Here is a 138,630-nt window from a genome sequence, read left to right as displayed (position 1 = left end):
TGGGCAAGGCGGAAACCAGATTGAAATTTCTCGAACAGGTTGTTTGGTGTTAGATGGTCCTGAAGCTGTGCGGCAACTACTTTTTCCAGCACCTTGGAAAGGAATGGAAGGTTGGAGATGGGCCTGTAGTTGGCAAAGACTGGGTCTTGGGTGGGTTTTTTGACCAGGGCTGTGGGGAAGGGGTCCAGGGCACAGGTGGATGGTTTCATCTTTTTGATGATGTCCTCAACTTCTTGCTGTGAGATGGCAAAAAAACAGCAGAGAGGTTGGAAATCCCAGGCTGTGGGTCAGCAGTCGGGACAGGCAGTGTGGAGAAACTGGATAGCAGGGAGCGGATGGTGTCTACTTTTTTTCTGAAAAAACTGATGAAATTGTTGCACCTCTCATCTGTGGCTTCTGAATGACAGTGAGTTTGGGTTTAAGAATGTCATTTATGGTAGAGAAAAGTTGCTTGGAGGTGGCAGGGCTGTTATTGATAATGTTGGAATAGAACTGTGAACATGCATCTCTCAAGGACGTTGAATAGGACTTCTGATGTTCTCGGTAGGCCTGTCTATGAACAGAGAGTCCTGAGGCCTTGAGGCGCCGCTCAAGGACACGCCCAGCTGTTTTCATTTGCCGGAGTTCGTAAGTGTACCAGGGGGCTGAGCGTAAGAAGCTGACAGTTCTAGTTTTGACAGGGGCGTGGAGATCTAGGAGACTGTGATTGGTTGTAGAAGGCAACCGACTCAGTGCAGCGAGATCTCGCGGTGTTTCCCAAGCTGCTCAACTGAGTGTGCAGAGATCCCGCGATGTTTCCCGTGTTGCTAGCACCGAGAGCGACACTGCTCTGATGCGCGGCAGACGTACGACAGTGGTCCAGATGGATGGAATGTTTGAAGCAGGCTGGCCAGGCTGATGGTAAACAAACTTTCAACGGGAACTTCTGTTTATTTAACGGGGGCGACGATGAATTCCAAGTTCTTTGATGGCTGCAATGCACGTTGGAATGGAGCGGTTGTTGAGAGTCAGCAGCTGTGGGATAGAGTACTTGAGCTTCATGCCGGTCGCCGAAGGTGTTAAGGCCGGCGCATGCTTCTGCGTCTGCGTCGACGTGTGTTGCAGAGCAATTCACCGCCAGAACAACAGGCGGAGTGACGGGTTTTTGTTGAAGACGAGAGAGTCAACACAAACTCTCCTCATTCTGAGTCACGTCTATTTATTTATTTATTTGTTTATTTATCATAGACTTTATTGCCCCGTGCATTGACACTGCTGCTTTTCATCAAGGACACATTTGTCCCGTATTTTCCTCCACAACTTTGTTCCTCTCGACCGGCAAACCGGCGTTTGCGGCGATCTCCCTCCGTGAATCCAACCCGCCAATGACGGCTTGTATAAGCGCTCATATTTACGCATTTCTTCCCACAAAAGTTCTTCAATCTGATCCGTTCTCTCGTAAAAATCCTTCGTTTTAATAATGGCCGTATCGGGCTATGAAAGCGGAAATGTGAGACTCCGTAAAGGACGTAGTTAGCGGACCAATCGCAGCCTGGTGCGCTGCGGGAGGCTTGAGTTGCTTGCGTCGAAAGCCTAGAAAAATGGCTCGACACGCGCAACGACGCAAGGAGGTGTGAAAAGCAACGCAAGGGACACGCTTGCGTCTGCGTCGCTCTGAAAACGCAGAAGCATGAACTAGGCTTTAGAATGCGTCACTCAGAAGGCGTCATCTCACGCCGTGACTATTGTGACTTCCTTCTTTCAGGTCTACCTGCTAGTGGCACCTGACCTCTGCTGCTCATCCATGCAGCAGCTCTACTGGTCCTTGACCTAAATTCACCCACTACGCTGGGCCACCACTCCCTTCACTGGTTACCAGTCCGCTCCCTCCACTAGTTACCAGTAGTCTCCCTCCACTAGTTACCAGTCTGCTCCCTTCACTGGTTACTAGTCGTCTTCCTTTACTAGTTACCAGTAGTCTCCCTTTACTGGTTACCAGTAGCTGCCCACATCCGTTTCAAACATTGGTACTTTTGTACCGTGTGGGCTTCAGATGAGGTCCAGGCTGGTTGCTCCCTCACAGAGAGCTGAACACTCAACAACATCACCACTGTTTGATGTCCTGACTCCTAAATGGTGGAATCAGTTCCTAATGGACAGCAACTAAAAACACACCTCTCCCGACTAGTTAGCATGTTATTAGCATTTAGTAGTTCAGATTTCTTGAAGAAATTGTGCTTTCTTGATTCTTGTTGTTCTGGTTCTGTTCCCTCCGGGTTGAGCGATGATATCTGTGAGAACCTGCTGTTGTTCTGGGTGTGTGAATGTTGGTGCAGAAAGCACATCTTCATTGCAGGCAGCTGAGAGTGTGTGTGTGTGTGTTTCACTTCCCTGCTTCCAGTGTGTTGTGTGACAGGTGTGAGATGCATGTACACAGGTAGCTATGTTCCCCTCCCCTGTACCTGCCCGTCCATCGGACTGTCCCGCCTTCCCCGAGAGCGTCCCCAACCCCCCCTTCGTGGGCCTCCTACAGGGGCAATGTCCTTCTTGACCAAAAGGGAAACGTTGTTTCCGATGGGTGGACTCTTTGAGCTCCGCCCTGGTTCTCTTTGTCTGATGATCTAAGGATTACAGATACTTGAAACCAAAAGTACAACTCGTGTCACGGTTTGGATTTGTTTCCTGTTTCATTTTGTAGTTTCCTGCCTCTTGTGTCCCTGGGTTACTTCACTTCCTGCCTTGTCCTGTCATCCCGTCATTGTCTGTGTCCCAGATGGTTTCCACCTGTGTTCAATCACCTGCACCTCCCCCTGTGTGTCTCTTGTCCCTGGTCGCTTCACTGAATGAAGTCTTGGCTGTGCCTGGTCCCTGTTCCTTTTCCCTTGGAGTTTGTATTTTGACTATTAAAGTCAAGGTGATGAAGGTCACACATTCGATGTGCTCAGTAGACCGTGAGGAGCATCATGTAAAGACAGAGGCAGAGCAGTTTTTATACCTCAGGAGACACAGTTCGGTTCCATGATGGAATCAGCAGAAACCTTCTTACATTCCATAAGATGTGAATCATCTGTGAGATCACGGTTCCTTCCCACTGCCTCACAATGTCTGCATGCAGTCTATGGACCCGTTTGTACAATAAACACTGTGGTTACATATGTTCTACCATTACAGGACATACTCCACTAAAGGATGTAGCACCTAGAAGTCATGGACCAATATCCTATTTGTGACATTTCTGAAGCCCTAAACTGTGCCAATGGGTCACAGAACACACAACAGGAAGAGATGTTAGGTTGTAAATGTTTTAATAATGTATAAAAGAGATTTGGCTTTCATTGCAATAGAAAATAGAATGATGTGAATTGCAGTTTGTAATATAGATACACACACATGAATTTCTATTAAAGAAAAAATAAACACTGTCCAAAGCAATGAAGATGGTGGATATTAGTGGACATGTATTATGAGAGATTTCATTTCATTTTTCTTAAATTTTTCACTGTCTTAGTGTGCATAATAGTGCGTTCATCTTTTGTTGCAAATAAAAAGCAGTGATGTGTTGTTATATTCTGGCGCCACCAATACAAGGACACACACCCTGGGAATGGGCTACACGTCTCGCCTGAATGTGTGTGGGAAGCTGGTTGCTCATAGTGACCTCCACCGGTGGATAGGGGCTACTGCACCGACGCGGGGAGGTGGGGCGAGGATCTCAGAGGGAGACTTACACATATGATAAACGGGGATGCTGCCATGCAGCAGAGCGCCAGCCCGTTCTGTGAGGTTTGTAATGGAGATAATATAGAACTGTCCAATGCAATACCAGTGTCTCCCCTACCATTGAACAAGACGCGCCCCACCCCCCCACCCTACCAAGTGCCCCCATACGCGGAAATGTGCCCATACACACACACGCACACAGGTGAGAGGGCCTAACGCGAACTCCCCCAAGCTGAAACCCTAAGGGAAACACTGCATACGATACAGAAGGTACAATGCTGCACACCTTTAAGACCAAAGCAGCTGCACATCCATCCACTGAACGTCACAGACCACCTGTTCGCTTTGTCTGAAATGTTGGACATCAAAAGTCATTGGTGACTGAAGCTGGCTCGGATGTCATGAAGAGAGCTTAGACGTTAACACACGATCTCAGAATGAGGAGAGTTTGTGTTGAACAGGACGCAGAGCATGCAGAGGGACTGCTTATGGAGCTGGACCTCCGGCCCCAGGAGACAGGTACTCCACCGTTTATGACGTCACATGGGACAGCCAATCACAGCGCATCCACCAGACCGTTGACACCTGACACATCGCTATACTAAAGTCCAACATTTATCTCATGTGACGACATCTGAACCATCGCCAGGGAGTCCAACCATCATCTGAAGAAGCCCATGAGATGAAGTTAAAAGCTCCAGGAAGACTGGAGAGTAAACTTTCACCACTAGATGTCTGCGAAAAAACATTATTATACATTTATCCCTTATTAAAGACACGGATGATGTAACAAGCAGATTAAGATCAAAAGAAATACAAAGTACCAGAATGCAGTCCACCTTTCACCAAAACAATAAACGCCCAGGACTACTGAAGTCAAAGGAAATGTGCAAATGCAGAAGCAACTTCCGCTGTCATGAATACTGCACAAGCTGAAGGCTTCTGTACGCACGTCTGATCACGTCCTCCGTGCTGCCTTCAGGGGTCTTTTCAACCCACTGTCACAACAGGAGCGGGGGTCTGCTTCCCCCTGCAGGGAGGCATGCAACATGACAGCCCATGGACGTCATCATTCACCACAGAGGCTTCTAACAGCTGTTTGGTCAGTTGATGTCCCTTTCACACTCGCTTCTCTCCACCAGATGGTTACTGACACCTCGCACTAAAATAAACGATTACACTGATTTAAAGTATCAAAAGTGCAAATTAATCTCTCTCCCTCCCCCTCCCTCCCTCTCTCCCTCTCTCTCGCTCTCTCTGAGGGATTTGGTGTCCATGGTAACGTTGCTTAGAGGAGGACACAGGGACAGCCCCCCCCTTTCTGTTTCCTTGTGTGATGACTTTGAGGAGGAGGACTCTCCATCTCCTGAAACCGTCTGTGGATGAAGAAGAGTTTTTAGCTCCCAAAGGGGCCGTGACATGACTTATGTTCAGAATGTGTTCCTCCTGAAACAAGGATGTACCGGATAATTTGCACCAGCTCCAGGAAGACTTCATCGACGTTGTGGCGGTTCTTGGCTGAAGCCTCCATGTAGTGGATCCGGTTCTCTCTGGCGAATGCCACGGCATTCTCTCTGGAGATCTACACACAAAGCACCAAGAGCCTTCAGCGAGGTGATTCTCCAGCAACACGCATGTGTCCACACCACCCTATTCCACCACTGACCACTCGCTGCTGTTCCAGGTCCGCCTTGTTCCCAACCAGCACCATGGGGAAGTCGTCTCGGTCCTTGACTCGCAGGATCTGAGTGTGGAATTTCTGGACCTCGTGGTAGCTGGCGGAGGACAGAGGAACGAATCAGTGATCCTCGTGTCCACAAACGGAGATTCTTGTGCCATGTACATGTCTGAAGGCAGCAGGAAACATGCAGAAGGAACGACACCAACTGCGGTTCCCCGTCCTCGCTTTCCTTCAGTTAAAGACGTTTATCACGCTAAACACGAGAAATCCCACCTTTGCTATCCGCTGATACACACCCCCCCACACACACACACACACACACACACACACTACCTGCTCCGATCGTTGAGTGCAAAGACCAATAAGAAGCCTTCTCCTGAGCGCATGTACTGCTCCCTCATCGCTCCAAACTCCTCCTGACCTGCAGTGTCCAAGACTGAAACACACACACACACGTTATATATTCACAACACAACATTGCTACACACCACAAGGTACGTAGAGTTTTCTCTTACATGTTGAAACGGATGCATGGGGGTTAACTTAAGATGTGTGTCACGCTCTTCTGCTCCCACCCACAGCACACACGCCAACGTGCACACAAACACCGGCGCTCATAAATCAAATGTAAGAGCTGTTAGATGTGACGACACTACTTCTGTTCACTACTCCCATATTATGTGACTCCTGGTGATGTTTGACTGTAGGTACAGAGGATGCATCTGCATACGTCTGATGATTCACTGAGTGGTGAAACTGGGCTGCGTACAGTAACAAGTCCTAACAAGGGAATGAAACAACCAGGGAGCAAACACACTGTCATATCACAGCAGCGTGCAACACGCCCTCTGCCTCACACAAACAGTGTGCAGCATGAAATCACATCGCCTTACTGTCCAGCCGGGTCTCCTTCCCGTCCACAGAACAGATCTTTGTGTACGAGTCCTCGATGGTGGGGTCGTAGTCCGACACGAAGTAGGACTGTGGGACACAATCAATGTTAAACAAAGCGCTGTATTCAGTCAGTCCAGTCAGAAGCAACAAATACCGTCGGCTCCAACGTCCGTCTGTTGCCACTAATGGTGAGAAAAAGAAATTCGTCTACACACGCGTTTGTGTAACCGCAAATGGGACATAACTCAGCTATTGATATTGTTGCTGTAGTCCATCTCCCCGACAGCTTAAGCTACTAGAGACTGGACAGATATCACACAGCGGGACCTTCTTATGTCGGAATACTACCTCCACTACTGCAGGTACTAGAAAGACGGTTTACTGCAAAAACACAGCGGCATCTGCATTTGTTGTTTGGCTGTGAGGGCCTGATGTTCCCCGGGGAACAGGGGCTGCCTGGAGGGGCCAAGGCCCACGTGGGGACATGGAGCCGGCAGCCACTTTACGCAGAGGAAACACCAACAACCGTCATGCTCATTAAAAGGACCCTTCGCAGTGCAAACAGCTCACGCTGCTGACGCATGGAGACCAGGATGTCGAGGACCGTGAGGGTGATGGAGACACAGCGCCACCTGCCATCAGACAGCGGGACATCTCTGACATTTGTTCAACATGTAGCAGTTAAAGACTCCGTTACTGTGTAGTTACACACATGCAGAACATCTGGCTGGTGAATGCTGATGTGTTCCCTCTGGACGTGTCCCTACTGCAGGCGACCTTCAACCTGATCTCACTTCCATATAAAAGGATGGAAACACCAACCAGGGTTGCCGAGACGCAAGAGATGATAACATGCTTATTCGATAGCTTCATGACCACTTCATGGATCGAGAATCCTACTTATAACGCCACTTATCTACAGCAAATGGTAAATTAGCTTATTTGATGAACTTGCACTTGTTTCTTGCTCTTCTGGGTTTGTGTCCTTATGGTTGAAATGCACTTATTGTAAGTCGCTTTGGATAAAAGCGTCATCTAATGTAACGTAATGAGCAATAACTAATCATCGGATGGGTTGCCAGGTTGAGAAGGATCCTCCTCACACGCATTACCTTTAAGCGGAGCACATCTGGAAAGGCTTCCCACCCTATTATGGTATGTATTTAGTGATCACTGAGACACGTGTCCCTACAGCCACACCTGGTCCCTGAGAAACGTGGACATTAGCAGCGCTGCTGATGACCAGCAGCATGAACACGTTAGTCTCTACAGGCGGAATACAGCGACATAAAGTCCCGGCACTTCCGCCGAGGTGTGTGATACAAAGTAGGCCGTACCTGAATGAACTGGATGGTCAGGGCGCTCTTGCCCACCCCTCCTCCTCCCACCACCACCAGTTTGAACCGCTCCTCTTCTCCGCTCATACTGGTTCGGAACTGGGATCGGTCCGGGTCGGAAAGCCTGAGCGGGCGTGAAGTGGAGCCGCGGGTCGCTCGGTGCCGTTGTTCTTAGCGGGGCGCGCGGAGGGTTTCAGCTTCGAACGGAAACTTTACTCATTTCTTCTTTGACTCACAGTCAGACGCGACGAGTCCGCCGGAGCAACAAGTTCCGTCCCAGACTCGAGCCGCCGCGTGCGCGTGTGTGCGTGCGCGTCTTCTTTCTGCTGCGCTCGGTTCGACCTCCGGGGCAGCTCGTGGGGGCGGAACTGCTTCCTCTTCTCTTTTCCTCAAGAAACTACAGCAGCTCGCGCACCAACGGGCACACGCACGCGCACACGGCCGCTCAGACGGGTCGATTTATCGGCGTGTCGGCACGAGCACGTGACTCCTCATTCATACCGAACCGGAGCAGAACCAAGTCCACTTTCATGTGCCCCTCTCCTTATTTGGTCATCTGGAGGGGCACACGTCACCGCTCCGTGACGTCATTCCAACGTCCACTGCACTTTTGTTTATCGGTAATTGTTGGAATGCATTAGATGCATTCCAAGTATTGTTCTTCGAATCTTTATTAGTTGGAATGCTTTAAGCATTCCAAGTATTGTTCTTCTAATCTTTATTGTTGGAATGCATTGAGATGCATTCCAAGTATTGTTCTTCTAATCTTTATTTCCGACTTATTATTCTATTTCTTCCGCGCCCCCTTTCAACTCCTTCACACTTTCAGCTATTAAAATCCTTCAAATATTAAAATGTTCAGCTCCTTTCTGGCTTGAGGGCTATGACTTTTCAGCTTTCTACCTCTTAAGCTTGAATTTATATAAATCAATAATCATTAATATTTTAACATGGTTTTCAAATGGAGTTTGCTTTCAAATCCTCCTAAACTTCTTCAACTTTCAGATTTTTCAGCTTTGCAAATCTTTCAGCTACAGACACCATTTAAACTTTTAAATGTTGACACAAGTCTTAACTATTTTATGAAAAAAACTGCTTCTTGATATCTATTGTACTTTTTTCATAATCACTGATTATGTTTCACTAGTTCTTCGCTCCGTTTCTGACTTTTACATGAGTGTGTATTGCGTCTGCTAGAGGGGGACCTCACGGGCTAGAGGGTGAAGCAGCGCAGAAATCTGGTTAAAAAAGTATGGAACTTCTGTCCTTGCAGCCAAAGTATACACTCTAGAGGCTTCATTTCTTCAGATTAATGAGGGTATGGTTGTGCTGATTGGATTAATGTGTTCATGGAATCCCAGAGTTTTTTAGTTTTGGCGCAAGGAGTGTTTGAGTGACACAACCTCTGCCAAAAGCCCCATAGGCTCCAATACAAATCTGCCGACATATTTCTCACAAAAATCCACAAGGTACACGTTTTGTCAACGGCCATAGGAGCCGTATTTATTACCGGACAGACATAAAAACACATCCACGCGTTCGGTAGAGTCTTGGGTCTCATACAAACGCCGTATTTTTTAGATAGCTGTTATAGTTTTGCGCTGGTTCTCATTTGTTTGAGGTGTGGATTCTGTGTAACTCGCTGTCCTGTGTCTGCACTTTTGCAGCCGCACAGGTGCGTCGTTGTCGTGGTTACGAGCACTCACATGCTGCAGGATCTGTCTGTGGCTCACAGCTGCTCGCTCCTATGACCTGATTAGTGGAGTCACATGACGCAGCTATGCTTTCTGTCAACAGACCAATATGATAAAGACACTAGCCCCCCTCCCCCCTCCACCCTGACCTCTACTTACTGTTAATCACTCTCAGTCAGTCAGTCTGTCTAATTCTCCTCCCCTCTCCCTCTCTTCCTCACCACCATTCCCTTCCTCACCCTCTCACCCTCCCTCCCTCTATCTACACCCCCCCACCCCACCCAATCCAATAGGTGCGCCGTTGCCGTGGTTACTCGTAAACACGCTGCAGTATCTCTGTGTGTGACTCACAGCTGCTCCAATGACGTGATTAGTGGAGTCACATGACGCAGCTATGCTTTCTGTCAACAGACCAATATGATATAGACACTAGCCCCCCCTCCCCCCTCCCCCCTGACCTCTACTTACTGTTAATCACTCTCAGTCAGTCAGTCAGTCTAATTCTCCTCCCCTCTCCCTCTCTTCCTCACCACCATTCCCTTCCTCACACTCGCACCCTCCCTCCCTCTATCTACACCCCCCCACCCCACCCAATGCAATAGGTGCGCCGTTGCCGTGGTTACTCGTAAACACGCTGCAGTATCTCTGTGTGTGACTCACAGCTGCTCCAATGACGTGATTAGTGGAGTCACATGACGCAGCTATGCTTTCTGTCAACAGACCAATATGATAAAGACACTAGCCCCCCCTCCCCCCTCCCCCCTGACCTCTACTTACTGTTAATCACTCTCAGTCAGTCTAATTCTCCTCCCCTCTCCCTCTCTTCCTCACCACCATTCCCTTCCTCACCCTCTCACCCTCCCTCCCTCTATCTACACCCCCCCACCCCACCCAATGCAATAGGTGCGCCGTTGCCGTGGTTACTCGTAAACACGCTGCAGTATCTCTGTGTGTGACTCACAGCTGCTCCAATGACCTGATTAGTGGAGTCACATGACGCAGCTATGCTTTCTGTCAACAGACCAATATGATAAAGACACTCGCCCCCCCTCCCCCCTCCACCCTGACCTCTTCTTACTGTTAATCACTCAGTCAGTCAGTATGTCTGTCTATTTCTCCTCTCTCTCTCTCTCCCTCTATCTCTTCCTCACCACCCCTCCCTTCCTCACCCTCTCACCCTCCCTCCCTCTATCTACACCCCCCCACCCCACCCAATCCAATAATTTCAAAATAAAAGCCCCATGGAGGGAATTTTTACTGTAATGTTTGTGATGAGGCCTATTAATTAAAAACTTCTTAGTTTGAATAACAAACATTCTGTCTCCCACTACGAATATTACTCGTACTTCTAGTACTACAACTGATACTTCTACTACCATACTACTAGTATTTCTACTGCTATTAATACTACAACTACTACTAATGTTATTACAAATACTACTATGGCTAATAGTATTACAGCTGTTTCTACTGCTATTGATACTAAACCTACTATTACTGCTCTACTGCTAGTACTACTAATATCACAATTATAACTAATACTACTACTAATATTACTACAAACAATTTTAAACAAATTTAAGCTCCTGCAACTTCTGTTTTTAGAAAATCTATTGAAATTCAGCTTCCCCACTTCCTGTATTTTCAGCAGTTCTTTAAAATAATTTCAGCTATTCTTATGCCTCCATCAACAACAATTTTTTAATATTCATTTCTGTATTTTTTTGCAATATTTCAAATTTATTTCAGCTGTTTTCATTTCTGCTTTTTCAGCAAATCTATTGAAATTCCTTTCAGCTTCTCCCATTTCTGTATTTTCAGCTATTTCAAATTCATTTCAGCTTTTCTAATATGTGTCATTTCAGATGTATTCAAATTCCCTTCAACTTTCTGTATTTTCAGCTATTTTTAAATATTCATTTCAGCTTTCAGCTTTTTGCATTCCAACGCATTTTCAGCAGGAAATGCATTTTCTAGTTAAACTTATTATTATTGTTGGAATGCATTAGATGCATTCCAAGTATTGTTCTTCTAATCTTTATTTCCGACTTATTATTCTATTTCTTCCGCGCCCCCTTTCAACTCCTTCACACTTTCAGCTATTAAAATCCTTCAAATATTAAAATGTTCAGCTCCTTTTTGGCTTGAGGGCTATGACTTTTCAGCTTTCTACCTCTTAAGCTTGAATTTATATAAATCAATAATCATTAATATTTTAACATGGTTTTCAAATGGAGTTTGCTTTCAAATCCTCCTAAACTTCTTCAACTTTCAGATTTTTCAGCTTCGCAAATCTTTCAGCTACAGACACCATTTAAACTTTTAAATGTTGACACAAGTCTTAACTATTTTATGAAAAAAACTGCTTCTTGATATCTATTGTACTTTTTTCATAATCACTGATTATGTTTCACTAGTTCTTCGCTCCGTTTCTGACTTTTACATGAGTGTGTATTGCGTCTGCTAGAGTGGAGAGCTCGAGGCTAGAGGCTGAAGCAGCGCAGAAATCTGGTTAAAAAAGTATGGAACTTCTGTCCTTGCAGCCAAAGTATACACTCTAGAGGCTTAATTTCTTCAGATTAATGAGGGTATGGTTGTGCTGATTGGATTAATGTGTTCATGGAATCCCAGAGTTTTTTAGTTTTGGCGCAAGGAGTGTTTGAGTGACACAACCTCTGCCAAAAGCCCCATAGGCTCCAATACAAATCTGCCGACATATTTCTCACAAAAATCCACAAGGTACACGTTCTGTCAACGGCCATAGGAGCCGTATTTATTACCGGACAGACATAAAAACACATCCACGCGTTCGGTAGAGTCTTGGGTCTCATACAAACGCCGTATTTTTTAGATAGCTGTTATAGTTTTGCGCTGGTTCTCATTTGTTTGAGGTGTGGATTCTGTGTAACTCGCTGTCCTGTGTCTGCACTTTTGCAGCCGCACAGGTGCGTCGTTGTCGTGGTTACGAGCACTCACATGCTGCAGGATCTGTCTGTGGCTCACAGCTGCTCGCTCCTATGACCTGATTAGTGGAGTCACATGACGCAGCTATGCTTTCTGTCAACAGACCAATATGATAAAGACACTCGCCCCCCCTCCCCCCTCCCCCCTGACCTCTACTTACTGTTAATCACTCTCAGTCAGTCAGTCAGTCTAATTCTCCTCCCCTCTCCCTCTCTTCCTCACCACCATTCCCTTCCTCACCCTCTCACCCTCCCTCCCTCTATCTACACCCCCCCACCCCACCCAATGCAATAGGTGCGCCGTTGCCGTGGTTACTCGTAAACACGCTGCAGTATCTCTGTGTGTGACTCACAGCTGCTCCAATGACCTGATTAGTGGAGTCACATGACGCAGCTATGCTTTCTGTCAACAGACCAATATGATAAAGACACTGGCCCCCCCTCCCCCCTCCCCCCTGACCTCTGCTCACTGTTAATCACTCTCAGTCAGTATGTATGTCTATTTCTCCTCTCTCTCTCTCTCCCTCTATCTCTTCCTCACCACCCCTCCCTTCCTCACCCTCTCACCCTCCCTCCCTCTATCTACACCCCCCCACCCCACCCAATGCAATAGGTGCGCCGTTGCCGTGGTTACTCGTAAACACGCTGCAGTATCTCTGTGTGTGACTCACAGCTGCTCCAATGACGTGATTAGTGGAGTCACATGACGCAGCTATGCTTTCTGTCAACAGACCAATATGATAAAGACACTAGCCCCCCCTCCCCCCTCCCACCTGACCTCTTCTCACTGTTAATCACTCAGTCAGTCAGTATGTCTGTCTATTTCTCCTCCTCTCTCTCTCCCTCTATCTCTTCCTCACCACCCCTCCCTTCCTCACCCTCTCACCCTCCCTCCCTCTATCTACACCCCCCCAACCCACCCAATCCAATAATTTCAAAATAAAAGCCACATGGAGGGAATTTTTACTGTAATGTTTGTGATGAGGCCTATTAATTAAAAACGTCTTAGTTTGAATAACAAACATTCTGTCTCCCACTACGAATATTACTCGTACTTCTAGTACTACAACTGATACTTCTACTACCATACTACTAGTATTTCTACTGTTATTAATACTACAACTACTACTAATGTTATTACAAATACGACTATGGCTAATAGTATTACAGCTGTTTCTACTGCTATTGATACTAAACCTACTATTACTGCTAGTACTACTAATACCACAATTATAACTAATACTACTACTAATATTACTACAAACAATTTTAAACAAATTTAAGCTCCTGCAACTTCTGTTTTTAGAAAATCTATTGAAATTCAGCTTCCCCACTTCCTGTATTTTCAGCAGTTCTTTAAAATAATTTCAGCTATTCTTATGCCTCTATCAACAGCAATTTTTCAATATTCATTTCTGTATTTTTTTGCAATATTTCAAATTTATTTCAGCTGTTTTCATTTCTGCTTTTTCAGCAAATCTATTGAAATTCCTTTCAGCTTCTCCCATTTCTGTATTTTCAGCAATTTCAAATTCATTTCAGCTTTTCTAATATCTATAATTTCAGCAAATGTATTCAAATTCCCTTCAACTTTCTGTATTTTCAGCTATTTTAAAAAGTTCATTTCAGCTTTCAGCTTTTTGCATTCCAACGCATTTTCAGCAGGAAATGCATTTTCTAGTTATTCTATTTCTTCCGCGCCCCCTTTCAACTGCTTCCCATTTTCAGCTATTTAAACCGTTCAAATTTTAAAATATTCAGCTTATTTCTGGCTTGAGGGCTATGTATGTTCAGCTTTCTACCTCTTAAGCTTGAATTTATATAAATCAATAATCATTAATATTTTAACATGGTTTTCAAATGGAGTTTGCTTTTCAAATCGTCTTCAACTTCTTCAACTTTCATATTTTTCAGCTTCGCGAATCTTTAAGCTACAGACACCATTTAAACTTTCAAATGTTGACACAGGTCTAAACTATTTTATGAAAAAAACTGCTTCTTGATATCTATTGTACTTTTTTCATAATCACTGATTATGTTTCACTAGTTCTTCGCTCCGTTTCTGACTTTTACATGAGTGTGTATTGCGTCTGCTAGAGGGGGACCTCGCGGGCTAGAGGGTGAAGCAGCGCAGAAATCTGGTTAAAAAAGTATGGAACTTCTGTCCTTGCAGCCAAAGTATACACTCTAGAGGCTTCATTTCTTCAGATTAATGAGGGTATGGTTGTGCTGATTGGATTAATGTGTTCATGGAATCCCAGAGTTTTTTAGTTTTGGCGCAACGAGTGTTTGAGTGACACAACCTCTGCCAAAAGCCCCATAGGCTCCAATACAAATCTGCCGACATATTTCTCACAAAAATCCACAAGGTACACGTTTTGTAAACGGCCATAGGAGCCGTATTTATTACCGGACAGACATAAAAAGCACATCCACGCGTTCGGTAGAGTCTTGGGTCTCATACAAACGCCGTATTTTTTAGATAGCTGTTATAGTTTTGCGCTGGTTCTCATTTGTGTGAGGTGTGGATTCTGTGTAACTTGCTGCCATGTCTCTGTCTTTTGCAGCAGATCGTTAATGAGCACAGGTGCGCCGTTGTCGTGGTTACGAGCACTCACACGCTGCAGGATCTGTCTGTGACTCACAGCTGCTCCTTGTGACCTGATTAGTGGAGTCACATGACGCAGCTATGCTTTCTGTCAACAGACCAATATGATAAAGACACTCGTCCCCCTCCCCCCTCCACCCTGACCTCTACTTACTGTTAATCACTCAGGAGGAGAAATAGACAGTCAGACAGACTGTCTGTCTGTCTATTTCTCCTCCTCTCTCTATCTCCTCCTCACCCTCCCTCCCTCTATCTACACCCCCCCACCCCACCCAATCCAATAGGTGCGCCGTTGCTCACTCACATACTCACACACACGCTGCTGTATCTCTGTCTGTACTTTCCTCTTTTTCTGACTTTCTTTCTCTCTATTTTTCTCAATATCTCTTTACCTCCCTCTTTCTCCCTCATTTTAAATTGAACACAATAGCAGAATTTAAAATGACTAATGCACAGGCAAAAACGGCAACAGTTGACAGTTCAGCAGCAGTGCCATCAATAGTCAATAATCTATTGGCATATCAACCACAGATGATCAGGATTTTTCAGGCGGTGTTTAGAAAACTCTTTTTAGTTAAAACACTGGGTTGAAGCGCTGCCCAGAGTCCTTTGGCTGCTATTTGGAGACAGGGCCTTAGATTAAACTAAAAAAAGAGAAATGTAAACTCTAATCATTAAAACAAGAGAATCAACCAAGAAAAAAATGATTTGTCGCTGTTACCAATACAACTGTTAACTGTGTGAATGTATAAATGAACAGGCTTATAATACAACTTCCCATCTAGAGCCCGGTAGATGTGGCTATAATTACATGTATTATTATATTAATGTGGTGCTTCAATCTATTTTCAGGGAGCGCAGAGGCCTTCATACTGTGTTAGAGGAGAGCAGGGCCTGTGAAAGGAGCCTTCCGTTTGTTTCTCCAACATTATTTGCAGAACCGGCTTGACTCAGACGCATTTCTATTATAAACATCTAATATAAATCACAGCATTTCAAATCAAAAAGTAAGTTTAGGTGAAACAATGCACAGCAAAGGTTGAGTTGTACTTTAAGTAATTTATTAACGTAACAGAACAATATATACAGGAAAAATACAAAAATAACAAGCTAAGAATACAGCAACTTTATTTAATAGTGTCAATAGACGTGACTCTATTTCCTGTCAGCTGCACTGCTGCCCTTAGTGGCAATTCAGTAAACTGGTCCTCCACCTTTTTCCAAAGACCCTCCTCGATGAGGACCGTCCGGCCGTCCTCCAGCAGCATGCTGAGGGTGCCTGGCTCGCCCTCAAGGTCCACGACCCCGATCACACCGACCACGCTGTCTGAGTTGAGCTCCTGGCAAGAGAGACATACACTTCTGTTAGATATTTTCCTTCCGTCACCAATCACCAAAACATTAATCATACTCCTATACCCTTTTTTATTGGTCCAATTAAACTATACATATGTGTACGCTCTATTTAAATTTGTTTTTTTTATTGTCACTTTAAATCTTTTTTTTTTAATGAATGCCTGTTCCAAGAAATAATAATAATAATTTTAAATACCACAGCAACTACCAAGTAGGCCTACCTCGACCAGTGTGAACGGCGTGGATTGGAGTTGTTCTCCGTAGTCGGAGTTGGTGGCTTTGAGATGCGAAATCTCTACATGCGTCCCGATCTGGAGCGTCTTTTCCACCGCTGCCTCCCTCCACAGACACACCGGCATTTGCGTTTCCCCCTGTGAAGTAAAATAATATGTATACATATTACATATTAATACATTATTACATTACATTATTATATACATATTAAATGTACTTCTAATGGTCTGTCTGTGTCGCTCTCTCAATATAAAGTAGATCGCTTACCTGCTGCAGCTTGATGTGGCGCATGGGGAAGCTCTCCCTTCCCTTGGTGATCTTTTTCACCGTGGACATCTGAACAAGATGATTTATGGGTTCATTAAAATCGCATGTTAATATGCGCCATTTCCCGTAGTTAATCTAGCATAATCGAAAAATGTACTTACTTCGACCACTTCCCCCTGCACAGTCAGGAGGTCCTTGGCGTCCCTGCAGGTGCTGAGGGGGGTCAGCGGAGACGGGGGACGGATTAAAGCCTCCGCCTGCGCTCTGAGCTCTTGGGAGACGGTGAGAGGAGCGCTCCTAAAAAACACCGTCTCCTTAGTAATATTAATCATGTACGGGGGAGACCCCCCTCTCAGGGAATGCCCCCGCAGCATGTAATGCCCGCCCGCTTTAAATTTGTGGGCAAACTCTTCGTAGGCCGTAAATTTGGCCACCGTCTTCCCGTCCGACACCGATGCCAAGACGTTGTTTTTAATGGTCACCGGCCTCGCGCCAGTGGAGTCGAACTCCCAAGCGACCACCTTGCGCTGCTCCACGACCGCCACCACGCACAGGTGGATAACTGGGGGTCTGTGGTAAGGAGTCGGGGGCTTGGTCCACAAAAGACTGTGCAGGGCCATTATTCTGAAATAATACAAGAAACACGAGTTAAATTGTGTTCAGTTAATTGAACAATACGTTAAACAATAGGGCAGTTTTTAAAAATAAATTATGTTACGTGTCTTTTATATTTCACTTCTCATTTCATTTCTTTAACATATTATAAAACGATAGATATACATATAAACGTGCACTTAATTCATGTCAGTATTGTTAATATTATTCATATTACATATCGCATATAGGAGGAACAGCACTTACCTCTCTCAACTTTTCCGTGTCAAAGATCGTCCGTCTGCTCGCTAAGGCTTTTTATATTGTCGCTTTGGATGTAGCAACAGGTGAGTTTCGGCTCTTCATAGAAGAGAAATGTTCAATACTGACAATGATTGGAAAACTAACAAAAACACAAAGACACACGCGCGCACATGAAAGGTCCAATGCGGTGAGATGAAAAGCACTCAGTTGGTGCGCATTTTATCTCCATAGCGCGATGGTGTTTATTCAGCCCGATGAAGTCCCCAAAGTTAAACTATAATTTATTGAGTCATATCATCTTGCCAGGGGATAACATGTAATGTAAGTCAATGTATTCAATAATTGGATACACGCATTACATTCTGATAACTAATAAACTGTCAGGCAGCTCCAGCTTGTTCAGAAAGCTGCTGCTAGTTCTAACAAAGACCAAAAAATGTGAGCACATTACACCAATTCTTAAATCCTTACATTGGCTCCCAGTATGTCAGAGAATTAATTTCAAAATCCTACTGCTCACATATAAATCACTATATGGTTTAGGGCCAAAGTATATCACTGATATGCTTCCACTACATAAGCCTTCAATATCACTAAGATCTTCTGACACCAATCTGTTAGTGATTCCCAGAGTAAATACAAATCATGGGAAAGCATCATTTAGTTACTACGCAACAAACAGCTGGAATAAACTTCCTGAAGATTTAAGACTTGCCCCAACTCTGACCACGTTTAAAACAAGACTGAAAACTTTTATGTTCAGCTTCGCCTTCTGCTAAATTTGACCTACATTGCACTTTTAACCTCTGCCTTTAATTAAACAATTTAAATAAGATTTTGATTTATAATTTTATTTGCTGTTTTTAATCGTCTTTTAATTCCTCCATTTTATTTCACTTTATTGTATGAAATGTTGATGATGAATGAAGCACTTTGAGTCTGCCTTGTGAATGAAAAGTGCTATACAAATAAAATTGCCTTGCCTCGCCTTGCCTAAAAGAACATTAGTAGTGGAAATAATGAAACGTATTGAACAAATGTTAGAATCCGGAACATATTTTTATAAAATTAAAATCTGCTCTTAACTCACATTAACTCTGTTTTGTACTTTTGTACAGGTGATACACATTTTTATTCACTGAGGCTGTTTCGGGTCAAATTGATCTGAATTTATCAATTTATTTGAGATCTCCCAGTGTCGATGAAAACAAGAAAATGATGGTTTTAGGGAATCTTCAAACTGTTGAACTGTACAGGCGATGCTTGTGTGTAATTTTCCTGAGACAAAGGTGACAGAGGTCAAGGGGGACCTCGACACCGTGACAAGAACTGTCTTGTGTTCACACAACATTTATCCAGGTTCCCGCAGAGACAACACCTGCTGTCTTTCAAGGGGCACGGGAGGGGGGGGGGGGGGGGGGTCTCCAAAGAGTGAAATAGTAAAACAAGATAGGAGTGATCATATACATTGCAGAAAGGGAACAGAGGTCAAAGGCTGCCTTGACACTGCACCTGCAAGCACAAGCTCCTGCAATGGAATAAAACAATCAATAAACTAACAATTTGATTTCAAAGGTGGGAAGATAGAAAACAAGCCACCGTCCTTGACACTCTGCTGCCAAAGGAGAACCACCCGATGGCCTTTTGTAATATTCAAACCACAGCATCAACCTACAATGCCTTTGTTGTATGCAGCAAGCTGGATCTTACATGGGGGGCAAAAGGAACTGGAGGAGGTTTTTCTTGGAGGAGCTCGGAGAAGCTCTTGTGACTCTTTACATGCAAAAGCGACAACACCTTCCCCACACAGGGATTTTATGTAAAATGTAAAACAGCACATGATCATGTGTTAAAAAATACTCTCCCTGCTCTCTTAAACATGTATTAAGGGATAATTGTACATTAATTTATGAGACAGGCTATGTAGACATTCTAAATAGACGTGTAGTTTAAAATGTGGTACAGACATGAGGTCATTCTTGGACCGGGTAAAAATGGACCTGAAACATACTGTGAAGGTATGCGATATGAACAGCGTGTAAGGGTTAAGGATATGTGTGTTTTTATTAATGATGAAATAAGCTGGCTGACTCTGAAGTAAGCTTTGTCGTCAATGTGACACCGTACGTGCTCTTGATACTGTACTGCTCTATCTCAGAGAAGTTCCGTGCTTGTGCGTTTAACGCCTGAATTTCCGACTGCCCATGAACGCCTCAGTGACCTCTAACCCAACGCTCCACTGCGTAGCTCCGCTCGTTTATCCTGAAGTCTTTCTGGTAAGTAGCATTGAGTCCCTCTGCTAATGGCTAATCATTTAAATGATTAAAATATATTTTTTTGCGTTTCAAAAATACATTAAAATGGGTTTGTAGCTCATACAGAGTTTTAACATATATGAAAGAGCGACATATTTCCGCTGTTCAATGTTGTCCGTCATGGTCCGTCATTAGCATAGCGGCTACCACTGACGAAATGTTAATCGCCAAACTAAGGAGTTAATGTGGCTAAACTACTTGTACCAGTTTGTGAACTACTCCGATAGCCTTTCTAGCTGGCTAACTTGGCTAACGTTAACAAGTTACGTTAGTTATATGAACCATATAGTACGTTAACAAGTTACGTTAGCGTTACAACTTTGTCAAAGTCAGCGTTAGCCGCAATGCTAGTGTTAGCCAATGGTTAGCGTCATGACGTCATGTTCACGCGTAAAACACCGCGAATTTTTTTGAGCGAGGAGATTAATGTAACATACAAAGTCAATTGAAAGACGGAGGCTGAACCTGTCAGTATCCTTATGATTCCTAATATTATTGAAGAAGGTACGAAACTAACGTTAGTTATATGAACCATATAGTACAAACGTGTGACGTTATTTGGAGAATAGATATATATATAAAGGCTATATGTCTTACGGCGGAGTATAGATTGTCCGCACATGGCGGCCATCTTGGTACGGTCAGCTCGCTCACCCATAACGTTGTGTTGTCAGTGGTACATGTACTTAAATTAACTTTTAATTTTCAACCGATTTTTAAACGGTTTGTTATAATCGTCAGAGATGTAGTTCTGATACTGCATACTTATGAATAATGCTCTGTTTAATATCATTTTCGTATGAAAACCCATGGTTATAATTATTCATACGTATGCAGTGTCATAAATACATCTCTTTTTACATGCAGCATTTCTTGATGAATATGTGTTAAGGAAAATATTTACACTACTAATCTTTACACTACTCTTTACTACTTTAGAACATTATTCTAATTTTAGAACATAACATTATTATTATGGTGTATGCAGTGTCATAACTACATCTGTTAAAAATCGATGGAAAATTGAGCAAGTTATTATTTTAAGTACATGTACCACTAACAACACGTTATGGGTGATCCTACCAAGATTCGTTTAGTGCAATTAAATCAGCGCAATCAGCGCGGCCCCTACAGCTGTAAACCAGCCGACACGTGGCTGGTTTACAGCATCAATCTTAGCACAGTCAATACACCTCGAGATTGCCTCTGGAATATTAATATGAACAGCGTTTACTTTCGTGTGGTATGTAGGACTTCCTCAACTTATGTTACATATTAAGCTCTACCATTCATGTTGGAATTATGGATGAGTTACAAACCAATGTCAAAGCATTTTTAAAACAACTAACAAAATAGTAGTCTTTTCATGTTAATACTGGGAATGCTTGTCTCAAATGTCTTTTGTTTACCAGCAGTTTTCGCTGTTGGCAGCATTTAGGTAACTTTAAGGCAAGATTAGTTATAGGATCATTCAGGATGCTGTTTATTTTGTTTTCCCTAGTAGTTACACAACACATATACTAGCCAAAACTTCATCTCGCCCTAATGAATGACTGATGAATTAATTCAATCTTGATTTCTCATACAATGTTGGTAATATATTTGTATTGTATGTTGTGCATTACAGAATAGATCCTTTATTTAGCCATTTACAAAGTTGTAGTCTGGTTTGAAGGCTGCAAGTTAAACATACTCACTGTCAGGTTTATCATTGTTTCCTCTCCTAGACCACAGAACATCAGTACACTGCGCGTTAGTTGGTAAGTATATAAATACTGTAATGTTAAGTTGATAGCAGACAAAATAACTTCAATGTGACTAACTCTCTAGCATCTGGAAATCTTTTTTTCTGTTTTTTTCTCTATTGTTGATGTATTTGTTGTTTTCTGAATTAATTGAATAGTTGTTTAGTCTTTTTAAAATGTGGAAAATATTATCATCATCCGAAAGAATCTGTCAGAAGATGTTGTCTTTCAAAAGTCTTGTTTTGGCCATAAATCCGAGATATTCAGTTTACCGTCATCGAGTAAAGCAACCAGAAAGGATTAACATTTCAGAGACTGGAATACTCAGCAAACAATCACATAATTGTGGCAGTGTACAATGTTGTGTACCATGCAATAGAGACAATTGCATATTTAAAGATCCTGACAGGCAATCACACATATTACAGGAATACAGTTTTGTCTTGTTGACAACACAGTCCATGTTGCTACACAACTCACACTGCAATATACCTTTTTTAACTTTAACTTTAAAGACATTGATAATGCGTATAGAAGTCAATTGTCCAATTGAAAGTACTTATAATACAAATAAGCTCTGGGGGTTATTTTCTGAAGGGAACTAAAATTGTCTCTTTTTTTCTCCCTCACAGCCCTCACCCTCCCACTCCTTCCCGGACTCTTCCTGGTGTGTTGCTCACACAGGCAGTGCAGCCGCTTGACTCAGCTGGGTGTGAGCTGCATCTCTTTTTAGAGATTCCCATCCCAGAATCCCATTCGGTAACACAGGCCTTTTATTGGGAAATATTTGCAGGACATTGAGAGAAACTGGAAAGACTTTCATGGCTCCATAAATTCATAGAGTACCAGCTTTTAATTGTGGATTTTTAATATACTAGGAATGAGAACCTCTAACCCTTTTCTGAAATACAAATTCTGTTTATTAAATGAATCAGTATGGCTATCATAAAAAGAAAACCACGTGGCAGCAGCAGCAGCAACACTTAAACTACTCGTGTGAGAGATCTAGACAATCTAGATCTAGACAACAGCACTCAATTGATACATTTAAGAACAAACATGTTTTTCATATAAATATCTGCACTATTACCTGGTTTATATTTTGGTTATGTGAGCAAAACCTTCACTGATCTGTCACCTTGAGAAGTTACTTAAATTGTTGTTCAACCTGCTGTCTAATGGGTGTTTCATTGTGTCTTGCAGGTGTCCTGCTGTCCAGGGTCTCTCCTCTCCCCTATCATATTGGCTCTCTGTCTTTCCTATACCTTCTATCCACTCTGTCTAAACATTGGTGCCTCAAGCTTTCCTGTCAAATCTACCGCTCTATCTTTGCATTTGGAAATTCATTCTTTGTGTCCCCCTCTATCCCACTCTGATCTGTGATGAAACTTTGAAACATTACTGAAAAACCTTGAACCTGATTCTGAACCAAAACCTGGAACCCTGACTAATAACCAAATTGATTTGGTTTTGCTATGGTTACAAGTACCTGTCTGTTGATGAATACTCTGAGAGTCTCTCATCTCTCACGCTCTCTGTCTCTCCTCTGATCACTCACCTTGACTCGGGTTATTGGTACCTGATCTATCTTTTTTGGACAATCTGAGAGACTCTCTTCTCTCACGCTCACCTCTTTCAATCTTCTATCTACAACACATACACCTATCTGTAGACTACTATTACTGCTTTAACAAATTGGAGAAAACATTTGATATATTTTTCTTTTGAGATTATAAACTGTAAAGAAACCGTACAACTTCCACAATCTTTGGTTGTAATTGACAAAGGTTACACATTTTATACTTAAGAATTTAATCTGGTGATTTTCAAAATATATAATTTCTTATAAAAGTGCATTTTCTTTCTTAATACACAAAAATACATTGAAGTGAAAATCCATATTAGAGAAGGGTTTTTAGTTGCTGTGGACACCTGTTGGTTTGTTTTGGTAGCTGACATTTTTACACTGTTAACTTGATTAGTCTACATACAAAAAAAGAATTTCACTACCGGTATTATTAATAATTATTTAGTGTGTTAAGTATTTTTTTGATGTAAACTTACATTGTTTCAATCATTCAGTCTATGCATTTTGATGTCTAACATACTGAAATAAAATACAAGCATCTACAAGGAGGAAAAGGATTTATTTGGAATTGCTGCTTCCTGTCTGCAGACCCAACATTCTTCAGAAGGATTCATCTGTCATCTCGCTGCCACAACAACTGTTCCCGATTTGAATAAAAACCATAGCATAGTAATAATATTAGATATTCCTTGCTGGTAAGTGCAAACAGTTAAGGCTCAGAAGAGATCTGGCATTGGACTGCTGGTTGTGGATTGGTGCAAAATATTTAAATTGTATTTTCTGTGTAATTAAATTTACATATTCCACAAAACTTTGAAGTTAACAGAATATTTTCGTCCTAGTGCGTCTAGAATTGTACTACATACCATTTCTGCACTGTAGATTCGGTTCCCTCAGTAAGTAGCTATAAGCTGAGTCATTTTTAACTTAAAGAGATTTAGGTGGCTCACAATCATTTAAAATAGCCTCATTTTGATTTGGTTGTTCAGTGTTAAACTTTAGATTTTATATTGAATAAATATTTCCAAAGATTTGTCAAGGTTTCTTCTAGAAGTATATTTAACAAATATATACTGTTAGTAAGTTTGCAGATCCAGTATATACCTGCTCACAGTATTTATAAACTATATTGTTTGATTTAGGGTTTTAGATATAGCCTTAATATAATAAGACTAAGGAATATACTCAAAGTTGCTGTCACTGGATTTGACAATCAAATATATATTTTTTGAGTCAAATTTGAGCATTGATATTAATCTCTTTATAGTGTTACGTTTGACATCACATTTATTTCCTGGCTGGGATTTTCTACAAAGGCATTTGCTTGGATACTGAAATTGCTTTTGGTATATCATAACAAATTGTATAGTTTTGAAGCATTTAACCAAACTGCTAAGACGTACGTTTAATTTATCCTTACATCCGGCTTTGTTAATAATACTATTTTACCATTAATATTGTGTTTAGTACCTTGGTTGTGTACAATACAAGTAAAACAATAACATTTGTGGTTTTGAAACACAACAATGCCAAGAAAGAGTAAGAGGTCACAAGCTCAGAGGCTGCGCTTTCAGCGGACCAAAGAGAATCCCTATGCAACAACGACTGAAGGAGCAGAATGTGTTGGTCCTGAGAGCAGTGGAGAGGTAAAGATGTCTGCAGAGTCTCATGCTGGAAGTGTGAAACAGGGAGTTCCAAGTGAGTCACAGGTATCATATGCAGACGCAGTAAAGAGTGGACGTCACAGTGAGGATCCATGTACAGCAGGACCTTCTAATGTCAGGCAGGTTAACCTTAGAGGTCAAGGTGATGAGCCATGTGTACCACAGGTATCAGATACTGTAAAGAGAGGACAACCCAGTAAAGAACCATGTGCAGCAGGACCTTCTAATGCAGACCGTGTAGACCCTGGAGATCAGCCTTCTGAACAACATGTCCGTGCATCCCACAGCCAGGCTTCTATCAGATACGGCAGATCCAGGAATCGGCAGTGCACCTGTAACTCACTGACCTTTCTTGCATTCCTCCATGAGAATGAAAGCATCACCAGAGCAGACCTGGACCATGTTTTGGATAAAGGTAACACGATGTATAGAGAGACCAGGAAACAAGTCACTGATCACATCTATCTGACCACCGACGAGCTCACTGATGAAGTTCCTGCACGCAGCGCTACACACCATGCAGACATGACTCAGCTTTCAAGGTACGGCACATTAGGAGAACCTTTACCTGGAGCTGTGGACAGCTTTCTGGACCTGGAGTCAGGACTCAGCTGCTTGTTGTCAGATGTGAAGTACGCTCTGCTGTTGATGAGACTCTTGTGTATCGCAGTGTTCAGAACCAAGTCGGGTTGATTGTATTTATTTTATTTATTTTTTTTATTTGTCATCCGTCCCTTTTCAGTCAGATTTATGAGAAAATTAAGGATGAAAATGTTTGTTTGATTGCCTCATGCATATGAACAAATTAACCTTGAAGAAATGACATATTTGTATCACAATGAGTCATTAGTATGGGGTTTCAGCTGGTAGGTATATTCAAGGTTTTTCACATGTGTACACCGATCCTTAGGATAACCTAAACTCTAAAAGATTTAATAGGAAAACAAATCCTACAAAGCTTGGGTCCTAACCTTGAGTCAACAAGTGACTCTAACCCATGTTCCATCAAAATAAGGAGAACCCAGTGTGTCTGTGAGCCTCAGTAAACTGAGCTTAACGCTGGGATAGTCTAAACGACAATGTTGTCAAGACTTATCTGTCCAGGGCTCCTGGACCTTGAAGTCTTGAACTGAGTATTAACCTAAGTCTGGAAACGATGTGAAAAACCTTTGATTGTAGGAAATGAACCATATTGTTAACTATTGAAACTATAGTACATTTATTCATGAATAACACAGGGACCAATGTTCACAAAACTGTGTTGATACATTTCTCACTCTAAGATTTTATCTTTCACGAAATACTCAAAATAATTATGACCAATACAACAGTACTTGTGCACTGTACTCATCTATCTTATTTCATTATATTTTGATAGAAGATAATGAGTCAAAAAAGGATGTAAAGACGGGATCTTCTTTTGTGTTGTATTTCAACTCTTAGCTTTGTTAAATGCTGCACTTCATCTTCCACACTGCCAATTTTGAAATTAAAATATTATGTTATCCTGCTGTGCTGGTCTTCACTTTTTGGCATTAACACTTATTCAGCAAAGCCATTAGAAATTTCAATATTTTCAGAAATTGAACTTAATTTCATCTTTGAGCTTGCCGGTACATTGTCATTTCTATATCATGAGCATTTTTTAAATTCATTTCAGTTTTTCGGCTTGTTGGTACGATTTCGGATTTCTGTATTTTCAGCCGTTTTGTAAATTCATTTTAGCTATTTTTTGCAAGATTTCACATTTATTTCAGCTGTTTTCATTTCTGATTTTTCAGCAAATCTATTGAAATTCCTTTCAGCTTCTCCCCTTTCTGTATTTTCAGCAATTTCAAATGAATTTCAGCTTTTCAAATATCTGTCATTTCAGCAAATGTATTCAAATTCCCTTCAACTTTCTGTATTTTCAGCTATTTTTAAATATTCAGTGCAGCTTTCAGCTTTTTGCATTCCAACGCATTTTCAGCAGGAAATGCTTTTTCTAGTTAGTTGGAATGCTTTAAGCATTCCAAGTATTGTTCTTCTAATCTTTATTGTTGGAATGCATTAACGATGCATTCCAAGTATTGTTCTTCGAATCTTTATTGTTGGAATGCATTAACGATGCATTCCAAGTATTGTTCTTCGAATCTTTATTGTTGGAATGCATTAACGATGCATTCCAAGTATTGTTCTTCGAATCTTTATTCTTCAGCTTCTTCTATTTCTTCCGCGGCACCTTTCAACTCCTTCACACTTTCAGCTATTTAAACCGTTCAAATATTAAAATGTTCAGCTCCTTTCTGGCTTGAGGGCTATGACTTTTCAGCTTTCTACCTCTTATGCTTGAATTTATATAAATCAATAATCATTAATATTTTAACATGGTTTTCAAATGGAGTTTGCTTTTCAAATCCTCTTCAACTTCTTCAACTTTCAGATTTTTCAGCTTCGCCAATCTTTCAGCTACAGACACCATTTCAACTCTCAAATGTTCACACAAGTCTCAACTATTTTATGAAAAAAACTGCTTCTTGATATCTATTGTACTTTTTTCATAATCACTGATTATGTTTCACTAGTTTTTCGCTCCGTTTCTGACTTTTACATGAGTGTGTATTGCGTCTGCTAGAGTGGAGAGCTCGAGGCTAGAGTGTGGGGCAGCGCAGAAATCTGGTTAAAAAAGTATGGAACTTCTGTCCTTGCAGCCAAAGTATACACTCTAGAGGCTTCATTTCTTCAGATTAATGAGGGTATGGTTGTGCTGATTGGATTAATGTGTTCATGGAATCCCAGAGTTTTTTAGTTTTGGCGCAAGGAGTGTTTGAGTGACACAACCTCTGCCAAAAGCCCCATAGGCTCCAATACAAATCTGCCGACATATTTCTCACAAAAATCCACAAGGTACACGTTTTGTAAACGGCCATAGGAGCCGTATTTATTACCGGACAGACAAAAAAAGCACATCCACGCGTTCGGTAGAGTCTTGGGTCTCTTACAAACGCCGTATTTTTTAGATAGCTGTTATAGTTTTGCGCTGGTTCTCATTTGTTTGAGGTGTGGATTCTGTGTAACTCGCTGTCCTGTGTCTGCACTTTTGCAGCCGCACAGGTGCGGCGTTGTCGTGGTTACGAGCACTCACATGCTGCAGGATCTGTCTGTGGCTCACAGCTGCTCCTATGACCTGATTAGTGGAGTCACATGACGCAGCTATGCTTTCTGTCAACAGACCAATATGATAAAGACACTAGCCCCCCCTCCCCCCTCCACCCTGACCTCTACTTACTGTTAATCACTCTCAGTCAGTATGTCTGTCTATTTCTCCTCCTCTCTCTCTCCCTCTATCTCTTCCTCACCACCCCTCCCTTCCTCACCCTCTCACCCTCCCTCCCTCTATCTACACCCCCCCACCCCACCCAATCCAATAATTTCAAAATAAAAGCCCCATGGAGGGAATTTTTACTGTAATGTTTGTGATGAGGCCTATTAATTAAAAACTTCTTAGTTTGAATAACAAACATTCTGTCTCCCAACCCCCCCTCACCCAATTCCATCATTACAAACTAAAAGCCTCAATGATTATCTGTACCTTAACCATGAAGTGGTTTCGTTGAAATACGCATTGCTCTTTCAAATACTACTATAACCACTACGAATATTACTAGTACTTCTAGTAGAACTACAACTGATACTTCTACTACCATACTACTAGTATTTCTACTGCTATTAATACAACTACTACTAATGTTATTAAAAATACTACTATGGCTAATAGTATCAGTATTCCAGCTGTTTCTACTGCTATTGATACTAAACCGACTTCTACTGCTAGTACTAATACCCAAATTACAACTAACATTACTACAAACAATTTTAAACCTCTTTTTATTCATCTCAGCTTTTGTTATTTCTGTACTTTTTAAAATTCATTTAAGCTCCTGCAACTTCTGTTTTGCAATATTTCACATTTATTTCAGCTGTTTTCATTTCTACTTTTTCAGCAAATCTATTGAAATTCCTTTCAGCTTCTCCCATTTCTGTATTTTCAACTATTTCAAATTAATTTCAGCTTTTCTAATATCTTTTATTTCAGCAAATGTATTCAAATTCCCTTCAACTTTCTGTATTTTCAAATATTCAGCAAATGTACTCAAATTCCCTTCAACTTTCTGTATTTTCAGCTATTTTTAAATATTCAGCAAATGTATTCAAATTCCCTTCAACTTTCTGTATTTTCAGCTATTTTTAAATATTCAGTGCAGCTTTCAGCTTTTTGCATTCCAACGCATTTTCAGCAGGAAATGCCTTTTCTAGTTTCTTCATCTTCAACTTCTATTTCTTCCGCGCCACCTTTCAACTCCTTCACACTTTCAGCTATTAAAATCCTTCAAATATTAAAATGTTCAGCTTCTTTCTGGCTTGAGGGCTATGACTTTTCAGCTTTCTACCTCTTAAGCTTGAATTTATATAAATCAATAATCGTTAATATTTTAACATGGTTTTCAAATGGAGTTTGCTTTTCAAATCCTCTTCAACTTCTTCAACTTTCAGATTTTTCAGCTTCGCAAATCTTTCAGCTACAGACACCATTTCAACTCTCAAATGTTCACACAAGTCTCAACTATTTTATGAAAAAAACTGCTTCTTGATATCTATTGTACTTTTTTCATAATCACTGATTAAGTTTCACTAGTTTTTCGCTCCGTTTCTGACTTTTACATGAGTGTGTATTGCGTCTGCTAGAGGCGGGGCCTCGCAGGCTAGAGTGTGGGGCATCGCAGAAATCTGGTTTAAAAAGTATGGAACTTCTGTCCTTGCAGCCAAAGTATACACTCTAGAGGCTTCATTTCTTCAGATTAATGAGGGTATGGTTGTGCTGATTGGATTAATGTGTTCATGGAATCCCAGAGTTCTTTAGTTTTGGCGCAAGGTGTGTTTGAGTGACACAACCTCTGCCAAAAGCCCCATAGGCTCCAATACAAATCTGCCGACATATTTCTCACAAAAATCCACAAGGTACACGTTCTGTCAACGGCCATAGGAGCCGTATTTATTACCGGACAGACATAAAACGCACATCCACGCGTTCGGTAGAGTCTTGGGTCTCATACAAACGCCGTATTTTTTAGATAGCTGTTATAGTTTTGCGCTGGTTCTCATTTGTTTGAGGTGTGGATTCTGTGTAACTCGCTGTCCTGTGTCTGCCCCTTTGCAGCCGCACAGGTGCGGCGTTGTCGTGGTTACGAGCACTCACATGCTGCAGGATCTGTCTGTGGCTCACAGCTGCTCCTTGTGACCTGATTAGTGGAGTCACATGACGCAGCTATGCTTTCTGTCAACAGACCAATATGATAAAGACACTCGCCCCCCCTCCCCCCTCCACCCTGACCTCTACTTACTGTTAATCACTCTCAGTCAGTCAGTCAGTCTAATTCTCCTCCCCTCTCCCTCTCTTCCTCACCACCATTCCCTTCCTCACCCTCTCACCCTCCCTCCCTCTATCTACACCCCCCCACCCCACCCAATGCAATAGGTGCGCCGTTGCCGTGGTTACTCGTAAACACGCTGCAGTATCTCTGTGTGTGACTCACAGCTGCTTCTATGACGTGATTAGTGGAGTCACATGACGCAGCTATGCTTTCTGTCAACAGACCAATATGATAAAGACACTCGCCCCCCCTCCCCCCTCCCCCCTCCACCCTGACCTCTTCTCACTGTTAATCACTCAGTCAGTCAGTATGTCTATTTCTCCTCCTCTCCCTCTATCTCTTCCTCACCACCCCTCCCTTCCTCACCCTCTCACCCTCCCTCCCTCTATCTACACCCCCCCAACCCACCCAATCCAATAATTTCAAAATAAAAGCCACATGGAGGGAATTTTTACTGTAATGTTTGTGATGAGGCCTATTAATTAAAAACTTCTTAGTTTGAATAACAAACATTCTGTCTCCCACTACGAATATTACTCGTACTTCTAGTACTACAACTGATACTTCTACTACCATACTACTAGTATTTCTACTGCTATTAATACTACAACTACTACTAATGTTATTACAAATACGACTATGGCTAATAGTATTACAGCTGTTTCTACTGCTATTGATACTAAACCTACTATTACTGCTAGTACTACTAATACCACAATTATAACTAATACTACTACTAATATTACTACAAACAATTTTAAACAAATTTAAGCTCCTGCAACTTCTGTTTTTAGAAAATCTATTGAAATTCAGCTTCCCCACTTCCTGTATTTTCAGCAGTTCTTTAAAATAATTTCAGCTATTCTTATGCCTCTATCAACAGCAATTTTTCACTATTCATTTCTGTATTTTTTTGCAATATTTCAAATTTATTTCAGCTGTTTTCATTTCTGCTTTTTCAGCAAATCTATTGAAATTCCTTTCAGCTTCTCCCATTTCTGTATTTTCAGCAATTTCAAATTCATTTCAGCTTTTCTAATATCTATAATTTCAGCAAATGTATTCAAATTCCCTTCAACTTTCTGTATTTTCAGCTATTTTAAAAAGTTCATTTCAGCTTTCAGCTTTTTGCATTCCAACGCATTTTCAGCAGGAAATGCATTTTCTAGTTTCTTCATCTTCAACTTCTATTTCTTCCGCGCCACCTTTCAACTCCTTCACACTTTCAGCTATTAAAATCCTTCAAATATTAAAATGTTCAGCTTCTTTCTGGCTTGAGGGCTATGACTTTTCAGCTTTCTACCTCTTAAGCTTGAATTTATATAAATCAATAATCGTTAATATTTTAACATGGTTTTCAAATGGAGTTTGCTTTTCAAATCCTCTTCAACTTCTTCAACTTTCAGATTTTTCAGCTTCGCAAATCTTTCAGCTACAGACACCATTTCAACTCTCAAATGTTCACACAAGTCTCAACTATTTTATGAAAAAAACTGCTTCTTGATATCTATTGTACTTTTTTCATAATCACTGATTAAGTTTCACTAGTTTTTCGCTCCGTTTCTGACTTTTACATGAGTGTGTATTGCGTCTGCTAGAGGCGGGGCCTCGCAGGCTAGAGTGTGGGGCATCGCAGAAATCTGGTTTAAAAAGTATGGAACTTCTGTCCTTGCAGCCAAAGTATACACTCTAGAGGCTTCATTTCTTCAGATTAATGAGGGTATGGTTGTGCTGATTGGATTAATGTGTTCATGGAATCCCAGAGTTCTTTAGTTTTGGCGCAAGGTGTGTTTGAGTGACACAACCTCTGCCAAAAGCCCCATAGGCTCCAATACAAATCTGCCGACATATTTCTCACAAAAATCCACAAGGTACACGTTCTGTCAACGGCCATAGGAGCCGTATTTATTACCGGACAGACATAAAACGCACATCCACGCGTTCGGTAGAGTCTTGGGTCTCATACAAACGCCGTATTTTTTAGATAGCTGTTATAGTTTTGCGCTGGTTCTCATTTGTTTGAGGTGTGGATTCTGTGTAACTCGCTGTCCTGTGTCTGCCCCTTTGCAGCCGCACAGGTGCGGCGTCGTCGTGGTTACGAGCACTCACATGCTGCAGGATCTGTCTGTGGCTCACAGCTGCTCCTTGTGACCTGATTAGTGGAGTCACATGACGCAGCTATGCTTTCTGTCAACAGACCAATATGATAAAGACACTCGCCCCCCCTCCCCCCTCCACCCTGACCTCTACTTACTGTTAATCACTCTCAGTCAGTCAGTCAGTCTAATTCTCCTCCCCTCTCCCTCTCTTCCTCACCACCATTCCCTTCCTCACCCTCTCACCCTCCCTCCCTCTATCTACACCCCCCCACCCCACCCAATGCAATAGGTGCGCCGTTGCCGTGGTTACTCGTAAACACGCTGCAGTATCTCTGTGTGTGACTCACAGCTGCTTCTATGACGTGATTAGTGGAGTCACATGACGCAGCTATGCTTTCTGTCAACAGACCAATATGATAAAGACACTCGCCCCCCCTCCCCCCTCCCCCCTCCACCCTGACCTCTTCTCACTGTTAATCACTCAGTCAGTCAGTATGTCTATTTCTCCTCCTCTCCCTCTATCTCTTCCTCACCACCCCTCCCTTCCTCACCCTCTCACCCTCCCTCCCTCTATCTACACCCCCCCAACCCACCCAATCCAATAATTTCAAAATAAAAGCCACATGGAGGGAATTTTTACTGTAATGTTTGTGATGAGGCCTATTAATTAAAAACTTCTTAGTTTGAATAACAAACATTCTGTCTCCCACTACGAATATTACTCGTACTTCTAGTACTACAACTGATACTTCTACTACCATACTACTAGTATTTCTACTGCTATTAATACTACAACTACTACTAATGTTATTACAAATACGACTATGGCTAATAGTATTACAGCTGTTTCTACTGCTATTGATACTAAACCTACTATTACTGCTAGTACTACTAATACCACAATTATAACTAATACTACTACTAATATTACTACAAACAATTTTAAACAAATTTAAGCTCCTGCAACTTCTGTTTTTAGAAAATCTATTGAAATTCAGCTTCCCCACTTCCTGTATTTTCAGCAGTTCTTTAAAATAATTTCAGCTATTCTTATGCCTCTATCAACAGCAATTTTTCAATATTCATTTCTGTATTTTTTTGCAATATTTCAAATTTATTTCAGCTGTTTTCATTTCTGCTTTTTCAGCAAATCTATTGAAATTCCTTTCAGCTTCTCCCATTTCTGTATTTTCAGCAATTTCAAATTCATTTCAGCTTTTCTAATATCTATAATTTCAGCAAATGTATTCAAATTCCCTTCAACTTTCTGTATTTTCAGCTATTTTAAAAAGTTCATTTCAGCTTTCAGCTTTTTGCATTCCAACGCATTTTCAGCAGGAAATGCATTTTCTAGTTGTTGGAATGCATTAACGATGCATTCCAAGTATTGTTCTTCGAATCTTTATTTCTTCATCTTCAACTTCTATTTCTTCCGCGCCACCTTTCAACTCCTTCACACTTTCAGCTATTAAAATCCTTCAAATATTAAAATGTTCAGCTTCTTTCTGGCTTGAGGGCTATGACTTTTCAGCTTTCTACCTCTTAAGCTTGAATTTATATAAATCAATAATCGTTAATATTTTAACATGGTTTTCAAATGGAGTTTGCTTTTCAAATCCTCTTCAACTTCTTCAACTTTCAGATTTTTCAGCTTCGCAAATCTTTCAGCTACAGACACCATTTCAACTCTCAAATGTTCACACAAGTCTCAACTATTTTATGAAAAAAACTGCTTCTTGATATCTATTGTACTTTTTTCATTATCACTGATTATGTTTCACTAGTTCTTCGCTCCGTTTCTGACTTTTACATGAGTGTGTATTGCGTCTGCTAGAGTGGAGAGCTCGCGGGCTAGAGTGTGGGGCATCGCAGGAATCTGGTTAAAAAAATATGGAACTTCTGTCCTTGCAGCCAAAGTATACACTCTAGAGGCTTCATTTCTTCAGATTAATGAGGGTATGGTTGTGCTGATTGGATTAATGTGTTCATGGAATCCCAGAGTTTTTTAGTTTTGGCGCAAGGAGTGTTTGAGTGACACAACCTCTGCCAAAAGCCCCATAGGCTCCAATACAAATCTGCCGACATATTTCTCACAAAAATCCACAAGGTACACGTTTTGTAAACGGCCATAGGAGCCGTATTTATTACCGGACAGACATAAAAAGCACATCCACGCGTTCGGTAGAGTCTTGGGTCTCATACAAACGCCGTATTTTTTAGATAGCTGTTATAGTTTTGCGCTGGTTCTCATTTGTGTGAGGTGTGGATTCTGTGTAACTTGCTGCCATGTCTCTGCATTTTGCAGCCGTTAATGAGCACAGGTGCGCCGTTGTCGTGGTTACGAGCACTCACATGCTGCAGGATCTGTCTGTGACTCACAGCTGCTCGCTCCTATGACCTGATTAGTGGAGTCACATGACGCAGCTATGCTTTCTGTCAACAGACCAATATGATAAAGACACTAGCCCCCCCTCCCCCCTCCCCCCTGACCTCTACTTACTGTTAATCACTCTCAGTCAGTCAGTCAGTCTAATTCTCCTCCCCTCTCCCTCTCTTCCTCACCACCATTCCCTTCCTCACCCTCTCACCCTCCCTCCCTCTATCTACACCCCCCCACCCCACCCAATGCAATAGGTGCGCCGTTGCCGTGGTTACTCGTAAACACGCTGCAGTATCTCTGTGTGTGACTCACAGCTGCTCCAATGACGTGATTAGTGGAGTCACATGACGCAGCTATGCTTTCTGTCAACAGACCAATATGATAAAGACACTCGCCCCCCCTCCCCCCTCCACCCTGACCTCTTCTCACTGTTAATCACTCAGTCAGTCAGTATGTCTGTCTATTTCTCCTCCTCTCTCTCCCTCTATCTCTTCCTCACCACCCCTCCCTTCCTCACCCTCTCACCCTCCCTCCCTCTATCTACACCCCCCCAACCCACCCAATCCAATCATTTCAAAATAAAAGCCACATGGAGGGAATTTTTACTGTAATGTTTGTGATGAGGCCTATTAATTAAAAACTTCTTAGTTTGAATAACAAACATTCTGTCTCCCACTACGAATATTACTCGTACTTCTAGTACTACAACTGATACTTCTACTACCATACTACTAGTATTTCTACTGCTATTAATACTACAACTACTACTAATGTTATTACAAATACGACTATGGCTAATAGTATTACAGCTGTTTCTACTGCTATTGATACTAAACCTACTATTACTGCTAGTACTACTAATACCACAATTATAACTAATACTACTACTAATATTACTACAAACAATTTTAAACAAATTTAAGCTCCTGCAACTTCTGTTTTTAGAAAATCTATTGAAATTCAGCTTCCCCACTTCCTGTATTTTCAGCAGTTCTTTAAAATAATTTCAGCTATTCTTATGCCTCTATCAACAGCAATTTTTCACTATTCATTTCTGTATTTTTTTGCAATATTTCAAATTTATTTCAGCTGTTTTCATTTCTGCTTTTTCAGCAAATCTATTGAAATTCCTTTCAGCTTCTCCCATTTCTGTATTTTCAGCAATTTCAAATTCATTTCAGCTTTTCTAATATCTATAATTTCAGCAAATGTATTCAAATTCCCTTCAACTTTCTGTATTTTCAGCTATTTTAAAAAGTTCATTTCAGCTTTCAGCTTTTTGCATTCCAACGCATTTTCAGCAGGAAATGCATTTTCTAGTTCTTCATCTTCTATTTCTTCCGCGGCACCTTTCAACTCCTTCACACTTTCAGCTATTAAAACCGTTCAAATATTAAAATGTTCAGCTCCTTTCTGGCTTGAGGGCTATGACTTTTCAGCTTTCTACCTCTTATGCTTGAATTTATATAAATCAATAATCATTAATATTTTAACATGGTTTTCAAATGGAGTTTGCTTTCAAATCCTCCTAAACTTCTTCAACTTTCAGATTTTTCAGCTTCGCAAATCTTTCAGCTACAGACACCATTTAAACTTTCAAATGTTGACACAGGTCTAAACTATTTTATGAAAAAAACTGCTTGTGGATATCTATTGTACTTTTTTCATAATCACTGATTATGTTTCACTAGTTTTTCGCTCCGTTTCTGACTTTTACATGAGTGTGTATTGCGTCTGCTAGAGTGGAGAGCTCGAGGCTAGAGTGTGGGGCATCGCAGGAATCTGGTTAAAAAAGTATGGAACTTCTGTCCTTGCAGCCAAAGTATACACTCTAGAGGCTTCATTTCTTCAGATTAATGAGGGTATGGTTGTGCTGATTGGATTAATGTGTTCATGGAATCCCAGAGTTTTTTAGTTTTGGCGCAAGGAGTGTTTGAGTGACACAACCTCTGCCAAAAGCCCCATAGGCTCCAATACAAATCTGCCGACATATTTCTCACAAAAATCCACAAGGTACACGTTTTGTAAACGGCCATAGGAGCCGTATTTATTACCGGACAGACATAAAAAGCACATCCACGCGTTCGGTAGAGTCTTGGGTCTCATACAAACGCCGTATTTTTTAGATAGCTGTTATAGTTTTGCGCTGGTTCTCATTTGTGTGAGGTGTGGATTCTGTGTAACTTGCTGCCATGTCTCTGCATTTTGCAGCCGTTAATGAGCACAGGTGCGCCGTTGTCGTGGTTACGAGCACTCACATGCTGCAGGATCTGTCTGTGACTCACAGCTGCTCGCTCCTATGACCTGATTAGTGGAGTCACATGACGCAGCTATGCTTTCTGTCAACAGACCAATATGATAAAGACACTAGCCCCCCCTCCCCCCTCCCCCCTGACCTCTACTTACTGTTAATCACTCTCAGTCAGTCAGTCAGTCTAATTCTCCTCCCCTCTCCCTCTCTTCCTCACCACCATTCCCTTCCTCACCCTCTCACCCTCCCTCCCTCTATCTACACCCCCCCACCCCACCCAATGCAATAGGTGCGCCGTTGCCGTGGTTACTCGTAAACACGCTGCAGTATCTCTGTGTGTGACTCACAGCTGCTCCAATGACGTGATTAGTGGAGTCACATGACGCAGCTATGCTTTCTGTCAACAGACCAATATGATAAAGACACTCGCCCCCCCTCCCCCCTCCACCCTGACCTCTTCTCACTGTTAATCACTCAGTCAGTCAGTATGTCTGTCTATTTCTCCTCCTCTCTCTCCCTCTATCTCTTCCTCACCACCCCTCCCTTCCTCACCCTCTCACCCTCCCTCCCTCTATCTACACCCCCCCAACCCACCCAATCCAATCATTTCAAAATAAAAGCCACATGGAGGGAATTTTTACTGTAATGTTTGTGATGAGGCCTATTAATTAAAAACTTCTTAGTTTGAATAACAAACATTCTGTCTCCCACTACGAATATTACTCGTACTTCTAGTACTACAACTGATACTTCTACTACCATACTACTAGTATTTCTACTGCTATTAATACTACAACTACTACTAATGTTATTACAAATACGACTATGGCTAATAGTATTACAGCTGTTTCTACTGCTATTGATACTAAACCTACTATTACTGCTAGTACTACTAATACCACAATTATAACTAATACTACTACTAATATTACTACAAACAATTTTAAACAAATTTAAGCTCCTGCAACTTCTGTTTTTAGAAAATCTATTGAAATTCAGCTTCCCCACTTCCTGTATTTTCAGCAGTTCTTTAAAATAATTTCAGCTATTCTTATGCCTCTATCAACAGCAATTTTTCACTATTCATTTCTGTATTTTTTTGCAATATTTCAAATTTATTTCAGCTGTTTTCATTTCTGCTTTTTCAGCAAATCTATTGAAATTCCTTTCAGCTTCTCCCATTTCTGTATTTTCAGCAATTTCAAATTCATTTCAGCTTTTCTAATATCTATAATTTCAGCAAATGTATTCAAATTCCCTTCAACTTTCTGTATTTTCAGCTATTTTAAAAAGTTCATTTCAGCTTTCAGCTTTTTGCATTCCAACGCATTTTCAGCAGGAAATGCATTTTCTAGTTCTTCATCTTCTATTTCTTCCGCGGCACCTTTCAACTCCTTCACACTTTCAGCTATTAAAACCGTTCAAATATTAAAATGTTCAGCTCCTTTCTGGCTTGAGGGCTATGACTTTTCAGCTTTCTACCTCTTATGCTTGAATTTATATAAATCAATAATCATTAATATTTTAACATGGTTTTCAAATGGAGTTTGCTTTCAAATCCTCCTAAACTTCTTCAACTTTCAGATTTTTCAGCTTCGCAAATCTTTCAGCTACAGACACCATTTAAACTTTCAAATGTTGACACAGGTCTAAACTATTTTATGAAAAAAACTGCTTGTGGATATCTATTGTACTTTTTTCATAATCACTGATTATGTTTCACTAGTTTTTCGCTCCGTTTCTGACTTTTACATGAGTGTGTATTGCGTCTGCTAGAGTGGAGAGCTCGAGGCTAGAGTGTGGGGCATCGCAGGAATCTGGTTAAAAAAGTATGGAACTTCTGTCCTTGCAGCCAAAGTATACACTCTAGAGGCTTCATTTCTTCAGATTAATGAGGGTATGGTTGTGCTGATTGGATTAATGTGTTCATGGAATCCCAGAGTTTTTTAGTTTTGGCGCAAGGAGTGTTTGAGTGACACAACCTCTGCCAAAAGCCCCATAGGCTCCAATACAAATCTGCTGACATATTTCTCACAAAAATCCACAAGGTACACGTTCTGTCAACGGCCATAGGAGCCGTATTTATTACCGGACAGACATAAAAAGCACATCCACGCGTTCGGTAGAGTCTTGGGTCTCATACAAACGCCGTATTTTTTAGATAGCTGTTATAGTTTTGCGCTGGTTCTCATTTGTTTGAGGTGTGGATTCTGTGTAACTCGCTGTCCTGTGTCTGCACTTTTGCAGCCGCACAGGTGCGGCGTTGTCGTGGTTACGAGCACTCACATGCTGCAGGATCTGTCTGTGGCTCACAGCTGCTCCTTGTGACCTGATTAGTGGAGTCACATGACGCAGCTATGCTTTCTGTCAACAGACCAATATGATAAAGACACTAGCCCCCCCTCCCCCCTCCCCCCTGACCTCTACTTACTGTTAATCACTCTCAGTCAGTCAGTCAGTCTAATTCTCCTCCCCTCTCCCTCTCTTCCTCACCACCATTCCCTTCCTCACCCTCTCACCCTCCCTCCCTCTATCTACACCCCCCCACCCCACCCAATCCAATAGGTGCGCCGTTGCCGTGGTTACTCGTAAACACGCTGCAGTATCTCTGTGTGTGACTCACAGCTGCTCCAATGACGTGATTAGTGGAGTCACATGACGCAGCTATGCTTTCTGTCAACAGACCAATATGATAAAGACACTAGCCCCCCCTCCCCCCTCCCCCCTGACCTCTACTTACTGTTAATCACTCTCAGTCAGTCAGTCAGTCTAATTCTCCTCCCCTCTCCCTCTCTTCCTCACCACCATTCCCTTCCTCACCCTCTCACCCTCCCTCCCTCTATCTACACCCCCCCACCCCACCCAATGCAATAGGTGCGCCGTTGCCGTGGTTACTCGTAAACACGCTGCAGTATCTCTGTGTGTGACTCACAGCTGCTCCTTGTGACGTGATTAGTGGAGTCACATGACGCAGCTATGCTTTCTGTCAACAGACCAATATGATAAAGACACTCGCCCCCCCTCCCCCCTCCACACTGACCTCTACTTACTGTTAATCACTGTCAGTCAGTCAGTCAGTCTAATTCTCCTCCCCTCTCCCTCTCTTCCTCACCACCATTCCCTTCCTCACCCTCTCACCCTCCCTCCCTCTATCTACACCCCCCCACCCCACCCAATCCAATAGGTGCGCCGTTGCCGTGGTTACTCGTAAACACGCTGCAGTATCTCTGTGTGTGACTCACAGCTGCTCCAATGACGTGATTAGTGGAGTCACATGACGCAGCTATGCTTTCTGTCAACAGACCAATATGATAAAGACACTAGCCCCCCCTCCCCCCTCCCCCCTGACCTCTACTTACTGTTAATCACTCTCAGTCAGTCAGTCAGTCTAATTCTCCTCCCCTCTCCCTCTCTTCCTCACCACCATTCCCTTCCTCACCCTCTCACCCTCCCTCCCTCTATCTACACCCCCCCACCCCACCCAATGCAATAGGTGCGCCGTTGCCGTGGTTACTCGTAAACACGCTGCAGTATCTCTGTGTGTGACTCACAGCTGCTCCAATGACGTGATTAGTGGAGTCACATGACGCAGCTATGCTTTCTGTCAACAGACCAATATGATAAAGACACTGGCCCCCCCTCCCCCCTCCCCCCTGACCTCTACTTACTGTTAATCACTCAGTCAGTCAGTATGTCTGTCTATTTCTCCTCCTCTCTCTCTCCCTCTATCTCTTCCTCACCACCCCTCCCTTCCTCACCCTCTCACCCTCCCTCCCTCTATCTACACCCCCCCAACCCACCCAATCCAATAATTTCAAAATAAAAGCCACATGGAGGGAATTTTTACTGTAATGTTTGTGATGAGGCCTATTAATTAAAAACTTCTTAGTTTGAATAACAAACATTCTGTCTCCCACTACGAATATTACTCGTACTTCTAGTACTACAACTGATACTTCTACTACCATACTACTAGTATTTCTACTGCTATTAATACTACAACTACTACTAATGTTATTACAAATACGACTATGGCTAATAGTATTACAGCTGTTTCTACTGCTATTGATACTAAACCTACTATTACTGCTAGTACTACTAATACCACAATTATAACTAATACTACTACTAATATTACTACAAACAATTTTAAACAAATTTAAGCTCCTGCAACTTCTGTTTTTAGAAAATCTATTGAAATTCAGCTTCCCCACTTCCTGTATTTTCAGCAGTTCTTTAAAATAATTTCAGCTATTCTTATGCCTCTATCAACAGCAATTTTTCAATATTCATTTCTGTATTTTTTTGCAATATTTCAAATTTATTTCAGCTGTTTTCATTTCTGCTTTTTCAGCAAATCTATTGAAATTCCTTTCAGCTTCTCCCATTTCTGTATTTTCAGCAATTTCAAATTCATTTCAGCTTTTCTAATATCTATAATTTCAGCAAATGTATTCAAATTCCCTTCAACTTTCTGTATTTTCAGCTATTTTAAAAAGTTCATTTCAGCGTTCAGCTTTTTGCATTCCAACGCATTTTCAGCAGGAAATGCATTTTCTAGTTATTATTATTATTATATTTCTTCCGCGCCCCCTTTCAACTGCTTCCCATTTTCAGCTATTTAAACCGTTCAAATTTTAAAATATTCAGCTTCTTTCTGGCTTGAGGGCTATGTATGTTCAGCTTTCTAGCTCTTAAGCTTGAATTTATATAAATCAATAATCATTAATATTTTAACATGGTTTTCAAATGGAGTTTGCTTTTCAAATCCTCTTCAACTTCTTCAACTTTCAGATTTTTCAGCTTCGCCAATCTTTCAGCTACAGACACCATTTCAACTCTCAAATGTTCACACAAGTCTCAACTATTTTATGAAAAAAACTGCTTCTTGATATCTATTGTACTTTTTTCATAATCACTGATTATGTTTCACTAGTTTTTCGCTCCGTTTCTGACTTTTACATGAGTGTGTATTGCGTCTGCTAGAGTGGAGAGCTCGAGGCTAGAGTGTGGGGCAGCGCAGAAATCTGGTTAAAAAAGTATGGAACTTCTGTCCTTGCAGCCAAAGTATACACTCTAGAGGCTTAATTTCTTCAGATTAATGAGGGTATGGTTGTGCTGATTGGATTAATGTGTTCATGGAATCCCAGAGTTTTTTAGTTTTGGCGCAAGGAGTGTTTGAGTGACACAACCTCTGCCAAAAGCCCCATAGGCTCCAATACAAATCTGCCGACATATTTCTCACAAAAATCCACAAGGTACACGTTCTGTCAACGGCCATAGGAGCCGTATTTATTACCGGACAGACATAAAAAGCACATCCACGCGTTCGGTAGAGTCTTGGGTCTCATACAAACGCCGTATTTTTTAGATAGCTGTTATAGTTTTGCGCTGGTTCCCATTTGTTTGAGGTGTGGATTCTGTGTAACTTGCTGTTCTGTGTCTGCCTTTTGCAGCCACTCGTTAATGAGCACAGGTGCGGCGTTGTCGTGGTTACGAGCACTCACACGCTGCAGGATCTGTCTGTGACTCACAGCTGCTCCTTGTGACCTGATTAGTGGAGTCACATGACGCAGCTATGCTTTCTGTCAACAGACCAATATGATAAAGACACTCGCCCCCCTCCCCCCTCCACCCTGACCTCTACTTACTGTTAATCACTCTCAGTCAGTCAGTCAGTCTAATTCTCCTCCCCTCTCCCTCTCTTCCTCACCACCATTCCCTTCCTCACCCTCTCACCCTCCCTCCCTCTATCTACACCCCCCCACCCCACCCAATCCAATAGGTGCGCCGTTGCCGTGGTTACTCGTAAACACGCTGCAGTATCTCTGTGTGTGACTCACAGCTGCTCCAATGACGTGATTAGTGGAGTCACATGACGCAGCTATGCTTTCTGTCAACAGACCAATATGATAAAGACACTAGCCCCCCCTCCCCCCTGACCTCTACTTACTGTTAATCACTCTCAGTCAGTCTAATTCTCCTCCCCTCTCCCTCTCTTCCTCACCACCATTCCCTTCCTCACCCTCTCACCCTCCCTCCCTCTATCTACACCCCCCCACCCCACCCAATGCAATAGGTGCGCCGTTGCCGTGGTTACTCGTAAACACGCTGCAGTATCTCTGTGTGTGACTCACAGCTGCTCCAATGACCTGATTAGTGGAGTCACATGACGCAGCTATGCTTTCTGTCAACAGACCAATATGATAAAGACACTCGCCCCCCCTCCCCCTCCACCCTGACCTCTTCTTACTGTTAATCACTCAGTCAGTCAGTATGTCTGTCTATTTCTCCTCCTCTCTCTCTCCCTCTATCTCTTCCTCACCACCCCTCCCTTCCTCACCCTCTCACCCTCCCTCCCTCTATCTACACCCCCCCAACCCACCCAATCCAATCATTTCAAAATAAAAGCCACATGGAGGGAATTTTTACTGTAATGTTTGTGATGAGGCCTATTAATTAAAAACTTCTTAGTTTGAATAACAAACATTCTGTCTCCCACTACGAATATTACTCGTACTTCTAGTACTACAACTGATACTTCTACTACCATACTACTAGTATTTCTACTGCTATTAATACTACAACTACTACTAATGTTATTACAAATACGACTATGGCTAATAGTATTACAGCTGTTTCTACTGCTATTGATACTAAACCTACTATTACTGCTAGTACTACTAATACCACAATTATAACTAATACTACTACTAATATTACTACAAACAATTTTAAACAAATTTAAGCTCCTGCAACTTCTGTTTTTAGAAAATCTATTGAAATTCAGCTTCCCCACTTCCTGTATTTTCAGCAGTTCTTTAAAATAATTTCAGCTATTCTTATGCCTCTATCAACAGCAATTTTTTAATATTCATTTCTGTATTTTTTTGCAATATTTCAAATTTATTTCAGCTGTTTTCATTTCTGCTTTTTCAGCAAATCTATTGAAATTCCTTTCAGCTTCTCCCATTTCTGTATTTTCAGCAATTTCAAATTAATTTCAGCTTTTCTAATATCTGTAAGTTCAGATGTATTCAAATTCCCTTCAACTTTCTGTATTTTCAGCTATTTTTAAATATTCATTTCAGCTTTCAGCTTTTTGCATTCCAACGCATTTTCAGCAGGAAATGCCTTTTCTAGTTCAACTTATTAGTTGGAATGCTTTAAGCATTCCAAGTATTGTTCTTCTAATCTTTATTCAACTTATTAGTTGGAATGCTTTAAGCATTCCAAGTATTGTTCTTCTAATCTTTATTTCAACTTATTCTTATTCTATTTCTTCCGTGCCACCTTTCAACTGCTTCCCATTTTCAGCTATTTAAACCGTTCAAATATTAAAATATTCAGCTCCTTTCTGGCTTGAGGGCTATGTATGTTCAGCTTTCTACCTCTTAAGCTTGAATTTATATAAATCAGTAATCATGAATATTTCGTCTAATGGTTTTCCTATGGAGATCGTGTTTAAATCCTCTTCAACTTCTTCAACTTTCAGATTTTTCAGCTTCGCAAATCTTTCAGCTACAGACACCATTTCAACTCTCAAATGTTCACACAAGTCTCAACTATTTTATGAAAAAAACTGCTTCTTCATATCTATTGTACTTTTTTTATAATCACTGATTATGTTTCACTAGTTCTTCGCTCCGTTTCTGACTTTTACATGAGTGTGTATTGCGTCTGCTAGAGGCGGGACCTCGCAGGCTAGAGTGTGGGGCATCGCAGGAATCTGGTTAAAAAAGTATGGAACTTCTGTCCTTGCAGCCAAAGTATACACTCTAGAGGCTTCATTTCTTCAGATTAATGAGGGTATGGTTGTGCTGATTGGATTAATGTGTTCATGGAATCCCAGAGTTTTTTAGTTTTGGCGCAAGGAGTGTTTGAGTGACACAACCTCTGCCAAAAGCCCCATAGGCTCCAATACAAATCTGCCGACATATTTCTCACAAAAATCCACAAGGTACACGTTTTGTAAACGGCCATAGGAGCCGTATTTATTACCGGACAGACATAAAAACACATCCACGCGTTCGGTAGAGTCTTGGGTCTCATACAAACGCCGTATTTTTTAGATAGCTGTTATAGTTTTTCGCTGGTTCCCATTTGTCTGAGGTGTGGATTCTGTGTAACTCGCTGCCATGTCTCTGTCTTTTGCAGCAGATCGTTAATGATCACAGGTGCGCCGTTGTCGTGGTTACGAGCACTCACACGCTGCAGGATCTGTCTGTGGCTCACAGCTGCTCGCTCCTATGACCTGATTAGTGGAGTCACATGACGCAGCTATGCTTTCTGTCAACAGACCAATATGATAAAGACACTCGCCCCCCCTCCCCCCTCCACCCTGACCTCTACTTACTGTTAATCACTCTCAGTCAGTCAGTCAGTCTAATTCTCCTCCCCTGTCCCTCTCTTCCTCACCACCATTCCCTTCCTCACCCTCTCACCCTCCCTCCCTCTATCTACACCCCCCCACCCCACCCAATGCAATAGGTGCGCCGTTGCCGTGGTTACTCGTAAACACGCTGCAGTATCTCTGTGTGTGACTCACAGCTGCTTCTATGACCTGATTAGTGGAGTCACATGACGCAGCTATGCTTTCTGTCAACAGACCAATATGATAAAGACACTCGCCCCCCCTCCCCCCTCCACCCTGACCTCTACTTACTGTTAATCACTCTCAGTCAGTCAGTCAGTCTAATTCTCCTCCCCTGTCCCTCTCTTCCTCACCACCATTCCCTTCCTCACCCTCTCACCCTCCCTCCCTCTATCTACTCCCCCCCACCCCACCCAATCTAATAATTTCAAAATAAAAGCCCCATGGAGGGAATTTTTACTGTAATGTCTGTGATGAGGCCTATTAATTAAAAACTTTTAAGTGTGAATAACAAACATTCTGTCTCCCACTACGAATATTACTCGTACTTCTAGTACTACAACTGATACTTCTACTACCATACTACTAGTATTTCTACTGCTATTAATACTACAACTACTACTAATGTTATTACAAATACTACTATGGCTAATAGTATTACAGCTGTTTCTACTGCTATTGATACTAAACCTACTATTACTGCTTATACTGCTAGTACTACTAATACCACAATTATAACTAATACTACTACTAATATTACTACAAACAATTTTAAACAAATTTAAGCTCCTGCAACTTCTGTTTTTAGAAAATCTATTGAAATTCAGCTTCCCCACTTCCTGTATTTTCAGCAGTTCTTTAAAATAATTTCAGCTATTCTTATGCCTCTATCAACAGCAATTTCTTAATATTCATTTCTGTATTTTTTTGCAATATTTCAAATTTATTTCAGCTGTTTTCATTTCTGCTTTTTCAGCACATCTATTGAAATTCCTTTCAGCTTCTCCCATTTCTGTATTTTCAGCAATTTCAAATTCATTTCAGCTTTTCAGCAAATGTATTCAATTTCCCTTCAACTTTCTGTATTTTCAGCTATTTTTAAATATTCAGTGCAGCTTTCAGCTTTTTGCATTCCAACGCATTTTCAGCAGGAAATGCCTTTTCTAGTTATTATTATTATTATTATATTTCTTCCGCGCCCCCTTTCAACTGCTTCCCATTTTCAGCTATTTAAACCGTTCAAATTTTAAAATATTCAGCTTCTTTCTGGCTTGAGGGCTATGTATGTTCAGCTTTCTAGCTCTTAAGCTTGAATTTATATAAATCAATAATCATTAATATTTTAACATGGTTTTCAAATGGAGTTTGCTTTTCAAATCCTCTTCAACTTCTTCAACTTTCAGATTTTTCAGCTTCGCCAATCTTTCAGCTACAGACACCATTTCAACTCTCAAATGTTCACACAAGTCTCAACTATTTTACGAAAAAAACTGCTTCTTGATATCTATTGTACTTTTTTCATAATCACTGATTATGTTTCACTAGTTTTTCGCTCCGTTTCTGACTTTTACATGAGTGTGTATTGCGTCTGCTAGAGTGGAGAGCTCGAGGCTAGAGTGTGGGGCATCGCAGAAATCTGGTTAAAAAAGTATGGAACTTCTGTCCTTGCAGCCAAAGTATACACTCTAGAGGCTTCATTTCTTCAGATTAATGAGGGTATGGTTGTGCTGATTGGATTAATGTGTTCATGGAATCCCAGAGTTTTTTAGTTTTGGCGCAAGGAGTGTTTGAGTGACACAACCTCTGGCAAAAGCCCCATAGGCTCCAATACAAATCTGCCGACATATTTCTCACAAAAATCCACAAGGTACACGTTTTGTAAACGGCCATAGGAGCCGTATTTATTACCGGACAGACATAAAAAGCACTTCCACGCGTTCGGTAGAGTCCTGGGTCTCATACAAACGCCGTATTTTTTAGATAGCTGTTATAGTTTTTCGCTGGTTCCCATTTGTCTGAGGTGTGGATTCTGTGTAACTTGCTGCCATGTCTCCCCTTTTGCAGCCGCACAGGTGCGGTGTTGTCGTGGTTACGAGCACTCACACGCTGCAGGATCTGTCTGTGGCTCACAGCTGCTTCTATGACCTGATTAGTGGAGTCACATGACGCAGCTATGCTTTCTGTCAACAGACCAATATGATAAAGACACTGGCCCCCCCTCCCCCCTCCACCCTGACCTCTTCTCACTGTTAATCACTCAGTCAGTCAGTATGTCTAATTCTCCTCCTCTCTCTCTCCCTCTCTCTCTTCCTCACCACCATTCCCTTCCTCACCCTCTCACCCTCCCTCCCTCTATCTACACCCCCCCACCCCACCCAATCCAATAGGTGCGCCGTTGTCGTGGTTACTCGCTCACACGCTGCAGGATCTGTCTGTGACTCAAAGCTGCTCCTATGAGCTGATTAGTGGAGTCACATGACGCAGCTATGCTTTCTGTCAACAGACCAATATGATAAAGACACTCGCCCCCCTCCCCCCTCCACCCTGACCTCTTCTCAATGTTAATCACTCAGTCAGTCAGTCTGTCTAATTCTCCTCCCCTCTCCCTCTCTATCTCTTCCTCACCACCCCTCCCTTCCTCACCCTCTCACCCTCCCTCCCTCTATCTACACCCCCCCAACCCACCCAATCCAATAATTTCAAAATAAAAGCCCCATGGAGGGAATTTTTACTGTAATGTCTGTGATGAGGCCTATTAATTAAAAACTTTTAAGTGTGAATAACAAACATTCTGTCTCCCACTACGAATATTACTCGTACTTCTAGTACTACAACTGATACTTCTACTACCATACTACTAGTATTTCTACTGCTATTAATACTACAACTACTACTAATGTTATTACAAATACTACTATGGCTAATAGTATTACAGCTGTTTCTACTGCTATTGATACTAAACCTACTATTACTGCTTATACTGCTAGTACTACTAATACCACAATTATAACTAATACTACTACTAATATTACTACAAACAATTTTAAACAAATTTAAGCTCCTGCAACTTCTGTTTTTAGAAAATCTATTGAAATTCAGCTTCCCCACTTCCTGTATTTTCAGCAGTTCTTTAAAATAATTTCAGCTATTCTTATGCCTCTATCAACAGCAATTTCTTAATATTCATTTCTGTATTTTTTTGCAATATTTCAAATTTATTTCAGCTGTTTTCATTTCTGCTTTTTCAGCACATCTATTGAAATTCCTTTCAGCTTCTCCCATTTCTGTATTTTCAGCAATTTCAAATTCATTTCAGCTTTTCAGCAAATGTATTCAATTTCCCTTCAACTTTCTGTATTTTCAGCTATTTTTAAATATTCAGTGCAGCTTTCAGCTTTTTGCATTCCAACGCATTTTCAGCAGGAAATGCCTTTTCTAGTTATTGTTGGAATGCATTAACGATGCATTCCAAGTATTGTTCTTCGAATCTTTATTCTTCAGCTTCTTCTATTTCTTCCGCGGCACCTTTCAACTCCTTCACACTTTCAGCTATTTAAACCGTTCAAATATTAAAATGTTCAGCTCCTTTCTGGCTTGAGGGCTATGACTTTTCAGCTTTCTACCTCTTATGCTTGAATTTATACAAATCAATAATCATTAATATTTTAACATGGTTTTCAAATGGAGTTTGCTTTCAAATCCTCCTAAACTTCTTCAACTTTCAGATTTTTCAGCTTCGCGAATCTTTCAGCTACAGACACCATTTCAACTCTCAAATGTTCACACAAGTCTCAACTATTTTATGAAAAAAACTGCTTCTTGATATCTATTGTACTTTTTTCATAATCACTGATTATGTTTCACTAGTTTTTCGCTCCGTTTCTGACTTTTACATGAGTGTGTATTGCGTCTGCTAGAGTGGAGAGCTCCAGGGCTAGAGTGTGGGGCAGCGCAGAAATCTGGTTAAAAAAGTATGGAACTTCTGTCCTTGCAGCCAAAGTATACACTCTAGAGGCTTCATTTCTTCAGATTAATGAGGGTATGGTTGTGCTGATTGGATTAATGTGTTCATGGAATCCCAGAGTTTTTTAGTTTTGGCGCAAGGAGTGTTTGAGTGACACAACCTCTGCCAAAAGCCCCATAGGCTCCAATACAAATCTGCCGACATATTTCTCACAAAAATCCACAAGGTACACGTTTTGTAAACGGCCATAGGAGCCGTATTTATTACCGGACAGACATAAAAAGCACATCCACGCGTTCGGTAGAGTCTTGGGTCTCATACAAACGCCGTATTTTTTAGATAGCTGTTATAGTTTTGCGCTGGTTCTCATTTGTGTGAGGTGTGGATTCTGTGTAACTTGCTGCCATGTCTCTGCATTTTGCAGCCGTTAATGAGCACAGGTGCGCCGTTGTCGTGGTTACGAGCACTCACATGCTGCAGGATCTGTCTGTGACTCACAGCTGCTCGCTCCTATGACCTGATTAGTGGAGTCACATGACGCAGCTATGCTTTCTGTCAACAGACCAATATGATAAAGACACTAGCCCCCCCTCCCCCCTCCACCCTGACCTCTACTTACTGTTAATCACTCTCAGTCAGTCAGTCAGTCTAATTCTCCTCCCCTCTCCCTCTCTTCCTCACCACCATTCCCTTCCTCACCCTCTCACCCTCCCTCCCTCTATCTACACCCCCCCACCCCACCCAATGCAATACGTGCGCCGTTGCCGTGGTTACTCGTAAACACGCTGCAGTATCTCTGTGTGTGACTCACAGCTGCTCCAATGACCTGATTAGTGGAGTCACATGACGCAGCTATGCTTTCTGTCAACAGACCAATATGATAAAGACACTCGCCCCCCCTCCCCCCTCCACCCTGACCTCTTCTTACTGTTAATCACTCAGTCAGTCAGTATGTCTGTCTATTTCTCCTCCTCTCTCTCTCCCTCTATCTCTTCCTCACCACCCCTCCCTTCCTCACCCTCTCACCCTCCCTCCCTCTATCTACACCCCCCCAACCCGCCCAATCCAATAATTTCAAAATAAAAGCCACATGGAGGGAATTTTTACTGTAATGTTTGTGATGAGGCCTATTAATTAAAAACTTCTTAGTTTGAATAACAAACATTCTGTCTCCCACTACGAATATTACTCGTACTTCTAGTACTACAACTGATACTTCTACTACCATACTACTAGTATTTCTACTGCTATTAATACTACAACTACTACTAATGTTATTACAAATACGACTATGGCTAATAGTATTACAGCTGTTTCTACTGCTATTGATACTAAACCTACTATTACTGCTAGTACTACTAATACCACAATTATAACTAATACTACTACTAATATTACTACAAACAATTTTAAACAAATTTAAGCTCCTGCAACTTCTGTTTTTAGAAAATCTATTGAAATTCAGCTTCCCCACTTCCTGTATTTTCAGCAGTTCTTTAAAATAATTTCAGCTATTCTTATGCCTCTATCAACAGCAATTTTTCACTATTCATTTCTGTATTTTTTTGCAATATTTCAAATTTATTTCAGCTGTTTTCATTTCTGCTTTTTCAGCAAATCTATTGAAATTCCTTTCAGCTTCTCCCATTTCTGTATTTTCAGCAATTTCAAATTCATTTCAGCTTTTCTAATATCTATAATTTCAGCAAATGTATTCAAATTCCCTTCAACTTTCTGTATTTTCAGCTATTTTAAAAAGTTCATTTCAGCTTTCAGCTTTTTGCATTCCAACGCATTTTCAGCAGGAAATGCATTTTCTAGTTGTTGGAATGCATTAACGATGCATTCCAAGTATTGTTCTTCGAATCTTTATTCTTCATCTTCTATTTCTTCCGCGGCACCTTTCAACTCCTTCACACTTTCAGCTATTAAAACCGTTCAAATATTAAAATGTTCAGCTCCTTTCTGGCTTGAGGGCTATGACTTTTCAGCTTTCTACCTCTTATGCTTGAATTTATATAAATCAATAATCATTAATATTTTAACATGGTTTTCAAATGGAGTTTGCTTTCAAATCCTCCTAAACTTCTTCAACTTTCAGATTTTTCAGCTTCGCAAATCTTTCAGCTACAGACACCATTTAAACTTTCAAATGTTGACACAGGTCTAAACTATTTTATGAAAAAAACTGCTTGTGGATATCTATTGTACTTTTTTCATAATCACTGATTATGTTTCACTAGTTTTTCGCTCCGTTTCTGACTTTTACATGAGTGTGTATTGCGTCTGCTAGAGTGGAGAGCTCGAGGCTAGAGTGTGGGGCATCGCAGGAATCTGGTTAAAAAAGTATGGAACTTCTGTCCTTGCAGCCAAAGTATACACTCTAGAGGCTTCATTTCTTCAGATTAATGAGGGTATGGTTGTGCTGATTGGATTAATGTGTTCATGGAATCCCAGAGTTTTTTAGTTTTGGCGCAAGGAGTGTTTGAGTGACACAACCTCTGCCAAAAGCCCCATAGGCTCCAATACAAATCTGCTGACATATTTCTCACAAAAATCCACAAGGTACACGTTCTGTCAACGGCCATAGGAGCCGTATTTATTACCGGACAGACATAAAAAGCACATCCACGCGTTCGGTAGAGTCTTGGGTCTCATACAAACGCCGTATTTTTTAGATAGCTGTTATAGTTTTGCGCTGGTTCTCATTTGTTTGAGGTGTGGATTCTGTGTAACTCGCTGTCCTGTGTCTGCACTTTTGCAGCCGCACAGGTGCGGCGTTGTCGTGGTTACGAGCACTCACATGCTGCAGGATCTGTCTGTGGCTCACAGCTGCTCCTTGTGACCTGATTAGTGGAGTCACATGACGCAGCTATGCTTTCTGTCAACAGACCAATATGATAAAGACACTAGCCCCCCCTCCCCCCTCCCCCCTGACCTCTACTTACTGTTAATCACTCTCAGTCAGTCAGTCAGTCTAATTCTCCTCCCCTCTCCCTCTCTTCCTCACCACCATTCCCTTCCTCACCCTCTCACCCTCCCTCCCTCTATCTACACCCCCCCACCCCACCCAATCCAATAGGTGCGCCGTTGCCGTGGTTACTCGTAAACACGCTGCAGTATCTCTGTGTGTGACTCACAGCTGCTCCAATGACGTGATTAGTGGAGTCACATGACGCAGCTATGCTTTCTGTCAACAGACCAATATGATAAAGACACTAGCCCCCCCTCCCCCCTCCCCCCTGACCTCTACTTACTGTTAATCACTCTCAGTCAGTCAGTCAGTCTAATTCTCCTCCCCTCTCCCTCTCTTCCTCACCACCATTCCCTTCCTCACCCTCTCACCCTCCCTCCCTCTATCTACACCCCCCCACCCCACCCAATGCAATAGGTGCGCCGTTGCCGTGGTTACTCGTAAACACGCTGCAGTATCTCTGTGTGTGACTCACAGCTGCTCCTTGTGACGTGATTAGTGGAGTCACATGACGCAGCTATGCTTTCTGTCAACAGACCAATATGATAAAGACACTCGCCCCCCCTCCCCCCTCCACACTGACCTCTACTTACTGTTAATCACTGTCAGTCAGTCAGTCAGTCTAATTCTCCTCCCCTCTCCCTCTCTTCCTCACCACCATTCCCTTCCTCACCCTCTCACCCTCCCTCCCTCTATCTACACCCCCCCACCCCACCCAATCCAATAGGTGCGCCGTTGCCGTGGTTACTCGTAAACACGCTGCAGTATCTCTGTGTGTGACTCACAGCTGCTCCAATGACGTGATTAGTGGAGTCACATGACGCAGCTATGCTTTCTGTCAACAGACCAATATGATAAAGACACTAGCCCCCCCTCCCCCCTCCCCCCTGACCTCTACTTACTGTTAATCACTCTCAGTCAGTCAGTCAGTCTAATTCTCCTCCCCTCTCCCTCTCTTCCTCACCACCATTCCCTTCCTCACCCTCTCACCCTCCCTCCCTCTATCTACACCCCCCCACCCCACCCAATGCAATAGGTGCGCCGTTGCCGTGGTTACTCGTAAACACGCTGCAGTATCTCTGTGTGTGACTCACAGCTGCTCCAATGACGTGATTAGTGGAGTCACATGACGCAGCTATGCTTTCTGTCAACAGACCAATATGATAAAGACACTGGCCCCCCCTCCCCCCTCCCCCCTGACCTCTACTTACTGTTAATCACTCAGTCAGTCAGTATGTCTGTCTATTTCTCCTCCTCTCTCTCTCCCTCTATCTCTTCCTCACCACCCCTCCCTTCCTCACCCTCTCACCCTCCCTCCCTCTATCTACACCCCCCCAACCCACCCAATCCAATAATTTCAAAATAAAAGCCACATGGAGGGAATTTTTACTGTAATGTTTGTGATGAGGCCTATTAATTAAAAACTTCTTAGTTTGAATAACAAACATTCTGTCTCCCACTACGAATATTACTCGTACTTCTAGTACTACAACTGATACTTCTACTACCATACTACTAGTATTTCTACTGCTATTAATACTACAACTACTACTAATGTTATTACAAATACGACTATGGCTAATAGTATTACAGCTGTTTCTACTGCTATTGATACTAAACCTACTATTACTGCTAGTACTACTAATACCACAATTATAACTAATACTACTACTAATATTACTACAAACAATTTTAAACAAATTTAAGCTCCTGCAACTTCTGTTTTTAGAAAATCTATTGAAATTCAGCTTCCCCACTTCCTGTATTTTCAGCAGTTCTTTAAAATAATTTCAGCTATTCTTATGCCTCTATCAACAGCAATTTTTCAATATTCATTTCTGTATTTTTTTGCAATATTTCAAATTTATTTCAGCTGTTTTCATTTCTGCTTTTTCAGCAAATCTATTGAAATTCCTTTCAGCTTCTCCCATTTCTGTATTTTCAGCAATTTCAAATTCATTTCAGCTTTTCTAATATCTATAATTTCAGCAAATGTATTCAAATTCCCTTCAACTTTCTGTATTTTCAGCTATTTTAAAAAGTTCATTTCAGCGTTCAGCTTTTTGCATTCCAACGCATTTTCAGCAGGAAATGCATTTTCTAGTTAGTTGGAATGCTTTAAGCATTCCAAGTATTGTTCTTCTAATCTTTATTAAACTTATTATTATTATTCTATTTCTTCCGCGCCCCCTTTCAACTGCTTCCCATTTTCAGCTATTTAAACCGTTCAAATTTTAAAATATTCAGCTTATTTCTGGCTTGAGGGCTATGTATGTTCAGCTTTCTACCTCTTAAGCTTGAATTTATATAAATCAATAATCATTAATATTTTAACATGGTTTTCAAATGGAGTTTGCTTTTCAAATCGTCTTCAACTTCTTCAACTTTCAGATTTTTCAGCTTCGCGAATCTTTAAGCTACAGACACCATTTAAACTTTCAAATGTTGACACAGGTCTAAACTATTTTATGAAAAAAACTGCTTCTTGATATCTATTGTACTTTTTTCATAATCACTGATTATGTTTCACTAGTTCTTCGCTCCGTTTCTGACTTTTACATGAGTGTGTATTGCGTCTGCTAGAGGGGGACCTCGCGGGCTAGAGGGTGAAGCAGCGCAGAAATCTGGTTAAAAAAGTATGGAACTTCTGTCCTTGCAGCCAAAGTATACACTCTAGAGGCTTCATTTCTTCAGATTAATGAGGGTATGGTTGTGCTGATTGGATTAATGTGTTCATGGAATCCCAGAGTTTTTTAGTTTTGGCGCAACGAGTGTTTGAGTGACACAACCTCTGCCAAAAGCCCCATAGGCTCCAATACAAATCTGCCGACATATTTCTCACAAAAATCCACAAGGTACACGTTTTGTAAACGGCCATAGGAGCCGTATTTATTACCGGACAGACATAAAAAGCACATCCACGCGTTCGGTAGAGTCTTGGGTCTCATACAAACGCCGTATTTTTTAGATAGCTGTTATAGTTTTGCGCTGGTTCTCATTTGTGTGAGGTGTGGATTCTGTGTAACTTGCTGCCATGTCTCTGTCTTTTGCAGCAGATCGTTAATGAGCACAGGTGCGGCGTTGTCGTGGTTACGAGCACTCACACGCTGCAGGATCTGTCTGTGACTCACAGCTGCTCCTTGTGACCTGATTAGTGGAGTCACATGACGCAGCTATGCTTTCTGTCAACAGACCAATATGATAAAGACACTCGCCCCCCCTCCCCCCTCCACCCTGACCTCTACTTACTGTTAATCACTCTCAGTCAGTCAGTCAGTCTAATTCTCCTCCCCTGTCCCTCTCTTCCTCACCACCATTCCCTTCCTCACCCTCTCACCCTCCCTCCCTCTATCTACACCCCCCCACCCCACCCAATGCAATAGGTGCGCCGTTGCCGTGGTTACTCGTAAACACGCTGCAGTATCTCTGTGTGTGACTCACAGCTGCTTCTATGACCTGATTAGTGGAGTCACATGACGCAGCTATGCTTTCTGTCAACAGACCAATATGATAAAGACACTCGCCCCCCCTCCCCCCTCCACCCTGACCTCTTCTCACTGTTAATCACTCAGTCAGTCAGTATGTCTATTTCTCCTCCTCTCCCTCTATCTCTTCCTCACCACCCCTCCCTTCCTCACCCTCTCACCCTCCCTCCCTCTATCTACACCCCCCCAACCCACCCAATCCAATAATTTCAAAATAAAAGCCACATGGAGGGAATTTTTACTGTAATGTTAGTGATGAGGCCTATTAATTAAAAACTTCTTAGTTTGAATAACAAACATTCTGTCTCCCAACCCCCCCTCACCCAATTCCATCATTACAAACTAAAAGCCTCAATGATTATCTGTACCTTAACCATGAAGCGGTTTCGTTGAAATACGCATTGCTCTTTCAAATACTACTATAACCACTACGAATATTACTAGTACCTCAGTAGAACTACAACTGATACTTCTACTACCATACTACTAGTATTTCTACTGCTATTAATACAACTACTACTAATGTTATTAAAAATACTACTATGGCTAATAGTATCAGTATTCCAGCTGTTTCTACTGCTATTGATACTAAACCGACTTCTACTGCTAGTACTAATACCCAAATTACAACTAACATTACTACAAACAATTTTAAACCTCTTTTTATTCATCTCAGCTTTTGTTATTTCTGTACTTTTTAAAATTCATTTAAGCTCCTGCAACTTCTGTTTTGCAATATTTCACATTTATTTCAGCTGTTTTCATTTCTGCTTTTTCAGCAAATCTATTGAAATTCCTTTCAGCTTCTCCCATTTCTGTATTTTCAACTATTTCAAATTAATTTCAGCTTTTCTAATATCTTTTATTTCAGCAAATGTATTCAAATTCCCTTCAACTTTCTGTATTTTCAGCTATTTTTAAATATTCAGCAAATGTATTCAAATTCCCTTCAACTTTCTGTATTTTCAGCTATTTTTAAATATTCAGTGCAGCTTTCAGCTTTTTGCATTCCAACGCATTTTCAGCAGGAAATGCTTTTTCTAGTTATTATTATTATTATATTTCTTCCGCGCCCCCTTTCAACTGCTTCCCATTTTCAGCTATTTAAACCGTTCAAATTTTAAAATATTCAGCTTCTTTCTGGCTTGAGGGCTATGTATGTTCAGCTTTCTAGCTCTTAAGCTTGAATTTATATAAATCAATAATCATTAATATTTTAACATGGTTTTCAAATGGAGTTTGCTTTTCAAATCCTCTTCAACTTCTTCAACTTTCAGATTTTTCAGCTTCGCCAATCTTTCAGCTACAGACACCATTTCAACTCTCAAATGTTCACACAAGTCTCAACTATTTTATGAAAAAAACTGCTTCTTGATATCTATTGTACTTTTTTCATAATCACTGATTATGTTTCACTAGTTTTTCGCTCCGTTTCTGACTTTTACATGAGTGTGTATTGCGTCTGCTAGAGTGGAGAGCTCGAGGCTAGAGTGTGGGGCAGCGCAGAAATCTGGTTAAAAAAGTATGGAACTTCTGTCCTTGCAGCCAAAGTATACACTCTAGAGGCTTAATTTCTTCAGATTAATGAGGGTATGGTTGTGCTGATTGGATTAATGTGTTCATGGAATCCCAGAGTTTTTTAGTTTTGGCGCAAGGAGTGTTTGAGTGACACAACCTCTGCCAAAAGCCCCATAGGCTCCAATACAAATCTGCCGACATATTTCTCACAAAAATCCACAAGGTACACGTTCTGTCAACGGCCATAGGAGCCGTATTTATTACCGGACAGACATAAAAAGCACATCCACGCGTTCGGTAGAGTCTTGGGTCTCATACAAACGCCGTATTTTTTAGATAGCTGTTATAGTTTTGCGCTGGTTCCCATTTGTTTGAGGTGTGGATTCTGTGTAACTTGCTGTTCTGTGTCTGCCTTTTGCAGCCACTCGTTAATGAGCACAGGTGCGGCGTTGTCGTGGTTACGAGCACTCACACGCTGCAGGATCTGTCTGTGACTCACAGCTGCTCCTTGTGACCTGATTAGTGGAGTCACATGACGCAGCTATGCTTTCTGTCAACAGACCAATATGATAAAGACACTGGCCCCCCCTCCCCCCTCCACCCTGACCTCTGCTCACTGTTAATCACTCTCAGTCAGTATGTCTGTCTATTTCTCCTCTCTCTCTCTCTCCCTCTATCTCTTCCTCACCACCCCTCCCTTCCTCACCCTCTCACCCTCCCTCCCTCTATCTACTCCCCCCCACCCCACCCAATCCAATAATTTCAAAATAAAAGCCCCATGGAGGGAATTTTTACTGTAATGTCTGTGATGAGGCCTATTAATTAAAAACTTTTAAGTGCGAATAACAAACATTCTGTCTCCCACTACGAATATTACTCGTACTTCTAGTACTACAACTGATACTTCTACTACCATACTACTAGTATTTCTACTGCTATTAATACTACAACTACTACTAATGTTATTACAAATACTACTATGGCTAATAGTATTCCAGCTGTTTCTACTGCTATTGATACTAAACCTACTATTACTGCTAGTACTACTAATACCACAATTATAACTAATACTACTACTAATATTACTACAAACAATTTTAAACAAATTTAAGCTCCTGCAACTTCTGTTTTTAGAAAATCTATTGAAATTCAGCTTCCCCACTTCCTGTATTTTCAGCAGTTCTTTAAAATAATTTCAGCTATTCTTATGCCTCTATCAACAGCAATTTTTTAATATTCATTTCTGTATTTTTTTGCAATATTTCAAATTTATTTCAGCTGTTTTCATTTCTGCTTTTTCAGCAAATCTATTGATTCCTTTCAGCTTCTCCCATTTCTGTATTTTCAGCAATTTCAAATTCATTTCAGCTTTTCAGCAAATGTATTCAAATTCCCTTCAACTTTCTGTATTTTCAGCTATTTTTAAATATTCAGTGCAGCTTTCAGCTTTTTGCATTCCAACGCATTTTCAGCAGGAAATGCCTTTTCTAGTTCTTCAGCTTCTTCTTCTATTTCTTCCGCGGCACCTTTCAACTCCTTCACACTTTCAGCTATTTAAACCGTTCAAATATTAAAATGTTCAGCTCCTTTCTGGCTTGAGGGCTATGACTTTTCAGCTTTCTACCTCTTATGCTTGAATTTATATAAATCAATAATCATTAATATTTTAACATGGTTTTCAAATGGAGTTTGCTTTTCAAATCGTCTTCAACTTCTTCAACTTTCAGATTTTTCAGCTTCGCCAATCTTTCAGCTACAGACACCATTTCAACTTTCAAATGTTCACACAAGTCTCAACTATTTTATGAAAAAAACTGCTTCTTGATATCTATTGTACTTTTTTCATAATCACTGATTATGTTTCACTAGTTCTTCGCTCCGTTTCTGACTTTTACATGAGTGTGTATTGCGTCTGCTAGAGTGGAGAGCTCGAGGCTAGAGTGTGGGGCAGCGCAGGAATCTGGTTAAAAAAATATGGAACTTCTGTCCTTGCAGCCAAAGTATACACTCTAGAGGCTTCATTTCTTCAGATTAATGAGGGCATGGTTGTGCTGATTGGATTAATGTGTTCATGGAATCCCAGAGTTTTTTAGTTTTGGCGCAAGGAGTGTTAGAGTGACACAACCTCTGCCAAAAGCCCCATAGGCTCCAATACAAATCTGCCGACATATTTCTCACAAAAATCCACAAGGTACACGTTCTGTCAACGGCCATAGGAGCCGTATTTATTACCGGACAGACATAAAAACACATCCACGCGTTCGGTAGAGTCTTGGGTCTCATACAAACGCCGTATTTTTTAGATAGCTGTTATAGTTTTGCGCTGGTTCTCATTTGTTTGAGGTGTGGATTCTGTGTAACTCGCTGTCCTGTGTCTGCACTTTTGCAGCCGCACAGGTGCGTCGTTGTCGTGGTTACGAGCACTCACACGCTGCAGGATCTGTCTGTGGCTCACAGCTGCTCCTTGTGACCTGATTAGTGGAGTCACATGACGCAGCTATGCTTTCTGTCAACAGACCAATATGATAAAGACACTCGCCCCCCCTCCCCCCTCCACCCTGACCTCTACTTACTGGTAATCACTCTCAGTCAGTCAGTCAGTCTAATTCTCCTCCCCTCTCCCTCTCTTCCTCACCACCATTCCCTTCCTCACCCTCTCACCCTCCCTCCCTCTATCTACACCCCCCCACCCCACCCAATGCAATAGGTGCGCCGTTGCCGTGGTTACTCGTAAACACGCTGCAGTATCTCTGTGTGTGACTCACAGCTGCTCCAATGACCTGATTAGTGGAGTCACATGACGCAGCTATGCTTTCTGTCAACAGACCAATATGATAAAGACACTCGCCCCCCCTCCCCCCTCCACCCTGACCTCTTCTCACTGTTAATCACTCAGTCAGTCAGTATGTCTGTCTATTTCTCCTCCTCTCTCTCTCCCTCTATCTCTTCCTCACCACCCCTCCCTTCCTCACCCTCTCACCCTCCCTCCCTCTATCTACACCCCCCCAACCCACCCAATCCAATAATTTCAAAATAAAAGCCACATGGAGGGAATTTTTACTGTAATGTTTGTGATGAGGCCTATTAATTAAAAACTTCTTAGTTTGAATAACAAACATTCTGTCTCCCACTACGAATATTACTCGTACTTCTAGTACTACAACTGATACTTCTACTACCATACTACTAGTATTTCTACTGCTATTAATACTACAACTACTACTAATGTTATTACAAATACGACTATGGCTAATAGTATTACAGCTGTTTCTACTGCTATTGATACTAAACCTACTATTACTGCTAGTACTACTAATACCACAATTATAACTAATACTACTACTAATATTACTACAAACAATTTTAAACAAATTTAAGCTCCTGCAACTTCTGTTTTTAGAAAATCTATTGAAATTCAGCTTCCCCACTTCCTGTATTTTCAGCAGTTCTTTAAAATAATTTCAGCTATTATGCCTCTATCAACAGCAATTTTTCAATATTCATTTCTGTATTTTTTTGCAATATTTCAAATTTATTTCAGCTGTTTTCATTTCTGCTTTTTCAGCAAATCTATTGAAATTCCTTTCAGCTTCTCCCATTTCTGTATTTTTAGCAATTTCAAATTCATTTCAGCTTTTCTAATATCTATAATTTCAGCAAATGTATTCAAATTCCCTTCAACTTTCTGTATTTTCAGCTATTTTAAAAAGTTCATTTCAGCTTTCAGCTTTTTGCATTCCAACGCATTTTCAGCAGGAAATGCATTTTCTAGTTCCATTTATTGTGCGTTGTGTTCGGACTGGAATAAGAACGGAGTGTGTTTCTGGTTCTTCGTGGTGAACTTAAATGGGTTCTTGTGTCATCTTGAATCCCTGAGGAGCGCCGCCATTGTTTCCCTCCGCTGTGGAATGTGGAGGAATGTGCGGCCTCGGGCAGCAGCGCGCGCCTCGCCTTTCTCTGCACTGCCCACGCAAGACAACCACAATATTACGAAATGTAATAAGGGACTCAAAGCTGAACTCCACAGACATACAAACACGCATCAGCACCGTTAAACTACTACACTAAACAATGCATGTGACCTCAATGCTGACCCCTGGTGCGCGCAGAGGTCTGCTGCAGCATCACGGAGCTCCAGGTGAGCGCCTCAGATTGTGGTGCACACGGGGACCCTGCAGCATGAGGTCAAGAGGATGATAAGGGCCCCTGTGCAGTAGTAGTAGTACACACATTGTCCTGAATGGGTACGAAGCGCTCAGTGAGCCGCCCTCGGGCTTTGATAATGTCACTGATCAGAGAGATGAGATCTAAGGACACAATGTGAAGAAGATCCCTGAGAAAACAGACGCGGTGGAAATGGCTTCTTTAATCATCAGTAAACACACTTTGAGCCATTGTGCCACAAGTCTTGACAAGTAAGGAAATCCTACACATCGGACACACACGATAAGCTGAATCCAGCTGTCAATGTGTAATAAACAAGATGCATTGTGTGGAGGTGGATTGCGTATCGTCATCGTTAAATTCAGCTCTGTAATAAATAAATAGAAGACTTCCTGTAGTCAATATAACAAACATGCAGACACAAACAGACACAACCAGCACCTTCATACCAGCAGGACCCCCCCCCCCCCAGTACCTTCAGCACCTGTACGGCAGGGCAGGCTGGACACACACCCCTCCCAGCAGCACCCTCTCCCCCCAGCCCAGCAGCTTGTTGAGGGTGATGCTGAAAGGGGACAGGAGGCCGTGTCCCTTCCCCTCTGCTGGGCCGCACCTGCTGTGGGGGGGGCTCTGCTCCCCGCTGGGGTCCTCTGCCATGTGCAGCCCGGGGCAGCCGGTGTTAATCTGTGCCGTTGCCCCGCCGTCGGCGGCTGGGGACGCGGCGGGGCCCCCGGGGGCGGGGGGGGCAAGGGTCACTGGGGTGAGACGGAGGGAGAGTCTTTTCCGTTTCTCTAGGACAGAAGCAGAGGCGGCGGGGGGTCGCGGGCGAGCGGGCTCGGCTGCCGGCGGGCTCGGCTCCCGGGGGCTCGGCTCCCGGGGGCTCGGCTCCCGGGGGCTCGGCTCCCGGGGGCTCGGCTCCCGGGGGCTCGGCTCCCGGGGGCACGGGGCCGGAACGTGCCGCTGGATTGGATTCAGAGTCAGATGAAGAGCGAGAAGCTTCCCTGAAACCTGCGGCTCCCCGGCGCCGTGTCTGCGCTGCGTGCCGTAGGAATTCTCACTGTCGCCACGAGTGTTCCTGGTCTCCGCGTGGTCGGCGCCGTCCTTGATGGATGGCGGGCGACCGTCCGGCTGCTGGCCGACGAGGTCGCCCCCACAGGCCTTCTGGCTCAGCGAGGCCTGGAAGTGCTGCAGCTGACCCAGGAAGTTGAAGTTGGGGGAAATGGAGGGCCGGCGCTCCTTCACAAACCTTTAAGGGGACAGACAGGATGTGGTTCAGGAAATAATGATGATTCTTTTTACTTGTGAGACGTTGCCGATATGCAGAGACGGAGCAGCTCAGAATGTTCCATTAAGTTCCAAACAAGGCCGACGTGGGTTTTGTTACCGAGCTGAACCACCAACTTCAATAGATTCTAATTTGAATCTCTACTAATGTAAATAACTCCTGCTTTAAGTACCAGATCAGAGCGCAGGGTTACTGTTCATTGCAGTAGTGAGTTATTTGATGAATATGTGTCTTTGGTAAAGTACATGTGGGATGACAGGCCTTTACCAACAGTCTTTGTTTGGATGTCATATCGTCTTCTGCTGCTTTCAGATGGGCGGGTATGTTTGCACTATTCATATCTAGAGGTTAGCTTTCCTTTTTTCTGCTTCCCCCAACTAAGTATCATCCAAAACCGGCTCAGGGCTTTGACATTTGGCACATTTGGTGGTTATTTCTGGCTGTGTTTTCCATGGCTGTACGGCTGCTGTCGGCCATCTGGCTTCAAAGGGCTGGACGGGGATTTTCAAATGACTGGCTACTGTTTTTGTCACTATGGAAAGATTTATAAATGTAATTTAAACAAATGTAATGAACATCTCACTCATCATTTCTCAATCGGAGCAGTCCAGGTTCTGCCCGTCTCTTTGCTCGTCATGAGCTCTCTCATGACTTCGACAGATGAAGTGAATAACGTATAGATGAAGGCCGGCGGTACCTGTAGGCGCGGTCCAGGTCCATCCCCAGTGTGTACATGATGTAGGCCACAGCCAGGGCCGGGGAGCGCGAGATCCCCGCTGCACAGTGAACCAACACGGAGCCCCCGGAGGACACGGCAGCATCTGAGCACATGAACCCACACACAGTCAGTGCAAACCACCAGCATCTGTCTGTGTGCACGTTGTAGGAACAATCAGCGTGTTGGTATGGGGGGGGGCGGGGGGGGGGGGGTCCTGACCGATGAAGTGCAGAGCCTGTGGGATCCAGGGCAGCAGGTCGTCCCACAGGGAGTCATCAATGGGGACGCGGAGGTATCTGGAGGGGGGCAGGAAGGCGGGCTGGGGGCTGCAGCGACTCACACTCAGCACATAGGAGATACCCAGAGAGGACAGCCGGTCCTACACACACACACACACACACACACACACACACGTAAAGGAAACAACACCACATTCTTGTTTGAGAAATATTTTGGATATTTTGTATCTGATGTGCAGGGGCCTTTATGTCATTTCATATTGCAGTAGTAATGTTGAACGGTTCTGTCGGTGTGATCCACCACGTCATTATTAGATGAGCTGCTCAGAGGTTCTAATCAGCTCCAACAAACACAGCGGTTTACATGCACATCACCCTGCATCAGAGCACCTGCATCTGGACGAAGTACCGGACCGTCTCACCTGCGTCACGTCGCGCTCCGCTCCGAGGTAGAGCCGCGGGAGGATGAGGGACAGGGGGGGCCGCTCCGCCTCGGTGTCCCGGGACCACACCATATCTGCAGCACAACACGCGCATCCTTCATATAATGCCTGAGATGTTTGTCTCGCAGCTTTGATGACGTCACGATGCCGTGTTCCTGCGCTAAATGTAACTTCTGGTGCATGATGAGAATGATGAGCTGTTAACATCAGAGACAGCAAACCGAGACCATGTGCAGTCTGTATCCATTAGACATTACTCACTGGACGGAGTCCCGAGCAGGTGTCAGTCCCACGTCGGGTCGTCTGAGCCGGCTGCCTTCTGCTCATCAAACGGTCCTCCGCTGCTGCCTCCACGCGCCGCGCTCACGGACTGCCTTCCAAACGATGAGCTCATCCACAGCTACGTGCCACAATAGAGCTCGACTGGGTGATGTCATCTTCAGCCAATCAGGGCCTCGCCAGGGTTCCACATGCGCAGACGCGTCTCCGCTGTATGAGCGGGCCGCTCCGCAGCGCAGAATCAACCCCATCGGGAGCGCAAGCGTGCACGGATCAGCTGTGATGCGTGACAACATTGCAGGAACGAACAGAACGTGTGGCCTTATTCACGGTGCAATCTAACGGTTCCATAAGATAAGACGCAAAGGCTGTGAAAAGGCGTTCAATAAAACATGTGCACCTTCGTTTCACCTTGTTTGAGTCTTTATTCGTGTCTCACGTCAAATAAACCAACGTGTTTTACCAGCATTTCTTTATCGTGCACCGATGGATGTGCGTGTTGTGGACCTCAGCATTCTGCACTCGGAGACGGAGGGGACGAGGAGGAGCGGGTACCTAGAGTCTATATTCATACTAGAGTCCAGCAGGAACCACAAGCTCGTGTGAGATGCATGTACCGGTAACATTGTTTTGTCTCAAGTGTCCGTATTTGACCCTGACGTGCAAAGAGCAGCATGGCACAACATGTTAGTGTGCAGCGTAGTGTGTTAGTGTGAGAAGGGAGGCGGTCGACTCCATCTCAGAGATGCTCCATCAAACGGACTTCTGTTCATGGCCTCGGTTTATATCTTATTTGGTATGAACGTTTTCATATCCGCCTTTCTGCTTGTCTATTAATTACAATTCGCACCTGCCGCTGAGGATGATCTTCACATGAGCGTGTTTACTGCTCGGAGACGCCATTCACCCAGAACACTGATACGTGCTCGTGTATTCGACCTTCTGCTAGGAAGCCATAGTTAAATAGGGGCTGATATTTCACTTTAGAATAACATATTATTGTTCCTTCCCTGGTGGAACCGCTGCGGTTCTAGTTTATAAAAGCTGCGGGCTGTGTAATCTTCATAAAGATGCACTCACACGCAGAATTCACAGACGCTTCATTGACCAATCACGTTCGAGTAAACTGGGTGACGCTGCTGTGGTGGGCGGGGCTACTGGAGCAACGGAAGGAGACATGAAGCGGACGGCCGGCGCGGGCTTCTGCGTCTGCGTCGTCGCACTCGTTTCAATTCATGGTTCTAAAAGTCCTGCGCGTGTTGCAGAGCGATTCACCTCCAGAACAACAGGCGGAGTGGCGCGTTTTGTCGACACAACTTTGTTCCCCTCGACCGGAAAACCGGCGTTTGCGGCGATCTCCCTCTGTGAATCCAACCCGCTTCTACAAGCCGCCAATGACGGCTTGTACAAGCGCTCATATTTACGCATTTCTTCCCACAAAAGTTCTTCAATCTGATCCGTTCTCTCGTAAACATCCTTTGTTTTAATAATGGCGGTATCGGGCTGTGAAAGCGGAAATGTGAGACTCCGTAAAGGACGTAGTTAGCGGACCAATCGCAGCCTGGTGCGCTGCGGGAGACTCGACGCAAGTCTAGATAAATGTCTCGAAACACGCAAGGACGTGTGAAAAGCGACGCAAGGGACTCTGCGTCGCTCTGAAAACGCAGAAGCATAAACCAGGCTTCAGAATGACGTCTCTTTGTGTGCAAGTCGTTGGTTTGAATTGGAGGCCATCGCGTCATGTAGGAGAGAACCTTTGGTCACCATCACGTGACACGGAGGCAATGAGACAGGAGGCGTCATATCGGATATATGGCATAGTTTTACTTTCACATTTTTTCATTACAGAGTAAATCTTAATTCTAACAGGTATTGGACAGGTTCTTAACACCGATACATGAGGCTGCATTAGCTAGTGGATACTGCACACACACGCGCGCGCACACACACACGCGCACACACACACGCGCACACACACACAGAATGACTACGTTTTCCACCACAAAGTTCAATATTCTGGGATTGCCGTGCAGCCACAGAATGTCATGTGACCATGTATTAGAAATGTCTTTCGGCTTATTTTCTTACCTGCTGACAACCACATTCTCTCGCACACGCACACACACACACACACACACACACACTGTCCCCTGTAGTTGTAATGGACATCTGAGTCTTACATCCTGTCCTCGCCTACAACATCCGTGCTTGTCCACGAGAGGAAGCCCAGGGAGGAGCTGGAAAGCTGTGGACGCATGGATCTAAACATTTAGTGTAGTGGTTGTGCACACATCACGTTTCCTTCCCCATGTCTCTTGAATAGATGCATCTGCTTTTATGTATATATGAATAAGCATAATGTGGTGCATCTAGGATGCCGACTCAGACGCTTCCCAAAGCTTTTCAATGGCAAGTACCTGGAACCATCCCGGGTCAGATGGGTGAGGGTCCACTCTGGGCCATCGTTCTACTCAAGAGACTTTGATATGGGAATGTCTCCTAAAAGGGATAAAGTAATACACTGGCACGTATTTACACACACAACGACATGAACTACTTCTTTGAAATGAAAGGCTGCCATTAAAAGGCTCCAAGGAGAGGGGTCATTCAGGGGAATCACGCTGGGGGCCCCAAAGAGGCTCCCAGCGCCTTAAGTGCATGGTCGCAGGGAATGCTTGACGGAAACGAGTGGGCCCATCAGAGTCCTGAGCAGGTCTCCCTTCATCAGCACAACCACAGGGAATCATGGAGGCCTCATTACAACGTGTTGGAAATGAGTGCACCGTTTAATTCAACACCTTCACTCATTTGACTTCAAGGAATGTTCACCATATTTAGATGCTGTGTGTGTCTCTCTCTTCTCTCTCGCACACACACACACACACACACGCACACACACTGCATCATCACTACTATAGTCAGGATGGAGCAGAATTACCTCCAGCACAACCATGGGACCAACACACACACACACACACACACACACGCCCCAGCAAAACAGGTAAACACAACAAAAACAAGAATGTAGCATCATGTTAATAAACAAGTAGAAGATGAACAGGAATCAGAATCTGGGACGAGAATAACGACCATAATGTTGCCGCTGCTGCTAGCAGTGGCTGCTTTTCCCTTATATAGGTTACACCTTTTACTCAAAGATTTTTTGTTGGGGGGGGGGGGGGAGAAGACTCCGGAGAAAGGACGCTGGTGGGGAGGGTGGGAGCACTGGTCACGGAGGAGGTCTGGACTCTAGAACTGCTGGGCCAGCAGCTCGCAGAGACGCAGGGACACGGAGTCCTTGCTGCAGCGCAGAGTGAGACGGTACATCTGCGAGCACACAGAGCGAGGGGGGGTCAGGGAAGCGCTTATCACTCCGGATGAGCACACGTGGGAAGCCGTATGCCTCCTCTGCCAGTCAGACAATGGAGCAGCATGTCGATCTACGGCTGAATACTAATGCATCAGGACTTTGGTCCTGGGTCAGCGCTCGCTGCACCAGCCACATTGTTCAGGTGTGTGCAAAGGAAGGTTTCTGTTCTTGTGACTCTCGCGTGGGCTAAAGGAGGAGGTGCGTAGTACCTGTGCCTGGCCGTTGGGCTCCAGTCTCAGCAGGCAGCCCACCTGCTGGCCCTTTGTCTGGATCACTCCAGCACACACGTAGTTCTCTGGGTTGGGATCCACGTCGTCCAGCAGGGCCGTTCCTAGTCCCAGGAGCTGCGCACAAACACCAAATGTGCATTACAGGGACACCAGGATCCAAGCGTGTATTGAAAAGGACTAATCAACGTGGCTTATGTAGAATGCAGACTACGTAAAGTGAATAAAGACGTACTTTAGCCTTGAGGACTTCCGTGTCCATGCTGTGGTTAGCCTTGAAGATCTTCTGTGCTTCTTGTTGAGGCCTGGGGAGGGTTAACGAGGACGTTTCTACATCACCGGGGCACCAAAATGTACGGACCCCCCCACCCCCCCCCCACCACCACCACTCACTGGCTGAGCTGTTTCCAGCGCTGGAAGAAGTCGTGGGAAGTCATCTCAGTGGGCTGGAAGAACTTGTTGATGGTGACTGGCAGCTTGAGGCTCAGGTTCTGCAGAGCGCCGCCGTACCTGAGCGTAAGCCACAAAGACAGAGACCGCCATGTTTGCGTTTCAATGCACGTCCATTTGTGCCGTTGTGGTTTCGGCCAAAAAGGAGGAAGAAAATTATTTGTCGCATTCCAACGCTAATTAAACGGAAACAAGTGCTAATTTGACAGAACCTTTTAGATTTCTAAATAAATAGGTGTGCTCAAAAGTACCAACGCTAACATAACTAAACGGATGTAGCTTTTCACACATTAACGTCCTGCAATGTTCTTGAAAGAATGTACAAAGCATGTTCAAAGTACGGCTGCTCAGAATTCTGACCTTTATAAACTTTGTGTGAAACGAAAGCGAGCTTTCTGTCGTTATTACGCCCCTTACAGGAACTAAGCCTGCACAGCTGGTGCTCACATTGTGCCCCACTGCTTGTTGGTGCTCACCTGAACTTGATGTTGAGCAGTGGGGCCTCAGAGAAGTCAGTCAGGCACTCGATGTTGAGGACCTGTTGGATCTGGGCTCCGCCCTCCACCACCGGTTCCACTGGTTTGGTCTGAACGTTGAGCTGTGGCTGGTGGTCAAGGGCCGTGAGGACACCACAGATCATCTGACGTACTAAAGACACATTCTTTCTTCATATAGAAAAGTTCAATGTGTAACTGTTTACATCGTTCTTTATTGCCAATAAGGGAAACGGATAATAACGTGACTTGAGAAGATGAGATCTTGCGTTTCTATAACATCTGAGGACTGGTTTCCAGGAACATCTCAATGTGCCGTTCTCTCTTCAGCACCTTCTAGTTCGGTCCGATGCAGAAGAACCTGAAAGCAGACGGCGCGTAGAATGGAAAGGATATGAGACTGGAGCTCCCCAGGACAGCTGACGGTGGTGGTGAAGCTGGCGAACTGCACCGACGTCTTGTTCCCGTAGAATAAGTACATCCTCCCTGGAAGAGACGTGGCCCGGGTGTTACAGCAGGTAGCGTGTTCTCATGACGTGAGGATACTTAAAGACCCCCGATGGGCTGCCAGCACACGGCCTGGTGACCTGGGGAGTGGTGGCGGGTGGAGGGGGCGGAGCTTGTGCTCACCTAGATTCTGACGATATTCGGACTTGATGCCAATCTGTAGCAGCTGATTCTCAAACAGGACCCCGTTGTTCTTGCACACAAACCTACGGGATGAAGCAGTAAAGGGGGAGTCAACAGGACTGAGGTTTGCTTTCACATTTTCAGAAAATAAATACATCAACTTGATGAGAATAATTCAGCAGCTAAACAGAGTTTGCTCTCATCTTTGTTGCGTGTCCTGCAACTTTTAGAAAGTGACTCCTTACACATAGTTAGAAATAATAATGCATGAAAAGCCCAACTTGGCTCGAAAGGAGGTTTCACGTGGACAAGATGAGCTGCCGTCTTGCGTTGAGCCAGTGACACCCGCAGATCCTCTGATCAGCTGTTAGTAAGATCCAATCATTTCACAATAACACGCTACGAGTCCAGCATGGCGCCGCGTCAGTGCAGCATCCTTTGAAACTGGGAGAGTCACATGTATGGAGGAAAAAAACATACACGCAAACTCATAAGGGGTGAAAAAGGGGACAACGTCATGGCCTCGTTTGCGTCACTGTATTGGACAACAACTGTAATGCACCGCAGTGACACCAGGAGAGTCGCTACATTTGTCGCTAGTCGCTTTGGACTTAAAGAAAATCCCCAAGAGGGTTTGGGGATTCACCCATTAGTTGGCAGCACTGATCTGGAGGGAAAGGATGAACCGTCGGAGGGGAAGGACGACGCTGCAGAGACCTCAGCGCTGACTCGTCACATCACAGATGCTTAATGAAGACGGGGACATCACCTCCTCTCCTCGTCTCACGCCAATCTCAGCAACGCCGCCACCCCTCCGAAATGAAACCTCTTGGGACCGACACGACTCACGCGGACGACCTATTTTGGTCTCAAAACTGCGAAGTTGGCCGAAAAGGAACAAGTTTGCAGGTATGTAAAAAGCTTACTTGTTGAGGAGTTCGTCTGCCTCAGACAGAAGAGTAGCAGGATCCTCAGAAGGAGGAGCAGAGCTGAGAGACCCCAGGACAGCACATGGATGGAGAGACAGAGATGGAGACAGACGAAGGGATGCAGCAGAAATGAGATGAACAAGCGTCCATTCGACGGCGGGACAGAGATTGTTCAAGACAAACGAGAAGAAGAAAGGAGGATAAAATGCAGAGTTGTTAGTAAAAGCCGTTTGTACAGAAGTCATTCCACAATAAAAAGGTACGCGACACCAAATAAGAAATACTCATCCAGCCCGTTCTTATTGTAAGAAGACTGAATAGCAAATGAAATAACGGACGGTTTGTATGCAGAGTGGGTGATCTCATCTGAAATGTGGAGACGATGCCTCCCTGTGACACGGGTCACATGCACATGAAGCTTCATGCCGTGAACACACCGACCAGGGTTTGACTGGAGCTCTTGTAATGACGTCGCCTCATGTTCATATTTGCATGCTGGTTCCTTCTGAGAGCAGTGATGGACTCTTTTATCAGCTAGTGGAACATTGGATCATCATGTTGCTGATGCTCCCCGGTGGGCTGCACATCTGGATGGAGTATCTTGTGCTGCGTTCACACCAGAAGCGGAGCCAAATACTCCGACGGCTTTATGTGTTACGTCTTCACGGAGGACGTCTACGGAGACGAGCCGGTAAAGCGTGGCGGAAACTTGCCTCGCCTTTGGTGTGAACGCAGCAGTCAGAATGAGGAGACTTGTATTCACATCTTTCATCAATAGTAGCAACATGACCATTGAGCCTTTGTTTCATAGCTGCATCCACAGTCAGATTGGGGACAATGTAAGACCCCCTTGCCGCACCCCTTACTTGAAAAATAAATGCATCTCAAGTAATAAAACTGGAGTTGAACAGTGCACAAACTTACATTTCCACATTTAACAGAATGTTTTTAAACCATTTTCTGTGTCGCACCGTGTCTTTCTGATCGCATCTCTGTCTGTCTGTCTCCCTCCCTCCCTCTCCCTCAGTCTACCCCTCGGATTGGTGACCCCCCCGAGTCCCCCACTAAGACAAGGTCTTCTTTCCCCCCACATGTGGCTCATCTGTTCTCATGGCCCACTGAGCACACCAGCCTTGTGCTCCATTATGCAGCGTTGGTGTGTTTATTGGTCATGGAGCTGCCCGTCCAGTGGGGTCTCACACGGTTAGAGAAGGAAACACGTCTGTAGTTCACTACTGAGCCCTTACTCTGAGTCACCACAGCCCTCCACCAATAGGGAACCAGAGGTCTCAGTGGGCGGTTCCAGATCTCTGTCAGTGTCCAATCACGGTTGAGGACACACACACACACACACACACACACACACACACACACACACACACACACACACACACACACACACACACACACACACACACACACACACACACACACACACACACACACACACACACACACACAGAGAGAGAGAAGGGAAGAAGAGAAACAGACAAAAGACAGTCACATACACAGCAAGATTAAAGAGCACACATGTGTAGTGGACCTGCCAACCACGAGGAAGAGACCACGCCACCTGCTAAGCTGACTGGGGTCCTTCACTAGTTTGTACTTTTACCGTCCTGAATAGAGCCATGATGTCATTATAACATGATGTACTACTTGTAGGAAGTAGTACAGGTAAACGCAGCTAACTGAAGGAGGAGGCACTGATTCATACAGAACACAAACGTGTCCAGGTTGACAGGTCCACATAAGACAAAGAGGAAGACAGGCGGCACAGAGCCAGTTGCAGAGTGGTCAAACAGCAAGCACACCGCTACCATCACAACTACACTCAGCGGCCACTTTATTAGGGACACTCGTTCCACTGCCCGTTGCTAATCATCCAATCACATGGCAGCAGCTCAATGCTGCAGTTCACAATGGGGACGAAAGGGAATCGAGTGACTAATGTGGAGGGTTGTGGGTGCAGACGGGTCTGAGTGTGTCACAAACTGCTCGTCTACTGGGGTTTAAACACACAACCATCTCTGGGTTCACACGCAATGGTCCCAGAAAGAGAAAGTACCCAGCAGACTGTTTCCACATGATAGAAAGACAACAGGAACTTAAACAAGCACCCGTTACAACCAAGGAACGCAACCACGGCCCCCACCAGGCGCAGCTCCTGTCCGCTGACGGCAGGAACCTACAACCTGCACAGGCTCCCCAATGGGACAGCATTGGTCTGATGGGTGTCCAGGTGAGCCGGGACCTTCACGTGGGGGGCTCAGGATGTGGAGCAAACATCCTGCCCCGTATCAGCGCTTCGGGCTGCAGCTGGTCGTGTGGGGGAGATTTTTTTAGTACCACTGAGCAAGGCTTGGACTCCCCACGCCGGGCCAACACAGCACCTTTGTGCTGGTGGACCGTGAATGCGATCTTGTCGATACGGACCAACATCTGTGAGGAACGTTATTGAAAGCCCAACAAAGAATGAAGGCAGTTCTGAGGGCAAAGGGGGTGGTGCTAATAACGTGGCCGCTGAGTGTATATACCAGAACACATGAAGACAATCATTCATCTCCACGGGCGCCAGTTCACGGGAGACCAGTTCAGCCCAATCTAGAATGAGAGCCGCTCGTCTAACAGGCCGCGTGCTCCCTCCTCATTCTGCTGTGGTTGGGACGTGTCTGGACCCCCCATGGGGGCGAATCCCCAGCCAGTGAGCAGTGTCCCGCCCCTTCTCACTCCCAGGTTCGTAACGCTCATCAGCGTGCAGCCCCCCCTCTGCTGTGCAGCACACGGAGCCCCGTCAGTGAGGAGCGCATGTGTGCATTGCTACTTTAGAAAGCTCCCTCCCCCTCCCTCTCCCCCTCTCTCCCCCTAATAATAACTACTGTGTTGTCCCTAACAACCCACAATGCAAGTCTGTGGGTTACTGTGGGATGACCTGCCTCCCGTTTGTCTGAGCAAATGAACAATACCGCCCTGGAAATGACAGATAACTCAGTTTAATGTTCATTCGCTCAATGTGTAGCTAAATCAAAGACACTATCATGTGCTTTGCTGTCCGACTCCTCACCTGAGGAAGCCGTCGTCGTTGACGGCGGCAGAGGGTGCAGCAGGCCCTGCTTCAGAGAACACATCCACCAACAGGCTGCCGGCGCTGGTTGGAGCAGCACTCATGGGGGCTGCTGAGCGCATCCCTAGCAGGTCTGCGGATGGTGACGGGGTGGACTGGAAAACAAAAGAAACTTGCAGTCCATCCGTTCCATGACACCGGAGTACAGCGTTACAGTGGCTGGTGGAAGAACGTCTGCTTACTGCATTGGAGGCCGACATGGCAGCCGAGTCTGGCCCCCGCTCGCCCCCCCCGTTCAACTCCCCGCCCTCCCGTTTGCCATCTTCCAGGTCAGGCACAGAAACAGCACCCGGCCCCTTCTTCTTCTTCAGCTTGGCCAAGATTGACGACTCCCTCTCTGGGAAAGGCGGCATCTCCTCCAGGACAGTGGCCTGAAGGAAGCGAGAGGACAACCGAGGGTTTGGACTGAAGCAAGTGATGTCATGTGACGTGGGAATATGGGAAACATTACTACTGTATGCCAGTTCATTTCACGTTGCACACGAACATGGAGCCTGGCTGTTATTAGCTGCCTAGCAATGCTTCCATGGAGTCTTTGTTCCTGGAGCCGAGCAGAGCGTATTGATCAGAACTCACCAGGACATCAGTGCTGGCGATGGAAGAAAGTTTCAGGTACTCGACAGCACGCTGCTGCAGCTCCACATCAGAGTTGCGGATCTGGCTGTCGCAGCGCAGCACCTCTTGGATGGTGGCCTTGGTCTCCGGGAACAGGTTGATGAACTTGATGTAGGCCGACAGCAGCAGGGCGCGGGTCGGCACCGAGCACAGGTGGAACTTGGAGTGGAGAAGGTTGAACTGGACCAGGGGGCTGGATCAAAGGACGCCACCGTTACCAAACACCGCTTCAACAGGCAGCAGAGCCCGTGCAGTTAAAGCCGACATACCTGGAGCGCGGGTCACCAGCAATGAGGTTACCAAACTCTCCCAGAATGTAGCCTCCGACCTTCACCATGTTCTCGTGGCAGGCGGGGGCCTGCAGGGCCTGCAAGACACGGTGACTCGACTTACGCTCTCCTATTCGCAGCACCAGCGTAGCAAATACCAAGCGCAGCTCAACTCATGATGAAACCAAAAAAGGTCTTAAAAATAACTTGTAGGTTGGGTTATGCAGCGCTACCTCAAAGACCGTCTTGGCGGCGTAGCCCTGCACGTCGTCCCGGTTGATGACGATCTGGATGACGCGGTACCACACCTCTTCGCTGACGTAGTCGCCAGCAATGCGGATGAGGTTGAGAATGGTGTCTACGTACCAGGAGTAATCCACTGCATACTTCTCTGCTAGGATGGCCACTTTCAGCACCTGAGGGGAGGGAAGGCAGATCACGGCTGCATCGGTCGGGTGGATCCTTTAGGACACTGCTCTTTTGTTTGCTTTCTCTGAATCCGTTTGGGGTTCACCAGATGACAGTGGACATTTAGAGAGGAATGTAATGGGGAACAAAATGAAGTTAATCTTGAGACCCACCATCTCTTCTCTGATGGAGTAGTCTGCGGTCTCCAGGTAGCTGAGCATCTCGGCTACAATCTGCTTGGCATTGCTGCGGTCGCACATGGCATACAGCAGATCGGCTGCCCTCTGCCGGACACTCACATCCCTCTCCGTCTGCCGGGGACACAGGGGGACAGGATGCTTAGCCTCCTGCTAACCAACGTGCTGCTTTTCAAAACAGGCGACACGTTATATATCGTGGTAACTACTGGAAGTGCCAAACATGAAATGGCACATGAGCATGTTTCTTACTTACGTTGGTTATTGAAATGATGAGAAGGTAACACATCAGGCCTCCATTTGGAGTACAAGGCAGTCTGCTTGCTCACGCCACATTATCCTACCGCTGGTCTACTGAAGCATTTTGCGGTTTGCGAGACTTTGGGCATATCAGTTGGGATATGAGTGCACCTGCTTGTCTTATTCAGTATTCTGCATTGGGCACAACATATAAGTTGGCTTGACCCGTCTGTGCTCGGGGTCATCAGGGTTAGCGCTGGGCTCTGGTCCCACTGTAGTGTGTGGTTGTGAAGTGTGGTACGGTGTAGACTAGAACACACTGCCCAGTGTGGGAGTGGAAGAGCCCACCTTTAGAGCGTTGATGACGGTCTCGATGTGGGTCTTGACGGCTTCGTGGGAAAACTCGGAGCTGGCCAGAGTGCACATGCTCTCCAGCGCCAGGTAGCGCAGGTTGGTCTCTCTGTGCTGCAGGAACTGGCCCAGCTGGTTGCAGGCTCGCACCAGCAGGTTTGGCTCACTGCGGAACAGAAACCCAGCCACGAAGACCTCAGGCGTCATTTCGCAACAATAAAAACAAGAGTAAAAGAAAAGTTTGACGAAATGTATTTTTTGAGGTTTTTCATTGTGAATTGATGCAATGATCCGTAAACCCACCACGACATCGATCAGAATTTAGAGTAAAGGTTACTAGAGTATAGTTACTGCACAGGAACTATTTTGTTTCCATTGGTGACTTCGTATCAGAAACAACCGACGTGAGGAGTCCCCCAAGGTTCGATCTTAGGGCCGACTTTATTCAACATCTACATGCTCCCACTAGGACAAATCATGCAAAGAAATAAAATTGACCACCATTGCTACGCTGATGACACCCAAATCTATGTAGCCCTATCACCAATAGATCTTCTGTGCCAGTGCATTGAGCAAATCAAAGACTGGATGTGTCAAAATGTCCTACAACTAAATAAAGACAAAACTGAGATCATTGTATTTGGTGCTAAAAAAGAAAGGTTTAAAGTAACCCAACACCTTCACTCTCTGTCCCTGAAAACATCAAATAAAGCCAGAAATCTGGGGGTTATTATGGATTCAGATTTACACTTGGAGAGTCGCATCAAATCAGTAACACAATCGGCCTACTGCCACCTCAAAAATGTAGCACGACTTAGAGGGCTCATGTCAGCTCAAAACTCAGAAACACTTGTACATGCCTTTATAACTAGTAGGCTAGACTATTGTAATGGTCTCCTTGCAGGTCTCCCCAATAAAAACTGTCAGGCAGCTCCAGCTTGTTCAGAACGCTGCTGCTAGAGTTCTAACAAAGACCAAAAAATGTGAGCACATTACACCAATTCTTAAATCCTTACATTGGCTCCCAGTATGTCAGAGAATTCATTTCAAAATCCTACTGCTCACATATAAATCACTACATGGTTCAGGGCCAAAGTATATCACTGATATGCTTCCACTACATAAGCCTTCAAGATCACTAAGATCTTCTGACACCAATCTGTTAGTGATTCCCAGAGTAAATACAAATCATGGGAAAGCATCATTTAGTTACTACGCAACAAACAGCTGGAATAAACTTCCTGAAGATTTAAGAATTGCCCCAACTCTGACCACGTTTAAAACAAGACTGAAAACGTATGTTCAGCTTCGCCTTCTGCTAAATTTGACCTACATTGCACTTTTAACCTGTGCCTTTAATTAAACAATTTAAATAAGACTTTAATTTATGTTTTTAATTGTCTTTTAATTCCTGCATTTTATTTCACTTTATTGTATGAAATGTTATGATGTGAAGCACTTTGAGTCTGCCTTGTGTATGAAAAGCGCTATACAAATAAACTTGCCTTGCAATTCTTCCCTGGCAGACACACGCGGCCCATCATCACACCAAAGGTCCTTTACCTGCACACTCACCTGTCATAGTGGATGATCAGCGAGATGGCCTCAAACAAGATAGCATTCTTGGCGTTGGAGTGCTGCACCTTCTTGGACTTGGGTGGCTCCTGGGCCTTATTGAGGATGGTTTCCAGACACTCCACCAGCCGGCCTTTGACAGCGCCGTCTTCTGGTGGAGGGTAGCACTGCAGCAGGCGCAGCAGCTTGCAAGAGAGCCACGGCGCTGGGACAAAGTAGTAGGTGTAATCCTGTAAATCGGTGGAGGCCGACGACACAATCTGGAGAGACAGAATATTTCACAGGAATTATTATGGCACGTCAAAAGTGAACCCTGCGACTGTCATGGCAAAGTGCAGCTCACTCTATAAAGTTTACCGTATACACACTGTCGTAAACATGGGAATCAAGTCAGGTTGAAAATGATTACCAGAAATAAAGATTTTACTAAGTAAAGTGCACAGATAAGACTACACAGGGAAGCCTCATTTTGGTTGGAACAATGATACAAAACAGTGCTTTCAATGTTTTATAAAACATTTTTAACTGTCAGGAATGAAGGCTGGCAGGGGAAAGCACGACGATCTTAACACATTAGAAAATCTATTTTACCGAAACCATCAGAATCGGGTGGATAGAAAAGAGTATTATGCAGAATAACTGGATTCCCCGAAAGGTCCACAATCCTTCACACAAGTTCCCTTTATGATGCATTGCTCACGACACAAATGTAACCACACACACACACACTCACCCTGCTGAGTCGGGAAACTGCTAAGGAAACACAGGTCTTGAACTCATCTGGATTCTTCTGGCTCAGACATGTGATCAGAGAGATGGCTGCAGTCACCACACCCTGCAGCAAAGGACACACTGCTTTTAACGACACAAGCTCCAACGCAACAAAGTCAACGTCAATTAGAGACGCACAAAGAAACGGCATCATGTGACCGCATTGACGTGCGAGTGCTCACCATGTGTTGGTCGTTGAGCAGGTGCACCACGCGGGACGTCCACTCCCCCATCAGCACCAGGTCAGGAGAGGTCTTGTAGAGGCGCAGCAGACACAGGGCAGCAGACTGCTTCACGCTGTCCATCGTATCACTGCGGTGAGTCACGTTCACGGCGCACGCGGCCAAGTACGCCACAGTGAGAAAGTTATGAGAAAGAGAAAGGGGGAAGCTGTGGATGGTTTCCATTCATTTCACCACTCACCCGGCAACCAGGATGCGAGGGATCTCACTGGCGAAGGCCTCGGCCATCTCGCGGCTTCCCACGTTGGCAATGCAGTGGAGCGCCAAGCACATGAAGGTGGGGTTGCGGCTGGACAGGTCATTCTTGATGGCGTTGTTGATCAGACGGATCAGCTCACTGTTGCTGTTTACCAGCACGGAGATGAACAGGTAACCCTACATCGACAGAACAAGAGAGCAACGGCATCAGGACCAGCGAGACGCTCAGCGTGTCCTCCGATAGAGATCATGAGGAGATAGTGATACTGATGGACAGCTTGAGAGGCGTCCGCTCTAATGCTCAACTGAACCGCTTTCTCATACAAACAGTGTACAGTCTCACCCCCTCGTTAACCTGTACTGACTGGATCAGTGTGAAACACTACAGTCATTGCGTAGTCGATGTGTTGCTGTACGTCAGAACTCTGCTATGCACGTGGAAAATTGGCAGTTGTTTCAAATATTTAGCGTAATGCAAATAATGATGAATGCGGTAGACGCGCTTGAATATCTGCAGCCCTGCAGCAACCGACAGAATCACCGTTTGTCAAACACATTCAGAAAGAAGGCAGAAGCAAAGAGGAGGGGTCCCTGTGAGGGGGGTGGGCTTTGGTGGCCAAGTTACTCAGAACAATGAATGCATGCATCCAAAGACTAACACACATAATGGATGCACTTCCTATTTGCAAAGCGTTTCCCTCAATGGTCCACGACAAGCAGCACCGACAACCACACACCCCCTTACACTTATTACACCTCGTCCCCACATTCAGCCTAGACGGGCAGAGGCAGGGGAGGGACGGGGGCTCTGGGGATCTTTGAGCTTATGAATGTGAAGGGACGGATTCTACTGGACCTTGGCACCTGCCAGCGCAGCTCTGTTTACCATCTCGTGAATTGTTTGCCTTAAAACGAGTCCGTCATCCCTGAATCGATGAAACGCTGGAAAAGCTTCACGATACGTTTGTTCCTGGTGGGAATGACATGCGTCTCTCAGACAGGGCCCACTCGTCTCAGCGGACATGTTGCTACAGCAGTCAGCTCTACAAATAAACATTCAAACTCAGCATCTTTCAGCTGACTCGACATTTCCTGTTCCTGAGAAAACGGTCCGCCGCTACAGGAAGCAGTGAGTGTGTGAGGGATCTGTTCTGCTTTATCATGAGAACATTAAACCGCGTGTGCATCTTTCAAATTGGATTCAAAGGGACTCATTGATTCGCTATGGGATTGAAAGAGGTATTGCACTCTAAATGATTTGTGCTCTGATGAAAACACATTACCGTGATAATATTGTCTTTATCCAACAGCCTTCCTCACACTATACTAGGCTGACCTCAGGGCCTTCCTCTGTGAGTGACATCTCACGCTTCGCATCAAATAATGTGGATATTGATCAGAGACCTTGTTTTCGTAACCAATAAGTCTTTGTGTCTCAAGCTCACTACCGCATGAAAACATTAAACGATAGTATGAAATACTATAGTCCAACTGCTAACCGTTAGCCAATAATGCTACATTGTGAACAAGAGCTGTGCATCTAATTGGAAGCAGAGCCGCTACATTATGGTGTGTTCAGGCTCTACTTCAGTGTACATGAGAAATACACAGGCTAATAATACATCACCACCTTACTTTTGACTTTGCCACATGGAGCAGAGCGTGTGCCATTAACCGCAGGGTTGGCGGTTCGAGCCCCGGCTGCATTGCTTGACGGCAGCACGCGGAGCGGGATGGGTTACATGCACAACATGATTTCCCTGTGGGTACTTTATTCCTTCTTTTATCCACAGACATATACAATAGATATTAGAAGGCATATAGTAGTATTCATCTTTTATATGTTGCATTAAGGACATCAACGCATGTCTTTGCATCTCTACCAACCCCATTTAGCCTGTGACTGGGCCGGGTCGTCGGGTACTGGAGGTCAGCTGATAGCTGCAGCACTACGGTACGTTCAGTGTTTGTAATGACACACGGGTCAATGACTGAACGGTGTTTGCTAAAACATTTGATGTGATACACCTCATGTAACCAAACCAACTGTCCCAAACTTGCATGCTGCGTATACTGCAGCACGAGGCTATTGAAAAGCTTATTTTCATTCATAGCAGGGCCTACCAGACGTCACCTGGCCGGGCGTTAAATTGCGTAAATAGGAATGAGACGGCACTTTGCTGTCACGTCAGATCACCAAGACAAAGTCAAAAAATAGGATTTCCAATTGAGGGTATGTATTTAATACTTTTTACCCCCTGATTTGAACGTCTTTTAGGGTCTTACCTCATGAAACGAGGTCATTTTAAATGGTGTATTAGGTTTTCTTATCATAATTGCCTCATTGACTGGGTAGGTGAATAAACATGGGCTGGTTTTCTCCATCCACACGCTCCGCCCTTTGTGTGTTACGCCTCGTGGAGGGTGCAGACTGGGCGCATGTCTCCCATGCAGTCACGCATCTATAGAAACTCTGAATGTATACACATGTTTTAGAAAGTAAGAACCACAAGGAGTCAACTTTGCAGGTCATTTGAAGGTGCAAAGCTCCATGAACCAAAGATGCTGCAACACAGAGAACCAGTGGGAGACTTACGATCTGTTTCTCCGTGTACTTGTTGGAGCTCAGCAGGTTGACAGCCTCCATGTGTCCAAAGTCAATGTCGTGTCCAAGCAGGAAGATGAAGAGCAGCTTGCAGACATATTTCTTCTTGCTGTAGCCATCGAGAGCCTTGTCCCCTTTAAACTTGGAGCGAATGTTGGCCAGCTCTTTGTTAATCCGTTTGATCTCGGCTTCCTTGCTCTTACCTGACAGGGGAGACAAAGTAGAAGCGTGTAAGGATTTTTAAAAACACAAAGGTCTCCTTTCTGACCCCACATCTTCAGCACAGATGGCCTCATCTAACGAATCTGTGTGATCACGTATGAACCCGCGCTGCCTCGTGGGTTCCTTCTCCGATCGGGACTTGATAGATATGCTTCTATCTCAATTTGTCTCAATAATAAAAGTATGCCATAAGATTTTTTATTTGCAAAGAATATATATAATGAATTTATTAATAGCAAAGAGCACTGACTTGAACAAAACCAATTGTTACCAACAAGTTTAAACAAAAGCTCTCTGTATGCAGCCAAACTGGGCTTACAATTAACACTCAGTCATTTCAATTCCAACTCGTCTTATTAAGTTGACGGATTGATGATGAGATGGAAGCGGAAGTCAAGAGAAAGAGGCAATACTTGTTAGTAGGGGGGGCCATGACCCACAGTCAGCGGGAAGTCGGCCCATGTTGGGAGGATTAGTGTAAATGCTTTAAATTACTTTAAAAAAGGAAAGGTTGAAGAAGAAAGAGCTCACGGACCACGGACCAAAACGATGAGCATCAAAGAAGCCTCGTCATGCCAAAGACGTCCCAACCTGGCAACTCGTGGCAGAACCGCCATGGTAATATTTACAGCAAGCACATTTCAAAACGACCACTTCTTTTCTCTTCTCTTCCGTTCAGGGTGCAGCTGACAACACCGCAGCTTTAAAATAAAATTCAACCATTTTTATTGTGGGGTATTCATAGGAAAATAGCAGTGCTTTGTTAGCAGCTATTCAACAAGTATCCTTGTAGAGCAGAAAAGAAGAAATGTCTTATTGTTAAGAATGTAGCGATTGAAATGTAATGTGTCTGACCACTATTCAAATACCTGCTGTGACGCCGCCACATGCGTGTAAGTGAAGGAACATTCAAATTGATACCGTACATGCAAGAAAAAGTCAATAAGCGTTTCCATCAGCAGGAGATTGATGGAGACAGTGCACCTAATTTGTATAGTTGGATTGTCTTCCACAAATGACACGGTTCATATGTCACGGCGTCACCAGGAGGGAGCAGCGTGCATTCCACCCACACTGCCGGATGAGGGCACAGCCAATGGTTGCAATGCATTTGATGCATATTTAAAGGTAAAACGTCTAGTCAACTGTGCATGGGTTAAATTTGCAAGTGCAACTCAAGATGGACACGAATGTACGGAAGCCCATTTCTGCCACAAAAAGAAAAAAGTTAGAAAGTCGAAATGATGAGGTAAAAAGTCGAAATGATGACTTGGTTGGTGAATACGGTCTACGGAGTTTAACAACTTCTCGCTGAGCAGCTGTTAAACCAGGAAGTCCAAATCTGTGAATATCTTGCCAACTTTAGCGAACTGTAAACGTTCTACGGACACTTCCACTCACTCCACCCTCATAACAAACAGGGACGTCTGACTTTTAGCGGAATCTAAATTATGTTTTACACCTTTCTGAGTCCGAAATAAATCAAACTTCTAGGGAGATAAGATACGTTGCGGGTGATATTTATTCCGTAGTTATCGTGATTGGTAACGATTGAAGTCCTGAAGAGAGTTCTCTCTTTATTGAACCAGTGTTGCCAATTTCTCAATGAAGAAAGACGCCGCAGAATTCAATTTTTATCTCATAATTTCGACTTCCATACAAATGTCGTGACAAGCTACAGCAAAAACAATTACTTCCACCACTTTGGACAGTTGGAATTGTGCATGGACACTGGAAGAAAACACTTTGCTTTGCTTTTGAACACTGAACCAAAACAGCGTGGTTTCAGAGCACAGGACAAAGTGCCGTAACAGAGGACGTTACTCCGTCCCCGCCGTGTCCCGTTTCACAGACGTGGACAGTGCGGCTTGTTCTACTCTTCAGACCAGCCAACCTCCGACCCTCCAGGTCCTCATTCACCCACCGACGACAGGACGTACACGACATTCACACACTGCAGGCACGGCTACGCAACGGGGTGAAGTGCCTTGCCCGAGGACACGTCCCCATGGACGCCAGCCAGTCAGCCAGAGAATTGGGTTTTGTGCTGTTTAACAATGAAAAAATAAAAGTATGGCATCCATCCATGTATCCGACATTGTTCCAGATGCTCACTGCTGTTTCACATTTTCTGTCAAAAGCATCAGCGATCAAATTGAACAGTCAACATGAAGAGTTACACAATGAACTTAATGGAGCCAAACAGCTGCATAAATGAGGGCAAATCTAGATGTGCGATTACAAATTCAGCCTATTTTTAATTGTTTAAATGCAAACGCTCAAGACCAGGGCAGAGTTCCTGGATCTTGTCTGCTAGCTGCTGATTCAAGCACAAGGGGGTTTGCACCAGAGAGCAGAACTTCTCTGCTGGTCAAATATATTCCCATCCAACCCTAACTGGAGAATATACGAGTCACAATACACAATTTTGCATTGATATCGCTACAACACAACTATCAACTTTTAAATTGTATCCTTTCAACAGTAGTGCTAATCCATACAGCTTTCATCCAAGAGATGGAGACACAATTAAAAGACCTGTAAATAAACGATTAGCTGACATTTCTCCAGCTTGACAGCTTTAGTGTTTAACATTATTTAGTGTCCTAATCTCCAGTCAGAGCTGCGGGGGGACGAAGACCTTCTTTACAGAACAATAACCCTTACTTCTAAATGACTGCAATAGACAAAGAGCAGCAGGGCTCAGAGCGTCAATGTACACGTTTTATTTCAATCACAACTAGTACACAACATCACTATTGCAGCCAAACCAACGTCTGATGTGGAACGATTACTGGGAGCACATGCTGCTGTATTATGGTGGCAGTTATTATGTTATATAGCATTATGGTGGCAGTTATTATGTTATATAGCATTATGGTGGCAGTTATTATGTTATATAGCATTATGGTGGCAGTTATTATGTTATATAGCATTATGGTGGCAGTTATTATGTTATATAGCATTATGGTGGCAGTTATTATGTTATATAGCATTATGGTGGCAGTTATTATGTTATATAGCATTATGGTGGCAGTTATTATGTTATATAGCATTATGGTGGCAGTTATTATGTTATATAGCATTATGGTGGCAGTTATTATGTTATATAGCATTATGGTGGCAGTTATTATGTTATATAGCATTATGGTGGCAGTTATTATGTTATATAGCATTATGGTGGCAGTTATTATGTTATATAGCATTATGGTGGCAGTTATTATGTTATATAGCATTATGGTGGCAGTTATTATGTTATATAGCATTATGGTGGCAGTTATTATGTTATATAGCATTATGGTGGCAGTTATTATGTTATATAGCATTATGGTGGTAGTTATTATGTTATATAGCATTATGGTGGCAGTTATTATGTTATATAGCATTATGGTGGCAGTTATTATGTTATATAGCATTATGGTGGCAGTTATTATGTTATATAGCATTATGGTGGCAGTTATTATGTTATATAGCATTATGGTGGTAGTTATTATGTTATATAGCATTATGGTGGTAGTTATTATGTTATATAGCATTATGGTGGCAGTTATTATGTTATATAGCATTATGGTGGCAGTTATTATGTTATATAGCATTATGGTGGCAGTTATTATGTTATATAGCATTATGGTGGCAGTTATTATGTTATATAGCATTATGGTGGCAGTTATTATGTTATATAGCATTATGGTGGCAGTTATTATGTTATATAGCATTATGGTGGCAGTTATTATGTTATATAGCATTATGGTGGCAGTTATGTTATATAGCATTATGGTGGCAGTTATGTTATATAGTATTATGGTGGTAGTTATTATATTATATAGCATTATGGTGGTAGTTATTATGTTATATAGCATTATGGTGGCAGTTATGTTATATAGCATTATGGTGGTAGTTATTATGTTATATAGCATTATGGTGGCAGTTATGTTATATAGCATTATGGTGGCAGTTATGTTATATAGCATTATGGTGGCAGTTATGTTATATAGTATTATGGTGGTAGTTATTATATTATATAGCATTATGGTGGCAGTTATTATGTTATATAGCATTATGGTGGCAGTTATGTTATATAGCATTATGGTGGCAGTTATGTTATATAGCATTATGGTGGCAGTTATGTTATATAGTATTATGGTGGTAGTTATTATATTATATAGCATTATGGTGGTAGTTATTATGTTATATAGCATTATGGTGGCAGTTATTACGTTATATAGCATTATGGTGGCAGTTATTATGTTATATAGCATTATGGTGGCAGTTATTACGTTATATAGCATTATGGTGGCAGTTATGTTATATAGCATTATGGTGGCAGTTATGTTATATAGCATTATGGTGGTAGTTATTATGTTTAATAGCATTATGGTGGCAGTTATGTTATATAGTATTATGGTGGCAGTTATGTTATATAGCATTATGGTGGTAGTTATTATGTTTAATAGCATTATGGTGGCAGTTATGTTATATAGTATTATGCGGCAGTATATGATATAGTATTATAGTGGTAGTTATTATATTATATAGTATTATAGTGTTATATAGCATTGTGGTGGTAGTAATTATTATGTTATATAGCATTATGGTGGTAGTTATTATGTTATATAGCATTATGGTGGCAGTAATTATTACGTTATATAGTATTATAGTGGTAGTTATTATATAGTATTATAGTGGTAGTTATTATATTATATAGTATTATAGTGTTATATAGCATTGTGGTGGTAGTAGTTATATTATATAGCTTAATGGTGGTAGTAGTTATTATATTATATAGTATTATAGTGGTAGTTATTATGTTGTATAGCATTACGGTGGTAGTAGTTATTATATTACATAGCTTAATGGTGGTAGTAATTATTATGATATATAGTATTATAGTGTAGTTATATAGTATTATAGTGGTAGTAATTATTATGTTATATAGCATTATGGTGGTAGTTATTATGTTATATAGTATTATAGTGGTAGTTATTATATTATATAGTATTAGCGTTATATAGCTTTGTGGTGGTAGTTATTATATTATATAGTATTATAGTGGTAGTTATTATGTTGTATAGCATTACGGTGGTAGTAGTTATTATATTACATAGCTTAATGGTGGTAGTAGTTATTATATTATATAGTATTATAGTGGTAGTTATTATGTTGTATAGCATTACGGTGGTAGTAGTTATTATATTACATAGCTTAATGGTGGTAGTAGTTATTATATTATATAGTATTATAGTGGTAGTTATTATGTTGTATAGCATTACGGTGGTAGTAGTTATTATATTACATAGCTTAATGGTGGTAGTAGTTATTATATTACATAGCTTAATGGTGGTAGTAGTTATTATATTACATAGCTTAATGGTGGTAGTAGTTATTATATTACATAGCTTAATGGTGGTAGTAGTTATTATATTACATAGCTTAATGGTGGTAGTAGTTATTATATTACATAGCTTAATGGTGGTAGTAGTTATTATATTACATAGCTTAATGGTGGTAGTAGTTATTACATTACATAGCTTAATGGTGGTAGTAGTTATTACATTACATAGCTTAATGGTGGTAGTAGTTATTACATTACATAGCTTAATGGTGGTAGTAGTTATTACATAGCTTAATGGTGGTAGTAGTTATTATATAGCTTAATGGTGGTAGTAGTTATTATATAGCTTAATGGTGGTAGTAGTTATTATATAGCTTAATGGTGGTAGTAGTTATTATATAGCTTAATGGTGGTAGTAGTTATTATATTATATAGCTTAATGGTGGTAGTAGTTATTACATTATATAGCTTAATGGTGGTAGTAGTTATTACATTATATAGCTTAATGGTGGTAGTAGTTATTACATAGCTTAATGGTGGTAGTAGTTATTACATAGCTTAATGGTGGTAGTAGTTATTACATAGCTTAATGGTGGTAGTAGTTATTATATAGCTTAATGGTGGTAGTAGTTATTATATAGCTTAATGGTGGTAGTAGTTATTATATAGCTTAATGGTGGTAGTAGTTATTATATTATATAGCTTAATGGTGGTAGTAGTTATTATATTATATAGCTTAATGGTGGTAGTAGTTATTATATTATATAGCTTAATGGTGGTAGTAGTTATTACATAGCTTAATGGTGGTAGTAGTTATTACATAGCTTAATGGTGGTAGTAGTTATTACATAGCTTAATGGTGGTAGTAGTTATTATATAGCTTAATGGTGGTAGTAGTTATTATATAGCTTAATGGTGGTAGTAGTTATTATATTATATAGCTTAATGGTGGTAGTAGTTATTATATTATATAGTTTAATGGTGGTAGTAGTTATTATATTATATAGCTTAATGGTGGTAGTAGTTATTATATTATATAGCTTAATGGTGGTAGTAGTTATTACATTACATAGCTTAATGGTGGTAGTAGTTATTACATAGCTTAATGGTGGTAGTAGTTATTACATAGCTTAATGGTGGTAGTAGTTATTACATAGCTTAATGGTGGTAGTAGTTATTACATAGCTTAATGGTGGTAGTAGTTATTACATAGCTTAATGGTGGTAGTAGTTATTATATAGCTTAATGGTGGTAGTAGTTATTATATAGCTTAATGGTGGTAGTAGTTATTATATTACATAGCTCAATGGTGGTAGTAGTTATTATATTACATAGCTTAATGGTGGTAGTAGTTATTATATTACATAGCTTAATGGTGGTAGTAGTTATTATATTATATAGCTTAATGGTGGTAGTAGTTATTATATTATATAGCTTAATGGTGGTAGTAGTTATTATATTACATAGCTTAATGGTGGTAGTAGTTATTATATAGCTTAATGGTGGTAGTAGTTATTATATAGCTTAATGGTGGTAGTAGTTATTATATAGCTTAATGGTGGTAGTAGTTATTATATAGCTTAATGGTGGTAGTAGTTATTATATTATATAGCTTAATGGTGGTAGTAGTTATTATATTATATAGCTTAATGGTGGTAGTAGTTATTATATTATATAGCTTAATGGTGGTAGTTACAGTAAACAGAGTGTACCAAGCAGAGTAAACATTCACAGATGTTTCCATCACGGCCGATAGAGACACTGTGGATCAGGGTAACTAGCAGGCTGCGTTGTATCCTTGTGGGAAACTCTCAGGCATTTAATGCCGTGATGAGCCACACAGACATTCCTGTACACGCAAACCACAGGCCTTTAATTATACACCTGAACAACGCAAAGTCCGCTAGATCTGCTGCTGCCTTCGGGTTTCCTACGGAGGAATAAGTCCGTCTGCTGACTTCTATGTGGAAATAAAGAAACGTTCGCTGCTTTTCAACTGCGAAATGAACCTCGGTTCCAAATCCCCGTGCAGACACCCGGGTGTTTAACATCATAAATGTGGCGTGTGGTGAGATGGTCGGGAGACAGAAAGCCGCCGTTTCTTAATTGTTCCGTGAAGAGGAAACGTGATCCTGCGGCCCCGTTACGCGTTACACGTCTTCAGCAACACAAGCACGAGCCAGTGACAACAAGGACAGAAATATCACTTACAGTTTCTTATGTCCGAGATGAAAACGGCTAATCCGCGCATTCCATCTCCTTTCGACACCGCCGGCATTCTCGCAGGATTCGGTCTTCTTCTCTTCGGCCTTCGCGGTGGTGAAACGGACTGACGTCGGTGAGCGCTTCGCACCGGACGTTCCGGGGTGACGTTAGCCGACTACTCGGTAGCTCGAGCCGCGCGCTAACGTTGTAGCTTTGCGATCGGCTGCTCGCTACCAAACGCGGTGTCTGCCGGCGGGCCGCTAGCTGGGGTAGCTTCACTGGAGAGGCTGATCAACCAGCAGCAGGAGACATTGACGTTACCCCCGTTAACTGGCTCGCTTCCGCTGGCTAACACAAGCTAAAGTTATTTCATTCAATCCTTATCTAACGCTAGCTGAGATTAGATGCGACGCACAAAACACCGAATGTGGACAAATCACTCGATGTAAAGCCACCGACCAGTTGGACGTCTCGGAGATTAAGGCGGTCAGATGTGTTGGCGGAATTAGTGTCCGAAAATATAACATCAAGTTACTCCGAGTCAAGCAGCCGGGAGCTAGCTTAACAGCTAGCTAGCTATGTCATTCGAGGGCTGCAGCACATCAGCGGCTGACCGGAATGAAGTCGACGGTCTTAACAGCCAGTCGGCGATATGGGATGATCTCTCTATCACGCTCCTGGTGTGCTAAATAAAGCGTGCTGTGCAATAGATGTCCGTTCTAATTCTCCAGACTCCGCTCAGCGGATGGATGTGGCTCGTGACAGCAAATCCCACCGCGTGACCGCGCGACGCACTCCCGCACGCGCACGTTACGTTGACTAAGTGGCGCTCGGCGCTGATTGGCGGGAGCCGTGGTTACGCTGCCGGGCCGATACGACTGAGATCTCCCACTGCGCCCAAAAGCTGCCAGGCCACGGCCACTGGAGTCTCCAAAGACAGACACCGGGGACACGGGGACACACGTAGGGACACTGTGTAGAAAGTTCCATCAGCTCTGGCATTGAGCTCCGTTAATTGACATGCATGTTCGTCATCAATGATTGATCTCTGCTCGACCGTTTTCCTTGACTAACATATTATGCGCTGAGGAGTGGGTACGCGTCGGTTCATCGTGTATTTGAATGCTGATGGGTTTTTGTAGTACAGTTGTCCATTCATTGGATCATATGTCAGTTTCACCAATTGGCGGAGGAGAAGATTGAGTGCTTTCATCACTGGTTAAGTTTGTTTTTTCCCATTGGCTGTGGCTTTACATTGCTGTCTTCATAATGTATGTCCCCTGACTAATTCATTATGGATCTCAACCATATGTTTATCAATGGCCTGTTCATTGTACTAGAGTTCCTTTACATTGAAAAACAACGTGAACTGATTTCCCCTTGACCTCGTGAAGTACTGTAGAATATCCCTATGAGACTCCCTCCCACATCAAGGATCAAAGAGGGTGAAAAAAACACATGAAATCGGACGATATTTGTTCATCTATTCATGAAATATAAAATATTGATTAAAAAAATGTGAAACACTATTTTAAAGGAACTCTCATTTTATAAGGAAAGAGCCTGAAAGATACTCAAATCAGAGAGTGAAACATGTTGAATAAATACCCTCAATTGTAAGTCATAATGTTGTCTGGGTGATGTGACACGTGTACACCATTTAAAGCCCCCACAGACTCTCACACTCACCTGGTAGGTGATGCCAGGTGAAGTCCTCAGGGGTTCAGGGTTTAGAGTTCAGGGGGGAGGTTGGGATTGGATCTTGCTATACTGGCTAACTTCTTGATTCCCATGGTAGCATTTCTATTTCTGATTTAAAGCATCAGTGTTTTCTGCATATTCATCAGCAAACTGTGTCGTTAAGTGGGTTTGAAGTTAACACGATGCAAATCTCATAAGAGTCATGTTTGAAACAACAAAATGAACATTGTTCCATCTTTTTTAAACGGTGAAAGTAATCTGGCAGTGTATTTAGGGGCCTGGAACATGGCGCAGGACAAAGAGCCGGCTGTGCAGAGGACATGGGGTCATTAATATTAAATTGAGATTAAGGGTAGTTATTGAGCCATACTCAACACCAGTGATGGACATGCCTGCTGAAGTTTAATACGTTCAAGACGGATGAAAAAGATTCCGGTCATCAGACAACTGACGACTGGCTTTTCTTTTGCAAAAAAGAAAGACGCTAAAAATGTGTTGTTCACATCTTGTTAGTTGGGAGTTGGATATTTTGGAAGTTTGGCTATGCATTGGGAAGAGGAACATCGATAGGGAACATTTTAATGTCTCCTCCAAATTCTGATTCAGTTCTCACCAGCCAACAGATCCTTAAATTCCAACAGTGTATTTCAAAGTATAGTCTATTACAAGATGAATCAATGTATGTCAAACACGTCCTGCATTTCATTTTGAAGGGAAATAGTCCTTTCCACAAGTCAAATTAATTAAATGAAATGATCAGAGCAGAGGTAACGTGTATGAAGCAGTGGAAGAGTGGGAAACTGAACTAAAGTAAGGGTGTCGGCACTATTTAAAGAAAATACTCAATGGTCGGAACAGATAGGTTGAGAAAATAGGTGACTTTTTTTGAATATACAGTATATCTTTTTAAATATGTTTTATTGGTTTTCACAGTTTTATCCCGGCAGGGAAGAAGATTCACACATGTCAGAGGGCAATTATAATTGAGATTTAAAACCTCATTCCCAACCCAAACGCTGAGCAAGGAGTGTTGTGAAAGCTACGACCACACTGGCTTTATTTGATAAGCGGCCACGGACTTTCTCTGGTATTAAGCCAAATGGTGCACAAATTGGGTCCCAGTCAGATTGGACTGCAAATATAAGCTTTAAACATAGGCGGAGGATTTCGGGCCAGAACATGTGTATCAGGTCTGCTGGCCATTCTTTACATCGGGGGTTTCATTGGAAATGAACCAAAAGTGTTTCGTACAAAGCTCCTGATCTGCAAGTAGCGAAAGAAATTGTTCCTTGGTAGATCATAGATTTGTGATAATTTGGTGAATGAAGCAAAGGTGTCTTCTATGTATAAATGATGGATCGATCTGATCCCTTTATCAAGCCATAGAGTAAATGCATTATCTGCACAGGAGGGAATAAACATGTGATTCAATCTAATGGGGGCGTGGATGGAGGCTCCTTGCAGCCCAAACTGTCTCCTAAACTGAGCCCATATTCTCATTGTTTACTGTTTGTGTTCAGGTTATTGCTGAGAAGAGGGAGGGCTGCGCAGACCACTGAGCCGATATTTCTATCGCGATTTAAAAAAAAAAATTTTTAATCAGGATAGGAATATTTTGAAAGAGATATACAAATGTTGGTAATACTCTCATTTTAACTAGGTTAACACGACCCACTAATGATAATGCTAATTAGGCCCAGCGAGTCATATCCTGTTTGCATTCATTCAAAAGGGTAATATAGTTATTCTCTAAGGTAGAATGGAAGGAGTGAGTGTCCTCAACCCCCCGGCACTTAATGCCACCTTGGAGGGAAAAGGCTGTGAAGGAGAGCCTCTGCCTCAGCATTTAGAGGAAAAGGTTCTATTTTTTGCAAATTAGCTTAAATCCTGATATTTTACACAAACTGATTCAAGATATCTAAAATACGGGGAAGAGATACAGCTGGCTCAGATACATACAGCAGCAAATCATCCGCGTAGAAAGACTTTTGGCTCTAAATCACCCCGAGGTGTACCCTTAAAGTCCCCACAGAGGTGCCCTCTGCTAGGGCCTCAATGGCTGTGCGGACCAGAGAGGAGCCTTGTTCAAGTAGTCAGGTTGAGTATTGTTAGATATTACAGCTGCTAGGGGGAGGAGTAAAGTAATCTATTCCAGGCAATGAATCCCTCAGAAAAGCCACATTTTTGGAGGACAGCAAATAAGTATTTCCACTCGATCAAAGGCCTTCTCTGCGCCAAGCGAAATCACTACCTCTGACGAGGCCGAATGGACAGCACTAAATAGTTTTTGTGAATTTGAGTGTCGGCCTTGGATAAATCCTGTATGATCAGGTGGGATCTCACTCTCCCGACGTTTAGCTAAGACCGTAGATAGGATCTTTGTCCTTCTTAGCCAGTAGGGATATGCCAACTTTTTATAAAATTCCGCAGTACACCCGTGCAGGCCTGGTGACGTGTTGTCCTGCATGGATTGTATGGCCATGATGAGGTCAGCAACTGAGATATCTGTACTTAAGTTGGCGTTTTGTTCCTCTGATAGGGTAAGGATAGTCAAATTATCAAAGAATGTGCACAAGGGTTTGAGGTGGTCGCTAAGTTCTGAGGACATAAAGGTTAGAATAAAATTGTAAAATGTCGTTGTTTATGTCATTTTTGTTTATCAACATTTCTCCTGTGTCTGATTCAATCTTTGTGATATTGCGGCAGGGCGGGCCTGCATAGTCTACTGGACTTATCTCAAATTTTGTACACATTATGTGTGGATTTTAAGATAAGACGTGTTGCCTCATGAGTAGATAGAGGATTGAATTCAGTTTGGAGTCTTAACCGCTGCTTAGGAAGACCTGTACTTGGGGAGTGAGCATATTTAGAGTCCACATCCAGGATCTGTTGGCAAATTTCGGTCAGTGTGGAGTTTTTCCGTCCCTTGATGTAAGAGGAATAGGCTGATGATTGTAGGCTGTGGATAATTTGCATGCTTTAAGAGTTGCTATAATGTAGCTTGTGACATCTCTGGGGAGTTTGTCTATAGGTGACTTTATAATAGAATAATACTTTGTTATTTAAAATAACACGCTAAAGATCACACACCATGGTAATGTTGTGCATGTAGCCTAATCGTTGAGTGGAATCCGTATTCATAAGTCAGAACATGGATGAACCGCTCAGGACGGATTGCTTTGTTGGAGAAGAGAAACGGTATTTATGGATAGCTGAGGTCCGAATCACGGATCCACCCTCCGAACAGAGGCGCCGCTAATGCAGCCGCTCACCGCTTGGCACGAGCCCCTAAAGCCAAACAGCAGAAGAAGAACCATGGCAACCCTGGTGGGCGGAGCCACGGAAGACCTCTTCACTCTCACGCAGGCAGGCACGAGACCGAAATGGCGGCGCCAGCAGAGAGGATGGAGGTAAGGTGTTACAATTGGAAAGACGATATTACTCAAAGTGTCCATGTAAACTGTATACGTACGCATTCCCATGTTTTCTCCAGAAACATGTGGTGAATTCTGTGAACATTTGAGTTTTGTCGAGATATTCGCGCCAGTTCGTGACGCGTCCATCTTAACCGGAGCTCCTTAACGTTACTTGCGTGACGCCGTTTCCATTCATTCAACTGGGCTCGCTAATCCCACCGACCCGAGATCTGTTTCATACACGTGTATCATTCCGTGTGTAGTCGGTAAAGGATCCCTGGTCGTGTTTAGGAGCCGTGTGTCCGCTGAAACGTTGTTTGGCTTTGTGCGACACCCAGCCGGCCTAATGGACCGCATGGGGACCAGCGTGTTAGCATACGCGTTAGCCTAGCGCTCCTTCCCATCCCTTTCTCTAAGGATGCTGCCTCGTTCCAGCGTTCTCTCCGCCCCCCGCTAGCCTGCTGCAAACACCGGCTCGGGCTCTCCCGCCTGCTTTATTGGCGGCAGTTACATTTACGTTTAACGCTAAAACCCGAATTGGTCTCCGAGCGCTTCAGGTTAGAAGACAAAGTGCGGATTGTGTCGAGTCACGCCGGGTCACCGGCTGCAGCGCGCGTGAAGGCCCGCCGGCGGCGCGTTAGCGGTCATTTTGAGACTAGTGGGCCCGTAGTTGACACTGCGTAGTTTAGAAGGCAGTCATTGAGAGGAAGGCCAGACGCCGACCATGTGCTCCATCTTCGGTGCTGCGCGGGAGGACGGCCCGAAGACCCCGCCGGCGTTAGTCCGCCGCCCGCTAACCCCAAGCGCTTCAGTCTGTGCGGTGAAATGGCTTCTGTCGGTGTGCGTTCATCTCCGGGTGCATTTCCTCCAGGTACCGTGAGGACGGATAACGCGTGCGCTCAAAGGGCTTCACGTGCAACGTTTATCCGCGTTCAGAGACGGTCGTTCACTCGGAAAGAAGCCTACTAGCTTAGCATAATAGTAACCGTATCAAACCACTTCATTTAAAACACACGCTATGTGTGTTAAAGGTTAAAGGTTCGTCTAACCGTCAGTAAGAAAAAGAAAAAACACTCAATGGGTTGTTTCACTGTACAGAACAAATCATCTATAAAAGTACAGTGGGCAGAAATCATTCATTGTCTCTGCTTGTAACTATTGCAGTGGACATGGCTCCATCAGCACCATAGACAGACAGTCTGCTTATGGACATATTGATAGTAATACTAGAATTGGGGTGTTGCTGTATGCAATTCTTTAGACCACATCTTTGTATTTTCATTACTTACTAACTCCAAAAAACGCAGCAAGCTTGCTTCAGATTGTAATTGTGTGCATCTTTGGTTGAGATTTCTCAGGGGGAGAGCTCAGCCAAGCCTGCAGCCGAGGATATGACATCAAAGGACTACTACTTTGACTCATACGCCCACTTTGGCATCCACGAGGTACTTTCCTTTAAACTGAACCACTTTTATATTCACACTATCAAACGGTGTGCCTTTGTCACCAGAACCTAAATACATTTTTTCCATCCTTGCTGCTCTAGGAGATGCTGAAGGACGAGGTTCGAACTCTGACTTATCGCAATTCCATGTTCCACAACAAGCATCTGTTTAAGGACAAGGTGGTGCTGGATGTGGGCAGCGGGACGGGCATCCTCTGTATGTTTGCTGCCAAGGCTGGAGCCAAGAAGGTCATCGGGGTACGTGTTGGCTCTGTCACAGCCAATCATGTTAATGCAGTTTTATTGCCTTTTTATAGTGGCGTAGGACGGGGAAGCGCTAATTCCAATGTGGGTCTTTGTCTTTATAGATCGAGTGCAGCAGCATCTCGGACTACGCTGTGAAAATTGTCAAAGCCAACAAGATGGACGATGGTGAGTTCATAGAAAATCAAATGAAAAACAAATGTGGGGGATTTGAAACATTGTGATGGAGCGCCTGATCCCCCTTTGCCTCCAGTTGTTACCATCATCAAGGGGAAGGTGGAGGAGGTGGACCTCCCTGTGGAGGGAGTTGACATCATCATATCGGAGTGGATGGGCTACTGCCTCTTCTATGAGTCCATGCTCAATACGGTCATCTATGCCAGGGACAAGTGGCTGGTATGCATCGGTTTCTCTCGCACAAAGGAGTCTCCATGACCCTTATTTAAACCACGTTATTATAACACTTAGCTGATCAACCCATAGGGTGCGATAGTCTGATGCTCTTTATTTCTCCCCATGATAGAAGCCAGATGGAATGATTTTCCCCGACAGGGCAACCCTTTATGTTACTGCCATCGAAGACCGGCAGTACAAGGACTACAAGATCCACTGTGAGTAGTCCTCCCTCGTGCGCTGGGCCTGGTCCGTCAGCGGTTCTGTTCTTCACACATTTAGCATCCAAACCTATGGCCATTCATTGTCAAAGTAAACTGTACCAATGTGTCCCAGTGTGTATGAATGAATCAGCTGACAGGAAGTAAACATGGACCCAAGCGGTTACCTGGATACCGTTTATCTGCCTGGTTACGTCAACCCATGAACTCTACTACTGATCCTCAGCCACATGTCTTCATTAAACGGACTCTCCTGTGTTTCTGCTGCAGGGTGGGAGAATGTGTATGGTTTCGATATGTCGTGCATCAAGGAGGTGGCCATTAAGGAACCCCTCGTTGACGTGGTGGACCCAAAGCAGCTGGTCAGCAGCGCCTGTCTCATCAAGGTGGGGGGATGGATGAATCGCTGTTGGTGTTCTGATCCTGGGAAAGAAGTGAATCTGCCAGTGTTCAGAAGTTGAAATGTTTTCTTGCTCCCTCAGGAGGTGGACATCTACACGGTGAAGGCAGACGACCTGACCTTCACCTCACCGTTCTGCCTGCAGGTGAAGAGGAACGACTACGTTCAAGCTCTGGTCACCTACTTCAACATCGAGTTCACCCGCTGTCACAAGAGAACCGGCTTCTCCACCAGTCAGTCTGCTCCCTCCTCCTCTACTCTCAGTCTACTCGTACATGATAGTCACTTAGTGTTCTACCGTGTTACAATAATTAATATATATTTCTGTGTATTCTGATCAATTGTTCCACACAAACTATTGACAACAATGTAGTTCTAAAACCTTTTAATTTGTAATTACGTGTAATTACTCTTAAATATTTAGTTTTTCCGTAACTCTTATTTAAAAGCTCAATTGTTTTAGGACTATCTTTTTAAAAAATAACTATTGGCGTTGGCTGCAGGAGTCTGACGTATTCTGTTTGCTTTCTTGTCCTCTCAGGCCCAGAGTCTCCCTACACCCACTGGAAGCAGACGGTCTTCTACCTGGATGAGTACCTGACTGTGAAGACCGGGGAGGAGATCTTTGGCACAATCAGCATGAAGCCAAACATCAAGAACAATGTAAGCAGAACTCCACCTCTCATCCAAATTCCCATTCCGTCCACCTGCTGGTTCTGACTGGTTGTGTTGGTTTCAGAGGGACCTGGACTTCACCGTAGACATCGACTTCAAGGGTCAGCTGTGTGAGGTGTCAAAGACGTCAGAGTACAGGATGCGTTAGTCTGTCCCTCCCTGTGTTAGTGTGTCTGTAGTAGAGGACAGATTATACTGTTTGACCTGGAGTCTCTACAATAGTTTGAAGCTCTCCATGCAGCAACATTTTAATATCAGTCTTTTCTTGTCATTTTCTTGTTCAGACGTTAACAGTATTCAAAAGATCACATGCTTTGGGGTCAAAGTGCGGTGTCCAGGCGACGTAGTCACTCTGGACAGGTGTGGGACATGTACTGGTGTAACATCTTGGGTTTTGCTCAGCGGTCTTTGTCCTTTGCATGTGTAACTGTCCCTGTTGAAACCAACCTGTCTGCCTCGTTGGCTCCCGGCTCACTTTGGCCCGTCCAGTCATTACATGGCCCGTCTTCTCATCCCCTTATTTTCCAGTCAGTTTTCCCATTTGTGTATTTCCAACCCGCCTTTTCCACCTGTGTACCAGTTAATTAAAAACGTCTATGGAACTGACAAGTGAACTGTCTACCGAAGAACTATTCACACCAGACACCCACTGTGGTTCTGGGGGGCTCAAGCGTTGTGGTTTGGTCTTCTAAAGGAACCCGATCATGAATGCAGTGTCAAGCGTGTCCCAAACTACATACTAATTCTACACGGTGCAAACTACATATTAATGCTTCTATACGGTTTTAGCATGTAGTTAACATCATATACAGGTAACTGTACATGTGTGTGTTGGATGTGTATATGAAACCTGTAAAGCGACCATCAATTATACAAAAAAAAATGTGTATATATCCATCCAACGTAGTGAGTTTCTCTGGTGTGCGTCATGAGAAGCGTATTGGGTCACATTCCTTCTTAGAATCAGTGTGTAGTGTGAGAATCGGGACGACATGCTTCATGTATGATGCAAGTGTGTCTACAAGATGTGTGATGGTGTAAAGAGAAGCACACTGAGCAATGTGACGTGTTGCTTGCTGCTCCCTGGGGGGACTCGGTTTGTTTCCACCCCGCCGCTCATCTGATGGTAGTCGCCATGTTGGCACTGTGCCGAGGTCACTGACTCACCGAGGTTCTTTTGTATTTCTTTTTGTTTGCTGCTTTTTAAAAAAATGAATAAAACTCATCTGTAAATGTGACGTTTCTTCCAAGTTTTTAAAACTATTTTCACAACTGCATCTTTCAATTTCTACACTTTACACCTCCTCGATCTTCTGCCCCCAAAATGAACGTTCAACCACTGACGTGAGAGCAGCACCTAGAAAGTTTCCCATTCAATTCCTGTGGCTTCAACTATATGTGAAACATGACTAATCTTAACCATACAGGTGCTGGTCATATTATTTACAATATCAAAAAGTTACTTTATTTCACTAATTCCATTCAATAAGTGAAACGTGTCTTCATTCATTACACAGACTGATCTATTTCAATGTTAGTTTCTTTTAATTTTGATTAACTGACAACTAATGGTGCGTTTCCACGGAGCGGTACGGGTTGGGTCGGTACCCTTTTATGTGTCTCCACTGCCAAAAGTTGAGAATGGTACCGTACCACTTTTTGGGTTCCCTTCCGTTGGGGCACCTGGCACAGTTTGGTACTAAAGGGCGGAGCTAGACTCACTGCAGAGCGCTGATTGGTTGAGTCATTTGCGCGCGCCGTACGGGTTTTTTTCCTTGCAGCATGTAGCCTTTGCTCAAACAAAGATTGTCTCTATAGCGGCAATCTTAATTCCGTCCTCGTTGATGTTATAACCACTACTGTCACAGTCTGCGTTTTGGGCCGTGAGCTTGGCGCGTAATGATTCTTCATAAACAGCAACTTTGTTTTAAAAAGATTTACTTCACAAAACTTAGTTACAAGAAACATTTAGTGCTCAACGTGGCACAACGGTCAAAAAACTGTCTGCTCTGCAGACTGATAAACCTCGACTGGAGAACATAAGCTATGACGTCATCAGCAATGAAACTTAAAGGAGCTATGACACATTTTTTATAAGACAAACGCATCTTATTGAGGCAAATGTGGCTCTTAGTCTCCTTGTGACAAACAGCCACATATGGAGAAGCAGGAACAGGATCGGCTGTACGTCCTCCATTGTTGTTTGCGGTTAGCTTTCAGTTTTCGCGCGATCGAATGACGTCAATCTACTTTCCGTCATGTACCACGCCTACCAAGTAAGGGTACTGTTGGCGGTGGAAACGCTCTACAAATCATGGTTAACAGACCCGACCGACCCGTACCGCTCGGTACTTTCATCAGAGAACATCACTGTGGACCACTCAGCAGCAGTCCAGTCCTTTTTGTCTTTATTGGCGTCTGTAACTGACCAATATGAGTCTGTGTCCCTGTGACACTGCCGGTGACTTTAGGCACAGTTCACCTCATGGGGACTACATGGGTCAGGCCCATTCTAAGCAGCTGGCTGGGTATTCAACTAAAGTAACCAATGCCTCAATAAAGGCACAGTTCAACACTCTATATTGTGGCCAAGACAAGCGTTTTTGAGCAGAGCGGTTTTAGGCAGGCAGAAAAGCGTTAATAATGATCCTTGTGGTATTTTGACCAACGTTTTATTCTGACTATATCAAATGCTCCTTAAAACGTTCCTCTTTGATGACTCTTATAGGGCTGGCTCAGGACCAGCCCTTAGATCAGCTGCTATAGGCCTAGACTGCCGGGGGACTTCTTAGGACACACCGAGCTCCTCTCTCTCCTCTTCCCTCCCTCTCTTTCTCTAAGAATTCAAATCTGTCTTAACGAGCATCACCAACTTTGTTTCTTCCAAGTATTTGTCCTTTCTCTCCTCACAGGTTTCCATGGATCATGGTTCTATCTGGACCCTGTTCCTGCCTCCTATCATGGCCCTGCTGACACCTGCTGCTGCTTTAATCATTATTATTATAGTTATTAATCATATCACTGTGACTGTTACTCTCATCATAAACTCACATTACCCTCTCCTAAAGTCTATGTGCTTTTCCTCCCACAAGCTTCTGTGGATGGTGGTTCTATCTGATGGTGGTTCTATGTGATTCTATGTGACAGTGGTTCTATCTGATGGTGGTTCTATGTGATTCTATGTGATGGTGGTTCTATGTGACGGTGGTTCTATGCAGTGCTGTAGTGGTAAAATTAGAGGTGGGTAAACCCGGAGTTGCGAAGCAACACAAAGCGTTGCGACTCTGTAAGGCTGTCCTGGCTATATTGCATTATGTTATCAGTAAAAGTCATCAATGACAATGAATACATGTGTTAGTAGTTTATAGATGATTATGGTTGAGGTTTGTAATTTATTGCAGGCAATTGTATAAACAGATGAACACACCGGTTGAACGTGCTCCTATTGATGATGGTCTGTCTTCGTGGTCTGGTGCTCCCCTACCTGTCCCTCGCTTCCTGTCACCTACGTCCCTTATGTACACCCATGTGCACCTAATCACCGCCACCTAGTGTCCAAAGTGTCAATATAAATACAGTCTAACAAACAAAATACACTTTGCCAACAACAACACATAATGGCCCCTACATTGTCTGACATGGAACCGGTCCGTGAGGTAAGAAAGGTCGGGGGCCACAGGGCTGATCCACAACGTGTTTACACACCTCCTGGATCCTGATTGGTCGCTGCTGCAGCCGCAAGGCACTGATTGGATGCTCACAGACCGTAATACAGCGCAGATGAACATGATTCAGACTACAGCGTTTATATGTTCAACAATAGGAAACGTAGTCTTAGCTGTTTTAAAATTACACCAAGTTTATTTCGGATTATTCCAACGGAAGAATACAAGGCGCAGGGAACTTTGAGGTATACATAGAACTTCTATGTAACGGTGGTTCTATCTGACGGTGGTTCTATGTGATGGTGGTTCTATCTGACGGTGGTTCTATGTGACGGTGGTTCTATGTGACGGTGGTTCTATGTGACGGTGGTTCTATGTGATGGTGGTTCTATCTGACGGTGGTTCTATGTGATGGTGGTTCTATCTGACGGTGGTTCTATGTGACGGTGGTTCCATGTGATGGTGGTTCTATCTGACGGTGGTTCTATCTGACGGTGGTTCCATGTGATGGTGGTTCTATCTGACGGTGGTTCTATGTGACGGTGGTTCTATCTGACGGTGGTTCTATGTGACGGTGGTTCTATGTGATGGTGGTTCTATCTGACGGTGGTTCTATGTGATGGTGGTTCTATCTGACGGTGGTTCTATGTGACGGTGGTTCTATCTGACGGTGGTTCTATGTGATGGTGGTTCTATGTGATGGTGGTTCTATCTGACGGTGGTTCTATGTGATGGTGGTTCTATCTGACGGTGGTTCTATGTGACGGTGGTTCTATGTGACGGTGGTTCTATCTGACGGTGGTTCTATCTGACGGTGGTTCTATGTGATGGTGGTTCTATCTGACGGTGGTTCTATGTGACGGTGATTCTATGTGATGGTGGTTCTATGTGACGGTGATTCTATGTGATGGTGGTTCTATGTGATGGTGGTTCCATGTGATGGTGGTCCTGTTGTACACCTGCTTACTACTCACAATTATTTGAACCATTTCTGTCGTATGAACTGAATGTATCGTTCATCTTCTACATTGTTCGTTCTGTACACATGACATCATTGTAGTCTGTCCATCAGGAGACGAAGGTTTTTCCCCATCAAAGGGTTTTTCCTGTTTGGGGAGTTGTTCCTGTGCTGATGGAGGGTTTCGGGACAGAGGATGTTGTATGTGTACAGACTGTAAAGCCCTCTGAGGCAAACTTGTAATTTGCAATTTTGGCCTATACCAAATAAAAGGAATTAATTGAATTGAATGCATAACTTCTTAGTGAGTGATTGTTGTGGTGAGATGTAGAAAGAAAACGTTAAAGAGAAACATCAAGTTAAATCATGCAGTGTTGTGACCCAGTAGGGGGCAGCAGTAGAAGAGGGTTCGTCTTGTGTTCGCTCATGACAATGGAGCCAAATCCAGGTCAAAAGTTGGTTGAAAAACAAATGTCAACCTGAAAGTGAACGTTTTGGTCTTGAACATTGAAAAATACATCAATGTATCCAACATAACAGTATTTTTGAGTTGAATATAGTTTTTACTGAGTTCTCAGTTCTTTATATACATTTTTTTCCAATCTTCACTTATGTATTTTATTTATATATATGTATTTATTGATATTCACTGTATTATATATTTCAGAGGCAGAGCTTATATTTTCAGATATATTTCAGATTTAAATCTTATATTTAAAAATTTCAAACCTTTTTTTTTCCATTCAAACTTATGACTTGGGCGTGTAAACCTGAGTTGCCGTGGCCTCACCAAACAACAGTCAACACGCTAAAGGCTCTCTCATGGAACATCAGCTCCCAGTCACTTTTACATGAGCTACATCCCACCATGGGATGAACGACAGCACTGACGCTCACACATATTATGCTGGTCACTACATTTGTACCCATGTGTACATTTATATAAGCCACAACTTACTTCCTCTTTTTACTCTGCCATTGGTTGAAGATGTGTCATGTCAATGTCGAAAAAAAAGCATTATGTCAATATCAAAAGTTTTCCAAAAGAACAGAAATATAAGCAATTCATTACTTATCATAGAAAATGGAACATGCTTTGTGGCCCTTGCAGCTCCTCCTCCACGCCCCTCACATGACCTTGCAGCTCCTCCTCCACGCCCATCACATGACCTTGCAGCTCCTCCTTCACGCCCATCACATGACCTTGCAGCTCCTCCTTCACGCCCATCACATGACCTTGCAGCTCCTCCTCCACGCCCATCACATGACCTTGCAGCTCCTCCTCCACGCCCCTCATATGACCTTGCAGCTCCTCCTTCACGCCCATCACATGACCTTGCAGCTCCTCCTCCACGCCCATCACATGACCTTGCAGCTCCTCCTCCACGCCCCTCACATGACCTTGCAGCTCCTCCTCCACGCCCCTCACATGACCTTTCACTGCCCCTTTGGTTATTGCAAGCAGGAAGCAAGTTTCCTGAGATATCAGACCCCTGTTTCCTGTCGCGTCTCTGTGTCTTCTCCTTGACACGCACACATAAAATACAATATGGAAAGTTTAAAATGACTGAGTTTGCGTGAAGAGGTACTGCACTCAAGTCTAAAGCTACTGGGTCTCAGTCTTTGGACAAGAACCAAAAATTCCCAAATCAAGTGTAAAGGTCAGTGAATAGCAGCCAGTAACCATCGAGCAGAAGATCAAGGAGGACATTGTCTTTTAGTTACTGTACTTACTACACATGTGTCAGTTACTCCAGCTTTCAAACGGACTTGTGTGTTCCTGACTCCAGCAGTAGTTTGTATAAAAACGGTGAGATCCGGAGTTGCACAGAAGGAAGAATGTGCTTTATTTGTGACTTCCTGGTATTGAGGAAATGACCGCAGCGCCCCAGGGGAGGACGTCCAGACTGTTGACGTTTATCTTCTCCATGCAGGGCCTCTCAAGAAGCACGTTCAACAAACAACAGCGCCGTGTCTGCATGAGACACAATGCACTCGAGCCTTTGTGATAGTCACTTACTCCCAACGTGTTCACGAGCCTGGAATGTGGTCTGATGAACAACATGAACGTATATAACAATGATTTTCTTTACTAAATCGTTTTGTTACCTTCTAAATAATAATGATAATAATGTTGTTAATGCAGGAGAGGAAAGCGTTAGTCTACAGTGTGCATGTGTGAAGCCCTTTTAATTTACAGTATAGGACAATACTATGTGTATGTACCCTCTATTTACACACACTATGTTATGTTATAACTGTAGATGTTTTAGAACCACCGAGGGATCATGGTTCAACCATCAACATCTACACCTTGTGAGTGCAATATGTTGTACACACTGGATCCTGCAGAATAGTGACTCACTGTTTCCTCCCAGCTGATTGGTCGGGAGGTGCTTCTTTCATATGTATAGTAGCCTGTTCCGTGTACTCCTTCAACGAAGAGTCAGCAGGCGCTGCACCCATTTGATCGGCCTGTTTTCAATTCCAGGAAGCCCAATGGAAGTGCCTCGGGCCTCGGCCCCGTTCCACACAAGAAAAACCAAGAGACGGGGTCTCGATCTGTCCTCTTCTCACAGCCGATCCTCATCACATTAACAACAATAGTTGCCACAAAGAATGAGTTATTCAAAATACCAATTTGAAAAGCACTTGGAAGACAAAGGAACGTGTTCAGATCACACATACATATTAGATTTGTAATCAAAACAAAAGGTTCTAACTATATGCTTCAATCTCTCTTCTCACATTGATCAGGATCATGCCTGAGTGAGAGTCCCCTCATATGTTCCTCAGACCAACCGTCAGTGCAAGAGACCAGCAGGGTCAGAACACCCCTCTGCTTCGTCTAGGAGCCCATACTGAATACAGCTAAACAGTTCTGAAGACCTTTGTCACCTCTCCTTTGTTTTCCCAAACAGTCCATCTCTGCTGGCAACAGCTTTTACCACAACTCCCAGTGGCCAGTCCGACTCCTTGTGAAGAACTGCTGCCATTTCTGACGCGTTTGCATTGTGTTCCAAATGCATCCGCCAATTCTGGAGTCGTTTGTACTTTCTCCTTTGCAGAGCTCGTCTCTCTCTCGGCAGGTTGTACAGGGAAAGCCCTCCGAGGTAAATATGTGACTAGTGATATTGTTTTACACAAATATTTGAACTGAAGTTGGTCTGGCAGCTGCATAAACACAGGGGCGTTGTAGGTGTGTCTCTCTTTTTGGTCAGCTGGTTGCTTTTTCTTGTGCAAAATACCACAAAACCAAAGCCAGCCCTTCATGTATCTGGTTCAACATGCTGACTGAGTGGGTGCTGCTGTCGCCTCATTGTCTGTACCAGCTCTCTAGGAATCATCCAACACAAAGAGCCTTCTGCTCCTGAGTGGCTCCTTAAGGCTACCAACTTTTGTGCATTTCACTTTGTATGTTCAGCTTTTATTGTAACCCCCTCCGCTCCACGTGATTCAGGAGGTATATTTGTGTCTATTCCCACTATACCAACTTTTATTAGAACAGTAACGCTGGTTGTGGAAAAGATCTGACAAGCCTTTATCCTTCTACCAAAGTTCGTTTGGACGTCCATGTTCTCTTCCTGCTTTGGAGTGACAGCTGTCTGTTAGCCCCCAATGTGATCGTTTCACCAGTCCAACACTCCTACTAGGTTAATCAAAGGAAGTGGCCGTCTCCCTCTGGTGTTGTTCCAGTGAGGGAGGCGTGGCTCAGTGGGCCCGACCCGGCTGATCCCTCGGCGCGCTGCACTGTTCAGCTGCAGCGCAGGATGGAGGAGCCGCAGACGAGGAGGGACGGAGAAGTGGGAAACGCTGCAGGCAGCAAAGAGAATGACCAGGTAGGCTCCGTGTGACCCGGGATGACGCCACTGGACCCCGGGGTGAATGTGTGAATACAGGGGTCGGCCTCTGGGTGTATTGAGTCAGTGTATTTCTTTATTTCAAAACTTGTATTCTGTTACAGGCGGATATGATACACCGTGTGAAATGCTGTGTCTGTTATTCCCTTCGTGTAAGATGATCATCATTTAGATATCTGCTCAGCTTCCTTGTTTAAACAGAGTCCCGTTGTAACACGCTCAGTGTTTCCACAAAAAGCCTTCGGCAAACCAGTTGAACCAGTTCTCACATTACAGTTGCAATGCAAATTATTGAACTGCACATTAGCTTTATTTTTTTCTCAGCTGTAGACAGGCACTGTTTAAGTAGTTCAATGACACTAATATTACAATCTTTTTATCCAAATTCAACACAAAATGACTAGTGCAATCTCAAAATGATTCAACGCCTTCATGACCAGCATCTTCAGTTGGTAGAGCACCGAGCGAGTCTTGCTGCAGGTGTTTCCACCTCAGGAGCACCTCAGCTTGTGTGTCCACTGTTCCTTCACTTTTAACTTGCAAACTATGCTTCCAACTGCATCTCTCGGGACATTCAGCACTTTTGATGATATATTTTTGTACTCTTATCCTTGTTTTTCAAAGCAATGATTTCTTCTCTGAGCTGTTCTTTTAACATCATCGACTGTCGCTCTCAACAAAGCCGTGGGCAGTCCAGAAATGTGTGCCTTCTAAATAATGAGGGTGCTCTGTTAAGCACTGAAGATGCTTGTCATGAATAATCAGTAGTGATTAAAGTAGCATTTTGTGTTACATTTGGATAAAAACTATGGTAATATTGGTTTTATTGAACTATTTCAACTGTTCTTGTCTACTTTCTTTATTACAAACCGCTGAAAAAATGTACAATTTGCTAATAAGCGTAACACACAATGGGGGTTGAATCGTTTTGATTCAGTTTGATCTGCTGCCTTTAGAAGCAACACGTCCTGTGTTTACCAACCAGCGCCGGAGGACGTGACTGGCCGTTTGTGGCACCGGAGCTCTGCAGTCACGTCTCAGCTTGAACTGCGGTTCACTCGTTCCTCGTGTCTTCCACTCTCTGCTTGGCTTTCATGGTCCGCTTCCCTCTGGTTGTTCGCTGCTCTCTTAATCCTCCGTGTGGTCACATGGGTGGAGCACATGGGTGGAGCACATGGGTGGAGCACACCGGCTCCTCGACAGCTACACATCAAACCAGCTCAAATAACACCCAAGTCACATGTTCTGCGTCAGGCTCCCCTTCACATGAGGCTGAAACCAAATCTCAGCCTTTCTTTGTACAAAATTCTATTTGTCACCGTGTGTTTAGTGAAGGGATAGTATCAAACAGACCTTTGTCTTAAAACTTTTTGAAGCTTTGCATTGTCTCAACATGAATTCTTTCATACATTTGTTTTCTCAGTTGACTAGGTTCCCCATCACTTCCACTGAAAGCCCATTTCATTGTTCATACTGGACATCTGGCTAAAATAACCGATCCTTAACATCCATAACATCCTGCACATGCATTTGGGTATTTGTTGAGTCTACCAACCCACAAAGTGTGTGAAGACCGACACTAAATGGAGCATTTCACACAGCATGTTCCACAAACCCCAAACCAAAGTACGGTCCCAGCATTGGCGTTCTGGGGTTATGAACTTCACATATGTTGGGTGTACAAGACACATTGTTTTAGTGAGCCGGTTAGTTTCAGTTTTTGAATCAGGGAATCTTCCCAACTGGAGTGCAGGAGTTAAGCCAGGGTTCCAAAAGCAGGTTGAGGGGAGGAATCTGCATAATACCTTTTATTACTTTTAGTATTTCAGAGTACTTGCTTCTGATAATTTAAGTACATATTGCGAATAATACGTCTGTACATTTACTTGAGCAACATGTATAATTTAGGACTTTTACTTGCATTCACTGGAATATTTTGAGGCTGCAGTATTTCTAGTTTTACTAGTTTCCACCGTTCACACAGTCACCTAGTTTCTAGTTTGCATGTAGACAGACTGGTCTCGTCTCCAGGACATTCGAAAACAGAGTTTTACCTTTGTTTTTCCTCTGGCCGGCGTAATATGACGGCACAAAGAAGGAAGGAAGATGAGGTGGATGTTCAGACCGACACACAACTCTGATCCTGTTTGTCCTTTGGGGATTCTTTGGCAAACGTCCTCTGGTTTCGTTATGGAGACATGTTGAAATGATATCAGTGAAGTAAAATACATGAAGTGATAGAAGAGAACATTACGTCAGTAAGTTTACAAATTTAAAAGCGAAAATGGTGACATAACTCAGGTTGACTCCATTTTCAAAATGCTGGCTGTCAAATTGTTTGTACTTAAATCTGTCACTGTGCTCTTTAGAATCAGGTGTGTTTTATATTTGGTCAACTATATTTCTTCTTTTTCCTCACAGAGCTGGATTCCAAATGTCTTCAAGAAGCGAGTGTGCACTACTTTTGTTGAAGACTCCATCAGGTAAGAAGTCTTTCCTCTGTGTTTAACAAGAGACGGGGATAATATACGCTGTTCAATTTAGTGAGAGTCCCTTATTGTTTCAACGTATTCCTCTTGAAGATGCTTTCATTTTTACCATTCACTGATTTGGAGAATGTTGATAGTTCTTACTTCTTCTTCTTCCCGATCTACAATTACAATGGATTGTCCCCCAAACTGGAAAACCTTCCTCCTGAAATAGGTGTGACAGAGAGATTAGGCTTGGACCATCTAGGGACCAAAGATAACGAGTTCTGTGCACTTGTTGGTTTGTGTGCTGTTTGTCAGTAATGGGGCGCTGTGCCAGTGTGGAGGCGAGCGGGAGGCGCATGATTCTGTGGCAACAGGGGACTACTTTGGAGAAGCTATTGTCACTCAGTGGGACAGCAGGCAGCACTCTTCAGAGTGTCCCACCGACGCCTACGGGGAACTGGAGTTTGCCGGCGCTGCCCGAAAACACAGTCACGTGAGTTCCTGTGCAGAACGCACTAATGGAAACAATCTGACATGATGACCCCACCGTTTGGATCAGGGGTGGTAAATAGAAACCCGTACGGAGTCGGGGCCCAAGTTGTAATTCAGTAGTTACGACCAGATTCTTTTTTAAAGCAAATTAATGGTTTTCAGAGCATCTGCATCTGCTGGCAAGAATAAAAAAAGACACAAATCTAAATAGAAAAGGAAGAAAACAGTTTGACATACAGACATTAACTGTTGACATATATGACGTGGGTGTTTCTGTATCTAATGCTCTTAAATGTCATTTATATCAATTCAATAGCCCAGGCAGAAATGGGAAAATATTGCTTTCCATAAACTTTAGTCAACATCCAATGTTTAAACTGGGATGTAAAATTAACATTCAGTGCAATGTATTAGAAATACGCTTACGCCATACTATAATTTATTTTTGGAAATAAGTGTTGTCTCAGGTGTCCCTCTGGACATATTCATGCACGTTAAAGTGGACAGTGTGAATGACAGAATACTTTCTTTAAATCATTAGAAATGATCTTTTTCTGCCCAGTTTCTGCGGCTGTCATGTGACACATCTCCTGAGACCGTCTACACCCTGATGACGGCTCGTTGGGGCCTGCCCTTACCCAACCTGGTGGTGTCGGTGGTGGGGGGTGAAGGCAACGAGAAGGTCAAAACTTGGGTGAGAGATGTCCTGAGAAACGGGCTGGTTAGGGCTGCACAGAGCACAGGTAAGCACTCACAGCTCACAGTTATATCAATATCTACTGTATCTGGGTGAATAGAAACATTGAGTAACCAAAAGGCCTTTTGTACAAAAACTTCAGAAATTGTAAAATATTGTTTGTTTTGATGTCCTGTTCTGGTGGTCAGCTGTTCAGCAATATTGGCCTGTAAGAGGCATCTGACAAGTTTTATACGTAACACCTGGTTCTCTCGCTGCTCTTTCCCAGGGGCCTGGATCCTGACGGGGGGGTTGAGGGAAGGATTAGGCCGATGTGTGGGGGAGGCGGTGAGGGACCATGGGGCCGCGGCTCCAGCTGTATCCAAAAATAAAGTGATTGCTGTAGGGCTGGCACCCTGGGGCCTGGTGCACAACAGGAAGAAGCTTGTCAATGCCCAGGTAACCATCACGCAGTATGCATACCATAAGCTCGCCCTGAGATAGTCCAATTTACCCTTTACACCTACCTTTGACTTGTCACAAGGTTTACTCCAAAACAAAATAGATTGTCTGCAAACTCTACATTTGACTTGAAAACAATTATAATTTGTACCCACATTAAAAGAGCAACACAGACCAATAGACTGCATATGAGTAGTTTAATGTACTCTGATTGGGTACATTTTATCGGCCAGCCAATCAGTTTCAGTAAACACTAGTTTCCTAGTATGATTCAATGCAAAAAAAATACACACATTTTTACTTTGCAGTTAAATACAATTTAACATAATAATGTTAAGCGTTCGGAAAGCCATCGAAGGAGGCCTCACTCCTTTGTTCTCGTCCCGGCCGGAAACGAAGAATCAAAAGAGTCAATTTACTCAAATTTAAAACCCAAAAAGCATTTAATAGCTAAACAACGTTATAAGGAATACAATTACAAAGTGAAATACAAAACAAACAGTAAAATATTTTGCGAGTGACGGTCCTTTCCCCACTTTGGTCATTTGAAAACTCCTGAGGTGTGTCTTCTTGGGTGCATTATAATGTCATTGGCTTCTCCTTCAAACGTGTCTCCTCCTGGATTGTCCCCTTCGCGTCCCGGTGTGAAGCTGTAACCTGAAACCTCTCTGTCTTAGACCCCATGCAGACGGACTCTAGTTTGCCTGAACCCGGGTTCATTTTTCACACCTACACACTTTTTAAATCGCGTGCACATGAACCCAGTGAATCCGATTGACTGCGCTGTGGTACATCCCCCACGCCTGTTGATGGCACTTTAAGGTGCTACAGACAACTGAAGAAGAAGACAGGAGCATGCGTATAAAGGCCGGCGCATGCTTCTGCGCCTGCGTCGTTGCGTCGACGCACTCGTTTCAATTCATGGTTCTGCGTGTGTTGCAGAGCGATTCACCTCCAGAACAACAGGCGGAGTGACGTGTTTCTGTTGAAGACGACCTAGAGAGTCACGTCTATTTATTTATTTGTTTATTTATTATCATAGACTTTATTGCCCCGTGCTTACCCGTGCTTTTCATCGCGGACACATTTGTCCTGTATTTTCCACAACTTCTCAACAACGCACCTCTCGACCGGCAAAACGGCGTTTGCGGCGATCTCCCTCCGTGAATCCAACTAGAACTACTAAAACTAGAGTCCGTCTGCACGGGGTCTTATCTGTCCCTCACATTCCAATACACTCAATACACTCAACATTTGGCTTTATGCCTCAATGAGTGAATATAACAAATTATGCATAAGTCTTCATATTATATCGAGTACACCTTAATTACACCACATCATTAATGATCACAGTTCATCACACTACATCATGAGATCTAAAACAGTTCATGTGGTCCAACACTGAAGACATCTGCCTCACTCGGCTGTCTTGCATTCAGTTGCTCATCTACTACCTGACAGGAGAAAAACTCTCCCCAAAAAGCCTCTTTGGGGATAAAATTGGGAGAAATCCATAAAGGACGGGACTTAGCATCCGTCCCCAGGTTTTACCATCACATTGTGACAGAATGTTAATGTGTACAGTGTTTATATGATTTACATGACTATACTTTGTGTTGATTCATATTGCATTCACTTCATCTTACAAGCTAATGTAATAACTAATATCTAATAACACACAAACTACAATTCTAACACTAAACAGTATTACACGTGTTATCATTTCCACCACTAGGGGTGCTCTTCCACTTAAATCCCTAACAATAACATAAATCGTCAAACATTCAGTATATCAATGAATATATATAAAACTATATATACATCAAACAATATTCAGAATATGATATAACTACCATATGACAACTATTATAAAAATCCAATACATCCATCCATCCATTGTCAAACCGCTTATCCTGCACGCAGGGTCGCGGGGGGCTGGAGTCCATCCCAGCCAACTTCGGGCGATAGACGGGGTACATCCTGGATTGGTCGCCAGCCAATCGCAGGACTAACATAGAGACACACAACCATTCACACTCCCATTCATACACCTGTGAGGGGTCAGGACTTCGACTCAGGTGCAGAGCAATAAGGCAACAGAAAATTCTTTCAAGGTTTGGAATCTTTTACTAGGAGAGTAAACTAATGCAAGACAAAGGGTGCACAGGCAAAGGCGGAATCCACACGCTCTTGAAGAAACAAAAAGGAAGAGAGCCTGGCAACAAAGTAGAAACAAGATTACCAAATACAGCACTGGGAAATTCTAAGAACAAACATGCACCTCTAGGAAAGACAAAAGATAACCTGACACAGACAAGTGGGGAACTGAGGCTTAAATACAGGTGGAGGTGATTGCAAACTAAACTCAGCTGTGGGGAGAAACGGAGGGTGAGAAACTAGATACAGGAAGTGCCGTGGTTACAAAAATAAAAACAGGAAGTTAATCTTCACAGTCTCTTCGAGTCGTCACAACACCTATAGGCAATTTTGAGTCCCCAATCAGCCTGATCCCCAGAGCAGGTCTCTGGACTGTGGAAGCCGGAGAACCCGGAGAGAACCCACGCAGACACGGGGAGAACATGCAGACTCCTCTAATACAAATATCATATAATCAATATATTATATTTAAGGATAAATATATTACAATATACACTCACTTAAAGGATTGTTAGGAACACCTGTTTAATTTCTCATTAATGCAATTATCTAATCAACCAATCACATGGCAGTTGCCTCAATGCATTTGGGGTGTGGTCCTGGTCAAGACAATCTCCTGACCTCCAAACTGAATGTCAGAATGGGAAAGAAAGGTGATTTAAGCCATTTTGAGCGTGGCATGGTTGTTGGTGCCAGACGGGCCGGTCTGAGTATTTCACAATCTGCTCAATTACTGGGATTTTCACGCACAACCATTTCTGGGGTTTACAAAGAATGGTGTGAAAAGAGAAAAACATCTAGTATGCGGCAGTCCTGTGGGCGAAAATGCCTTGTTGATGCTAGAGGTCAGAGGAGAATGGGCCGACTGATTCAAGCTGATAGAAGAGCAACTTTGACTGAAATAACCACTCGTTACAACCGAGATGGTAGAGTCAGAATTTGGCGTAAATAGAATGAGAACATGGATCCATCATGCCTTGTTACCACGGTGCAGGCTGGTGGTGGTGGTGTAATGGTGTGGGGGATGTTTTCTTGGCACACTTTAGGCCCCTTAGTGCCAATTGGGCATCGTTTAAATGCCACGGCCTACCTGAGCATTGTTTCTGACCATATCCATCCCTTTATGGCACCATGTACCCATCCGCTGATGGCCACTTCCTGCAGGATAATGCACCATGTCACAAAGCTCGAATCGAATAGTTTGTTGGGGAAACACCCGATCAGTGTGTTGAGGAAAGACCAACTCAAAAGCCCCACAAAACTTCACACAATCAATAATTTGGGATAAAATATCCCTATTTTCATCCACGTCCTGATTGTGTGTCCTCACTGCAGTCCTGTGTGCGTGCAGCTGGCTGGAGATGTTAACTTTAACACGTCATGCAAGTGGGAATATACGGCGTTAGCATGTAGCTAACTAGGTAGCTAAACATCCCGGTGTAGAGTCTCTACAGATGTGTCATATATCTGCGGCTTCTCTTTCACGCCGGTCCGTTGTCTGATTGTGAAGTCAGGCTGATTTGGGTCCAGCTGTTTTACCTCTAGTTTCTCCGGCAAAGTTCTTCTCTCGTACCGTACACGGCCCGAGCCCAGCTGAGACAAGCGGGGAAGACGGGCAGGAAAATTCAATTCAATTCATTTTATTTTATATAGTCCAAAATCACAAATTATAATTTGCCTCAGAGAGGGCTTTACAGTCTGTACAAATGCTCTGTCCCAAAACCCTCACATCGGCACAGGAATAACTCCCCTCCATCGGGTAAAAAGGGGAGAAAACTTAGGGAGGACGTCAGAGGAGGGATCCCACTCCCGGGATGGACAGACGGAAAAATACATTCAATTCCTATAACAGAAATGATTCAAATAATTGCGAGAAGCAAACCAGGTGTATGGCAGGACCACTGCAAGGACAACCACCATCAGATAGAACCACCATCCACAGAAGGTTGTGGGGAGGGAAAAGCATATATTTTGGGCAGATATCCTAATTTACAAATATTACCGGGTACCTGATCCATGTAGGGGGACTAATTCTCTACTGGTGTCTTCTGTGTGTGTTGAGTAGACAACAAAATAAGTTTTATTTTGTTCCTCATGATTGGATGTTATTTTCACATTGTTCACATCATGCAGGAATCAATCCATCAAAAGTAGGTAATTCAGAACAGGCACATCTCTTATTGACTTATTTGACGTGAGAAATGTCTTTATACATCCGTCTTTCCTTTGTCTCATGTGTGGTAAGGAAGAGCATACCTCATTTCAAATTGGAGAAAGTATTTCTCCGAATTGTGTTCAGTGAAGATGAGGCGCTGTATTGCAATGTTTTATTCTGTAGTATCTGGTGAATGTGTCCGGTGATGCCCATGGGGCTGCGGGCCATATATCCTCCACAGGCACACCTTAGGTTCACCCTTGACAAATAAACACTCCTGGTAGAATGGACTTTACTCCAGATGGCAAAGCACAGGCTCTTGCTTTGTATGCATTGGCAGTCAGGAATCAGGAATCAGGAAACATTTATTGCCAAAATATGTCAAACATACAAGGAATTTGTCTCGGCGGTTGGTGCATCCAGTGTTGCATGCACTTTTTAAAAAGACCACAGCCTCTTCTAGGGCAACCATCAGTAATAAGGAGCTGTATCGGCTGTGCTAAGCACATGACTAACACACAAGCGGTAAGGGAACGCATCGGGCACAGCAACCTTGACATGTACTCTCCTAGTGGGGGTTCAAACTCTGCAAGCTGGATAGGCTGGTTGACATAGATAGAAGTGCACCTTTTGGGAGAAACGCTTCATTAGGCCTCAAAGTGACATCTGAGTTCCAACTTGTGGTGGAAGTTTGTGGATTTAGCCCTTGTGAGAAATCATAAGTATCTTGAGCTTGCTTTGTGATTAAGTATTTATTACTAACTGGAATATAGGAAAATGATAAATAATACAGAAATCAACAGCACAAGCCATACGTACAGACAGAAGTCAAATGACTACAATTCAGCTGAAAAGGGGCAGATTGTTCCTTCCCCCAAAAGGAGCAGGAAGATCAGACCAAGTTGAAAAGGAGAACAGGAGGTTTTATACACTTCAGGGAGGTTTGTGCTGCCTCAGCACAGGAGAGCCCCCCCGTCAAAGAGGAGTGTTTGGAAAAGTACCAGAGACGACGTAGGGGAAACACCGTGACCCTCCCTTGATGGACCCAGTCAATCAATAACATTTAAAAGTCAGGGCACGTATGGTTCCATCTGTGTCTTATCTCACCCTGGACTGCCTTAGGTCACAGGCTCACATAAAAGGTCATGTTCCTGAGAGCCTCACCCTACGCAGGCTCAACAATTTTCCCCCAACACAACTCATACATGATTAATTTACAGACAGGGCACGTAGCTTAGCAGGATCCGTTTTGGCGAACAGCCATTTCAGCTGTGGCAGTGCTAATGGTTCAAAGGGAGGCAAGCGTTGGGTGTCCAGTACCAGAGGTAGGTCCCACGCAGGAGCCTTGGGGCGCTGCTGCAAAGTCCCTTTTTGGAAGAGCGACACCAGCCTCTTGCTCCCCAATGTGTCATTGTCGACCATAGCATGCTGCCGTACATAAGCAACCATGTACACCCTCAAGGTAGAGGGAGACCGACCCGTACAAAGGTTGCACTGCAAAGACATAAGTATAGCAGGCACTGGGAACTGGGAGTCTTGTTCTAAACTGCAAACATGGTTCTATGCAGCCGTTCAGCTGCTGGTCATGCCCTCCAGCTGCCAGAACCACTCTTGAAGGCAACTAGGATCGGCGAGGCAAATCCCCCCCTTGCTTACAGGAGGTGTACGGGAGGTGCCTCGTGGTGGGGGACCCCTCAGCAGAGGGGTAGCAGAAAAGATTCCATCTCTTTGTAGAGATTAACTTTTTTGGGTTTGTCTGTTTAAAGGGCAGTTTCCCTGCTCGATACTACGTCCAGAACACATCCCGTGATTCCTACTGCTTGGACAACAACTGCCAGGCTTTCCTTCTGGTGGATGATGGTACCATTGGCCGCCGGGGGGGAGAGACAGTCTTTCGTGGACGTCTGGAGGACTACATTTCCCATCAACGCACTGGCATTTGGGGTGAGACAAAGTATGTTTAATATGGACCCTGTTATATTATACTGCAGAGTACTGAATTACTTAGTAACTGCAATGCTCAAGACATTTTAGATCATTATTCAATTCAATTCATTTCATTTTATTTAGTAGAGCCCAAAATTGCAAATTACAAATTTGCCTCAGAGGGCTTTACAGTCTGTACACATACGACATCCTCTGCCCCGAAACCCTCCATCGGCACAAAAAATGAAAGAACCCTTCCAAGAGGGAAAAAAGGGAAGAAACCTTAGTGAGAACGTCAGAGGAGGATCCGTCTCCTGATGGACAGACTACAATGACGTCATGTGTACAGAATGAACAATGTATAATACATGAGACTATATGACAGAATGATTCAAGTTACTGTGAGTAGTAAACCAGACGCACAGCAGGACCACTGCAGGGACCACCACCATCACATAGAACCACCATCACATAGAACCACCATCACATAGAACCACCATCAGATAGAACCACCATCACATAGAACCACCATCACATAGAACCACCATCACATAGAACCACCATTAGATAGAACCACCATCAGATAGAACCACCGTCACATAGAACCACCATCACATAGAACCACCGTCACATAGAACCACCGTCAGATAGAACCACCGTCACATAGAAACACCGTCAGATAGAACCACCGTCACATAGAACCACCGTCACATAGAACCACCATCAGATAGAACCACCATCCACAGAAGCCTGTGGGGAGGGAGAGCACAGAGACTTTAGGAGAGGGTAATGTTGGTTTACGGGTACAGTAATATGATTAATATCTATAATAATAGAAGAAATGTGTAAATATGACCACTTCTACAAGCCGTCGTTGGCGGACTATAAGGACGCGGATGGCCTCTGATTCATGGAGGGAGATCTCCGCAAACGTCGGTTTTCCGGTCGCGGGGTCCACAAAGTCGTGGAGGAAAATACGGGACAAATGTGTCCGCAATGAAAAGCAACAGTGTGGATGCACGGGGCATCCTGCTAAATAAATAAAGAAAACCGACGACTTGCAGACAGAAAGACGTCACTCTCTAGGTCATCTTCGGCAAAAAAAACGTTACTCCAGCTGTTGTTCTGGTGGTGAATTGCTTTGCAAAACACGCAAGACTTTTTGAACGCTGAATCAAAACGAGTGCGTCGACGCGACGGTGCGTAAAGACGCAGAAGCACGCAGCAGCCTTCAGGAGGAAACAGTGTGTGCTGACTGTGTTTAGTACTGGTCTGCCCTCTACTGACAGCGTGTCACACTTGGCAAGTAAATGAATGAATGAACTGATGTTTGCTGCTCCAGTTTTATGCCCAGCAAACCTTCCCTGGATAGCTAAAGGGCTAAAACAAAGGGATGGGAAATACTGATTCCTAATAAGCTGTAAGGATAGAAAACCCTTTTACTACAAATCATGATCAGAACAGTTAGAAACATTGATATCATGTGATGTTTTGTAGAAGAAGAAGCTGTCTTTTTCTTTTACATCACATGTCATTTAGCTGACGCTTTTATCCAAAGCGACTTACAATAAGTGCATTCAACCATAGGGTACAAACTCATCAAATAAGCCAATGTACAATATGCTATAAATACGTGCCACTATGAGTCCAACGTAAGTGCTACAGGTAGTTAGTGTGTTAGTGGAGGTAGAGTCTGAAGATGTGAAGACGTCTCTCGTCCCACCTTGTCCTAAAGGCTTCTTCTTCTTCCTTTCTTCTAACTTCTTATCTTGGGCCGATAACAGGAAGTGGCAGTATTGAAATCCCGGTGCTGTGTATGCTCATCTCAGGAGACGCCAACATGCTTGAGGTGAGGAAACAGTCCGTACGTTCTCACTCTAGACACACACACACATGGTCCGGCTCTGGTCGTCTTCTCCAAATAGTGCACTGAACTCAGTTACAGCATTACGCTGTTCGCTCTGTTACCACTGCATCTGTTGTTTGCACTGTTTGTGCTACTGGCACCTTTTAAGACCATGGATTAGCTTCAACATTCAGAAGAAAACGATTTTGAAATTGAAAATGCTGGAGTTTTAAAACAATCCTCCAAATACACCAAATACACCTACACTTAATTTGGACAACATTCCCGCTTCTTGCTTGGCCACAGCAGCACTAAGGTTTCTCCATACCTGTCATTGTGCTATTGTGAAGGTAGGTCTGCCCAGTATTATCAGAAATGATTATAAAGCAATGTCTACTAGTTAATGACATGTCATCGTTGTAATTAAAAAAAAGTAGCCAAAGGTTTGTAAGAGAGATATAGCCACCCCACTGACACACTGACCATACAGCGTGTACCTGTAAATGTCCTAGTATTTATATGGTTTTCAGAGATTGGATGTCTCTCTGGGGAAAGCTACGCCCTGGCTGGTTCTTGCTGGTTCTGGTTCTGCTGCAGATTTCATCAGTGAGCTGCTGGACAATCTCTCCTCTGTTTCCCTCACAAGCACCTCTCCTCCGGCTGAGGAGGGTGCTGAGGGTCTCATCGCATCGCTCCGCGACATGGTCCGTGACAAGCTTCAGAGATACTTCCCAGCTGAGATTGAGCTGGAGAAGCTGGTGGACCGTGTGAGTCAGACGCTCTAATAATTCTCATAATGCTTATGGCAGAATTGAATAAGTTGAAGCCAACTACTTTTCTCATCCTCCAGTACTGTGCATTTGGTTTGTGTCTTTGCGAATATATGAGATCTATGATCTGAAACATTTAACATTGATTTGAATGTCTTTACGCTGCCTCTGTTTTTCTAGGCTCTGAGTATTTATCAGAAGAGAGAGTTCATCACTGTTTTCCATGGAGAACAAGAGGGTTCCGATGATTTTGATATAGTTCTCCTCAAAGCTCTCGTTAGAGGTAAGTGAGTAAATATGTTAATCATGTAGCACTGTAAGAGAAGAACAGATGTCTCCTTCCTCTAACGTGCACAGCGGCTGTGATGCAACCTGATGATCTGGATGGTAAATGTTCCTGAGACTACTGAAGAGGGATGTAGAATAGTCAATAAGAAAGGTCTCAAATGCAATACATTTGAGACCTTTCATTAGGTTATTAGGTTAAGAAGGGCTGGGGCAGAAAAAAAGAATATTCAATTCAATTCATTTTATTTTGTATAGCCCATAATCGCAAATTACAAATTTGCCTCAGAGGGCTTTACAGTCTGTACACATACAACATCCTCTGTCCCGAAACCCACCAATATGTCCTCCAGTAAATCTCATCTGTCATCTTATATTTGGTCAAACACAACATTTAAAGACTGTTATCGCTGTCTCTTTTTTGTGTAACTGTTTATTTTGTCTTAATTCGTATTTTTTGTGTGAGATCATTTATTAAATGCTTGCGAGCAGGGAGCAGAGTTTAAACACATACAAGTCATGATTCCAGCCTACTCAAGGACAGGGGTCTTCAACGTTTTCCAGGTCAAGGACCCCCAAACTGATAGCGAGATGGAGCAGGGACCATCTTTTATTTTTGAGCTTGGCGCTCTTTAGATGTGAGCATGAATGGATCTGATTGGCTGGTGCCTGTGATGTCGTATCAGCATGAAAGGAGGTGTGAGTGAACCGGTGTGAAAGACAAAGTCTTCTATCAATGTATCTGTTTACTACAACATGTTGGATTCATGTTAATGTGTATTCAAAGACAATAAATACAATTCTGATTCTGAAGACATTTAAATTTGTCTTCTCAAACTAAATTTTGCGACCCCCCTCCGTGGACACCCTAGGGGTCCGGATCCCCTGTTGAAGACCTCTGGTCTAAGGTGAAAATGCATAGCTCGTAGAATGTAAAGGATGGTTCTGTAGAAGATTCTATAGCAGAAATAGTTATCTCTGATAAACTTGGGCTCAGTATATATCCTACCATGTCTCTACAAAACATTTACAAAACTTGTCTTTTCATATTGTGTTTCCCATCAGCCTTATTTGGACCTTTCCTTCCCCCAGTGTGTGACACTATTACTGACAGTGCCCCCTGAACCCACGTATTCTCCACACTGACAACAAAACATCGGAGAAATCACAACTCTGTCCAACTGAATTCATCCAGTCTGCTTTGTTGTACAGCAAAATGAAATAGGGGTGTTTTCTTTGCATTTGTGTCAAGCTAGTAAACGGGTGTCCAGTGAAGCCAATGAGTGCACTGACGAGCTGAAACTAGCAGTGGCCTGGAACCGAGTGGACATCGCCAAAACTGAACTCTTTAATGGCGACATCCAGTGGAAGGTCAGAGTCAAACACTTACCTGGGGCTACATTGCTGGCTTCAATCACATAATGCTCATGTGTGTACTTCTATTTTAAGTACGAGGACCTTGAGGACTCCATGACAGACGCACTGATCAACAACAAGCCCCAGTTTGTCCGTCTCTTCTGCGAGAATGGACTGAACATTCTGAACTACCTGACGTACCGCCGCTTGGAAGGCTTGTACCGCTCGCTGTCAGACAGTTCACTGGCCTACGTTCTGCTCCAGAGGCGTCTCAGCGAGAGGCTGGTGCTGACTGGATCCCAACCCAACCTGCATGCAGCTGAGACAGCGCCTCTGAAGAGTCGCAAGAGTGCACGAACAGGACCCCCTTCAGCAAGGGAGCTCAACCTGTTTGAGGTGAGAAACAACCTGCGCCACAGAATAACAGCAGGTTTGATAAATACTGTGAAGGGTGAAAAAGGGTGAAAGGGTTGTCCAGCGTCGGCCTCATGTTGATGGTCACTGAAGGAGTCTCACATCCTGGGGAACGAAGCTGTTCCTGATGTCTATCAGTACGTCAGAGGGTACTTCTGCATCTCCTGCCAGACAGCAGCCGGGTGAGCAGGTTGTGGCTCTCGGGACTAATTGTCTTTTGATATTCTTTGGGTTCCATTGCAGGCTCCTTTTGTCACCAATATGACTGGAGCTCGGGATGGATACCAATGAGGTCCTGGGTGGTTTTAATCTTCCCTCTGATGAGCCCTAATGTCCTTGGTTGGGCCAGTCTGATGTTTGACGTGTTAGTAGTTCCAATTAGGTTGCTTTATATTGCTCCTCCGTAAAAGTCAAAATGAACTTGGCACATGCCCCTACCCTCGGCTTTTGGCCAAACCAAAAAGAAATCTCACACACAGTACGGCAGCCTAAGTCAGCTGACCTAATGGAACAGCTGAGGGAAGTGCATTCACACTTTTGCAGACCTGCCACTACAGTGCCTCTCACCTGCCACTGTCAGTTCACTGTTTCTCCAGCTTCAGCACATGCTTGTTAACTAGATGTCGGCATTTCCTCAAACATCAATCTAGCTGCTGTATTGCTTTGTTCTGATTGTTTCGGGGATTCTTATCTGCCCATCCTTTTTTTCAACCCTTGTCTGTGGTGCGCAGGTCAGATGATTTGGTTCAGCTTTCCAAAGCCAAATACCGGAGTTCTTTCAAGGAGGTTTCTTTCCACCCATTTTCAGGCTTGACAAAGGTTCGGTGTAAGGTAGAATAAACCCTGGCAGGTTCATGTCATTGAAAATCTGATTGGCAACAGATATATTCATTTGGGCATCGACTGATGTCAGTGTAGTCTCAAAACAACAAACACACAAGTGCAGTAAAGTTCAACAATTTGTACAAAAACATTACCAGTGGGCAGGTGTTACTTAGCGTGGTTAGCTCTGCAGTGTATGTATAGGTGTGAATTGGTGAATGATAACATGTAGTGTTAAATAGCTTTGAAGCTCTGAACAAGGACAGTGCTTTTACTCTCATCAGTGGATACTAACAGCTGATGGCGGTTCTCTTTACAGCTGACTCTTGAGGGATGCTGATACTACGTCGCTACAGAGTCTTCCCTGTGTTTGGCCCCAAACCATTGGGTGACCTAAAAACACCTGATGGTTCCTTTACTTGGTGTTTTTACCATGTAAAGAGACCATCTATTGAACTCATACATTGGATGTGACTAAGTCAATTTACATTTTGCATCCTCTCTTATTTTTGCGGTGATGCTGCAGGTTTCCCGCCTGCTGTGGGACCTGTTGGGTGATGTCTGTCAGCCTTTCTACTACAAAACTTTGGATTTGAACCCCAGCACCAGCACCAGGAAGGCTCTCAGGGTAAGTGAGTGGGGAAAAATCACTAAGAACATCAGAAAAATACATACATAATGTAATAATAGGTGGTAGCAGTAAGAGAAATATTTCTTTAGAGCTATTGTTTTGTCTTGTTGTGTCTTGCACAGCAAGTCAATAAGATGCTTCTGGGGGAGTGTAAATACCGGGACCAGCGCTGCCTCTCACCCTGGGCCGCCCTCTTTATCTGGGCTGTTCTGCAGAACCGCTGCGAAATGGCTGTTTACTTCTGGGAGATGGTAATACCCACTTGTAGTATTCCACAACTTCACTGAAGAGATGTTATTATGGAGTTAAAGTGTTAACAAGGAATTGTTCAAGTATTGATCAAGTATTTGTTGGCAACGTATTTTTCTCTGTTTCTTTGTCAGGCAGGGGAGTCGGTGCTGAGCGCTCTGGGAGGCTGTAAGATGCTGAGGGAGCTCTCAAAGCTTGAGAGTGAGACCGAGAGCAAGCTGGCTATGAAGGAACTGGCACAGAAGTTTGAGGACCTGGCCCATGGTGAGTCAGACCACCACCAGTTCTGTTTCATGCGAATCGTTGGACTCAATCCGATGTAATCGCTTAACCTGCATTTCGATGATACAGAACGATTGCACAGCACTTTGGGAAATCAGAAAAAAAATCAGTGCATACATTAAAATTAATCCATATACTTAAAGTCAATTCACCTCAGAGTATTACCAGCACCAGGACCGGAGAGAGCCTTCACATCTTCCGCCGCAAACTAAAGACACACCTCTTCAGACTCTACGTCAACTAAAGACTAACAAATTGTAGCACTTACATTGTACTTATAACGCCACTCATCTATAGCAAATTGTAAATTGGCTTATTTGAGGAAATTGTTTCATGTTCTTCTGAGTTTGTATCCTTATGGGTGAATGCACTTATTGTCAGTTGCTTTGGATAAAAGCGTCCGCTAAATGACGTGTAATGTGATGTATTGCCCTACAAAAAGGGGAAATGACAAGTCGGGATTTTCCTATTCATTGTTTGGGCATGGTTAACAAAGAAGTGGGGAGTTATGTACTGTGCTTTTGTGCTTAATCTACTCGGGACTGTGGATGAAAATGTTCCTGCGTGCGTACAGTCTTGAATTAAATAAATATTTTTTTGCCTTTACTTAACCAGGTAAAATCTATTGAGAACCAATTCTCATTACATGGATGACCTGGCCAAGAGGCAGCATAAGTTGTGGTATCATTTATGATATTGTAGAATGTTTTGGTAGGTTTCTTGTAAGATTCCCTGTAAGAGTCCTGCCGCCTGGTATGATGAGCTTGGAGCATCCACTCAATTCAATGAATTTCATTTTTTATATCCCAAAATTGCAAATTACAAATTTGCCTCAGATGGCTTTACAGTCTAAAAACATGCAAGAGTCTGTTCCAAAACCCTCACATCGCCACAGGAAAGGAATCCCCAAAAAATTAAAAACCCTTTTGAAGCGGAGGGAAAAGGTCAGGTCTCAGAATTTGGACACAGAATTTGGTCAGAACCAGGAAGTGGGAACAAGTAACTACACTGGATGTCATGTGTACAGAATGAACAACGTAAAATAATTGAACATATTGTTCAATTCACAAAACAGAAATTATTCAAATATTGAGAGAAGTAAGCCAGGTGTACGGCAGGACCACTGCAGGGACAACCGCCATGAGATAGAACCACCATGTGAGGAGGGAAATCACTAGTACTTCAGGACAGAAGTCGGTAATGTTGGTTTTTGAATACCTTACATTATTTTTTATTTTTTTTGCCTGGGGAGCAATTAGGTGTAGCCAGTGAGTGAGCCACTTTCTCCTCCCCTTTTTCTTAGTTGCATGTTTTTGATTGACATTGTTTTGTGTGAGAGTGGATGCGGCACTGGAGGGAGTGAGGACCTTGTCCTAGAGCTTGTCCCCCCTCTTTTCCCCTTCTTAGCCCGCGGCAGCCTACGGCCCCAATACAATTGAATTTGTTTATTAAAACCTTTCTTTTTTCTTTGACGACATTCCCAGAGCTGACGGCAATTGTTACCTTAAAATAAATATTGTACTCTGGGGGAATATTTTTGCTTTGGTCTGTTTACACTGGTCATCTGTGGGTCCGTGGTGGATTAATTAATATCCCTAGGGGACGATAACCGCCCCTCCGTACCTACCGGTGGTTACATAGGGGTTAGGTGTCTTGCTCAGGGACACTTCGACATGGGACATAGAGTAGCCAGGGCTCAAACCACCAACCTTGCGGCTCCCGGTGCACCCTCTCTACCCCTGCGCCACGATGACCTCAATGACCGTGATAGTAGTGAGACATCACAGGAAAAGAAAAGACGAGACTGTATGCTAATAGTTAAAGGATGAAACCGTACATGCAAGGCTATTTAAAGATATAGCTGTGCACACAAACGGACTTGCACCGAGCAGTCAACTGCACCATTGTGCTTGGTGTCTGGGGGAACGCTATCCAACGTGGTCCCAAGCAAGTTTAAACGTCAGCTCCATGGATCGTGGTTCTATCTGGACACCTGGTCCTTCCTCCTGCCATAGCCCTGCTGACACATGCGGCTGTAAACATTATTAACATCCGTCACATTATTATTACTGTCTCAAACGCACATTATTGCAAAAAGCTCTCTCCAACTTCGTCTCGGTCTCTCTGACCTAACTGGCTGCAGACACGTGCTGGTTTTGTGTAAACATCGAGCTAAAATTAGGGTTGACAACAGATTTTTTTTAAATTCACTAATTAAAAGCACAATGTTGTTTACTTGCATTTTAAACACAAACTCCACAACTGTGATCGTCTTGGCGGTAGAATTCCAGCGGTTGGAACATGTTGAACTAGCAACTCTTCCTGCTGTCCTTGTGCACTTTGCTCTTTGGACGGCTGTGTTTGAAGTGCCAACAAGCTCCCCACATTTAGCCAGGACGTTTTACAAACCACAGTCTTTTCAGGCCGTGTGCAGGCAGAGCAGATGTTGAGATGGAGGTGTCTTAGCAGCTTGCTTAGCCTATCAGTGCGTAACATGGTCCATTGGCCACATCTTCTGTTTGACACGTTGAGGAAATCCGCTGTTCTATCACGTCCACTAGAACTGTTGAAGTCAACTTTTACACACCACTAGTGTAATGCCTATTAAATATACGCACACCACAAAATAACGTGCTGGCTGACTTGACTTTGCTTTTCGAAAGTGGAGGCTGGCTAAAAGAGTGGTTTGGAAAAAAATCCGGGACAGCAGGAAGTTATTTTAACAAGTTCAGCATGTTCCACCTCCAAGATGATTACATGTGTCATTGTGTAAAATACAATTAAACAACAGTAAAAAACACACTGAAGTAATTACTTGTTAATTTATAAGATTTAGTCTAGTCTATTAATGCGATTAATGAATTTAAAATGTGAGATTCATTTTCTAATTTCTTTACGGTAAACTGTCAAAAGGTACATGGACCGTGGTGGTTGGAGTCTGACGGGACTTTCCTTGTGTCTGTCTCCATCTTTCCGTGAAATGAAAGAAAATGATGATATAATTCCATGTATTCTGTTTTGTTTGTGTGTCCAGACGTATTTGGTGAGTGTTACCAGAGTAGCGAGAGCCGCTCCTTTACGCTCCTTATAAGGAAGTCTCCTGTGTGGGGCGGAGCTACCTGCCTTCAGATGGCCACTGCGGCGGATGCTCGCAAGTTCTTCAGCCATGATGGCGTTCAGGTAAAGATACTGTTGGAATTCAAAGGCTCAGTCCGGGCTTTGGATGTTTAAATGACTCTCATAGCTGTGACTACAGTGTCTGAATGGTATGAACGTTAGATCGTCCTGACGGCTTGACATTGAAACAAATACTGCACAAAACGTGAGTGTAATGTTTGTTGGTGGCTGTAACAGGCCTACTGTTTTCTGTAGTCCCTGTTGTCTCAGATCTGGTGGGGTGACATGGAGAGGAGTACCGAAGTCTGGAAACTGCTTCTCACCTTCTTTATGCCCCCGCTCCTCTACTCAGACCTTATCAGCTTCAAGTCAGTGTTTCCTTAATGTTTTGCTATGCGAAGCGATTCACGTGTAACTTTGTTTTTAACGATTTTAATGATTTTAACATCCAAGACATTCTCACTGCCAACTAGTCAAATACAGCAGCTTGATCAATACGTCCTGAGTTTCCATCTATGGCTCTCAAGGTATCCCATCCACCAGGGTAAAATAATGCAACGCTGACATGGTTTCACACAAGAAACAAACCGCCGTCTCGTGTGTTCTATAGTCGAAGTGTCCCTGAGCAAGACACCTAACCCCTAATTGTTCCCTGGGCAAAAAGGTGAAAAAGCCATGAGTTTAAAGTGTAATGTAAGTCGCTTTGGATAAAAGCGTCTGCTAAATGACCTGTGATGTAATGTAATGATTAAATGACGCATTGTGGCAGTGGAAGTATCAGATGGTCAGGAAAAGTCAACAGAAACCCTGGTTCGGGCTCTTTAGTAGAGGGCTCAACCACTTCAGTCTTACAGGTCCCATATTATGAAAATACAACTTTGATAGGTCTTATGGTAGGGGAAACACTGGATTCACTTCATATATGAAGACCGTCTCCCGGCTGCTATTCGGGAAAAAGCTCAGAAAAGTCCTGTTGAACCCTAAATTCTCTTGTTGTTTTAGACTGACTGACAGTGACGTGCTGTTAGGGGAACACACAAATTCAGTGAACTGTAAGAGGAGGGGAGAGATGTCCCGTTCATATGTTGTGGTGGGTGTTCATGTTGCAGAGCGCTAGAAGAGGATGATAACTCTGTGGAGGTCTACCACGGCAGAGACACTGACAGTCTGGATGGAAATGATGCCACCGTCTACTCCCTCGTACAAACGTAAATTCAAATATGTAACATGATACAAATTGAATAGGATTGTGTGACAGTTTTCCTTCTCATTTGTAACAAAACTTCCTTATTCTTTGTTTGGGGTCACAGTGAGGAGGAAGCCGAAGAGTTCAGGTCTCTAAAGGAAAACCCAAAAGGTGGGTTTGGATCACTTTTCTACTTTTGGTAACTTCGTAATTCATTCATACACTCAGTGGCTGCTCTACCCTGCTGTTTTATTTGATAAACTGTGTTTACTTAGAAAAGTATCTGTATTCCACATTCCAAGGGCGGCATGGTGGTGGTTAGCAAGGTCACAGCAAGAAGGTCCTGGGTTTGACTCCGCCCAGTGGCCTTTCTGTGTGAGTCTGCATGTTCTCCCCGTGTCTGCGTGGGTTCTCTCCGGGTTCTCCGGCTTCCTCCCACAGTCCAGAGACCTGCTCTGGGGATCAGGTTAAACTGCTCGTGGGTGTGTGGATGTGAATGGTTGTTGGTCTCTGTGTTAGCTCTGCGATAGACTGAACCCCGTCTCTCACCTGAAGTTGTCTGGGTTTCACTACTTCAACTTTGCGCTGTATGAGGTCCATTAGTATTTTATTCATGCATGCTGCTATTGAACAGTTGAGTGTGAGTCGTGCTGCTCTATACAGCACTAACTGAACAATTCTCTGTATTCTTGGCAAGGAACGAAAAAGCCTCTCTGTAGCACCGGGGTTGTGTCATGTCATCCATTCTGCTGTAATTGTCATGGAAACAAGTGTCTGATTTGGTGCCCTCAGGACTGAATCTTTACTTTTTGCAGAGCTAGTTTTACCGGCATCTGTGGACCACAACGCTTACTGTGCAATGTGATGGTTTGTGCAAGTGCCAATTGAAGGATTTACTCCAGGGTGTTGTTTATGAGTAAAATGGTCTCGGAGATTAACAGAGGTTATAATATCTACCTCTGGTTATAAGAGCATAGGCAGAGCTGTCAGTCACTCTCTCCTCCACTCACCATGACAACGTATGTCCAACATACTTGGCAAATGAATGTTTCTCATTTCTGATGCATTTGAGTACTGTGGTTAGCAAATTAGGACATTCCTACTGTATTATGTGCAGCCCATTTAGGGTGTAAGACCGCACACACGATTATCCTAAACCAAGCATGCAGCGTATAGAGTAAGAGGGCCGCCTTGCTGGAGGGCTCAAACTTGATCCACCAGGGGTTCCAATAACTGTTATGATCTTCTTAGTCTTTGTCGCCGTCCAAAAAATTCCAACAAGATCAACCCGCAAACACTGATTGTGCTCGCTGCTCACACACTTTACCACATGGATCGCTGCAGCAGAGCTGTGGAGGAGAACCAGCCAACACAGTTGATACACAACTGAACTGAATAGAGCTCCAAAGTGCTCTTCTTGGCTGGCTTTAGCCGGGCACACAGAACGTGGGATGAAATCTCATGTCTCAGGAGCTTGAGCCCCGCGGCCACAGGGTTAATCACTTGTGCGATTGGGAAGTGACCCACAGACCGTCACCCGAGCCTGGGTGACTCCAGGTGAAGGGGAAAGTCACGCGTAGATGACCATAACTTCTGGCCAATCCGCCGGCCTCTTGTAACGAGTTCTTGAGGAGAACCTGGCGGCCTCTGTCCCAGGTGCTGAGACAACAGTGGACCATTTCTAGTGATCTAAGTGATCTTTTAGTCACTTTCCTATGGACCCCCAAAGTAGCGCACTGTATACTGAACTGGGTCATCATTTAGTTGTTCTGTTTAGATAAGATCAAAGTCTAAAATTCCCATTTGTTACCTCTTTAATTTTTACAACTGATTCTCCCCATTTCCGCTTACTACTTTCTAATTCACAAAAAGTTAAACTCAGTATTTGAGTTCTTGATTCACTCTCATCTCAATATTAAAAGTGTCACATTGCTCACAGAACTCTCTGTTCTGTTGTAGTTTAATTTAATTAATTAACTCAATAGTTAATGCATCCATCGGCATCAGCGTTAGCAAAGGTTGTAACCGTGACCATATGTACCTAAGATTGGTTGTTATGAGTTGATTTTGCAAATAAAAGGACAAGGTAGAATAGAAGTACTTTATTGATCCCCCGGGGGGGGAATTCAAGATCAGTTTGAGGACGTTTAAATCGCTGTCCTCTAAAGGACAGCCCTGCTTCACTCGTCTCTCTACTTGAAAGGCAACTTAAACTCCACTTACATTCACACGGAATGATCTAACAGACATCACTACATGGAGGGAAGCTGTATGATTGTATTACAGCCCAAGGGTAATCTCTGGAGATCTATCAAAATCATATCATAATAAAAATAGTTTCTTCTGACAACATGGAAATCTGTTTTTCTGGTATATGTAAAAATATTTTAATATGAACAAATTGTGGGCACAATTGTTCCTCATCAATAATTTTACCAACTTAAAATGTAAACTATTGACAATTATTTGAGCAGTTATCTTACAGGCTGTATTCATAATAGTTTGAGGTCTGTAGTTCTCTAGAACCTAATCTGAATCACCTTATACAATAAACACCTTGATGTGTGTTCCCTCTCCCTCTCAATCTGAGAAACCGAGACAACACAAGAGGAAATGTAGGGGAAAAGTAAATTTGGGGTTAGCCACTGAGTGTATTTGGTAATATCTTTTTCTGAATGGTTGTTAACTTTTTTGAATCATTTTTAATCACTTCTTTTTTCTTCAGGTTCTTTGCCATCCAACTCCAAGAGACCATTTATTGTGTCACGCTGGAGACAGTTCTGGTTTAGCCCTGTTACCTCGTTCCTTGGCAACGTGTTGATGTACTTCCTGTTCCTTTACCTGTTTGCCTATGTTCTTTTGGTGGACTTTAAGCCCCCGCCCCCTGACGGCCCGTCCACTCTGGAAGTCGTGCTTTACTTTTGGGTTTTCACCTTTGTGTGCGAAGAAATTCGTCAGGTAGGTTGTTAAGACAATATTATACTCACTCTGATTGCCACGCAGATTAACTGTTTACAGTGGTTATAAAAGGCTTTGCAGTGTTTTGGTGTCTGCTGAGCCTTTCAACGTATTCATCCATAACTCCTCTCCGGTTCACAGACCTTCTTTGTGGGCAGCACCTTTGTGCTCCAGAGGATGAGGAGCTACATCGAGGATGTGTGGAACAAGTGTGACCTCACAGCCATCACTCTCTTCATCTTGGCTGTGTGCTGCAGGTGACATTTTGTTCTCAGAACATGGCTACACTGTAGTAGATAAAACAGTAGTAGATAATTCTGAAGAAGACTAGTGGGGGAGCCACGGTTGATAGGATGAGATACAGGTCAGCAGCTGGAGCTCCGGAGCAGAAGTACGACAAAACAATGAAAGGCTAGAGGACAGGCAGATACTATGTCAATATATTTTATTATGTATTTGGATGTAAAAGTTCATAATAAAGGCGGCTATATTGTGTGACATGTTACCAAGGAATGCTCGGTTTTGTTTTCCAGAATGTTTCCCTGGTCATACTTGGTTGGCCGAGCCGTCATGGCCATAGATTTTATGGTCTTCACACTACGTCTGATCCATATCTTTGCCGTCCACAAACAGCTTGGGCCCAAGATCATCATCGTTGGCAAAATGGTGAGTTCACACAGAACTAAAAAATATGTAATATTGTGAACGTGAAAAAGATAATGAAGGCACAAATTCAATAGACAAAGCTTTGTTGATTATCAATAGCAAAACCTTGTGTATAAACCTACCAGATTCTCATAGCTGGCATTGGCTTTGTTCAAATGTTCCTACTTGATTAGGCAGAACTCTCCGGAAAACATATCTGTCATGGATACCTTCTACATATTTCTTCTTCTGCACTCATATTTGTCTTAAGGACAGAGATTATGAAAATAGATTTGACCTGAGTGCTCCCCCTCCTTCTGTTGTTAATGATGGTTGATAAAATGAAAAACTCGTACTTGTGACCTCACAACATCATCTGTCTCTTGTCTCTCTTTGCTTCTTGCAGATGAAGGATGTTTTCTTCTTCCTTTTCTTTCTGGCTGTTTGGCTCTTGGCTTATGGAGTAGCCAATCAGGCACTCCTCTACGCGTATGATCCGCGTCCTGATTGGATATTCCGCAGGGTGTTCTACAGACCATACCTGCACATCTTTGGACAAATACCCATACATGAGATGGATGGTGACCAACTCAATATACCAGCAATATCTCTGTCGACATAATTACCTTTGGTTCCCTCAATGTCAATAAAGTTTGCATGTTGTCCCTGTGCCTGAGTGGATCCTCTCCGTCTTCTCTGGATTCCTCCCACAGTCCAAAGACATGCAGCTTTATGTTAATTCATGACTAAATTGCCTATAGATGTAGATGTGACTGATGGGGAGTGAATAGTTGTCTGTCTCCATGTGTCAGCCCTGCCATAGTCTGACTAAGTAGTCAAGGTGAACCCTGCCTTCTGCCGGATGTCAGCTCTTGCTGCCATTCATAGTTTCTGTTTAACTAAATGGGCTGCAAGCATCCTCATGTTTTAATGGGCCTTTTTGTTGTTTCTCCATCCAGCTGATAAATTGGTGGAAATACCCTGTACAAACAACGCCACACTCGTTGAAGCAGGAGCGGAGCCCTGTATGAGCACTTACGCCAACTGGCTGGTTGTCATCCTTCTTGCCATCTACCTACTGTTTACTAACATAGTATTGGTCAACCTACTCATTGCTATGTTCAGGTACAACTTCATTTCCAATGGTTGTTTCCAATTGAGTTCCATTGCTGTTGTTCTGATGAAACCGTTCTCTGTATATGCATAATGACATTTATATTGACTGTTTACAGCCACACCTTCTCAAAGGTACAAGAACACAGTGACACCTATTGGAAGTTTCAGCGTTACAACCTGATTAAGGAGTACCACTCAAGACCCTGCCTGGCCCCACCCTTCATCATCATTTCACATCTCCACCTTTTTATCAAGAGATGCTTCCGCCAGATCCCTTCAGTCAAAAGCAAACACTTTGGTGAGAAGTACAGCATGAAGACAGAGGACATGGTTGAAAGGAGGACAACAATTTCTCAAGGTTTAGTAGAGACAACCAAAGATAAAACCCCAGAAGACGTTTTGACATGCACCGTTTTGAATTAACTGTTGCATGAGTACTGGTTGGATAATGGAGTTGGCCCATTCACTATAGATGTAGTTAATTCATTGAAGAGGAATTACGGCTACTGTTGGTACAAAGTCCAGCTCCCTCTGTAGCCAAGAAAGAGATGTTGCTCAGATAGCTACAACTAGAACAGAAACATGTTCCTTCTCATTGAAATGATCCATTTTAAGTTGTTCAATCTATCAAAAGTGGCTCACAGGAAGACTAGTGACCCATATTCCAGTTTCTTTACTGAGCTTTTCTATCCTCAGTTCTAGAGTTGCTGGGCAAGAAAGCCAGCTGCCTCGACGCATGGGAGGCTATCCAGAAAGAAAACCTCCTCTCAGCTCAGAATAAGCGGAAAAGAGAAAGCGACACAGTACGAATTAAAAGTACATCTGTCAAGTAAGTTGTATCTCTTATTGTGAATTTTTTTAATGTAGCACCAATGAGTGTTTTTTTTGGTTCTCAAGGTTAAATCCGACCATTTGTTATATGCAATTCAACTTGACTGACAAAAGAAAAGTGGGTATAAAACCCTGTCAATATATTAGCATAGAACTATCAAAACATGTGAAGCTCCTCCTGAGGGGCCGCATACGGAGGGACCCCGAGATGGTCCCAGGCCAGACAAGATATGTCAAATCCCCAACATGGTCTGGGTTTCTTACCAGATGGATGTGCCTCTGGTAATACCTCTAGAGCAAGACGTCCAGGAGACGTCCTGGGATCCTCTCCTGGGATGCACAAAACAATTTGAGTTGAAGACCTTGCAGACAAATAACCCAGCCCAGTTCACCAAGTCAGTGTTATATGAGCAAAATGTATGCTTATCCCGAACGTCCTCTCCGCCTGTCTGCATGTCTTGGCAGTAATTGGGCACACATAGATATGGCCCCCAGGAGGCGGGTCTGAGGAGCAGTTTAGCCAATAACTGTTTTAAGTGACATATGTTAAGGGTTCGGAAAGCCCTCGAAGGAGGCCTGACTCCTTTGTTCTCGTCCCGGCCAGAAACGATGAATCAAAAGAGTCAACTTGCACTTGCTTTAATTAAAACACATCATAAATGATCTAAGACAGTGCTTGTGGTCCTATACTCAAGACATTTGCCTCAATAGGTCATCTACTACCTGACAGGAGAAAAAACTCCCCAAAAAAACTCTTTGGGGATAAAATTGGGAGAAATCCATAAAGGACGGCAATTAGCATCCGTCCCCAGGTTTTAACAAACAAATAGGTTCAGCGCATCCTCATCAGGACTAGACAATGGGGCTCTTCCAAGAATCAAACCTAACTCAGTAAAGTCTCTCCTCCAACAGCCAAACGAGAGGAAAACGATGCTATATAGATATATACATCTATATACCATCTATATATATATATATATATATATATATATATATATATATATATATATACCATCTATATATATATATATATATATATATATATATATATATATATATATATATATAGATAGATACTTATTAAGTTTGACTTTTTACTCATAGTGTTTGTGATTTCATCGTGTTGAACTGATCTTAACTGGGACATTCCAGCTGAGATTGCAGAGGGATTAATTGTGTGTATTTGTTTCTGCAGGGTCGACAGTGTGCTAAAGCAAATGACAGAGCTACGTGACCATGACAGAAGGCTGCGGCTGCTGGAGACAAAGGTCAGCAATATCTTGTACACTAGATCAATAATATAGGTTTTTGGAACGTTTTGAGTCGATTTTTAAGAATTTTAAATTTTTTCTCTTACAACTTTACTTCTTACAAAGTTTTCTCTTTACTTAAAAATCAACTCAAAGGCTTCTGTAACCCAGACAGAGAACTAAATATTTTACACATTTTCCATATGTACATGTAGTTTTACTGGTTGAGTCTGCCGCCTACTAGCTGTATTTTTATAAAGAAAAACTCCGAACACAGTTGGAGTGCTTTGTTTCACTGTGTATAATCTGTGGGAATGTGCGGGTAAATGGATATGTGTTCATATTTGTGTGTAGTATGTGTGCATGGTGGCTCTGGTTTCCCCTCAGCTCATCTGTGTGTGTCTCTCAGCTGGAGTACTGCTGCAGCGCTCTCTCCTGGATGACAGACGCTCTGTCTCAGAGTCCCCTGATGAAGGCTGGCCGCCTGCCCTCTGCCCCTCAGAGGTAAAACACAGCACATCTAACCCTCCACAAAATGATGCAGGCATAGTTTGGACAACTTCTGAAGTCGCTTTAATCTGATGACGTGTTCAAGGAAATGTCCAATTATATAATGTCACCTCTTCCAGCCCTTGGATACCTGCACAAGATGCGGTTATGTCTTTTTTGGGGGCGGGGGGGGGGGGGGGGCCACAAAGAGGCAGAGTATGTAATCTGAACCGGAACATTCATTTGAGATGACGCTCTGTGCTGTACTGTTTTTCTTGTCGTTAATCTATAACAAACATTTTGTTTTCATGAGGCTCTCATAAAATGTTAAAACTCAAGTGTAAGAACCATGCAGAAAAGAAAAACTGCATGGTTGTTGCATGAAAAATAGGGCATTTCTTGTACAGAGGAGACTCGTGGCTACCCAAAGAACCCATTTTCATTTAGATGTCTTGCTAGTGGTCGAAGGACCGATTAGAAAATGGTCAAAATTAGGCCGAATTATGTAGTATTATTGTCCTCATGACATGACATGGCTTGATGCCTCAAAGCCCTTAAGGTATGATGAACTTAATATTATAATAGTTAATGTGTAAATACGTTGTTGGCATAAAGATAGTAGATATATGTATCTTTGACAGGTGCTGTGCCTTTTTAGTTCTTTGCTGAGGATCAATATTTTGTCTTTTTGGAGGATCATATTTTGGATTAATATTCTTTTCTTCGGTTGTAGATCTGACTCTGTCTGCAAGCAGACTACCTGAACTCTGGGATCTCACACACACATATACACACGCAATGTTTTTTTCGTTGAATCTTGAATTTTGTTTTTTAAAGATTCATTTAATTTGATATATTTGTCAACAGTAGTACTGCTGGAATGCATTGTTGTCTGCTACATTTTTATAGCTCAAACCTTTTGTTTTGAAAATTGTAGCTGAATATATATGTGGGTTATGTGCTACACTGTACACGGTAGCCATCCGCATGGAATCAAAGCCTGTGTAGGGATGGCATCATTGTTTTGCAAGAGGGACGCTCGGGTGATGTAGGTTAGAGGTTCCTCCGTCACCATTTTACGTTCCAGTCTTACACTAAGCCACACATTCAAGTGAAAAGGTCCTCTAGACAAAACTACGGTGGCCTTGAAGTGCAAAACACAACGACAAATAGGAAAACACAACGAAATGGACTTCTTACAGAAAGGGTAGGGCCTTATAGCAGGAAGCAGTGGACGGACCCTTCTCATGATCTGGCGATGTTTTACGAGTGTCTTAAAAGTGTCCTACTAGTGTTTCACCATTGTTTTGTTGTTCAATTATATTTAGGTGTTGTACTTAAAAGTAAATAAAAGCGCAGGGGGGGGTGGGGGGGTTGCCGCGGACGCTACGCGGGGGTCGGGTGCCGCGGACACTACGGCCGGTGGACGCCGCGGACGCGATGGCCGACACGGCTCGGGGACCGAGGAATTGGATGTGTGGCGGGAGTGCGTGACAAGAGACCGAAATGGGGGACACTTGAGAGCCCTGCATCCTTTCCTGTTAAAAGACAGACAGTACGTCTGTCCAATCAGAAGGGTCCATCCTCTGCTATATGGCCCTACCCTTTCCGTAAGGAGTTCATTTCGTTGTTTGTGTTTTCCTATTTGTCGTTGTGTTTTGCACTTGAGGGTCACCGTACCAAACAGACCAAGTCAGGTTTTGTTAAATAAAGGGCTTTACTTGTGTCATATGAAACTAGAAATATTCTTCTGTAGTCTTCTACACTGGTTTTCTAGCCTTCTGACCACTCAAAGCTCTTTAACACTTCATGTCGTCATTCAGCCGATCACACACACTGATGACAGCAGCTACCACACACAGTGACACCTGCCCATCAGCAACTAACATTCACACATCTTGGTCACAGCTACGGGAGCAAAGTTTGGTGTCTTCAAGGACGTGCAAACTAGCTGGGGATCAAACCTCTGATTGAGGATTGATGATGAAGTGCACTAATGGCTTCTTACATTATGGTTAATATTACATTATGAGCAAATACGTTCTAAAAGACGATAAACTATAATTCATGCTTTCTATCACAAAGGATGTAATTTGTGACAATTGACAATCTGTTAATTGTCCTCTGTTCTAATTTTCTGTAAAGAATGCAACCTTTGGAAATGCATTGATAATGATTGAGAGAAATAAATAGTTTTTATGAGTGAAGAACTGGTCTTGTGTGTTAATTATACCGCTGAGCTAGATCAGTGTTTTTCAACCTTTTTTGCATCAAGGCACATTTAAGACACAGAAAAAATCTCACGGCACACCAACAACCGGAAAATCAATCCCAAACATAGTTTCAGCATGAGCATAATATACTCTAAGAAATCAGGGAAACGCGTGTTCTATTTGTTGTGTTTTATTAAACTTAATGTGGCAGCATGAGATTACATAATCGCGCCAATTTATGGCGATTTAACTACAGTGCCACCTTGTGGCAGAACAGGGACCAGCAACGCCACCCTGGGAATTTCACCCAGAGAATACTAACTAATAAGGTCACGCAGGTAAGTATCACAAAAGATGCCAAAGACGTGGTTCAATGTACAAAAAGGGGTTATAAGTTTATTACAATAAAATAAGAGGATCCATAAAACAATTTAAAACACGCTCACAATCTCCACAACAAAAGGGGAATTAATGGGGGTAATAATGGTCAAAATAATAAACAAAATAATGAACGCTGAGGCTTACCAGTGGTTGTGGAGGCGACACGAGGGCAGCGGGGGAGGTTTCAAGAGAAGACACCCGTGAACACAAAAACAAAATAGTGAGCACAGCAAAGCAAATGAAAACGAAAGACTACAGCAAACGAGCAAAGGGACACCACCACCGGGACACCACACCACCACCGGGACACCACACCACCACCGGGACACCACACCACCACCACCGGCGTTCAGCTCTAAAAAAGAATAAACAAACAACAAAACGTTAAACACGCGTACATACAACCGGGGTCACTCACCCGGTTATAAAGAAACAAAAATACAGAACAAACTAAACAATAAAGAAAACAAGATAACTCCGTCGACCCAATAAGTCACGGGGAAGATCGAACGTCACGCTAAAATTGTTCCTCCGGGTAAAGCCGTCCGAGCACAACGGTGCAGGCGGTCCGGCCCAAAACAATTGAGGCAACGCAGTCCAAAAAAAAACATGTACGCAAACCGAGGTAGAAGGCGTGAAGGCAAAACAGCAGCTAGTTGGACTGCTAACGGTGGCCAAGATCCTCCGGTACGACCGCCCAGTCCCAATTGAACAAGTTACTGTCGTCGCCGTGAAGGAGACAGCTCGGGCGATCACGCCGCTCGGCGAGCTTCGTGGCGGTCGCTCTAGGTTAGGGAGCTACGCGGCTCCGACAGCCGGGGATCTATGGGGATCACATACGAGATATAAAAGGCAGCTGACGGCAGTAGCGAGATAAAGTGCGCGGAGACAGCCAGTTCACCACCTTACCTGTAACAGCGCCGAACAACCATGCAGGGTGAATGACGCGGAAGTTCCGTCACCTGGCCAAGAGGGCGATAGGAGGGAGGAGACTACTGTGGTTTGTTTATACCGGTCCCTGCGCTCTGATTGGTCCCGCGGACATACGGTGATTAGGAGTCTACTCCTACTGCTACATTAACATCATCCTAATGCCAAGATGGCACAGGCTTTATGCCCAGGTATCTCTTAAGCCTAGTTTATGCTTCTGCGTTTTCAGAGCGACGCAGACGCAAGCCCCCCTTGCGCGTCCCTTGCGTCGCTTTTCACACCTCCTTGCGTCTACTTTTCTAGGCGTCACTTTCGACGAATGAATATAATAATATTCATTTAAATCAATTAAACTCTTTGGGCTTGTTTACATCGTCTTACTCTGAAAGAGTTGAGATAATTATTTTCGCTGGATCATTGGATGATTTCCGAATTCCATAAAGCCTTCTGCCAGCAGGTACATTTAAAAAAGTATAATCTGATTGATTAGAGTGATGAGGCACCTGAAATGAGCCTATTGTCATGGGAGTTCAAGGTTAGGACCCAAAAGCTTGACCACAGGAGAACTGCTTTTATTTT

General features: G+C 43.3%; 6 protein-coding genes and 1 long non-coding RNA gene across 14 annotated transcripts; 3 read left to right on the top strand and 4 right to left on the bottom strand.

Annotated features, from left to right (window-relative positions):
* Positions 1-3,267: 3,267 nt before the first annotated feature.
* On the bottom strand, positions 3,268-8,192 carry rras (RAS related). Its single transcript, XM_040190018.2, has 6 exons — positions 7,612-8,192; positions 6,274-6,361; positions 5,714-5,816; positions 5,366-5,474; positions 5,163-5,281; positions 3,268-5,075 (listed from the first exon to the last, which is right to left on the bottom strand). Exons 1-6 carry the CDS (start codon positions 7,696-7,698, stop codon positions 4,988-4,990), a joined length of 594 nt encoding a protein of 197 aa, XP_040045952.1. The 5' UTR covers positions 7,699-8,192; the 3' UTR covers positions 3,268-4,987.
* Positions 8,193-15,922: 7,730 nt separating this feature from the next.
* Positions 15,923-17,534, bottom strand: LOC144384588 (uncharacterized). The gene is made up of 4 exons (XM_078084355.1): positions 16,895-17,534; positions 16,734-16,802; positions 16,454-16,603; positions 15,923-16,216 (listed from the first exon to the last, which is right to left on the bottom strand). The coding sequence occupies exons 1-4, from the start codon at positions 17,351-17,353 to the stop codon at positions 16,004-16,006; spliced, it is 891 nt and encodes a 296-aa protein (XP_077940481.1). The 5' UTR covers positions 17,354-17,534; the 3' UTR covers positions 15,923-16,003.
* Positions 17,535-19,783: 2,249 nt separating this feature from the next.
* Positions 19,784-23,784, top strand: LOC144384587 (uncharacterized). Its single transcript, XR_013451388.1, has 4 exons — positions 19,784-19,867; positions 21,634-21,666; positions 22,284-22,410; positions 22,855-23,784. It is a non-coding gene; the product is annotated as an uncharacterized LOC144384587 (long non-coding RNA).
* A 37,921-nt stretch (positions 23,785-61,705) lies between these two features.
* On the bottom strand, positions 61,706-64,608 carry LOC144384586 (uncharacterized). Of its 2 annotated transcripts, none has more exons than XM_078084353.1 (5): positions 64,470-64,608; positions 64,188-64,282; positions 63,746-63,905; positions 63,506-63,629; positions 61,706-62,769 (listed from the first exon to the last, which is right to left on the bottom strand). In XM_078084353.1, the coding sequence occupies exons 2-5, from the start codon at positions 64,278-64,280 to the stop codon at positions 62,001-62,003; spliced, it is 1,146 nt and encodes a 381-aa protein (XP_077940479.1). In that variant the 5' UTR covers positions 64,281-64,282; positions 64,470-64,608; the 3' UTR covers positions 61,706-62,000. The 2 variants fall into 2 exon arrangements, with proteins under 2 accessions (XP_077940479.1, XP_077940480.1); XM_078084354.1 differs by having other exon boundaries at positions 64,188-64,381; positions 64,470-64,584.
* Positions 64,609-66,291: 1,683 nt separating this feature from the next.
* ap2a1 (adaptor related protein complex 2 subunit alpha 1) lies at positions 66,292-89,773 on the bottom strand. 5 transcript variants are annotated; one of them, XM_078084347.1, is made up of 22 exons: positions 88,948-89,766; positions 81,174-81,385; positions 78,561-78,754; positions 78,320-78,449; positions 78,100-78,201; positions 77,367-77,626; positions 75,789-75,957; positions 75,177-75,314; positions 74,829-75,011; positions 74,596-74,693; positions 74,288-74,519; positions 73,894-74,082; positions 73,652-73,806; positions 71,835-71,897; positions 70,585-70,647; positions 69,659-69,741; positions 69,435-69,514; positions 69,011-69,144; positions 68,478-68,594; positions 68,320-68,389; positions 68,067-68,201; positions 66,292-67,814 (listed from the first exon to the last, which is right to left on the bottom strand). In XM_078084347.1, the coding sequence occupies exons 1-22, from the start codon at positions 89,012-89,014 to the stop codon at positions 67,737-67,739; spliced, it is 2,952 nt and encodes a 983-aa protein (XP_077940473.1). In that variant the 5' UTR covers positions 89,015-89,766; the 3' UTR covers positions 66,292-67,736. The 5 variants fall into 5 exon arrangements, with proteins under 5 accessions (XP_077940473.1, XP_077940474.1, XP_077940475.1 ...); XM_078084348.1 differs by lacking the exon at positions 71,835-71,897; XM_078084349.1 differs by lacking the exons at positions 70,585-70,647; positions 71,835-71,897 and having other exon boundaries at positions 88,948-89,773.
* A 2,570-nt stretch (positions 89,774-92,343) lies between these two features.
* Positions 92,344-98,693, top strand: prmt1 (protein arginine methyltransferase 1). 2 transcript variants are annotated; one of them, XM_040190798.2, is made up of 10 exons: positions 92,344-94,052; positions 95,417-95,503; positions 95,605-95,760; positions 95,871-95,934; positions 96,020-96,162; positions 96,290-96,377; positions 96,651-96,766; positions 96,863-97,013; positions 97,322-97,443; positions 97,520-98,693. In XM_040190798.2, exons 1-10 carry the CDS (start codon positions 94,026-94,028, stop codon positions 97,601-97,603), a joined length of 1,038 nt encoding a protein of 345 aa, XP_040046732.1. In that variant the 5' UTR covers positions 92,344-94,025; the 3' UTR covers positions 97,604-98,693. The 2 variants fall into 2 exon arrangements, with proteins under 2 accessions (XP_040046732.1, XP_040046731.1); XM_040190797.2 differs by having other exon boundaries at positions 93,789-94,052; positions 95,408-95,503.
* A 6,656-nt stretch (positions 98,694-105,349) lies between these two features.
* On the top strand, positions 105,350-136,737 carry trpm4a (transient receptor potential cation channel, subfamily M, member 4a). 2 transcript variants are annotated; one of them, XM_040191244.2, is made up of 28 exons: positions 105,350-105,917; positions 108,360-108,421; positions 108,728-108,905; positions 109,467-109,647; positions 109,870-110,039; positions 116,121-116,298; positions 118,065-118,129; positions 118,657-118,893; positions 119,077-119,179; positions 120,434-120,552; positions 120,631-120,933; positions 122,300-122,401; positions 122,527-122,655; positions 122,788-122,917; positions 125,970-126,115; positions 126,308-126,420; positions 127,162-127,260; positions 127,363-127,409; positions 129,964-130,196; positions 130,338-130,453; positions 130,730-130,862; positions 131,248-131,422; positions 131,801-131,966; positions 132,074-132,255; positions 132,654-132,786; positions 133,984-134,056; positions 134,448-134,542; positions 135,261-136,737. In XM_040191244.2, the coding sequence occupies exons 1-28, from the start codon at positions 105,849-105,851 to the stop codon at positions 135,289-135,291; spliced, it is 3,768 nt and encodes a 1,255-aa protein (XP_040047178.2). In that variant the 5' UTR covers positions 105,350-105,848; the 3' UTR covers positions 135,292-136,737. The 2 variants fall into 2 exon arrangements, with proteins under 2 accessions (XP_040047178.2, XP_077940472.1); XM_078084346.1 differs by having other exon boundaries at positions 105,732-105,917; positions 116,121-116,308.
* Positions 136,738-138,630: the final 1,893 nt, after the last annotated feature.

This window comes from Gasterosteus aculeatus, chromosome 11 (genome assembly GCF_964276395.1).
Source record: "Gasterosteus aculeatus chromosome 11, fGasAcu3.hap1.1, whole genome shotgun sequence".
In the NCBI taxonomy this organism is placed as follows: Eukaryota; Metazoa; Chordata; class Actinopteri; order Perciformes; family Gasterosteidae; genus Gasterosteus; species Gasterosteus aculeatus.
This window is presented reverse-complemented; position numbering and strand designations above follow the sequence as displayed.

Excerpts from the sequence above, each read along its gene's own strand:
- rras (XM_040190018.2), bottom strand. The coding sequence starts at position 7,698 with ATGAGCGGAGAAGAGGAGCGGTTCAAACTGGTGGTGGTGGGAGGAGGA. Across the intron at positions 5,817-6,273 it reads GAAGGAGACCCGGCTGGACA|TCTTGGACACTGCAGGTCAG; the intron begins GTAAGGCGATGT and ends TGTGTGTTTCAG. Across the intron at positions 5,282-5,365 it reads ACCTGGAACAGCAGCGAGTG|ATCTCCAGAGAGAATGCCGT; the intron begins GTCAGTGGTGGA and ends CTTTGTGTGTAG.
- LOC144384588 (XM_078084355.1), bottom strand. The coding sequence starts at position 17,353 with ATGGCCCTGCACAGTCTTTTGTGGACCAAGCCCCCGACTCCTTACCAC. Across the intron at positions 16,803-16,894 it reads TGCAGGGGGAAGTGGTCGAA|ATGTCCACGGTGAAAAAGAT; the intron begins GTAAGTACATTT and ends CATCTTGTTCAG. Across the intron at positions 16,604-16,733 it reads GCCACATCAAGCTGCAGCAG|GGGGAAACGCAAATGCCGGT; the intron begins GTAAGCGATCTA and ends TTTACTTCACAG.
- ap2a1 (XM_078084347.1), bottom strand. The coding sequence starts at position 89,014 with ATGCCGGCGGTGTCGAAAGGAGATGGAATGCGCGGATTAGCCGTTTTC. Across the intron at positions 75,315-75,788 it reads CCGTCATCAACGCTCTAAAG|ACGGAGAGGGATGTGAGTGT; the intron begins GTGGGCTCTTCC and ends TGTCCCCGGCAG. Across the intron at positions 74,520-74,595 it reads GCTGGTGACCCGCGCTCCAG|CCCCCTGGTCCAGTTCAACC; the intron begins GTATGTCGGCTT and ends CCTTTGATCCAG.
- trpm4a (XM_040191244.2), top strand. The coding sequence starts at position 105,849 with ATGGAGGAGCCGCAGACGAGGAGGGACGGAGAAGTGGGAAACGCTGCA. Across the intron at positions 110,040-116,120 it reads AGAAGCTTGTCAATGCCCAG|GGCAGTTTCCCTGCTCGATA; the intron begins GTAACCATCACG and ends GTCTGTTTAAAG. Across the intron at positions 122,918-125,969 it reads GTTTGAGGACCTGGCCCATG|ACGTATTTGGTGAGTGTTAC; the intron begins GTGAGTCAGACC and ends TTGTGTGTCCAG.
- prmt1 (XM_040190797.2), top strand. The coding sequence starts at position 94,026 with ATGGCGGCGCCAGCAGAGAGGATGGAG. Across the intron at positions 95,761-95,870 it reads GAGCCAAGAAGGTCATCGGG|ATCGAGTGCAGCAGCATCTC; the intron begins GTACGTGTTGGC and ends TTGTCTTTATAG. Across the intron at positions 96,163-96,289 it reads ATGCCAGGGACAAGTGGCTG|AAGCCAGATGGAATGATTTT; the intron begins GTATGCATCGGT and ends TCCCCATGATAG.
- LOC144384586 (XM_078084353.1), bottom strand. The coding sequence starts at position 64,280 with ATGGTGTGGTCCCGGGACACCGAGGCGGAGCGGCCCCCCCTGTCCCTC. Across the intron at positions 63,906-64,187 it reads CGGAGCGCGACGTGACGCAG|GACCGGCTGTCCTCTCTGGG; the intron begins GTGAGACGGTCC and ends GTGTGTGTGTAG. Across the intron at positions 62,770-63,505 it reads GACCTGGACCGCGCCTACAG|GTTTGTGAAGGAGCGCCGGC; the intron begins GTACCGCCGGCC and ends GTCCCCTTAAAG.